General features: G+C 42.7%; 1 protein-coding gene across 1 annotated transcript; it reads left to right on the forward strand.

Moving 5' to 3' along the window:
* Positions 1-911: 911 nt before the first annotated feature.
* Positions 912-88,683, forward strand: LOC140480359 (antizyme inhibitor 2-like). The gene is made up of 11 exons (XM_072575119.1): positions 912-1,068; positions 21,224-21,351; positions 26,662-26,835; positions 46,024-46,196; positions 64,613-64,747; positions 66,570-66,651; positions 67,137-67,220; positions 74,659-74,821; positions 78,219-78,331; positions 84,533-84,747; positions 84,913-88,683. The coding sequence occupies exons 2-11, from the start codon at positions 21,253-21,255 to the stop codon at positions 85,001-85,003; spliced, it is 1,329 nt and encodes a 442-aa protein (XP_072431220.1). The 5' UTR covers positions 912-1,068; positions 21,224-21,252; the 3' UTR covers positions 85,004-88,683.
* Positions 88,684-144,179: the final 55,496 nt, after the last annotated feature.

A 144,179-nucleotide genomic window follows, 5' to 3' on the forward strand; every position in this document is an offset into this window, starting at 1 on the left:
GGAGCATCGGTGGCTGAGACGTGACCTTATTGAGGTTTAGAAAATCATGAGGGACATGAACAAGATGAATAGCCAAGATCTTTTTCCCAGGGTAGGGGAGTCGATATCGGTTGAAGGTGAAAGGGGAAAGATTTAAAAGGAAGCTAAGGGGCAGCTTTATCATGCAGAGGATGGTCTGTATATGGAATAAGCTGCCAGAGAAAGTAGTGAAGGCTGGTACAATTACAGCATTTAAAATGGAAGGGTACAAGAATAGTAAGGTTTTAGAAGGATATGGGCTAAATGCTGGCGATGGGACTAGATGAATTTTGGATATCTAGTCAGCAAATTTGAGTTGGACCAAAGGATCTGTTTCCATACTGTATAGCTGTACGACTCTATGACTCAAAAAGGAAAGTGGAGTTGAGGATTATCACATCAGCTACAATCTCGCAGAGTAGATTCAATGGGTTGGATGTCTACTTCTGCTCCTCTGTCTTATGGTCTTCATTATGAGTGGGGTGGGTGCTGTCTAAAACACTCAGGATGCCAACTGTTGTGGAATACACAACTTCAGGGGCTCCATTATCAGGACAAAGAGGGAGTCAGGGCTGAGGAAAGTCCATCAGGATAGGAGAATACAACACATTAAGCAGACATATGTTAAGGACTTTGCAAACTGTGTGCTCATTGCACATTATGCTACCACATTATGATACCAGAGAAACCTATATAACCAGGTTACACAATGTAAGGTGCAGTAATATGTGACTCAAATGAAGCTCAGGGAGACAGTCTGTTGGAGTCCTAATCCCAGTGTTGTAGGTGGAGGATAGACTTGTTGCGCTGAAAGGAAGGAGTGCCTTTATTTCCATCACAAAGGAAGGCTGAAGTCTGTCAGGCAGCGAGATTTGAGGACAGTCGGCAGTGAAATTGAAGGCGGAGGCATATCAGGGGACAAACACATAGTTGGGAGGATCCGCCAAGTCAGTGAACCCACGCCCACAATTCGGATCCAGAATCAGCAGTGGCTAGATCAAGAAACCTTTGTGGGACAGGATCGAGAATCATCGCGGGACAGAGCCGGAGGTAAAGGTCATTTTTGGGGTGGTGGTTAAGGAGCGAAATGAGAGCCATGTCTAAGATGACACCTTTAGTTGGGGAGCCAGGGTCTCAGTAACTACATTTCAGGTGGATTAAAGAACAACTTTAATAGCTAAAACGAAGAAAACGATTTGGAATCTCAGGGTCCTGTGAGAAAAGCAACAGATCTGGGGAGGGGATCAGGTGAAGAGAAGCCAAAACAAAGTCACACAGGAGTCCAGGTGAAAACAAGGACTGCAGATGCTTGAAACCAGAGTCTAGATTAGAATGGTGCTATTCATCCTCCTAAGCTGATTGCTATCCACTCTTCTGTCTGAGAGACAGATCTTCTCTCTCTTTGGCTCTATTTTCACCGATCCTTTACACCTTACCCCCTCCCCCCACTCTATCTTCTGCATTAAAAAAAACATTTTTTCCTCACTATCATCAGTTCTGAGGAAGGGTCTCTGGAGCCAAAATGTAAACTTCCCGATTTCTCTCAACAGATGCTGCCAGACCACTGAGTTTTTCCCAGCAGTTTCTATTTTTGTTCTCTCCTGATTGTCTATGTTAGTGCCACCAGGTCTTCAGGGATGGTGTTGGTGTTGGTTTGGAATGTTTTGTGCCAGGTATGAATCTGTAAGTATACCTACGCCAGGCTGTGCTTGATTTGTCTGTAAGGCAGCTTTCCCAATTTTGGCACCAACATCCAAGGGCTAGTAAGGAGGACTTTGCAGGTTCAATAGAGCTGTGTTTGCATTTGTTGTTTCTGGGAACAGTTGATCAGTCTTTTTTTTTTGTTTTTTCCTTCTTAGCAATTTGATATAACTGAGTGGTTTCCTCAGCCATTTCAGAGACACATAGGTGGGTCTGAAGTCACACTTGGCAGTTTGTTGGTATCAGGTAATGAGTTTGTTTAAAGTCCACATAGTTTGGCCACATCAGCAACTTGTAGGTCTTTGTATTTCCCGAACTATTTCAGCGTTGGGAATCATTTACATTTGAATTGCTGTTTCTTTAATTTTGGGAATAAACCGATTAGATATTTAAAAATGACTAGAGCTCCCTCCACAGTTGTGGCAATGTACTAGCTTTTAAAGTCACAATGTCCATGTTACACAGCAATTTGAATTATTAAATCTAGGTAACTTCCCTCAAGCCTGGATCTACATTTCTGGAAGTTAGATTGATCATGTCTCTCCAAACATCTCGCTACTTGTTTATCTTTGGAATCCAATTCTCCTGAAATGTTTGTTTCTAAATCGCAATGAGCAGCATCTGAAATTAAAATAAATCCTTGTAAATCCTTGTAAATTCTCTGAACAACTGCCCAAATCTTTAAATCCTTAAACTTTGCGACATATTTTTAACGCCAAAGTCTGTCCAACCAATGCAGAATTTGTTACAATTACTCCAACATTTAAACACATTCATTTGTTTCACACAGAGGTGGAAAAGCCGAGCATGTGCTCTGAAAATAAATGAAAACAGACAAGTCAACCGTGACAGCCTAAGCAGCAAACTGCTTTAAAACCATATCCACAATGTCCCAGAAAGGGAACACACTTGGAAGTGACACACGATGACACGCAAACCACAAAACTACAGAAGCTGCTTCTCGCTCTAAATGATTTTAACCGAGTGATACAGATTCAGCAGCAGCCTGTAACAGTCCGTCTCTGGCGCGTATTCACCGAAAATAATTGATTTCTCTCTGCTCCTGTGTTAGTGCTAGTGCTGTCTCTACTGGAATACAGACTGCATTAGTGAAAGGCACTGTGACTCAGTAGACCACGGGCTCTGGTAAAATGAATCACTTTGTCATGAGTGTGGATACATACATTTTGTGTCTGTGTCTCAGCCTCAAAGCCAATTGGTTGATCTGGAACTTCATGTTCACAAATTGGATCATATTAAAATATTTCTGAAACATTAAAGCAACTGGTCTGATGACATCTCTACAGCGGAATGGTTGATACCTTTCATTGAACTGATGCCATTAAGGTCATCAGTGTTTTAAACCTTTTATGTAACCCTATGCTATACCTGTCCTGGGAGTGTTTGATGGGGACAGTGCAGAGGGAGCTTTACTGGGTAGCTAAAATTGTGTTGTACCTGTTCTGGGAATGTTTGGTTGGGACAAGTTTGAGGGAGTGTTAATTTCTATTTAAAGGAGTAGAGAGAGTTTTACCCTGTCTCTGACCTGGTGCTGTGTTTGTCCTGGATGTGTGCCTGCACTGGCACTCTGAACATTTGGACTTTGTGCCAATTTCCTGCCATTTCCCATTTTTTCACACACAGGAATAAAGAGTACCGGGCTAATAGCAAGTTTCTTTGCAGTGTAGGTGAGCAGTGAGATCTTGGTGTCCAGGTACAAAGTTCCCTGAGAGTTGCCACCCAGGTTGATAGGGTTGTTAAGAAGGCATACAGTGTGTTAGCTTTTATTGGTAGAGGGATTGAGTTTTGAGCCACGGGGTCATGTTGCAGCTGCATAAAACTCTGGTTTGGCCGCATGTGGAGTATTGCGTACAGTTCTGGTCACTGCATTATAGGAAGGATGTGGAAACTTTGGAAAGGGTTCAGAGGTGATTTACTCGGATGTTGCCTGGTACAGAGGGAAGGTCTTATGATGAAAGGCTGAGGGACTTGAAGCTATTTTTGTTAGAGAGAAGAAGGTTGAGAGGTGACTTAATTGAGACATATATGATAATCAGAAAGTTAGATAGGGTGGACAGTGAGAACCTTTTTCCTTGGATGGTGATGGCTAGCACGAGGGGATGTAGCTTTAAATTGAGGGCTGATAGATATAGCACAGATGTCAGAGGTGGTTTCTTTACTCAGAGAGTAGTAGGGGCGTGGAACGCCCTGCCTGTAATAGTAGCAATCTTGCCAACTTTAAGGGCATTTAAATGGTGATTGGATAAACAGGAGAAGGGCTTATGCCCGAAACGTCGATTTTCCTGTTCCTTGGATGCTGCCTGACCTACTGCGCTTTTCCAGCAACACATTTTCAGCAATGTTCTGGGGACCCAGTTTTGCCATTGCAGATGGTGGAATTTGAATTCAGTAAAAATCTGGAATTGAAAAGGTCTAATGATAGCTACAAATCCATTGTCGATTGTTCTAAAAACCCATCTGATTCACTAAAGTCCTTCAGAAAGGGAAATAACCGTCCTCACCTGATCTGGCCAACATGTGATTTCAAACCCACAGCAATGTGGTTGGCTCTTAACTACCCTCTGGGCAATTAGGGATGGGTAATAAATGCTGATCTAGCCATTAATGAATAAGGAACACTTTAAATACCGATAGCTAACCAATATTCCCTTCTCAATCTTAAACCGTTCTAGTGACTGAGCTTTACCCAGGCAGCATATTAAAGAAAAATGCAACATATTAGTTTAACACCACAGCCAATCTAGATGTAAATCTCTTTTCTTGATCCCCTGATCAGCCATTCTGCTCCTTTTATCAACCTTTTACTATTTATGTGCTTCTAGAAGATTTTTCAATTTCCCTTTATCTTAACTGCCACTCTTTGTTCATGATCCCTCTTTGCCTCTCTTTTTTTGCTTTGACATCTCCCTTCCAAACCTTCTGCATTTGGCTTGATTCTCCATCACGTTTACTATCCTAAGCAGGCAGTTACTTCTTTAATTTAGTTTCTCTGTCCGTGCTGTACCTGCCCTGGAATGTTGATGGATGTTGATTGACTGAATACCAATGAGAGTACTACAGTAGGTGATTGCAAATGGCTGCTTGAATACTTAGATCCTCCAAATCATGAATCCTTAGAGTTTCTACATGGAGCCTGCAGAAGGGTTTATACTGACAGCTCAAACCAGGCAATGAATCTGATCAGTAGTGACCTGTAAGTGGTGATCATGTGCAGTGAATGCAAATCTTTCTTCTGTATCTCTCACCATCAGGGAGTCTGACGTTAGAACTGAAAACAGTAACAGGGATAAAATATCTCATTTATTTTTATAAAAGTGCTTTATATCATGTAAATGAAGTGTAAGAAATGAAAATAACTAGATAGCTCTGACATTTAGACTTGAGACACAGAGAAGTGCTGCATCTGATGCAAAATACTTGAAGAGAACTGGGCTCATAGTTCAAGCTAAATACTGTCCTATGCATTGACCTGAGCTTCTTTGCATTGACAGGTGCTCAGTCAAGCCAGGCACAGATCCTTGCACAATAGCGTGTGTTCTCGCCCGTTGTATAGATTAGATTCCCTACAGCAAAAAAAAGGCCTTTCGACCCAACATGTCCACACCAACCCTCCAAAGAGTAGCCCATCCAGACCCATTCCCCTCCCCTATATTTACCCCTGACTAATGTACCTAACACTATGAGCAATTTAGCATAGCCAATTCACCTAACCTGTACATCTTTGGACCGTGGGAGGAAACCAGAGCACCCAGAGGAAACCCACGCAGACCTGGGGAGAATGTGCAAACTCCACACAGACAATCGCCCAAGGCTGGGATCGTACCCAGGTCCCTGGCACTGTAAGGCAGCAGTGCTAACCACTGAACCACTGTGCTGCCCTTGGTAAGGGGTGCATATGGTAGGTTGTCCCAGCCATAATTCCACACTTGCTAACATAAACTGGGGATAAAGATTTCCATTTACCATATATAGCTGTTTAAAAATAAAACTTTCACTGCCATTGTTTAGATCAAACGTCACAGAGTTGACCCTCCTGCAGGTAATGCTTTTGAGAGGTTGATTTACAGAATCGTACAATGGTTACAGCACAGGAGAAGGCCATTCAGCCCAGCATGTCTACACTGACTCTACTAAATGATCAGTTCACTTTAGGCTAGTTCCTCACCTTCATTGTATAACCCCTCACCTTTGGATAATCCAATTTGCTCTCAAAAGTCTGAATTGAAGCTGCCTCCTCACCCTTGGACAGTGCATTCCAGATCCAAACCACTCATGTCCCCTGAAAATGATTTCCCCATTTCCTCATTGTTTCTTTTACCAATTAACTTAAAAATGTGCCCTCTTGAACTTGATCCTTCCAACTATGGGACCACTTTCTCCCTCTCTATTCTGCCAGTATCCCTTATGACTTTGATCATCTTGATCAAATCTCCTTTCATCCTCTCAGTCTTCTGTCTCCAAAGAAAACAGTCTCACCTACTCCTATTTACCATATAACTGAAATTCCTCATTTCTGATACCCCTCCTTGATGTGTTCATGTCTTGCAAATGCAAATGACTTCAATTTAACCCCAACTGAAATCCAGAAATTTGTAACGTAACAACCAGCAGGGTCTTTTCCCCAGGGTAGTGGAGTCTAAAATTAGTGGGCATAGGTTTAAGATGAGAGAGCAAAGGACCTAAGGAACAACTTTTTTACACAGAGAGTGGTGCATGTATAGAATGAGCTGCCAGAGGAAGTGGTGAAGGCTGGCACAATTACAACATTTAAAAGACATCTGGATTGGTATATGAATAGGATGGGTTCAGAGGGATATGGGCCAAATTCTGGCAAATGGGACGAGATTAATTTAGGATATCTGGTCAGCATGGATGGGTTGGACCTGTGGGATCATGTTCAATAACAACTGAGATCAGGGAGTGGCAAAACTTACCTCTTTATTGAGCATCCGCAGTAGCACAGCTCGAGGCAGCAATGGAATCCAACGTACAGTTTTACAGTAGTCTTGTGTATGCACAGCTTTTACGAACATTAAAATTTTAACATTATGGTGTCACATAGTTACATCTATTGTACACAAGCTTGCATGACATCTATCCTGGGGAAGCAGGAGATGGTTTAAGCATTTGCTAAATGCTGGCTGTTACTCCTGATCGGATTAGAATGAATTTGCATAATTAAGTCGGATTAGAATGAATTTGCATAATTAAGAAGTGTTTGTCCTTATGACTTTAAAGTTAGTAATGTTAGTAAAAATACTAGACCTATGTGATCTAAAATAAGTGAGAAATTGTACGTGCATTAAATAAAAGGGTAGACGGTGACTGCTCGCAGCTGGGTCATGAGATTTCATTTACTATTGTTGGTTTTTTTTATAGTATATTTTTATGAAGAAAAAATAGATTTTTAAATATTACAACAAATACAAAACAATGCAATTCAAAACAGTACAAAAATAGTACAAAACTAACCCCAAATAATACAAAAAATTCCCCAACCCACCCTCCTATATGAATGTATAAACATATATAGAGAAGTATAAAATTAAAAAAAACCTTAACTAGCTATTTAACTAACTAAGTAAATACCTAACAATAAACAAATAAATAGTAATAACTCAGCCCAGCCAAACAAAACACTCATACATTCACAGTTCCTCCTCCCTGGATATTGGACTCATGAAACACAATTGTTATGACTATATAAAAGCCGTTGTTAGTGTGGCAGATAAATCTGTATCCAGGTATTTCAAAAAGGGTTGCCATGTCTTGTAAAAATTCTCAGTTTTGTGGTGTACCGTATTTGTGAGAAAATCCAGGGGAATATGCTCCATAACAATATTCTGCCAACCCAACAGGCCTGGGGGGGTTTTCTGATATCCAACCTAGCAAGATATTCTTCCTTGCACAGAATGTAAGAATATTGAAAAGTTTTGCCATATGCGCGTCTGCAGGAAATACAATGGGTAGGCCCAAAAGGAGCAAAGTAGGATCCTTCTCCAACCCAACACCTAAAATCCTCTCCATTGCACCCACCACAGCTCTCCAAGTGCAGCAGGTCAGGCAGCATCCAAGGAGCAGGATAATCAACGTTTCGGGCATGAGCCCTTCTTCAGGAATGAGGAAAGAGGGTCCCCATAAACCTAATCACTTATGTAGGTCAAAAGCGAGCTTAATTGGTAATCTTTAATGTCCGGAAGGTCTACTCCCCCCAATCTGTGAAGCAACTGCATTTTGGCTAATTTAATGAGGGGCTGTTTATGGTGCCAGATAAAGGAGCTGAACCAACTGTTCAATCTCCTGAGTGTTTGTTCATTGAAAATCAGGGGGAGCATCCGTATAGGGTATAGCAAACAAGGGAGAATATTCATCTTAATAAGCGCTATTCGACCCAACCATGAGACTGGAAGTGCCTCCCATCTTTGGAGATCTTGTTTAATTTTTTTCAAATAATTGAGTAAAATTGGCTTTGAACAGCCAATCCAGAACTGGAGTAATGAATATGCCCAAATACACAAAACCCCCCGTGACCACCTAAATGGGAATCTATAGTCACACTCAAGAGCCAACTCTTCCGTAAAATCACCCATAGGCATAGCCTCTGATTTAGCAAAATTAATCTTACACCCTGAAAAAGCACCAAATGCATGAATGCATTGTATTAGGCAAGGCACTGAGACTGCTGGATTTGTCAAGAAAATTAGAACATCATCTGCATACAGCGAGATCTTATGTAATTTTGACCCCACTTCTGGAGCTGATATATTGAGATCCCCACGAATGGCCTCTGCCAACGGTTCAATCACTCACGTAAAAAGTAATGGTGAAAGGGGACAGCCCTGCCGGCTGCCCCTAGAAATATTAAAATTGCTTGATCGTACCCCGTTGGTAATGACCGCAGCGAGAGCTACACTGTAGGGAACCTTTACCCATCTTATGAAAACTTCACCCAGACCAAACCGGTCTGGAGTATAGAAAAGGTACGGCCACTCAACTCGGTCAAATGCCTTCTCTGCATATAAAGAAATCACCAATCCCTGTATTGACTGCTGTTGGCATGCTTGAATTATGTTAAGCAGCCTCCTAACGTTAAGGTGGATCTGCGAACCTTTATGAAGCCCGTCTGATCCTCTTTAGTAATAAGGGTAACACAGTCTCCAGCCTTAACGCAAGAGCCTTAGAGAGGATCTTAAAGTCCACATTTAAGAGCAAGATGGGCCTGTATGAAGCACAGTCTTCCGGATCCTTCCCTTTTTTAAGGATAAGTGAAATATTGGCCTCTCTCAGAAATGGTGGGAGACAAACATGACTGTATGAATCATTAAACATATTCAGCATCGGGCCGGACAGTATACTTATAAATTCCTTATAGAATTCACTAGGAAGTCCATCAGGACAGGGCGCCTTTCCACTCTGAAGCTGCCTCACAGCTTCCTGCACTTCTTGCTCTGGTAATGGGGCATTGAGAAAGGACTGTTGTTTGGGAGTCACACCCGGGAGCTTCAGATCGCTAAAAAAGGATTCCATTTTGGCCTGCCCCTCCTCACAATTCTCAGACTGATATAACTTAGAGTAGAATCTCTGGAATGCCACATTAATCTTTTTAGAATCACATGTTAGATTCCCAGACCCTTCCCTAATCGCTGTAATGGTTTGTGGGGCACTTCTCTTTCTGGCAAGGTATGCTAAGTATTTGCCTGGCTTGTCACCATGCTCGTATAACCTTTGCTTTGCAAAAGCCAGCTCCTTCTTTGCCATCTGCGTGAGCACAGAATTTAGTGCAGACCGCAGTGCCGTAATCCTCTGTAGTTTGACCAACGAGGGTCTGTCAAAATAGGCCTTCTCGACTACCTTCAACCGTGCTTCAAGGAGACATTGCTGCTCACCCTTCTGCTGCTTCCTACTTGTGGAATATGAAATAACTAACCCTCTGGCACAAGCTTTGGCAGTTTCCCAGAGAACAGATGAGCTATCAACCGAGCCTATGTTGATGTCTAGGAATGCCCGAAATTCCCTAGAGAAATACTCCACAAACTTGCTGTCTATGAGAATAAAGGGGTGCATTTGCCAGTACCTTGAATCCACTGTAACATCCTTAATTTTAACCATGAGGTACACTGGAGCATGATCAGAGGGGGCAATATTATCAATCGTACAGGATGCCACCAGATCCAGGGTTACCGCAGGGGTCAGAAAAAAATCATTTCTCGTGTGACATCTGTGCAGATTGGAGAAAAATGTGAAATCCCTACCTGTAGGGTGGAGACACCTACAGACGTCCACCAATGCTAATTCCCCACACAAACCCAATAACTGTTTAGTTTGTGCAGAGGGTATCGAGGGACCTTTAGGCAACCTGGCTACTGTGGGGTCTATGAGGCAGTTAAAATCTCCACCTATAATGATGTGCCAAGACTTGAAACTTATCAGTTTAGAAAAAGCATCTACCAAGAATTTAGGAGGATGAGATGGGGGACAATAAATATTTAAAATGCCATATTCTTCCCCGTTTATCAAGGCTTTAAGAATTACAAACCTCCCGTATGTGCCTTTAACACATTCCAACAATTTAAATGAGAGATTTTTCCTAACCTATGTAGCCACTCCCCTACTTCTGGTATTAAATGATGAAAAATAAACTCGGTCAAAGCCATTCTGCCGTAATTTCAGATGCTCCTTCTCATCCAAATGTGTCTCCTGTAACAAAGCAATATCCACCTTCTCCTTTCTAAGACTCAAGAGTACCTTCTTCCTCTTAATTGGTGAGTGACTTCCCTTGATATTCCAGGTACACCATTTAATCAAATCATTAGCCATAATCTTCTGCAATTACACTTAAATTCCAGAGAGGAGGAATCCGAACCACAAATTGCTGAGCCTTAGTGTTGCATGGTCCACCAAATATAAAAACTACATAAACTAAAACTACTACATTTAACAAAAATACAAAATTATTAAAAATAAAAAACAACAAAAACCAGAAAACAAACCAACATATAAAGCGCCAATAGCGCTAAGTAGGGGAACTCACCCCCTGCCCGGAGGGGGCAACTACCCATCCCGAACTACCCATAAAAACGTATCTACCCATCTCAACTACCTTCACTTCTCTCAGCTAGAGCTGCATTGCAAGCACAAGCTAAAAAGAATAAACACCCCATAGAATATCAATATGAATTTAAAAAATTATTTTATTTAAAAAAGGGGCAATAAATACCCCACCCATCCTTTGGTATGTCCTAACTTAGAAATTTAAAATGTACATCTTAACCACCGCCAGACATGGTTTGAACCAAATTATTATCAATAGAGGAAAAAAAAGGGGAAAAACAAAGCTCCAACTGGATTTCCTCCATTTCTTTTACAGAATGATAAACGCATACCCAAGCAACAATATTTATACATATTACAATTGTTTAAATTAGGTTAGTTTGTCCACAAAGTCTCTTGCCTTCTCTGATGCATCAAAGAGATGCATGGATCCATCTAAGGTCATCCGAAGCACTGCCGGATATCTCAGGGAGTACTGAATCCTAAGCTCCTTCAATCTTCTCTTGACACCATCATATGATTTCGTTTCTGGATCACCACCGCTGAAAAGTCCTGAAAAAACATGATCTTCGACCCCTTGTAAATTAGGGCCTTTGGATCCTACCCCTGGAGTCTGGAAGTCTCCATGACTCTCTCCTTATCCCGGTAATGATGGAACCGCATCAGGAAAGGACGAGGGCGTTGACCCAGACCCGACCTCCGTGCTGCGACCCGGTGAGCCCTCTCTATCTTCAATCCCATCATGCCAGTCTCCAAGTCAAGGAATTTCGGAAGCCAATCTTCAACAAATTCCGCAGGCCGCTCACCTTCCTTAGGGTGGGAGTAGGAAGCTCTTCCTTGAATGAACTGGCATCAGCTTCCACCACTGTGACCGTGTGCTCCACCTCATCCGTCCTCTTCTCCAGGTCTCCCAGCTGCTACTCATGTTTCTGCAGCATGAGAGAGACTGGAGCCAGCTTCTCTTCAATCTGTTTCCCCAACATCTCGCGAGATTTTGAGAGCTGGTTCACCAGGTCCTGGAGAATAATCGGCTCTGAGGCTGCTGCAGGCTGAGCTGCAGGCCCGGCCTCACATGCTCCTCCTCCCTTTTTAGGCATTTCTGGACAGCTGAAAATACAGATAAGTCAATTTTTAAATGTTTCTTGGAGCTCCACAATCTTTACAAGGCCTAAGAAATCCTGAAGACCTGGGTTGGGTGGGTTAAAGGACCCTCCTACTCCTGCTGCGATGTGAAGCTCTGCAGTGTGATCTTCTCAGATTGCTGCCATCTTAGATTCCCCCCGTCGGTTTTTTTAGATTTGATTAGATTCTCTACAGTGTGGAAACAGGCCCTTTGGCCCAACAAGTCCACACCGCCTTGCTGAAGAGTAACCCACCCAAACCCATTCCCCTATCCTATATTTACCCCTGACTAATGCTATTGGCAATTTAGCATGGCCAATTTACCTGACCTGCACATCTTTGAATTGTGGGCGGAAACCGGAGCACCCAGAGGAAACCCCCCGCAGACACGAGGAGAATGTGCAAACTCCACACAGAAAGGTGGGAATCAAACCCAGGTCCCTGGTGCTATGAGGCAGCAGTGCTAACCATTGAGCCACCATGCCACCCCAAGTTTTGACAGTTGTTACACATTCATTCATGCAGTTTCATGGATGCACTGTTTTGATAGTAAGTTTCTTAAAGGGGGTACTGCGGCCCTATTTATTAAGTATTTAAATACTAGTGGAGGAATAGGTTTGAAGTTCTGTAGCCTATTCAGAGACAGTTACTAAGGGCTAACTAATATTATCATTTTTCCATAGCTTCGAGTGAGTTATGGAGACAGGATGGTAGATGGCATTGTTCTAAGTAGGTCATTCAGCACTTATTCAGCAGTAGCCTTTGATCTAGAAATAGGTCAAAACACTGCTTGCATCATGGGGCTGATGAGAATCGAAAGGTATAAAGAAACAGTCATGGGTTGGAAGGAATTTTAGTTTAGTTTATCTTGTAAGAATAAAATATACTATGAAAAAGCAGTTTTATGAATGAATAGAAATGTGGTACAGTAAACATAGAGCGCTTGTGAGTTAGTAAAGAGAATCATAATACAATGTCTCACACAACAAAGGATCTGTTTCCATGCTGTACATCTTTATGACTCTATGATGCTAACACTGGAATTAATGGGAATTAGAAGGCAAACTGTCTGGTGGTTGGAGTCCTAGGCCCAAACGTCTTCAAATGATACATCAATAATTTTCCCTCTATAATATGTGCGGATGTTCATCGATGATTGTGCAATCTTTGGAATACAATGTTTAACACCGTTTGTGATTTCTCATGTTATGGACTAGGCCAGACCACTCAAAACATTCTTAAGCAGGCAGCTCAGGCCATAACTTTACAATTTGTTTTTGTTAGCGTACAGTGAACATTACCCGGAGTAAGTTGGAAGGTTGACTACCAGTTTTTAAAACAGACAAAAATTTATTCACAAAATTACACAATGAAAAACAAAGAACAGAATAAAGAACCCCTACAGAACTCAGTCTATCCAAACCAAACTTAATTATGTTGTTCCGAATACACACAACAGTCCCAATAAGCAAACCCCCTTTAAAACACGTACAAAGGGAACAAATGCTTACAGGTTGAAGCTAGAAGGGCAGAAGGAGAGAGAACCTGTTTCCACACAGCCTACTGTTGAAATTCCAACTAGTTCTGGATGGAACTGCTCAGCTAGAGAGCTGACCACTCCCCTTCCATTATACAGGTCACTTCCAAAACATGACCACTTTGGTCTTAAGACTCAACTGTTTACATGTAAACAAAAAGGCCTCTCAATACCTTTCAATCTCTGTACAAACTGGTCTAAACGGAGCCCAGCCCATTTATGACCCCTCTGAAAAAAATTCAAGGACACAGTATCCTTGAGAAAAAGAACAGCTTTGTGACATTCAGACACTGAAGCAGTCAATGCCCAAACATTGCAAGACCTGGACAAAATCCAGGTTTTGACTGAGAATCAGCAAGGAACAGCAATTTTCAAGGGCAGGATGTGATGAGCATTTTTGGGAAGGTGAGGAAGGGTGTGAATATCTTTCAGGGTGCACAGGGGATCAGAAATGCAGCAAGATGATGGAAGGAGAGAGAGAGAGTGAGACAGGTTTGACATTATCAGGGTCCAGGAAGGAAGGCAAAATTATTGGGAGTGAGTCTGCACATGTGCATTTGTCAGGAGATTCTGGGGATCCTGAGGTACATGACTTAAATTGAAGCATTCACTGTTTGAGGCCACATTGATTTTCTGGGCACAAACAAAGGCTGAGGTTGTTGTTGCCAATGCTGTCCTATTGATTGAAATACCACACCTGGCAGGCAGCTTATTAGTGGTATTTCAGGCAGATTAGTAAATAGCAGAGGTAGAGGAAAAAATCTCTGAAACTCACAGAATCTTGCAATGGGGGACCAGGCAATGCAGGATTGAACCTGAAACAATGTTTCTGTTCTCAACAGGAATGAGCAAATCTAATCCCATGCCAGCAAGAAGGAAAGTGTGCTGGAGTGAATTTAATCATAGAATCACTATAGTGTAGAATCAGGCAGTTTGGCCTATTGGGTCCACATCCTCTGAACAACATCCCACCCAAACCCATCCTATCCCTGTATTCTGCATTTCCCTTGGCTAGTCCACCTAGCCTGCACATCCTTGGACCCAACAGGCAATGTAGCATGGCAAATCCACCTAACCTGCACATCACTAGACACTATGGACAATTCAGCATGACCAATCTACCTAACCTGCACATCTTTGCACTGTGGGAAGGAACCTGGAGTACCCAGAGGAAACACACACAGACACAGAGAATATGCAAACTCCACACAGTCAGTCACCTGAGTTTCGAATTGAACCTGGGTCCCTGGCACTGTGAGACAGCAGTGCAAACCACTGAGCCATTCTGCTGCACTGTTGGTCAGAAGACACTTAGCTAACCTTTGTAGGATTAAACTTTGCATGTTGTCAATCACATTAATGATCACGACACTGAGGAGCTCTCGCAATATTTCATGAGGCCATTCAATGGTACATTCACAAGTATTAATATTTAATGAGTTTACAGTATAATCTAAATAAAGAGTCCATGATAGCTAATTCATATGAAAATAAAAGTTTTATTTATTTTATATTTTATTAATACCAAATGCTTTATTTGTTTTCTTAGAAGTTAATATCATGTTCCTAGTAATGTAGCAAAACTGTTAATTCTGTATCTCAGAATCATTAAACAAAATGATAAGTTTGACACAAATTGACAGGTCAATTGTGAACTGATTGCAATCCAGAAAAAGGCACTTCCCAAGCTTACAATCAAAAGAGGACCTTAATATTCAACATATTGAAAAAGCAAAGATATTTTATCTGTTAATTTCGATCCAATAATAATATTGGTCACATAATTATGGGCAATTCACAAAAAAGATATTCCAGTAATTCATTCTCTTTAGAATGGCCTGTAGAATGGGGAAAAGAAGGTTTCCTCTGATGCATAGAAGCTGAAGATTAATAAGTATCTTAACTACAACGTAAATACATATTTTGTTTTCCAATTATTTGCAAACCTAACTTAAAAAATTGGAATTAACCGGTTTCTAAGAGGTACCTCCCTCCTTGACTCAAACTTTCAGAATATGGTGAAGCCTAAGACGGAGGAGAAGGTTTCCTGCAAAGGGGTGGTGTTTGTCCTTATACTTCAAATGAACTTTCCACTTCATCAGATATATCTGTCTGACTCTGACTTAAATCTGAATTGCTCTAGGTATAACTTGCTGTCTTAATGGGAAGGTGAGAGTGGATGCAGGGGGATCAGGGCCAATGACAATTCCAGGAGCAGTTCAGGGACAGGTCACAGCCTCACGGGCTTTTTGGCTCAGACTCCATATGTCCAAGAACACTATGATGGAACTGTGCCAGATGCTGGAGTGGGACTTGAAGGCAGCAGGAATGGGGAGCCATCCTTTAACGTTTCAGTGAAGATGACTGCTGTCTGAACTTCTGTCTGTTCGTGCTTTCCAGAGAAAGATGGGTGACCTGTGTGGGATCTCTCTGTCATGCTCCCACAAATAAATCAGTACAGTTACTGATATCATCTGGGTAAAATCAAACTGGTTCAATTTGTTTCCCAATGACAGGTCTGAACTGCAACCCAGAGCAGTAGGAATTTGAAATATGAGGGCAGAGTAGGTACTTAACAACTTTGTTAAGGTACAGCAATTTATCTTACTAGGCCTCATTGTGAGATACATCCACATCACCAAAACAATGAAGGTTGCAGCCCAAAAAGTCCCTCTGAAATAATCAACATTGGAGAGCATAGTGAAGTTGAGAACTGAAAAAATTAATATTAGTAAGACGTTAGCACTGGAGAAATGAATGGAAACTAAAGTTAAAAATCCCTGAGACCAAATAACCTTCACCCTAGACGCGGAAAGTGATGGCTAGAGTTAATGAGTGTATCTGTAATCATCCCTCAAAATTCTATTTATTCTGCAATGGTGCCTATGGATTAGAAGGTTGGCAATACACCAAAGGAAGTAGGGAGTAAAGGGGGAACTACAGACCTATTAGCCTGACATCGGTAGCATGAAAAGTACTAAGAACTTATCATTTTTCTATATCCAGAAGTGCTTGTACACACAACTGAACATTCTTTTCCCCATCACCAAATCATCCATGGTGTTCTTTTGCCTTCCTTTAACTACCACCAATAAATTGCCCATGTTTCCTAATTGATTAATTTATGTGCAAAGACCATTAAGGACAATGCAGATCATCAAAGGTGAGGGAGAGGAATGGAAAGAGAGCGAGGTATACTTTCATCTATTGCAAAGAACGTAATTACTGGAAGTTAGAAAATAATTTTCTGAATACACTTAGTCAAAGTGGATTAATGAAGGGGAAATTATGTTTGACAAAACTGATGAGTTTTCTGAGAATGTTACTAGCAGAGACAGGCAGAGGGACCAATGGATGTGGTGCATTTGGATCTTCAGAAGTTTTTGATGATGAGAATAGTAAACAGAGTTTGTGGTTATGTACTAGAATGGATTGAGGATTGTTTAAGCAGCAAAAATAGATGATAGGAGCAAATAGGTTATTCTCAGTTTGGCAGGCTGTGACCACAGGTGGACTACAAGGGTAAATGCATGGGTCCAGTTTTTAAAGTCTGTTAGGATCTGGCTGTGGGGATCAATTGCAATACTTTCAACTTTATACAAAACTTTGTGGAAATATGAGTTGTGAGGAGGATGCAAAGAAGCTTTGGGGAGATTTAACAGACTAAGTGTACAAAAGTAGGAATGCAATATAGTAAGTGTGAGATTATCCATTTTGTAAGAAGGAATGGATTTGCAGGGTATTTCCTAAATGGTGAGAGATTGGGAAATGTTGATGTCGAAAGAGACCTTAGTTTATAAGTCACTTAAAGCTACAAATGGTATGTTAGCCTTTATTGCAAGCCAGTTTGGGTACAGGAGCAAAATAATCTTGCTTCAATTGCCTGAAACATTGGTTAGATTGCCCCTGGAGAATGTGTGCAGTGCTGGTTCCCTTGAATAGGGAAAGATGTTCTTATGATAGACAGGGATGGGCAGAGATCCATCAAACTGATTCACGGGATTATGAGTCTGTCTTGCAGGAGATTGGGGAGTCTGGGCCTATATTCTCTGGATTTCAAATAAAAAGGTAAGACAACATCAGACAAAATTACAAAATTCTTAAAGTACTGGACAGAGTAGATACAGAAAGGATGTTTCCCCGGACCATTGGAGTTTAGAAACAGAGGACATGGTCTCAGAATATAAGGTAGGCCATTTAGGACTGAGATGTGGAGGAACTTCAGAGGATGGAGAATCTTTAACATTTTGTATCCCAGAGGATTCTGGAAGCTCGGTCATTCAGTAAATTCAAGATAGAGATTGATAGATTCCTACTTACTAACAACATCAAAGAATATGGAGCTAGTGTAGGAATATGGTACTGCGCTGGATAACCAGCCATGGAGGGGGATGAATCGTTTACTTCTATGTTCCTATGTTATCTGACACCCCAGGCTCCCACTATTCCATAGCTCTGTAACTCAGAAAAAAAGTTTTGCCTGGCTGTTAAAACATTTTTCTGGATTCTTTCCCTAAATAAATTGATTTGGTGAGAAGAAAAGCCACTTCTGCTGAGGTACAGTTCATTTATGGGTGCTGTGTCAGGGATGCAGCAAGAAATATTGCTAACATGTTTATTGGGAGTTGAACTGGGGATTGTTGAAGATTGATGCACTGTAATGCAGATGCTTTGATTTATGATTACTCAGGACTGCATAGGATATATGGCACAGAAACAGGCTATTCAGTCCGTCTGTCCACACCAATGTTTAAGTTTCAGTTGAGTCTTCTCCCATCATTTTCCCATCTAAATCTGTTATTGTTAACCAACTGTTCCCTTCCTCCTCGAATATATGTTTGATTGCCCCTTAAATGCATCAACATTATTCGTTTCAGCTACTCTCTTGGCAGTGAGTTCCACATTCTTACCACTCTTTGGATGAAGACGTCACTCAATGAATTCCTTGTTGGATTTCATTGTGACTGTTGGATAGCAATAATCTCTAGATACGCATTATCCCAGAAGAGGAGACATTCTCTTTAAACTGACACTATCAAAACCTTTCAGAATTGTAAAGACCTCTATGAGATCACCAAAATATTTGTTTCAAAACAGGACACCCAGCTTTTACAATTTATAGCTATAATTCCAATTATAATCAGTAATGATTTTTAGATGGCTGCCAAATTGGAATCAAACCTATTCACCAACAATTCCTTAAAATGTTCAGATCTGAATGAGACTTTAAACTCATAAGTTCAAATAATAAATCCAAAGAGATTTTATTTAAAGAGAAATATAGCTTTATACAGATTTGTAATTTAAGACTGTGACATTGCAATACAGAACTCTTTGACGAAGTTATTAGAATTCATTTGAGGAAGTAAACAAGCAAGGTGGATGAAGGGGAATGTGTAGATGTGGACTTCCAGAAGACAACTGATAAGGTCACTACATAAAGTAAAAGCTCATGGTATACTGGATAAAATGCTCACACTGATGGAGGATTGGTTAGCTGACAAGAAACAGAGAATAAGCATATATACTTCATGTTGAGGCTGCTAAAATGTAACAAGTGGAGTGCCACAGGAATCAGTGCAGGGACTGCTACAATTTATAATCCATATAAATTACCTGGAAGGAAGGATAAATGCATAGATGCTAAATTTGCTGATGACACAAAAGTATGGAGGACGATACTTGGAGTCTACAATCGGATATAGATAGTTACGTGAGTAGGAAAGTGTTGATAGATGGAGTATAACCTGGGAATATGTGAACATGTTCACTTCGGTCTGTTCATAATGTAAGTCCAGATAAGCAACAATGTAATTAGTTCAGTTCCTATTTATCTAACCTAGCAATCCAGTTAGTTTAGGGATAGGCAATAAATGTTGACCTCTCCAGTGATACTTACTTTTAGGACAAAATGACGAAATGAACTACTCAACTCCAAGGTCCAATTCCATTGACAGACAGTTTTATCATTTTACACAAGTGGGAAGAAACCTCTGACAGTGCAGAACCAATTCTCCCCTGGACAAAGGGAAATATACTTTTTATCCTTTTGTTTTTAGCCTGCCTTTGGTTGTTAGAAACCACTCATATTTTTAATTGATTACATATAGGTCCATTCAGGTTAATCATGTGACAATGTAATCAGTTGATGGGCAGTTCTCACACTTCCCATGGTTTTATGTTTACTAGACAGGCTTATCTTTTACTTTTGGGCCTCCACAATACATCATATTCAACCATATTCCAGGCTTTAGCTTCTGCACCAGTTATTCAGTACCCACCTGCTCAATGAAAGGGGGCTTCTCTACTCTAGTCTGAGAATCCATGAGAATGCAGTCAAATTCCTTAATGCCGACATTCTTAAAACTCCATTTTAAAAAATATATCACCTGTGGCTATGATTCGGGGGTTATTAAACAGTCTTTATACAGGCAGCTGTGTTTTCTTTTGTTGCAACAAAATTCATCGTATGCATTTCATAAGACCCTTTGAGTGTTATTCTAATCTTATTACCAAGTATATACTCCCTACAGTTTGGTTTGAAACAGCAGACTGTGCAAGCTGCTGTTTCAGCCAAAAATCTTCCCCAGGCACTTATGTCAACTGAGAAACACTTTCAACCATTTTATGTTAACTTCATACATGGGCATTCCTCATACCTACATTCCATAAACGTTTACGAAAAAGATCAAAGCAGAAGTGTCGGTAACTGGTGTTCCTTCCGATGACAATTTACCTTGAACCTTATGTTGGACTGAAGCTCTCTTTGGTTAATTGTGAAAAAGTTTTAATTGAACAGCACAAATTGCTTGCTATAGACTCCATGGAATGAAGAGGATATATTAGGCCCTCTTGTAATAATTATGTTATATCTAAAATGCTGTCATGCATATAATTGTATATTCTGGTCGAGAAGAGATCATTTAGAGTCATAGATGTACAACACAGAATCAGACCCTTCAGTCCAACTTGTCCATGCTGATCAGATATCCTAAATTAATCTAGTCCCATTTGTCAGCATTTGGCCCACATCCCTCTAAACCCTTACTATTCAGGAACCCATCTAGATGCCTTTCAAATGTTGTACTTCTACCAGCGTCCACCACTTCCTTTGGCAGCTCATTCCATACACGCACTACCCTCTGCATGAAAAAGTTACCCCTTACGTGTCTCTCACTTTAAAACTCTGCCCTCTAGTTTTGGACTCCCCTACAATGGAAACGACCTTAGCTATTCATGCCTCTCATGATTTTGTAAACCTCAGTAAGGTCACCCCTGAGCCTCTGACACTCCAGGGAAATTAGCCTCAGCCTATTCAGCCTCTCCTTATAGCTCAAACCTCCAACCCTGGGAATATCCTTGTAAATATTTTCTGAACCCTTTCAAGTTTCACATCTTTCCTGGAGCAGAGAGAACAGAACTAAATGCAATATTCCAAAAGTGGCCTAACCAATTTCCTGTGCAGCCACAACATGACATCCCAACTCCTAAACTCAACGCACTGACCAATAAAGGCAAGTACCGAACACCTTCTTCATCACCATGTCTACCAGTGACTCCAAGGTCAATTTGTTTGGCAATACTCACAGGACCCTACCATTCAAATGTTCTGAAATTAAGATGCATTGTATTCCATATCAATCTTTAAACAGTGGGAGGGAGAAGCTTTATCTGGAATGTAAAGCTAGATGCTTAGTATAAATTTATTTCTGTTTCCTATTGTCAAACTACAAATGGTTTTGGATTTTTCAAAAGTTCTAATTTCTTTTACAGTCTGAAGTCAAACCTTTGCAAGTTGAGAAATGGAAAACATCATTAATGGATCTGAACTTGTCATTTTGGAGAAAGGTGTCACTATAATGGATATCATTGATCAGAAGATCAAAGAGCAAATGTTCAGGGTGAGTGTTGATACAATGGTAATTGCGGCAGTAATCTATTAGTTTTCATTGTTAGACGTGATCAGTAGATTGATTAATATTTGTTCAACTGTATCAAAATATTTGGAATTCCAGTAATATAGCCTAGTCGTTCCAAGATGGCAGCAGAGTCAGCTGCTTCAGTCAGGGCTCCTCTACTTGCCAGACCCTTTCCCTTCTTTTTTCTCCTCTTTGTAGCTTTTCTTTCCTCCCAATATCTTTAATTGAATCATATTCTGCAATGTTTGAAATTACAGAGATTTGCAGCATGTTGATGAAAAGATAAACACTGAGAAAGTAAACGATCTTCTACTCACAGTATTAACACTTTATGCAAAGTAATTTGTTTCATTAGTTCAATGTAAGCAAACAGTTGCTTAAAACTCCTTTACTTTTCTGAACAGAGGTCCAATAATCCTGTCAATGTAATGTGTGTTATGTCTTATGGTAGAAGGTTAAAATAATCACACTTTTAGACAGAAATATTGAAGTTGTTATCAAGTGTATTTCTTCGGAATTCTTCATGTGTTTGGAACAATGCAAATTTGATATGCTGTCTGCTGCTTGCTTGTCTTAATGTGGCATTCTGGAGATATATGTTTACCTCGACATAACAATACAGTTCCTGACTCCTTTTATAACTATATAACATCCTGCTTTGTATTTAAAAAGTAATACCTACATATACAACAATAAATATTCCTCAGTTACCTATTCATTAACTCACTTAGCCTTATTTCTAAACTGAAGAAGCAGGAACTAAAGTGATAACTTTCTTGCCTCTCAGCCAGAAGTCTTCAGATTCAAGTCTGACTCCAGGACTTGTTGGTTGGGACAGAGTCCAAATTGAGTGCAGGCAAACCAATGTGTATCAGTTCGAGTCCACATGTAAACGGGGAAGGTGGCAGCAAGAAGGGCATACAGCTTAAAAACAAACCTCGAAATCCAAAAATTATGGTTGACATGGAAGTGACAATCCATGAATTGCAGTGGCCCAAGAGGCATTTAAAGAAGATGAGTTAAGTGGCTAAATTATTAAAACATCACAAACTAACGAATATAATCAAACTATGCACCTAACAAGATGACATTTATTGAGAATAATCAGTATCATTAATTCTGAGCTAAAAAAAAAAGCCCTGGCAAGAATATCCTGGAAGAAAACAGAGTTAACTTTTTCAGTATGGTGACTCTTCATCAGAAGCATTCTTCACATAAATGCTGACAGACCTGTTGAGTTTCTCCAGCACTTTCTGTTTTTGTTTTAAATAGATTCATTAAGTCAGCTCTTATGAAGAGAGAATCAGTGAGCTCTGAAAAAGGTGGTATCTACCAAATGCTACAGAGGCTCCCAGCAGCTTCTGAAACAAAGGCTGTGTTACCTTGAGGGTAACCAGGTAGGGACTGCACGTCGACCAGCATTTGGCAGAGACATGGATCATCCTGAGGCATCATCCGCTCTGGCAGTCACTCATCTGGAGGTAGCTACATTGAAGTCTGAGGATCCTATTTCACATGAAGCTCTTCTTTGACTTGGTAACTCTTGTTCTCCTGAGCTCTCTACAGACTGTACAGTGGTGCAAACTGGTCTATTGTTTCCTGGTTTGTTTTTTCCTTCTTCTCTGAATGGAGATGTTATACTACTTGTGGCTTTACAGTCCACAGGGGATCTTTCCAGACTCTAGGGATTTCTGGGAAATTATAACTAAAGCATCCACTATCTCTCTAGTCACATTAAGACCCTAAGAAGCAAGCCATCAAAACCAGGGAAATGTCAGCCTTTGGTCTCTGAACTTTTCTCACATTTTTTCTCAGGTGAAAATTATTATTTTCAGTCTCACCCTCCCTTTTGCTGTCTCATTATCTACTATTCTTGGAACACTTTACTGTAAAATCTGACAAAATATTTTTCTTAGTTTGCTGCCCTGCCTTTGTTTCACATTATTAATTCCCCATTCTTAAGTGACTAGCATTTATTTCAGTTATACTATATCTATCAATATTCTAATTAAGTTCTCATTGAACCTCTCCTTTGCTGTAACACGTATGACACTGATGACAGACCTACAGCAGTCAACATTACATTTGGTCCAAGGCAGCTATTCAATCTCTGCAGGTCCCCCCAAGGTCACAGAGGCACAGAAGACAGATTACTGTCTCTTAGCTTTTCACAACAGTGAAGGCATCCAGACTACGTCAAAGAGATTCACAAAGGCTCTCAAAAACATCAGATTCCATATCAATTTCCCCAAGACTGAAGTAACATTTCAAACTGCACCAAACAGAGATTATGAAGGACCAGAAATAACCATTAACAGCACTGATCTCAGGTGACAGAAATAGTCTAGGGATGCCACTATTAAGAGGGATGTCAGAACATGCATCTAGAAACCAAATGGTGCCCTTAACCAACTGAATGACCATGTCCAGAAGCAGTCTTCAATCAGAAGTGCCAGGCAGATGATTTGTCTCAGTGGTCTTCAGCATCACAAATACTAGGATTCAGCCAAATTGATTCACTTCATGTTATCAAGAAATGGTTGAAATAATGGATACTACAAAAGCAATGGGCCTGGATCAAGTTCCAGCAATAGAACTGAAAACATGAGCTCCAGAACTTGCCGTTCCCCTGATCAAGTTGTCTAGTATTGCTACAATACTGGCATCAACCCAACAATGTTCAAAAGTGGCAAGGTATGCCCTGTACAGAAAAAGCAGGACAAATCCAACCTAGCCAGTTATGCTCTGTCAGTCTGTTCTCAATCATCAGTAAAGTGATGGAAGGTGTCATCAATAATGCTATCAAGCAGCATGTGCTCACCAATAACCTGCTCAGTGAATGCCCAGTTTGGGTTCTGCCATGGCCATTCAGGTCATGATTTCAAGCCGTGGTTCAAACATGGGCAAAAGGGCTGAATTCTACAGGTGAGGTGACAGTGACAGTCGTTGAAATCAAGGCTGCATTTCACTCAGTGTTATATCAAGGAGTTCCAGAAAAACTGGCCTCAATCTATATCAGGGGGTAAACTCTCTACTGGCATATTGAGAGATGGTTGTGATTGTTGAAAGTCAGTCATTTTAGCTCCAGGACATCTCTACAGGCGACCCTCAGTATAGTGTCCTAGGCCCAACCATCTTCAGCTGCATCATTAGGGACCTTTCCTCCATCATAAGGAGGTTCACCAATGATTGCTTGCTGTTCAGCATCAGTTGCGACTCTTCAGATACTGAAGCAGTCCAATTTCAAATGCAACAAGATATGAATAACATCCAGGCTTGCACTGAAACATAATAAGTAACATTCGCGCCAGGCAATGACTACCTCCAATAAGAGACAATTTAACCACTTTCAATGATGTTATCACCACTGAGTACCCCATAATCAACATACCATTGACCAGAAACTAATTAGACTCATCACATACACACAGTAGCTACAAGAGCAGGTCAGAAGCAGAAGAAGACTATGGCAGATAATTCACATCCTGACTCCTGAAAGCCTGTCCATCAGCTGCAAGACACAAATGTGATGGAATAGTCCCCACTTTCTGACAATACTGAAGAAGCTTGATACCATCCAGGACAAAGCAGCATGCTTGATTGGTATCACATCCACAAGTACACTCTTTCTCCAGCATCAACAATCAGTAGCATTACTATGTACTATCTACAAGATGCACTACAGAATTCACCAAAGATCCTTAGATAGCAAATCCATGACCAATTCCATCCAGTAGGACAAGGGAGCAGATGCATAGAAAAATCACTACTTGCAAGCTTGCATCTAAGCCATTTACCATCCTGACTTGGAAAAATATTGCTGTTCCTTCACTGTCATTGTGTCAAAATTGTGAAATTCTCTCCTTAAAGGCATTATGGGTCACCCTACAGCTCATGGACTGCAGTGGTTCAAGAAGACAGCTCACATCCACCTTCTCAAGGGCAACTAGAGATGGAAAATAAATGCTGGCCAGCCAGTGACAACCATGTCCCACAAGTGAATTAAAAAAAAAGGCATTCAATCTTAGAGTAATTTATGGCAAAGAAGGAGAGGCCATTCATCCTATTCAATCTATGGCAGTTGTACATGGAGCAATCCAGTCAGTCCCACTGTGCTTCTCAATCCCCATTGCCCTGCACGTTGATTTCTTTCAAGTGCCCATTAGATTTCCTCTTCAAATCTTTGATTTTTTTTTCAGCAGCCACCAACTTTGTGGGCAGTAGGTTCAAGAATGTTTCTGCCCCTATATAAAATTTTCTTCTTCACATTTCACCTGCATCTCTTGCCCAAAACACAGCGAAGAACTTTCCCTTGGGTTCCTATTTACGTCAGTTTTGAGAATGTGTCATCAAGGCATCTTAGCAAAAGTGAAATCAATGGAAATTAGGTGGAAGATGTTTGTGGTTGTTGGAGGTCAGTCATCTCAGCTCCAGAACAAATATGCAGGAGTTCCTCAGGGTAATGCCCTCAGGCCAACCATCTGCAGCCATTTCATCAATGTCCTTCTCATCATCATAAGGTCAGGAATGGGCATGTTCACCTGATGATGACACAATGTTCAACACCATCCATGATTCCTTGGATATTCGCAGTCCATATCTGTATGCAACAAAACCTGGATATTCTGTTAGTGAGGGATTCCGCAAAGAAAATGTCATTATCAACAGTTTGGAGGTTACATTCACCAGAAACTGAACTTAACAGTTACATATATTCAAGTTGACAACAACAGTTAAGAGGATGAGAATTCTGTAGAATACTCTTCAGTTACCTGTGTTAGTGTCGTTCCAACAATACTGAAGAAGCTACACAAAAGGACAAACAGGATGAGTAAAACAGAGGAGTTTATTCTGACTGTAAGATTGTACTTTCAGTATTTCTACTGTGCAGACTTCATCACAGGCTATATCTCATATAGTATTCTAGATGTCAAGTTTATAAACCTGCCGTAATTCACAGGTTAATTCAAGGCAGCCTACTTTAGAATATTAACAAGTTAGTAATGGTAAAGTATAGTCCAGAACAGCTCACAGATTTATCTTAGCACCATTCCGACTTTTGGTTGAGTTCCTTGATGAGCAACAAATTTACAAGCTAAGTCCTGGAACGAACATCTGTAATGATTTTAATAAAACCATTGAAATGCTGAATTGAATAATTATGTTCTCATTACTTAATCAATACTTTGCATTGAAATTATGATGTCCAGTGAAGAACAATTATTGTACAACACAGGACACTGAAGAAGTATGTGTATCATATTGAGTTGAGTGCAGTTTCTGTTATTACAGGAGAACACAGATGCTTTCTCTGTTGCTGATCTGGGTGATCTTGTACATCAGCATCTCCAATGGCAGAGGGCTCTGCCCCGAGTGAAACCTTTCTATGCTGTGAAATGTAACAACAGCAAACCAGTGGCTCAGATTCTTGCTCAAATGGGACTCGGCTTTGACTGTGCCAGTAAGGTAGGACTGGCTGAAAAGCTTAGAAAATTCCAGAAATGCATGTCTGATTTTGACGTAGTATAATACTTCCCATACTATATAAGTGACATTGACAAAATTATGTCTGTATTTACTTAAGATGATTTTGTCGCTTTCACACCTCCACTTGTCAAACCCAGTTTCATCTCAAGAACTGATTTCCTTTATGCTCTTCTTGTGAGAGGTTAATTTTCACAAATTCAATCATATATTCAGAGTTTGAACAGTTCATGTCTTTTACACTGGCTAGCTGTGTCCTGTAAACAGAACTTAAAGTAATTGTCCTCACTTTCAAACCCTCTTATGGCCTTGCTGTACCTCATCTGTATAATCTCTAACTGTACAACCCACAAGCACAGACTACGGTTGATTATAACTCACAGCCTGGTTCCTTCCTGTCTCTGTTCTAATACTGGGGGCTATCCCTTACTTCTGGATTTCTTCCCTAATCTATGAGCCTCACAAGCACCCTCCTACTTTTAAGCATCTTCCCTTTTGAAATAATGTTCAACGGCCTCAATTGTTCTTTCACTTCTCTCTGACGGGGACACCATTTTCTTCAGGTTTGGTGTGATATTTTCTTGTTACATATTGTTGTCAATATTGTATTACATGAAGAGACCTATAGATGAATATCTCCCATTGAGTGAACAATTTGCTCTGCTTATAAAATGGACCAACAGGATAATTGGAAGCACCAAAAAAGCAATGGGGTCAAGTTATTCCATTATAATTCCATTTCAAATCAAGGGAATGGGCCACAGCCTAAATTTTATCTGTCCAAAAAAAGGGAAGGAAGAATGAGTGGTCGAGTGTGGGAGGGGGAAAAGGCAGTTTTGTCATGGTACTGAATTTCAGCAGGTTTCTCTTTGGCACTTAGGACTTTTAGGCTTTGGGAAAGGGCACAATACTGTAATGATTTGAATGAGATCAGCCAGGTGGACCTCACAGAATATGAGTTCTTTATTGCAGCTGTGAATCTGGTCCAATTAGGGAGCCCTGGCTGACAGATATAAACAAGAATATCAGGCATTCTGTTTACTCGAGGATCCGGCTCTGTGCTAGCTAGACCGGTGTCAAGTACTTTGCATGTTTCAATAAAGCGTGACTTGGTGATGGGATACCAGCCTCTGGGGAGTTATTTCACTGGTGATGAGAGGAAAAACATGCTCCTGAAGAAATTTGCATGCAACAGTTATCTTTGAGTTGGGGTAAGAATTTCTGGCATCACGCTGCAAATAAGGAAGCTTCATCCATTCAATCCTGCTCTTGAAGACTGGGCCCAGTAGATGGAAAATATATGTTTTTTTTCCAGGCAAATCACATTGGGCAGATGAAAAGCAACAAGTAATTCTCCTGACAGCTTGTAGACCTGCTATTTTTCAATTATTGGGGGGTCTAATGTTTCCTGAGGCACCAGATAAGAAAATCCTTCATGAGTTGGTGGATATGGTTAAGAAATATTGTGGCCCAAAGCCACCACTAATTCTGACACACGATTGGTTTTACTCAGCAGTTCAAGAACTGGGGAAATCGGTTTGCAACTTTTGACGAGGTTAAGATGCCTAGCAGAAGCACATACCTTTGATTTAATCATGTTGAGATTCTGAGAGACTGTTTAGTTTTTCTGATTAATGATGTAACCACTTACAAGCTGAAGCCCAACTGGACTTCAAGTGGGCATTATAACTGGCAATGTCTAAAGAAAATGCAGCTAGTGGAGCAGGATATTCTGATGCAAGTGGGCACCTTCCTCAGGTCCACTTGAGGGACACCATGTGGCTGAAGGCAATTGCGCAGCCTCAATCAGGACATATCCTGAATAGAGGCACTCTAGGTCAGCCCACGGCAAAACCCCAAAACAAAGCCAAGCCTTGGCCAAACAGTCAACATTTTCTTCAGGACCAGGCTGGCAGGCCATTGTAATTGCTGCTGATATGCAGATGTGAGACAGCAAAAGAGTCCCATTCAGCCTAAATTGAGTAAGAGATCTCATAGGGTGATATCTGGGAGAGTGTAAGTCCTGAAAGTCCACCTCCAGCTGCTCTAAACAGTTAAATTGCTTCGCAACATTCAAATCAGAACCAATGAAAATAAACATCTGGTCAAATGGTTACCCATTGCAAATGAAAGTCAATATCAGTGCTGCCATTTCAGTGATCACAGAAGAAGTCTTTAACAAAATTTGGTCTGGACTCCAACCCTTAACTTTGTGTAAGACCTCGGGCAGGCTGAGAACCTACACTGGGGAACCCTGACACATTAATGGTACAACTCTGGTTTTGATCTCTTGTGAAAAGCAGCTGGTTCAGTTACCACAGATTGTAGTCAAAGGCTCAGCACAAGCTTGATGGGGCAGAATTGATTGAGAAAAATTCAACTTGGTTGGCTCAACATTATTCGATTAGAAAATGGCTTCCTGTATAAAGTCCCAATTAAATAGCAGGAGGCTTTTCAGGAAGGTCGAGGGATTATGAAAGGGGCCAAGGCCACTGAACATGCTGACTATGATTCTGCAAGGCCCACACAGTGCCATTTGGCTTATGTGCAAAAGTAGAGGCAGAACTCAGAAGGCTGGAAAGTGAAGGAATCATCAAACCAGTATAGTTTGCAGAATGGACAGCATTGTCCTACCGATTGTGAGGCCTGATGAGTTGGTTTGTTCTTGTGTAGGGATTTCAAACAAATGGTAAACCATTTTTCACAATACCTCAAGTAGAAAGTTTGTATACAAAACTGGCTGGGAGCCTGTTGTTCACAAACACAGACGGGAGCCTTGTGCAGCTGGAATTGCAGTTCGATGAGGAGTCCTAGGAGTATGTTACAATTAATACTCATAAGGGATTTTACCAATATGCAAGAAACTGCCTTTTGGGGTATCATCAACCTGTGCCATTTTCCAGGGGATGATGGTGAATATTTTACAATGTCAATCCCAGGTAGCTATTCTTCTGGATGATGTGCTAAGAACTGGGAAGACCAATAAAGAGCACTTGGAGAAGTTGGTGCTGAAATGTTTCTCCCAATTGGGTATATGCCTTAGAAGGGAAAAATGTGTGTTCCAGACACCGAAGCAACCTATTTGGGCGACACAGTCTAACACATTGGGTTACACCCATTGGAAGATAAAGAGAGTATGATCAAAGGTGTCCCGGCTCCCCCGTCCGTATTGGAGCTTAGGTATTTCCTTGGGTTGGTGAATTATTACAGAAAATTGACACGTAACCTGGCTTCCACCCTGGCATCCTGAAATCTGTGACTGTAAAAAAGTCATTCTTAGAAATGTCTCATAGCCAAGGTGGAGTCTTTACAGAAGTGAAGAAACAGCTTGTGTCATCAAAGTGTTGGCACACATGATCCTAAGCAAGATGTGGTGCTGTCACGTGATGCCTGTCTGTGTGGTAGTGGTGGCTCAGTGGTGGACCAGTGGACAGGAACGCCTGATAGCATATGCTCCCCAGATGTTGGCTAATGCTGAATGAAAATCTTCTCAAAACCCGCTGAATGAATATATGCCCAGATAGACAAAGAAAGTTTGGTGGTCATCTTTGGTGTGAGAAAGTTCCTTCAATACCTTTTAAGGATATAAATTTGTAATAGTGACAGATCACAAACCCCTCCTTGGGTTATTTAAAAGGACAGGGCCATGCTGCTCATAGCTTCAGTTAAGTTCAGTGGTAAGCTCTAACATCGTCCAGGTGGCCAAGTGGCAAGTGCCTGTTTTCCACTGGCAGACACATCATCGCTGGTGACACCACTGGAAGAGTCCAGTCTGATGTTAAACTTTCTGGACTCCTTTCCGGTCACTGCTGACAATATCAGATTGTGGACACAAAAGATCTTGTCCTGCCCAAACTAAAATAGCTGGTATTGATGGGGGAAACAGAAAGTTGCCATCGCAACTAGAACTGAAATCTTTCTGGATGTGGCGAGACGAGATCACCATAGAGGACTGCATATAATTAGAAGCAAGAATAATTGTCCCAAGCAAAGAACACCACCGGGTACTGGCTGAACTCCATCAGGGTCATTGAGGTGTTTCCAAAATGAAGATGTTCTTGAGACGTTATGCCTGGTGGTCACGATTGGATGCGGACACAGCTGCAAGGGTGGGGTAGGGCAGTGCTAAGAGTGCAACATGGTCAAAAGTCACTGCCAGCAGGTCCCTCATATTTGTTGTAATGGCCAGGTAAACCTTGGATTCCATTACATGTCAACTTTGACAGTCCTTCCATGAACTTAATGTTCTTAGTCACCATGAACATCTTTTGTAATAGACAAATTTCCAGATATATTGGTCACAGACATTATTTATCAGCAAGGAATTCAATGATTTCCTAAAGGTATTCAAGGACAGCTCTATACCGTAACATTCATTATCTAATAGTCTGGCAGAAAGAGAAGTCCAAACTTTGAGAGGATTAAAGAAGCCAAACTGTCCTGGTTTCTATTTGGAACACATGTCATGCAACTACAAGGATAGCTCCAGAAGAGTTACTAATAGGGATCAAACCTGATCGTCCTTGGTCTGTGTGGGTGGTGGCGTACAGTGACACACCATCAGGAATGCCAGTTCTGGAAACAAAACCAATCTATCTGAGGGAGGCAGTTTTCTTCAGGGGATAAAATTTGATATAGAAACCATGCATGGTTATACCCTGCATGGATAAGTGGCAAAATCAATGCAAGCTTAAGTTCTGGAAAGGGAGGCAGGCCTGAACAAGCAAGAGGACAACATGAAAGCAGTAACCTCACAAACAGGGCACAAGCAAAACACACCTGGTCCTCTGAACATCTGACAAGACTGAGATAACCCATGGGTTCTTCCTGTCTGCCAAGCAATGAAGAAACCTCCGAGGACCGGAGCGACATGGTAGGTGTTGCAATATTGACACTGTTATTGCCTGAAGATGATATTTGGCTGAGACTCTCTGGGTGCAAGAGATGGACTAAGGTCTGGAACATGCCCTAGTATCTAAGGCAAAGTGAGGGGCATCAGATTGATGCAAAAATGCCCCATGGGATGTCACCAGAAAAAGAGTGAGCCTATGTCACAGAATGTAGAGCAAGGGTGGGTATTGTGATTGGAACAAGGTCAGTCAGGTGGCCATCTTAGAATATGAGTTCCCTGATTGGGGCAGTCAACCTGGTTCAATAACGGAGTCCTGGCTGACAGACATAAACAAGATTGACAGGATTTCTGCTCAACCTAGGAGCTAGCTCTGTGCTAGCTAGGTCAGTGTCAGGTACTATGCATGTGTAATCAAGAAGGTGACCTGGTGACAGGATACCAGCCTCTGTGGAGTTATTTCAAGTACAATTGTGAACGGTGGCTGCACAGTGGGTTGGGGGAGGGGAATACATTAAAATACGGATGGATAGAGTGTAACGTGGGAGTTGGATGTCATCCATAGTCAGGAACACCCTGGTTTCAATAGGAGAAGCAGTGTATGACTGCACCTAGTATGGTTACCTCATATGTCAGTGCCTGGGTGTGTAAGATAGGCAGGTGTAGGGGCATATGAAAGTTGGAGTGGAGGTTTACGGCAATGTAAACTCTGCGGGTCTTCAGGATGAGCTAGAAAGGGGATGTGCATGTTTTGCAGCTCACCAACACATTTAGGCTGAGGCAAAGGAACACTCCATGTCACCTCACATTGTGCTGGCAACTGACAGTGCTTAATGGGGAAGAAAATAGCTGTGAACCCACCTGGATTTGACTCACCTGTGAGGGAAGGTCTGTTGCAACCACCAATCATAGGGCTTTGAAAGGGAGAGAACATTGCTTATGGACCCTCACAATGTACAGCACACAAGCACGCAGGCTGCCTACTTCCTGGACATCCCTCAGCATTGATTCATTGATGGGTACACCTTTATGCACAGAGGTACCATTTGGGATGTTGTGTGAGGAAGGTCAAAGGTCTCATTGTGGCACGAAGCCTTGCCTACACATTGTACCCTCCCCACATCCAGTTGATGTAGTAGACTCTCAGCACACACCTACATCTAGAGTTCCACTTTCTGTAGAGCTGTCACTGTGACGTGTTCACCAGATTATGCTCCCATACTCTCTCTGACTATGATTTCCCCTGTGCATTCCCTCAGAGGAGAGCTTCTTCTGATCCTTAGATGCTTCCATTCTCAAAGCTCCAGGATGGCAATTCCAGAGGATCTGGCTGTTTCTCTGCAGAGCTCATAGGAAGACTAGCAGAGACTACACTTGTAGAACAAGAGAAAGATGGTACCGTGGCCTGTGGTTTGAAGTGATGTGCAGTGAATGAGACTGACAGCATTGTTACTGTGAGAATGGCAAAGGAATGAAGAGTGATACTTACTCATTTGGTAGGACTTGGCCATCTCAATGACAAATGAATGGTCCCAATCATCTCCTGCAAGGACCCGTATAGGGTGAGGATCTGGATGTGGACAACAACATGAGTTTATGCTGTTCAGCTGTGGGCTGTATTCTGTATCAATAGAAAGAGGAGGAATGAGTGAGATGGTTGACTGTCCTGGTGCATGTGGGCCAATGGTGATGAGGTATGGCCGAGTGGTATTGTTGTTGGACCGATAATCCAGAGATGCAGCTCTTGTTCTGGGCACCCAGGTTCAAATCTCACCCCAGCAGATGGTGGAATTAGAATTCAATGAAAATCTGGAATTAGGAGTCTAATGATGACCATGAATCCATTGCCAATTGTTGGGAAAAACCCATCTGGCACACTAATGTATTCCAGGGAAGGAAGCTGCCAACCTTACCTGGTCTGGCCTACGTCTGACTCCAGACCTACAGCAATGGAGTTGACTCTTAACTGCCTCTGGGCAATTAGGCCTAGGCGATAAATGCTCTCGAGACAGCAATGCCCTCATCCTGTGAATGAATACAGGAGAAAAAGGTCTCCCAGGGCATGAGGAGGCAGCACTCAGGGCATGCAAGGTTGATGGTGTGGGAGTTTCAGGGGTGAGAACAAATGAGAGAAGACGTTTATGCAATCCTGAGGTGGCAACCACAGAATAGGCTGGCAGGGTCAGCCTCCTCTGCCAGCTCTCCGGAAAGACGACACCTCTCCTCTAGACCACCAAGACCTCCACATTACTTTTATAAGGACACAGTCATACACCATGGGAAAAGATCCTTCTGTCCAACTAGTCTATGCTGACCATTTTCCTATACTAAATTCGTTCACCTAGCTGCGTTCAGCCCATATCCCTTCAAACCTTTCCTATGCATATACCTATACTTATCCAAATATCTTTTAAACATTGTCACTATACCTGCATCTGACAATTCATTCCACACACAAATCAGTCTGTGTAAAAAAAGTTGCCCTTTATGTCCTCTTCAAATCATTCTCCGCTCACCTTAAAAATATAACCCCGATTTTGAACTCCATCAACTAGGGAAATGATGTTTGCGATTCATATTATCTATGCCCCTCATGATTTTATAAACCTCTGAACAGTCACCCCTCAATTTTTTACACTCCAGTGAAAGATGTCGAACCTATCCAGCCTAATTTCATAACTCAAACTCTCCATTCCTGGCATTATCCTAGTAAATCTTCTCTGAACCCTCTCCAGTTTAATAATATCCTTCCCTTCTCTGACATGTTCCAACTCTGTCTTTGACTGAACTGGGTGGCTTTGGACTGCCTGTGCTCATCCAGGTGCATAGTGACTTTTTAAGTATGGCACAGATGTAAGAGGTGCCAGTTTTTTGACAGAAAAACACAGACAGGTAAGTTGAACAGAAATTGGGTATAAGAAACATTATAAGGCAATTAATATGGTGAGTTTAATAAAAAACACTGGCAGAGCCTCATGGTGAAAAACCCCCAAAAATTCAGCACAACTCAGACTTAGTTAAAAAGTCATGAGAGTCATGAACTTTAAATAGAGGACTTTAAAATCATGAATTTTCTTTTATTCATTCATGAGATTGGCCATCAATGGCTGGACCAGTGTTTATTGTCCTTTTCTAATTACCCAGGAGAAAGTGGTGGTGAGCTGCCATTTTGATCTGCTGCAGTTCTAGCGGTATGGATGCACACAGTGCTATGAAGAAAATTCCAGGGTGCTAACCCAGAAGTATTGAGGAATGACAAGACAGTTTCACATTAGGTGGTACATACCTTGAAAGCCAACTTGCAGGTGCTGGTACGTCCTTCCAAGGATAGGGGTTAGGAGGTTTAGAAGATGCTGCCAGAAGTTGTATTACTGCAGTACATCTTATAGATGATACAGCTGTCACTCTGTGTTAGTGGTGAAGAGACTGAATGTAATGGAATGGGGGCCAGACAAGTGGGCTGCTTTATCTGGGATGGAGATGAGTTTCTTGAGATGATGGAGGAACATTGCAGGTAAATGGAAAGTATTCCATCACACACCTGACTCCAGAGTTTTAGATGGTGGATAGTCAGTGTGGAAACAGGAGGTGAGTTGTTCACCACAAAATTCCTAGCCTTTGACCGATTCTTTGCAGCCACAGTATGAACATAACTGGTACATATAAAATTAGAAATCACAAGACGCCAGGTTATAGCCCAACAGGTTTATTTGAAATCACAAGGTTTTGGAGTGCTGCTCTTTTATCAAATGAACTTCACCCTATGAAGGAGCAATGCTCGAAAACCTTGTGATTTCAACTAAACCTATTGGGTGATAACCTGTGTTGTGTAACATTCTGACTTTGTCCATCTCAGTCCAACACCGCCACCTCCACATCAGGCCCATATAAATATAGTAAGCTTCTGGTCAATGGCAACACGTCCAGGATGATGATTATTGGTGATTCAGTGATTGTAATGTCATTGAATGTTAAGGGGTGATAATTTAAACTCCTTATTTGAGATGTTTATTACCTGGCATGAATATTACTCACTGTTGTATCATCGTAAGCCTGGATGTTGTCTAGGTCTTGTTGGCTATAGATAAGGGGTCCTTCAGTATGTGTGGAGTCTGAACTTCAGCCCTCATCCCATGCCGTCATCCTCTATGTGCTGTGTCCAGGTTAAGTGTACTTTGTGAATTGGCAATATGCTGGGGGTAAGAGTGTGCTGCTAATCACACCCCACTATTGCATGATCTACCACAAATATATACGTGACCAATTGAATAACTAAGATGTTGTTTGCTAACGAGGATAAAGTGACTGACATCAGGCTTTATCAATAAAGAAGAAAATAAGCCTTATCCTTAACAAGTAGAAAAATGAATTGTTAATTATTAATATGCAGACTTATATCCCCTTTAAATCCATTATTCATTAATTCACTTGCAAATATCACAGACAGCATTGACAGTTCTGCAGAAGTATGGGTATAAAGTATAACCAAACAGAAACAAATTCTGTGGATGAAGAGGTTAAACCAGAAGGATGTGATGAGGTGACTGTCCCACAGTTCATTTGTTTTTTGCTATGATATCATGTTGTTGGTGATTGCAAATGCTCCAAACTTTGGTAGTCAGTCAGTCATATCTTGGTCTTTGCTGGAGCCGGAAGTTCTTTTGACAGCGTTGTTGAGTGTTATGAGTCAGTGCAGATCAAAAATGTATAAATAATGAAAAATGACATTTCAATCAGAGGTAATTTTTTGAAGTTCTTGCCTGAGCTGAGTGTGTATTGTATACTGAGTACCTGTACATATTGGATAAGGACAATAGCCAGTGTGCTTAGCAGAGAGAAGAAACTGCAAATTCTATGCAACCTACAGAAGCAGTTTGTGGAAAGGGGATGTCCTCTGCTTGAAGAGATGCATACTGTGGACTAAAGACCTAAAGACTCCATCAGAAAAGTGATTGTGACAATATGAGGTGTCACAACTCAATTTATTCCGGGTAATCCAAGATGGAGGACGGGAAAAGTTTCTGGCTGTAAGAGCTGCTCCTTTTTTAGAGGTATTTTAGGTGCTGGAGGTGATTTATTTAGAGGTATTTTAGGTGCTGGAGGTGATTTCCTCGAATTCCAGGAGCAGCAATTACTGTTTTATATGCTGTTGCATTGTTTAGGAACTTTGGAAAAAAAAGTCAAAACAGCAGCAGTTTTAAAAGGGAGAAGAGCAGACAAAGGAAGCACATGGTGAGGACAGAACAGGAGAGAGAGAACCTGCACAGTTACCGCCTTTGCTGTTTTTGAATTCATGTGGACATCGGAGTGCATCTGGGAAAATTAACAAACAGTGAATTTCACAACTAATCTTGGAGGAATCAGTTTGGGGGAAATTCACAACACAGAATCAGATAAGTTAATTGTTGTTTTAAGTCTGTCCAAGAAAAAGGCTGTATTAGTGAGTGGGTTATTTCTTGATTATATTTTTGTGGAGATAAGTCTCTTGATTAAACTTAAAATATCAGCCATAGCTCTTAATTTAACCTAGTGCAGTGTTTTGTAGAGGAATAAGACGGTGTTATTTTCTGGGTCTGTAGATTGTGAAGGAGCAAAAATGGCCTTTGCAGTGATATGTACTTCTTGTCAGATGTGGGAGTTTAAAGAGAGTTTAAGGGTTACTGTGGATTATATCTGCCATAAATGCTGTTGGATGCGAATCTTATCAGATCGAGTGGATCGTTGGAGAGGCAGATAGAAACAATGAGGAATTTGCAACAGCAACAGTCTGTGATGCATGGCAGTTATAGGAAGGGGGGCGAGTCTCAGATACAGTCACATAGATGGGTTAACTCCAGGAAGGGTAAGAGAGGTCAGCACCTAGGGCAGGAGTCTTTTGTGGATATACCCATTTCAAACAGGTATGGTGTTTTGGAAAATGTAGGGGGTGATGGATTCTCAGGGGAACGTAGCATGAACAGCCAAGTTTCTGGTATTGAGACTGGCTTTAATGCAACGAGGGGTACGTCGGCTTCCAAGAGATCAATTGTATTAGGGGATTCTGTAGTCTGAGGTACAGACAGACATTTCTGTGGCCAGCAGAGAAAAAGCAGAATGGAGTGTTGTTTCCCTGGTGCCAGGATCAAGGATGACTCAGAGAGGGTGCAGAATGTTCTCATGGGGGAGAAGGGCCAGCAAGAGGTCATTGTCCACATTGGAACCAACGATATAGGAAGGGAAAAGGTTGAGATTTTGAAGGGAGATTACAGAGAGTTAGGCAGAAATTTAAAAAGGAGGTCCTCAAGGGTAGTAACATTGGGATTACTCCCAGTGCTACGAGCTAGTGAGGGCAGGAATAGGAGGATAGAGCAGATGAATGCACGGCTGAGGAGCTGGTGCATGGGAGAAGGATTCACATTTTTGGATTATTGGAATCTCTTTTGGGGTCGAAGTGACCTGTATAAGAAGGATGGATTGCACCTAAATTGGAAGGGAAATTTGCTAGAACTGCTTGGGAGGATTTAAGCTAGTAAGGTGGGTGGGACCCAGGGAGATAGTGAGGAAAGAGATCAATCTGAGACTGGTACATTTGAGAACAGAAGTGAATCAAACAGTCAGGGCAGGCAGGGACAAGGTAGGACTAATAAATTAAACTGCATTTCTTGCAATGCAAGGGGCCTAACAGGGAAGACAGATGAACTCAGGAAAACGGAACTGGGATATCATAGCAATTATAGAAACAAGGCTCAGGGATGGGCAGGACTGGCAGCTTATGTTCCAGGATACAAATGCTACAGGAAGGATAGAAAGGGAGGCAAGAGAGGAGGGGGAGTGGCATTTTTGATAAGGGATAGCATTACAGCTGAGCTGAGGGAGGATATTCCTGGAAATACATCCAGGGAAGTTATTTGGGTGGAACTGAAAAATAAGAAAGGGATGATCACCTTATTGGGATTGTATTATAGACCCCCGAATAGTCAGAGGGAAATTGAGAAACAAACTTGTAAGGAGATCTCAGCTATCTGTAAGAATAATAGGGTAGTTATGGTCAGAGATTTTAACTTTCCAAACATCGACTGGAACTGTCATAGTGTTAAAGGTTTAGACGGAGAGGAGTTTCTTAAGTGCGTACAAGACAATTTTCTGATTCAGTATGTGGATGTACCTATTAGAGAAGGTGTAAAACTTGACCTACTCTTGGGAAATAAGGCAGGGCAGGTGACTGAGGTGTCAGTGGGGGAGCACTTTGGGGCCAGTGACCATAATTCTATTCGTTTTAAAATAGTGATGGAAAAGGATAGACCAGATCTAAAAGTTGAAGTTTTAAATTGGGAGAAAGGCCAATGTTGATGGTATTAGGCAAGAACTTTCGAAAGCTGATTGGGGGCAGATTTTCACAGGTAAAGGGACGGCTGGAAAATGGGAAGCCTTCAGAAATGAGATAACAAGAATCCAGAGAAAGTATATTCCTGTCAGGGTGAAAGAGAAGGCTGGTAGGTATAGGAAATGCTGGATGAGTAAAGAAATTGAGGGTTTGGTTCAGAAAAAGAAGGAAGCATATGACAGGTATGGACAGGATAGATCGAATGAATCCTTAGAAGAGTATAAAGGAAGTAGGAGTATACTTAAGAGGGAAATCAGGAGGGCAAAAAGGGGACATGAGATAGCTTTGGCAAATTCAATTAAGGAGAATCCAAAGAGTTTTTACAAATATATTAAGACAAAAGGGTAACTAGGGTTCAGAAAGGCAGCCTTTGTGTGGAGCCACAGAAAATGGGAGAGTTACAAAATGAATATTTTGCATCAGTATTTACTGTGGAAAAGGATATGGAAGGTATAGACTGTAGGGAAATAGATGGTCACATCTTGCAAAATGTCCAGATTAAAGAGGAGGAAGCGCTGTATGTCTTGAAACGGTTAAAGGTGGATAAATCCCCAGGACCTGATCAGGTGTACCTGAGAACTCTGTGGGAAGCTAGAGATGTGATTACTGGGCCTCTTGCTGAGATATTTGTATCATAGATAGTCACAGGTGAGGATCCGGAAGACTGAAGGTTGGCAAACGTGGTGTCACTGTTTAAGAAGGGTGGTAAAGACAAGTCAGGGAACTATAGACTAGTGAGCCTGACCTCAGTGGTGGGAAAGTTGTTGGAGGGAATCATGAGGGACAGGATGTACATGTATTTGGAAAGGCAAGGACTGATTTGGGATAGTCAACATGGCTTTGTGCGTGGGAAATCTTGTCTCACAAACTTGATTGAACTTTTTGAAGAAGTAACAAAGAAGATTGATGAGGGCAGATGTGATCTATATGGACTTCAGTAAGGCATTCAACAAGGTTCCACATGGGAGACTGATTAGCAAGGTTAGATCTCATGGAATAAAGGGAGAACAAGCCATTTGGATACAGAACTGGCTCAAAGGTAGAAGACAAAGGGTGGTGGTGGAGGGTTGTTTTTCAGACTGGACGCCTGTGACCAGTGGGGTGCCACAAGGATCATTGCTGGGTCCTCTACTTTTTGTCATTTACAGAAATGATTTGGATGCGAGCATGAGAGGTACAGTTAGTAAGTTTGCAGATGACACCAAAATTGGAGGCATAGTGGACAGTGAAGAGGGTTTCCTCAGATTACAACAGGATCTGCACCATATGGGCCAATGGGCTGAGAAGTGGCAGATGGAGTTTAATTCAGATAAATGCGAGGTGCTGCATTTTGGGAAAGCAAATCTTAGCAGGACTTAATGGTAAGGTCCTGGGAGTGTTGCTGAACAAAGAGACCTTGGAGTGCAGGTTCACAGCTCCTTGACAATGGAGTTGCAGGTAGATAGGATAGTGAAGAAGGCGTTTGGTATGCTTTCCTTTACTGGTCAGAGTATTGAGTACAGGAGTTAGGAGGTCATGTTGCGGCTGTACAGGACATTAGTTAGGCCACTATTAGAATATTGCGTGCACCTCTGGTCTCCTTCCTATTGGAAAGATGTTGTGAAACTTGAAAGGATTCAGAAAAAGATTTCCAAGGATGTTGCTAGGGTTGGAGGATTTGAGCTATAGGGAGAGGCTGAACAGGCTGGGCTGTTTTCCCTAGAGTGCCGGAGGCTGAGGGGTGACCTTATAGAGGTTTACAAAATTGAGGGGCATGGATAGGGTAAATAGACAAAGTCTTTTCCTGGGGTTGAGGAGTCCAGTACTAGAGGGCACAGATTTGAGGTGAGAGGGGAAAGATAGAAATGAGACCCAAGGGGCAACTTTTTTACACAGAGGTCTGTGGAATGAACTGCCAGGGGATGTGGTGGAGGCCGGTACATTGCAACATTTAAGAGGCCTTTTGGGTGTGTATATGAATAAGAAGGATTTGGAGGGATATGGACCGGGTGCTGGCAGGTGGGACTAGATTGGGTTGGGCTAACTGGTCCGTATGGGTAGGTTGGACCGAAGGGTCTGTTTCCATGCAGTATAACTCTATGACTCTGTTATCTGGGTCTCTGAGTTAATGGTCTAGTGATAATATCACAAGGCCATCACCTTTGCATGTGACTACACCTATTCGAAGTCCCATTTAATATGGCGATAGTGCCTCCGAGTATGATTGAGGATATTCTGAATGTGAATCTAAGACTTCATCTCCACAATGACTGTACAGCGATCTCTCTTTTCAGTATAATTATGGACAAATGCATCTGTCACAATCAGTTTGGTGAGGATAAGGTATGTTGTTCACTCACCACCTGCCTCAGACCCAACCTAGCAACTATGTCCAGTACGAGTTGACCGGCTTGGTCAGTTGTGGTGAAAATATTCTTGTGTTGTGAAAATATTCTAACACAAAAGTGCCTTGCCTCCCATATAAATCTTGGACGTAGGGAGGTGAAGAAGTTTATATGAAATGCGAAGTTAAATGTTTACTAGAGAGGGACTCCTGTTCCTATCAGGATATTTCTGACATTTTTAATGTTATTAAAATTACATCTCTCATCTGAATTCAAGCCTTCACAAGTTGAGAAATGGAAAGCAGCACTAATGGATCTGACTTCCTCATTTTGGAGGAGGTGTCACTAAAAGGATATCATTGACCAGAACATCAAAGAGCATATCTCTCAAGGGCAATCAGGAATGGGCTGAAAATGCTTGCTAGCCAGTGATACCCACGTCATAGAGTCATAGAGATGTACAGCACAGAAATAGACCCTTCGGTTCAATTCATCCACGCCGATCAGATATCTAAACCTAATCTAGTTCCATTTGCCAGCACTTCATCCATATCCCTCAAAACCCTTTTCGTACATCCATGCAGATCCCTTTTAGATGCAGTAATTGTACCAGCCTCCACCACCTCCTCTGGCAGTTCACTCCATACATGCACCACCTTCTGTGTAAAAAATAAGTTGCCCCTTAGGTCCCTTTTATATCTTCCCCTCTCACCCTAAACCTATGCATTCTAGTCGTGTACTCCCCCACCCCAGGGAAAAGGCTGTGTCTATTTATCCTATCCATGCCCCTCATGATTTTATAAACCTCAATAAGGTCACCCCTCAGCCTCTGGTGTGCTAGGGAAAATGGTCACAGCCTATTCAGTCTCCTCCTATAGCTCAAATCCTCCAACCCTGGCAACATCCTTGGAAATCTTTTCTAAACCCTTCCAAGTTTCGCAACATCCTTCCAATTGGAAGGAGACCAAAATTGCTCACAATGTTCCAAAAGTGGCCTAACCTATATCCTGTACAGCTGCAGCATGCCCTCCCAATTCCTATACTCAATGCTCTGACCAATAAAAGAAAGCATACCAAACGCCTTCTTCACTATCCTATCCACCTGCGACTCCACTTTCAAGGACCTATGAACCTGCAAAGTCTCTTTGTTCAGCAACACTCTCCTTTAAGTGTGGAAATCACTCTGATTTGCCTTTCCAAAATGCAGTGCATCACTTTTATCGAAACTAAACTCCATCTGCTACCTCTCAGCTCATTGACCCATCTGATCAGGATTCCATTGTACACTGAGGTAACCTTCTTCAGTGTCCACTGCACCTCCAATTTTTGTGTTACCTGCAAACTTACTAACTATACCTCCTATGTTCACATCCAAATTCTTCATATAATAAAGATAAGCAGTGGACCCAGCACCAATCCTCGTGGCACACCACTGGTCACAGGCCTCCACTACCTTCGAGCCAGTTCTGTATCCAAGTGGCTAGTTCTCCCTGTATTCCATGAGATCTCATCTTGCTAACCATTCTACCATGCGGAACCTTGTCGAATGCCTTACTGAAGTCCTTACACATCACCGTCCACTGTTCATGTTTCTCAAGCTTGATTGAGTTTTTTGAAGAAGGAACAAAGAGGATTGATGAGGGCAGAGTGGTAGATGTGATCTATATGGACTTCAGTAATGCTTTCGACAAGGTTCCCCATGGGAGACTGATTAGCAAGGTTAGATCTCATGGAATAAAGGGAGAACAAGCCATTTGGATACAGAACTGGCTCAAAGGTAGAAGACAAAGGGTGGTGGTGGAGGGTTGTTTTTCAGACTGGACGCCTGTGACCAGTGGGGTGCCACAAGGATCATTGCTGGGTCCTCTACTTTTTGTCATTTACAGAAATGATTTGGATGCGAGCATGAGAGGTACAGTTAGTAAGTTTGCAGATGACACCAAAATTGGAGGCATAGTGGACAGTGAAGAGGGTTTCCTCAGATTACAACAGGATCTGGACCAAATGGGCTAAGAAGTGGCAGATGGAGTTCAATTCAGATAAATGCGAGGTGTTGCATTTTGGGAAACAAAATCTTAGCAGGACTTATACACTTCATGGTAAGATCAATGGAAGTGTTGCTAACAAAGAGATCTTGGAGTGCAGGTCCATAGCTCCTTGAAAATGGAATCACAGGTAGATAGGATAGTGAAGAAGGTGTTTGGTATTGGTCAGCGTATTGAGTACAGGAGTTGGGAGGTCATGTTGCGGCTGTACATGACATTGGTTAGACCACTATTGAAATATTGCGTGCACCTCTCGTCTCCTTCCTATTGGAAAGATGTTGTGAAACTTGAAAGGGTTCAGAAAATATTTACAAGGTTGTTGCCAGGGTTGGAGGATTTGAGCTATAGGGAGAGGCTGAACAGGCTGGGGCTGTTTTCCCTGGTGCGTTGGAGGCTGAGGTGTGACCTTATAGAGGTTTACAAAATTATGAGGGGCATGGATAGGATAAATAGACAAAGTCTTTTCCCTGGGATCGGGGAGTCCAGAAGTAGAGGGCATAGGTTTAGGGTGAGAGGGGAAAGATATAAAAGAGACATAAGGGACAACTTTTTCACACAGAGGGTGGTACGTGTATGGAATGAGCTGCCAGAGGATGTGGTGGAGGCTTGTACAATTGTAACATTTAAGAGGCATTTGGATGGGTATATGAATAGGAAGGGTTTGGAGGTATATGGTCCGGGTGCTGGCAGGTGGGACTGGATTGGGTTGGGATATCTGGTCGGCGTGAACAGGTTGGACTGAAGGCTCTGGTTCCATGCTGGACATCTCTATGACCCTATGGCTCTGTGACTTATTTGGGAAAGAGTGAATCAATCAAGCTTGAGAACTTGGAGTGTTTTATGTTGGTTCTTGTGAAAATTACCGTAATGCCAAGACCAGATGTAAATAATGGTGTGGCACAGGATTTTCTGTCCTGTCAAAAATTAATTAATGAGTCTCTTTTCTGTAGTATAATGTATTTGTTGCACCACCTCAGGGTGAGTGGCAACAGTCTGTACTGGTTGGTTGGCAAACAACAAAGGCACTGTGGAGTGGCTGGTATGAGAGCACAAATGCTGCCATCCTGTAAGAAGTGGAAAAAGGATTTATGAGCACATCCCTACCAGTCAGACCAGCTGTCCTGAGGTATCCTTCTATCCATGCTGGAGTTCTCAATGCAGGGGTTTCAAAGAGTACTCCCAAACTTGCCCAGGAATGAACATGGTCACCCTGGAAATGACCCTGTGATCTTTGGTGTAACACAGTCTGCCAGGTTATGGGAAATCCCCTGCCTTAAGGAGGTAGTGTTTGAAGGAGTGACCTCAACTGCAGCAAATCCAACAAATCATCAGTTCATCTCAGCTCATCAAGAGATAGACTATAATTTATATTGATGGTTGAAACTGCGTGGATATGTAATACAATGTTTCTTGGTTGGGTTTTACGATTCAAACAGTGAAGAGTCAGAATTTTACTTTCTTCTCTATCGAGATGGTGTAAGTTTGAGATTCTTTAATCAAATAAAATTTTTACTGTTACTTTTAATTAGCCTGACTTGCAGGCCAAAGTCTAAATCAAACAATCTTACAGTCTACAAGAAAAGCTAGGTGAGTTAGCAGTATCCAACCTCACAACCTATATCATCGATACAGGCAAGGACAACAAGTTTATGAACACCACTGTCTCCAAGTTGCCCCCCAATGCCACACACCATCCTGACTTAGAAGTACATTGCTGTTCTTTCTCTGTGAGTGGGTCAAAATCCTGCAGTGTTCTTCCTAATAGTATGAATAATGTGTGCCAACACTGCGTGGAATGCAGCAGTTTAAGAAGGCAGCTCATCACCACCTGCAGATGCTGGTATCCTGTCACCAGGTCACCCTTTGTTAACATGTGGAGAGTCCTTGACACTAATCCAACTTCCTGAGAGACAGCTTTCAGAGTGAACAGAACCTTTAACACTCCTGATTTTATCGATCAGACAGGGCTCCTGGATTAACCAGATTAACAGCCCAAATCGAGGGAACTCATTCTATGAAACCCACCTGACTCACCTCTTTACAATCATTACAGTTATCATAGTGGCAAAGGTTGTTGTTTAACCGTGGATAAACTTACCAATCAAATAAAGATTACAGTGCCTGATTGGCTTTCTAAGTTTGAATTTTTTTTTTAAAGATGCTGCCTGGTTATTTTTAATTTGCTGCCTTTTTCCTTACAAAGAGTCCTGCGCAAAGCCTGACCTTTTTTCCAGGAAACTTTCAACCATTCCCTAAAGTCATGGGTCTAAGTGTGTGGTGGATATATAATGCAGAAGAATAATCGATTACATACCATCTCCAATACTTACTTCACATCATGGCCCTTTCATTACATTTCATCAAAAGGAATTACCACAGTAAAGCAGACCCTCAGGTGTTGTATGGTGCATGACTCTGAGGCCCCATGTGGTCCCTCATTTAGATCACCGTATTGTGAGTGCTGAGTCTACAGTTTCCACATCCCTTTCAAATTATTTTCTATGGCTCTAGTATGTGGCAAATGCACATTCAAAACTTGGAACAACACTGCTTACTATGTAAACTAACTTGCTTTTCTTTCCCAACCAGAATGAAATTGCGACAATACTAGATATGGGTGTACCGGCAGAGAGAATCATTTATGCAAATCCCTGCAAGGAGGTCTCTCATATTAAATATGCTGTCAGCCGTGGAGTGCAGACGATGACATTCGATAACAAAGACGAACTGCTCAAAGTTGCAATGATCCATCCAACTGCCAAGTAAGTAGGCAGCAGCTCTCTGTCTGCCCGAATTGCATGTTAAACTCAGCAATTTCAGTTTAGTTCTCTGATATATGCCTGTTCTTGCACAGCTTTTCTGGTCTTTGTGCAGAACATGTTAAATGCATTGTAATCAGTCTTATTTAGATATCGCTGCAATACCTTGAGTCAGTAAACAGTAACTATTAGTGGAGCTTTCCTCTCTGTGTTGGCCTGATCAGTGGTATGAAAGGTGGGAAAATATTTCCATACATCTGTACCTCATTAAAATCCCACCTTTATTTAGGCCTCACTTCCAATCCTCCTCTCTTCCACTAAGGAATCATTAAAATCCCACCTTATTCAGGCCTCACTTCCAATCCTCCTCTCTTCCACTAAGGAATCACCGGTGCAAATGCTCAATAGATAATTCGGTACGGATACCTAGTGACTCCAGCTTGTAGAATGCTTGCCTTGGCTATCATGAACTACTACTGAACTACATTGCTGCATGCTCTATGGCCATCATCTTCCTTGAATCTATTTCCATGCAAGTTGCATTCGCAAACCATCAGTCTCACCACCTCATTATGCCTGCTGTGTTTTCTTAGCACTCACAACTTCAGTGCTTATTTGAAAGTTGCCAGACTATCCACTTCACATTATTTTCTTACAGCACACTGACATCAGCACGAGCCTATGGGCTGACAATCTCTATGTAGGTCATTACGTTTTGGTGCACGAGATCTTTAGAGCTCCCTTACAGGCTCCCAGCCTCTCTCTGTGGATTGGAGCTTTTTGGAACAGATGGTAACGAAAGCAGCTTGTGACTGTGGGGAGTACTAAACAGTCAGACAGGAGATGGACACATTTTTGTGTGACACTGGCAGACCTGCAGAACGTGCTTGCAGTTTGTGGCTAATACAATGGATGTACTTCAAACAAATGGCAATGTTGTAGATTCTCCCACAAGAGAAACCATTCCTTCTACATCCACCCAGTCAACTTCTTTCAGGGTCATATAAGTTTCATTTAAATCAAGTTTGACTCTTCTAAACCACAGAGGATAGAGGACTAGCATGTGGACCCTTTCTTTATGAGCCAATCCATTCATTTTCATTTCTGCAGATTGGTCACCTGATTCAAAATATTAACTTGCTTTCTCTACACAGATGGTGCCAGACCTGCTAAGTTTCTCCAGTACTTTCTGTTCCCATTTCATTCATTCCAGGTATGAGTCTCAGAAACCTTCTCTGATCTGCTTCCAGTGAATTAAGATCACTCTTTTATGTACAGTGATCAGTACTTTATACAATACTCTAGATGCAGTCTCATCAATACTCTGTACAACTGAAGCATAACCTACTGTTACATTCACTAGTCTTTGCAATAAAACATAACACAGTTAGCTTTCCTGATTCTTTGCTTGAACTGCATATTAGCCTCCTGTGATTCATACACCAAGATACCCAGATCCCTCTGCATTTCAAGTTCTGCAACCTCTCATGATTTATGTAATATGCTTCTTCTTTTATTCTTTCTGAAAAAATTGGCAATTTCACATTTTCCTACATTGTAGTCCATTTGGCAGATCTTCGCCCAATCACTTAACTTAGCTATATCCCTTTCTAGGCTCCTTATGTCTTCTTCACAACACAATTTTACACCTATCTTTATGTCATCACCAAATTTAGCTACCATACTTTGGTCCCTTCATCCAAATTATTGATATGAATTATAAAGAGTTGAGATCCCAGCACAGATCTCTATGGCACACCAGTCACAACATTTTTCCAGACTGAAAAAGACCCACATATTAGAGCCAGCAATCCAGCAAGAATAGCAACCAGGAGCAGCTGCAGAGGAAGAAACAGCAAATGAAGATCCACCAAGGAGTCAGAGGAGAATGAGGTCAACCCAAATCTATAAGCCCCATTGTCATTTTCTTCAATTGTCTAGTGCAGGTCAAGGTAAAGAATACCCCGTCCCATCATTGCTGAACTTTGCAATATATTACAGGGAGATCAAAACGAGTGAAGCATGTCAAGGTCACAATTGATTTGATTTGACTTATTACTGTCACGTGTACTGAGGTACAGTGAAAAGTTTTGCCTTAAATGCTTTACAGGCAGATCACAATGTACAAGTCCAACAGGCTAACCGAACAGGGTACAGGATACAATGTTAGAGCCAATGAGAAAGTGATATCAAAATTTGTTAAGTGTGTATAAGAAAATTTTCTGATTCAACATGTGGCTGTATCTATTAGGGAATGTGCAAAACCTGACCTACTCTTGGGAAATAAGGCAGGGCAGGTGACTGAGGTGTCAGTGGGGGAGCACTTTGGGGCCAGCAACCGTAATTCAATTAGTTTTAAAATAGTGATGGTAAAGGATAGACCAGATCTAAGCGCTGAAATTCTAAATTGGAGTTGGCTAATTTTGATGGTATTAGGCAAGAACTTTCAAAAGCTGATTGGGACAGATGTTTGCAGGTAAAGTGATGGCTGGAAAATGGGAAGCCTTCAAAAATAAGTTAACGAGAGTTCAGAGACAGTATATTCCTGTTAGGGTGAAAGGAAAGGCTGGTAGGTGTAGGGAATGCTAGATGACTAGAGAAATTGAGGTTTTGGCTAAGAATAAGGAAGCATATGTCAGGTATAGACAGGAGAGATCGAGTGAATCCTTACAGTATAAAGGCAGTAGAAGTATACTTAAGAGGGCAAAAAGGGGACGAGATAGCTTTGGCAACTGGAGTTAAGAAGAATCCATACGGATTTTATAAATACATTAAAGACAAGGGGGTAACTAGGGAGAGATTAGGGCCCCTCAAAGATCAGCAAGGGCAGCCTGTGTGTGGAGCCACAGGACATGGGAAGATACAAAATGAGTACAGCAGTCCCTCCCGTACCCAGGACCTAATGCAGAAGCCCAAAATCGCGGATAGGTGCGAACCCATTCATTTAAATGGGAAACGTACCTTCCCGGCAGCCTCCTGGTCGCTGGTTCTGGAATGTTCTATTTCATATGTTCAGGCCATGATAAACCGCGTGTAACTGAAACCGCAGTAACCGAACCCGTGGATACGGGGGTGGTCACGCTGTATTTTGCATCAATGTTTATTGCAGAAGAGGACATGGAAGATATGGAATGTGGGGATATAGATGGTGACACTTGAAAAATGTCCATAATACAGATGAGGAAGTGCTGGATATCTTAAAATGCGTAAAGGTGGATAAATCCACAGGACCTGATCAGGTGTATCCTAGAAATCTGTGGGAAGCTAGAGAAGTGATTGATGGGCCCCTTGCTGAGATATTTGTATCAACGATGGTCACAGGTGAGGTGCTGGAAGACAGGAGGTTGGCTAATGTGGTGCCACTATTTAAGGAATGTGGTAAGGAAAAGCCAGGGAATTATAGACCAGTGAGCCTGACATTGGCAGTGGGCAAGTTGTTGGAGGGAAACTGAGGAACAGGATTTACATGTGTTTGGAAAGGTAAGGAATGATTAGGGATAATCAGAATGGCTTGTGCGTGGAAATCATATCAAATGAACTTGATTGAGTTTTTTGAAGCAATAACACAGTGGACGTGATTTAGATAGATGTTAGTAAGGCATTCAACAAGTTTCCTCATGGGAGACTGGTTAGCAAGGTTAGATCACATGGAATATAGGGAGAACTAGCTATTTGGATACAGAACTGGCTCAAAGGTAGAACATAGAGAATAGTGGTGGAGGGTTGTTTTTCAGACTGGAGGTCTGTGACCAGTGGAGTGCCACAAGGACCGGTGCTATGTCCACTACTTTTCATCATTTACATAAGTGATTTGGATGCGAGTAAGAGGTATAGTTAGTAAGTTTGCAAATGACGCCAAAATTGGAGGTGTAGTGGACAGCGAAGAAGGTTACCTCTGATTACAACAGGATCTTGACCAGATGGACCAATGGCTGAGAAGTGGCAGATGGAGTTTAATTCAGATGAATGCGAGGTGCTGCATTTTGGAAAAACAACTCTTAGCAGGACGTATACACTTAATGGTAAGGTCCTCGAGAGTGTTGCTGAACAAAGAGACCTTGGAGTGCAGATTCGTAGCTCCTTGAAAGTAGAGTCGCAGGTAGATAGGATAGTGAAGAAGGTGTTTGGTGTGCTTTCCTTTATTGGTCAGAGCATTGAGTACAGGAATTGGGACATCATGTTGTGACTGGACAGGACATTGGTTAGACCACTTTTGGAATTGTGTGCAATACTGGTCTCCTTCCTATAGGAAGGATGTTACGAAACTCGAAAGGGTTCAGAAAAGATTTACAAGGTTGTTGCCACGGTTGGAGGATTTGAGCTAAAGGGAGAGGTTGAATAGGCTAGGGCTGTTTCCCCTGGAGTGTCGGAGGCTGAGGGGAAACCTTATAGAGGTTTATAAAATCATGAGGGATAAATAAACAAAGTCTTTTCCCTGGATGAGGGCATAGGTTTAGGGTGAGAGGGGAAAGATATAAATGGGACCTAAGGGGCAACTTTTTCATGCAGAGGGTGGTGCACGTATGGAAAGGGCTGCCAGAGGAAGTGATGGAGGCTAGTACAATTACAGCATTTAAAAGGCATCTGCATGGGTAAATGAATAGGAAGAGTTTAGAAGGATATGGGCCAAGTGCTGGCAAATGGGAGCAGAGTGAGTTAGGATATCTGGTCAGCGTGGATGAGTTATCCATGCTGTGCATCTCTTTGACTCTATGCCTGCAACTTAACATTAAAGATGTCCATTCAAAAGTTAGAATAACAACGGAGAAGAATCTGTTCTTATATCTTTTCAAATGGGTACACAAGCATTTATATTTTCTGCCTGATGGAAGAGGGTTGAAGAACATATAAGTGGATGCGGAGGGATCTTTGATTATGCTGTTTGGTTTAGCAATGCAGTGGGAAGTATAGGTGAAGTCAGTGGTTGGGAGATTGGTTTGTGCAATGGATTGAAACAACTCTCTATAGTTTCTTTCAGTCTCGGGAAGAGCAGTTGCCATACCACGCTATGACATGTCCAGGCAGGATACTTTTTATAGTGTACCTATAAAAATGTATGAGTCTTTATGTACTTGCGAATTTCCTTAAACTCCTGAGGAAGTAGAGACATTGCTGTGCTTTCTGGATTATAGTGTCAACGTGGGTGGACAAAGACAGATAGTTGGTGATGGTTTCTCCCAGGAACTTGATGTTCTTAACCATCTTCACCTCAGCATCATTGATGCACACAGAGGCATGCCCTCCACTCTGCTTCCTGAAGTCAGTGACCAGTTCCCTTATTTTACAAACATTGATGGAGAAATTGGTGTTTTTTTCACAATGCTGTTAAGAACTCTAACTACCTCCTGTACTTGGTCTCCTCGATGTTTGAAATCCAACCTACAACAGTGATGTTGTCAGCAAACTTGTAAATGGAGTTGGTGCAGAATTTGCCTATACAGTCACGTGTACATAAGGAGAATAGTAAAGAGCTGAGAACAGAGTCTTGCAGGATACTGGTGTTGAAGATTATTTGGGAGGAGGTGTTGTCACCTATCCTTATTGACTGAGGTCTGTTAGTCAAGAAGTTGAGAATCTAGTTACTGGGGAAAGTTTGGAAGTGAGTTTGTTTAGAATTATGGTATAGATCATGGAGTTGTAGTCAATAAGTAGGAGCTTCACGTAGGTATCCTTGTTCCCCAGATGCTCCAGGGATGAATGTAAGGGCAGGGAGATAATGTCTGCCGTGGACCTGTTGCGCCAATAGGTAAATTGTGAAGGATCAAGGTGATCTGGGAGGCTGGAGTTGATGTGAGCCATGATCAACATCTCAAAACACTCCATAATTAAGGATGTCAGAGCAATATTCAGGGAGTAATTGAGACATGCTGTACAATTTTTCTTTGGCACTGGAATTACAGTTGTCTACTTGAAGCAGGTGAGGACTTACTAAGGATCGTATTAAGGAAAGGATGAAGATGTCTGCGAATACTCCAGCCAGTGGTCCATACAAGACCTGAGTGCACAGCTGGGGACCTCATCTGGGCTGGTCACTTTCTGAGGGTTCACCCTGAAGAAGGCCAATCTAATGTCAATCTAATAGGAACAGGTGCATCCAAGGTTGGTGGCAGTCCCATAGGAGCCCTTCTGTTTCCTCAGACTTGTACTGCAATACTCTGTACTGTGTCCTCAGGCTTCAATTTCTGCTTGTAAGCCAGGAGGAAGAGCACAGCATTGTATTCTGATTTTCCAAAATACGGACAGAAAATAGAGGGTAGGCATCTTTTATGGTTGTGAAGCAATGGTCAAGGATATTTGGATGACTGGTAGGACAGGAGAGGTGTTGGTGCAATTATAGTAGCACATTCCTCAGGTTGGTCTGGTTGAAGACACTGACTACGATGAACAGGGCTTCAAGCAATTCCATCTCAAGACTGTTTGCAGCATTGTATAGTTTATCAAGTGAACTCTTCACTACGGCATTGGGTGGGATGTCAACCAAAGTCAGGATAATGGAGGTGAACTTCATTGATCAGAGGATCTCCAGGCTGTTCAAGTTCTTCTTGCTTGTTGGAGTCAAGCAGCCCAAGCACTGAGATCCTGGTCTACTGCTGCTATTATTTAGCCATCTTTGACTTTTCATGTTGCTGAATAAATGCCTTGGCATCCATCTGATTGAGTACATGAACCACTCGTCTGGTCCTACTTTCAGATGTCTGCACATGGATGCATTGCATGAACATTATGGAAAAGTAGTAAGACAGCTCAATAACATTGTATGGATCTAAGTATATGTAGCTCTCACATCTGTTTGGCTATGATATCTGAGTATTATTTCAAGAATCATTGCCACCAGGTTTTCAGCAATCCTGAGAAATCTTGTTTTGTCTCTTCCATCATCAGTAACCCTTCAGATTTTACATCTTGTGTAAACTGCTAAATTTGAAATGCTTGAGCATTCTCCAGGGCAGTGTTAAACCTGTGAGATGCAGCAGCTTGTGCAGTTGCTCTTGGCTGACAATTGTACTGAGGTGAATGGATCTGTGAACTGCCCATTATACATCTCCCAACTTTGAATGCCAGTGGTCTGCCTTAAGAAACTGCTACAGAGAATGTACCCTACCCTGCAGATATGTGTAGAATCATTACTGATTCTATATTTTCACTCATGAGGTGGGTGTATATGTTGATATGTCAGGCTAAGCCCCAGTAAAGTCTCTGCTGATTGTGTTTAGCTTCCATGATTTCTACATGAAAATTGAACACCTTGGCTGCTGTCCTCAATGTCAGTATTTAAGGATACCTGACATTTGAAGCTTCCTGCAGTCTATATGAGAGATAAGCAATGCTCAGCAACTGTCATGACCATGGATCACAGCCCTGAAGTGCTGGGGATATTTTTCACTTGTAATTCCAAATATGTTTTTAAAAGAGGGCTGGTATAGCCAAAGATGCCTGTAAAATGTAAAATACGTAGCTGTCTGCAGAGAGAGATACCCACAAAATGTCACACCTACGCATGTGAAAAGAATTTCCAACAATGTTCCTTCAAAGGTGAAAGAGGAAATCCAAAGCAGACTAGTCCGTTGTCTTGAGACTGCAAAGAGGATAAGCCATTTCTTGCAGAATATACTTCCAAAATATTGGCACATTGTGTTTTTCACTTTGAAGAATATGTAAGGACAGGGTTCAAAGGCCAGCTTCAATTCTACTGGTGTGGACTAATTGGCTTGAATGCTCTCATGTGTACCAGCACGGAGGGAGTTTCCTTTGTGGTTGACCTTATTGGACTGGAAGATATTAGAGGTCATCCACCAATACCTTTCAGCCGAGATGGCCCAGGCATGCTAACAGTCTCCTGTCCAGTTATAGTCTCATTCTTGTTGATATGTAGTCTATAGGTTCATCCTTGTTGATATGTAGACTATAGAAACAGCAGCAAGAGGGAGGTGCAGCGGCAAAGAATAAGCCCCTCAGAGATCTGTCTGTCATTCCTCCATCTGCGAGTGTCTGCTAGCATTACTCTGTCTCCAAGAGGAAGGAGCTCCTGGAGTGAGATCAAGGTACATCCTCTGCCTCTTGCCTTGCTGTCAATGCTGAGCACCCACAGCTAGCATGATGGAATGAAAGTCTGTGTTCATATTGGCAGATGCAGTCTGTGCTTCTGGACCTGGGTCTTCACGCTGGTCACCAACCAATCCCTGGAGACACCAAGATGTATGCACAACAGAGCCAGCACAGCACTGATAACATTGATAGACTCTTCCAGTCTTCATTCTGGTTTACTGAGTACCTTTGCTAAAACCACTTGATCTACCTGTGCCTGGCACTGTACTTTGACCAAGCCATTTCTGGGAAGAACAAGGGCATGTCTTCTGCCTGTTGCTGAGTAGGTACCAATCCTCTGGCAGTCTTTGACTGTCAGAGACCTTCCTTGACCAGCTGCTGAGAGATATTAATGGTGTGATCACCAGACTGTGTTGTCTAGACACCTCAGAGGACCCTCTGAGGTGAAATTCTCTCAGCTTTTAGAGGATGCAGGTGAAAGCCTTCCCAGTGGAGGGTTCATCAGCTTCCTGCTCAAGGTGGACTTGGAGCTGATGTTGTCCAGTGCGGGCCTCATCTAAGCAATTCGCGGAATGCCAGTGCTGCCTGTGTAAGAAGGGGGTTTAGTTGTAGAAGATGCATGAAAGATTGTGCATTTTTAGAATGGCTTAATACTGGTGGTAATGGTAGAGTTGCACAGCACACCACAATGAGACTGAGTGGTTTGATTGCCTGCTGGACTGTCCCAATGTCTAAATGAGTGACTGGGCTCTTCTCTTGCCAAACCAGTTAAGATGTGCATTGGCAGAGTTAAAGAGAAGGTATCCTCAGAGAGGGCAGGACATCAGTGATGTTCTCACTGACATTTGCAGCTGTTTGGGTCCAGCCTGGCTGGGTGTGTTGACATGGTTTCCTTATCAGTCTGCAGGAACAAGGATAGCCCTCTTCTCCAGCACCTCCAGATCTCTGACCTGGAAGCAGCAGCTGCTTTGCCTTTCATCTACAGCATTGTTAAATTCAGGGTCAAGCACAGCAGTTGAAGAGGTAGCGCCTGGCTTCCAGCATCAGGCATGCAATGCAGCTAGGCATTAGGCATGCACCCAGAGGCATATAATATGGGAGGTCTCACCATTGCTGAGGACTTCTGTCTTCCCATCACAGGGTTCCTGTAAATTGTACACAACAGCTCAGTTGCATAATTAAAATAGATGAAAACTAAAGAAATGTGTGAGAAACTTTGTTCAGGACTATGGTAGACTGGAACTCACTCACCGCACTGACAAGGTGCTGCACAGGAGGCTGCTAAATAAGATAATAGCCCATGGTGTGAGGGGTATGATACTGGCATAGACAGAAGATTGTCTGAATGGCAAAAGGCAGAGAGTGGGGATAAAGAGGTCTTATTCAAGATGGCAGCCGGTGACAAGTGAAGTTCTACAGCAGTATGTGTTGGCACCACAACTATTCATATTATACATTCATGATCTGGACAAAGGAATTGAGGGCATTGTCACTATATTTGCAGATAACATAAAGGCAGGTAGAGGGCAGGCTGTGTTGAAGAGGCTGGGGCAATGCAACAGGACTTGGACAGGCTAGGCGTGTGGGTGAAGAAGTGGCAGATGGAAGACAATGTCGGAAAGTTTGAAGTTATACACTGAACTTTCTCAATGAGGACAAACTAGAGCACAATGCGCTTTGCAAGTCCTAGTTCAGGATTCTCTTAAGCTTAACACTTATATTCATTTGGCAGTTAGGAGTCAAATATAACGTCAGCATTCACTTCAAGAGGGCTAGAATACAAGAGTAGAAATGTGTTGCTGAGGATGTGGTCAGACCACATTTGGAATATTGTGAGCCATTTCAGGCCCTGTATCGAAGGAAGGATGTGCTGGCATTTGAGAGGGTCCAGCGAAGGTTACAAGAATGATCCTGCGGTTGAAGAGCTTGTGGGATGAGCTGTAGTTGAAGACTCTTGGTCTGTACTTCCTGGAGTTTAGAAGGAATGGGGGGGGGAGATCTCATTTAAACTTATAGAGAGGCCTGGATAGACTAGATGCGGAGATGTTTCCATTGGTAGGACAGTAGGACAGACTGGGACTCACTGGCATGACCTCAGAGTGAAGGGATGACCCTTAGAACTGACATGAAGAGGAACTGCTTCAGCCACATGGTGGTGAATCTGTGCAACTTACTGCTGCAGAAGGATGTAGACACCAAGTCATTTAGTGTACTTGAGACAGTGATAGATTGGTTATTGATTAGTAAGGGGATCAAAGGCTACGGAAAGAAGGCATGGTGATGTGATTCAGAATCATACCAGTCATGAATAAAAGATGGAGGAGACAAGAAGGGCTGAACATCCTAATTCTACTCCTATATCTATAGTTTTGAACTGCAAATGAAAAAATCCAGATCACACTCAACTCCACATCTTCATTCCAATCTCATGGACACAGTTCTCTGTATTCTCTCTGTCACCAATGGCAGAAAAGATCAGTTGACTTGTTTCATTTTCTAGAACTCTATCTTGTAAACTCTGTGCCTCGTGACATTCCCCCTGTTCATAAACCCTTCTCAAAATGCTTTCTGACATTTCACCAAAGTCTTCCACTACAAATCCTCCACACTGGGATTGTGTGGTGGCTCAGTCATTAGCACTGCTGCTCACAGTTCGATTCCAGCCTCGGGCGAATGTCCCTGTGCCTCAGGTGAACGTCTGTGTGGAGTTGCACATTATCCCTGTGTCTGCATGCTCGGGTTTCCTCCCACTATCCAAACATGTGCAGGTTAGTTGATAAAAGCAAATTACTGCAGATGCTGGAATCTGAAACCAAAAGAGAAGATGCTTTGACAAAGGGTCAGTTGGACTCGATATGTCAGCACTTTTCTTTCCTTACAGATGCTGCCAGATCTGCTGAGATTTTCCAGCATTTTCTCTGCAGGTTAGTTGAATTGGCCATGCTAATTTGCCCATGGTGTTCAGGGATGTGTTGGTTGGTCCATTAGTCAGGGGTAAATATAGGAAAAATAGGGTATGTTAATGGATTTGGGTGGGTAATTCTTCAGAGGGTCGGTGTGGACTTGATGGGCCAAAGGGCCTGTTTCCACACTGTAGGGATTCTAGGAATTGAGATATTTGCTGCTTTGAAAGGCACTATGTAATTGCAAGTTATGACACTCATCAAATTATCATTCTTGACATTTGCTCCTGAACAGTGAGTGCGAATGATCAGATGATGTCCATCAAAGCCCGTATGAAAACTTTCACCTTAGGAGTGAAAGTTCAGTTGACTGTTCAACTCTGTCCCTAAACTGGGAATATAAACTTAATGTGATACTCCACTATCACTGAATGTAGAAATATAAGGAAACAGTATAATATTGTAAGAACAGCAAAGAAAAGATTTGAGAAGACACTGGCAGCCAACATGCAAGGAAATTTACAGGCATCAAAACAGTGAAAGGATAGAATGAGAGTGGCAAAGGGAAGTTATTACATGAGGAGCAGAGTTTCTATGAGCCCTCTTGAACAGTCCATCAGGAGTGAATGCCTGTTTCTTACGTTTTCCCCCAGCTCCTCTTTCTCCTGTTCCAAGGTGGCCTCCAGATTCCGAGTGAAATTCACTGACATGACATGCTCAAGGTGACAAATAATTTAAAGGTCTCCTTGGCATTGAAATTGGTATGTCAGCATGTGCATGGATTGATAGTGGGGCTGAGTGGCAGACATATGAGAGAAGCAAGGCTGGAGAGTTTGGCAAACTCGAGCATGGTGAGATGCTGGGGTGTGAGAGGAGCTGGTCACTGGGAACCACAATGGGATCCAGCCTTCCCTTTACTTCCCCCTCATCCAGCTCTGCCAGCAGGGGCAATGCTGGCAGAGCTGGATGAGGGGGAAGTAAAGGGAAAAAATGAGAGAAGCGTGATGAGGGTGGGCAGTGCTTGATGAACTTGTAAGAACAGCAAATTGGAGAGACAGTAAGTTGGCAAACTTAAAATAGCAGTGAGAGTGGCATGGGCTTGGAGCATGCAGTATTGGGGTAGGGAGATACATACCAGCTCCCTGGATACAGGGGAGTAAACCACCAGGGGAAATTGCCACAGATAAATATGAACATATCAAAATTCGGCAACGTAGATTTCAGGACAAACAGCTTCCTGGATGGTGGCAACCCAGCAAATCATGAATTTATGGGATAGTTGCTCACCAGCTGCACTTTGATGGAATCGTAACCCTTCATTCCTCTACCTCTCCCCATTTAGCTGGAACATGCAGAGACAATTGGAAGCAGCCAATTCCTCTCTGCACCACAAGAATCCAGAGAGTCTGATATATCCAGCCACTCTGTTTCTCCATTCTCCAAGAGATCAAGTATTGATGTTCTACACAGAGTGTCATAGACTCATACAGCATAGAAACAGATCCTTCACTCCAACCAGTCCATGCTAAGTTACCAAACTAAACTAATTCCACCTGCCTGCATTTGGCCCATTTCCTTCCAAACCTTTCCAATTCATATACTTAACCAAAAGTCTTTTAAGGTTTGTGACTGTACCTGCATTTACCACTCCTCTGGCAGTTCATCTCACATACTGACCACTCTCTGGCAAAAAAGTTGCCCCTCATGTCCTTTTTAAATTTTTTTCTCTCACCTTAAAAATACGCTCCTTAGCTTTGAACTCCCCAGTCTGGGGAAAATATCTTTGGTAGTCATCTTATCTACATCCCTCATGATTTTATAAACCTCTACAAAGTCACCCTTGTAGAGATATAAAAACAGTTAAGTTCTTTTTAAAGATTCCCAACTATAAAAAATGGAGGGTCAGGTGATGTGTTGTTTCTGTGTAATGTGGGAGCTGGTGGGACCCCATTTGAAGTTCCCAGTAACCAAGCTCTCTAGTGAATCTTGGTTGCCAGAAGAACTCCTGCTCAGAGTCGATCAGCTGGAGTCTGAGCTTCAAACATTGTGACACATCCGGGAGTTACCTGGATGTTGTGCTTCAGGAGACAGTCACACCCCTTAGACTAACTAACTCCAAACTGGCCTATGGTCAAGGACAGGGGGGTGTGGCTGTGAGTGAGGCAGGTAGAGGGATCCAGGAGATAGAGGTGCAGGAGCGTCCTCCCCTGTCCTTGTTAAACAGGTTCAAGAGCTTTGCTCCCTGTGTGGACAGGAATGGGGATTGTAGGGAGGAACTGAAGAGTGGACTTAGAAGAGCTAGAAGGGGGCATGAAAATAGTTTAGCGGGTAGGATGAAGGAAAACCCGAAGGCATTCTACACTTATGTGAAGAACAAGAGATGGCCAGAGTGAGGGCAGGGCAGATCAGGGATAGTGGAGGGAACTTGCACTTGGAGTTGAAGGACGTAGAGAGGTCCTTAATGAATACTTTGTTTCAATATTCACTATTGAGAGGGGACTTGAATTTTCTGAGGGCAGATTGAAAGACCTATATGCGAGAACAGGTCAATGTTTGGAAAGGGGATGTGCTGAAAATTTTGAAAAACAGATTAAATAAATCCCCTGGACCAGACAGATTGTATTCTCGGTTACTACAGGAAGTGGGGTAAGAGATTGTTGCGCCTTTGATGGTGATCTTTGCGTCTTCACTGTCCATTAGAGTCGTACCAGATGACGGGAGAGTAGCAAATGTTATTCCTTTGTTCAAGAAAGGGATTACGGATAATTCTGGGTATTACAGACCAGCCAGTTTTACATCAGTGGTGGGCAAAGTTTTGGAGAGGATTCTGAGAGACAAGATTTATGATTACTTGGAAAACCATAGTTTTATAAGAGACAAGGAAATCTGGTTGTCTGGACACAGAATGGCTGGTCTATAGATGACAGAGGGTGGTGGTGGATGGCAAGTATTCAGCCTGGAACTCAGTGACCAGGGTGTTCTGCAGGGATGGGTTCTGGGACCTCTGCTCTTTGTGATTTTTATAAATGACTTGGACGAGGAAGTTGAAGGGTGGGTTAGTAAGTTTGCTGATGGCATAAAGGTTGGTGGAATTGTGGATAGTGTGGAGGCCTGTTGCTTATTGCAATGGGACATTGACAGGATGCAGAACTGGGATGATAAGTGGCAGCTGGAGTTCAACCTGCAAAGGTGTGAAGTAATTCTCTCTGGAAGGTCAAATGTGAATGCAGATTACAGGGTTAAAGGAAGGATTCTTGGCAGTCTGGAGAAACAGATGGATCTCGTGCTCCATGTCAATAGATCCTTCAAAGTTGCCACCCAAGTTGATAAGGTTGTTAAGAAGGTGTATGGTGCATTGGATTTCATTACAGGGGGATTGAGTTTATAAGCTGTGAGGTTGTGCTACAGCTGTTTTGAGCCCTGGTTAGACCATACATAGAATAAATATTGTGTTCAGTTCTGGTCACCTCACTATAGGCAAGATGTGGAACCATTACAGAGGGTGTAGAGGAGATTTACCAGGATGCTGGCTGGACTGGAGGGCATGTCTCATGAAGAAAGGTTGAGGAGCTAGGCTTTTGTCATTGGAGAAAAGAAAGATGAAAGATGTACAAGATGTTGAGAGGCATAGATAGAGTGGATAGCCAGAGGCTTTTTCCCATGGCGGAAGTGTTTGTCATAACTTTAAGGTAATTAGAGGAAGGTTTAGGGGAGATGTCAGAGGTAGGTTCTTTACACAGAGAGTGGTCGGTGTGTGGAATGCACTGCCAGCAGTGGTAGTTGTCAGATACATTAGGGACATTTATGCAACTCTTGGATAGGCACATGGAAGACAGCACAATGAAGGTATCCTTAGAGTAGGATAAAAGGCAGGCACAACATCAAGAGCTGAAGGGCATGTACAGTGCTGTACTGTTCCATGTTCTATGTGTTTTCTCTGAATGAACGCAAAATAAGGATTAAAGTAAATGAGCTTGTGGCATGGTTCGAAATTGGCAAGTATGATGCGGTGGCTGCAAGAGATCAGGATTGGGAGCAGAATATTCAAGGATATACATCCTATCGGAAAGATAGGCTGGTGGACAGCCGGGTGGGGTTGCCTTTATTAGTAAGAAATGAAATTAGATCAATAGTAAGAAATGAAGTAGGGTCAGATGGTGTAGAATTAAGGAACTGCAACAGTAAAAGAAAACATAGTTGGAGTTACGTACAGGCCTCCAAACAGTAGTCAGGAGTTGGGGCGCAAGATACACCAAGAGATAGAAAAGATGCATAGGAAAGACAAAGTTACAGTAATAATGGGGGATTTCAATATACAGATGGACTGGGAAAATCAGGTTGGTAGAGGATTGCAAGAAAAGGAATTTGTGGAATATTTACGAGATTGCTTTTGAGCAATGTTTGGTGGAGACAACCAGGACATAGGCAATACTAGATTTAGTGTTGTGCAATGAGGCAGACCTGATAAGGGAGTGGAAGGTGAAGGAACACTTAGGAGGCAGTGATAAAAATTGATTTTGTGATGCAATTTGAGAGGGAGAAGATAGAATCAGAGATAATGATATTACAGCTGAATAAGGGCAGTTATAGAGGTTTGAGGGAGGGGCTGGGTAAAATTGACTGGGAGAGGAGCCAAGCAGGAAAGACAGTGGAATAGCAATGAGAGGTGTTTCTGGGAGTAATTCAGGAGACACAGCAGAAATTCATCCCCAGGAAAAAGAAGCACGGTACAGGGAGGATGAAGCAACCATGGCTGACATGGGATGTCAGGGTTAGCATGAAAGCAAACGAGAAAGCATACATTGTTGCAAAGGGCAACGGGAAACCGGAAGATTGGGAAGCTCACAAAGACCAACAGAGCAACAAAAATAAAAATAAGGAGGGGGGTGATTAAATATGAGGGTAAGCTAGCTAGTAATATAAAGGAAGACTGTAAGAGTTTCTTTAGATATATAAAGGCCAAAAGAGATGCAAAAGTGGACATTGGATCACTGGAAATTATGCTGGAGAGATATTAGTGGGGAACAAGGAAATGGCTGAGGAACTAAATAATTACTTTGCATCAGTCTTCACAGTGGAAGACGCAAGTAATATTCCAAACATTCAAGAGAGTGAGGGGATAGAGCTGAGTATGGTGGCCATCACCAAGGAGAAGGTGCTAGAAAACCTGAATGGCCTGAGGGTGGATAAATCACCTGGACCAAATGGACTACATCCCAGAGTTCTAAGGGAGATAGCTGAAGAGTTGTGGAAGTATTTGTGGTGATCTTGCAGGAATTGCTAGAATCAGGGAGGGTCCCAGAAAACTGGAAAATTGCAAACATTACAACCCTGTTTAAAAAGGGGGTAAGGCAAAAGATGGAAAATTACAGACTGATTAGTCTAAATTTGGTTGTAGGTAAGATACTGGAATTCATTGTGAAACATTAAATTTCTGAATACTTGGAAGTATATGGTAAAATTGGGCAAAGTCAGCATGGTTTCATCAAGGGGAGATCATGCCTGACAAATCTGATAGAATTCTTTGATTTGGAGGTGCCAGTGTTGGACTGGGGTGGACAAAGATAAAATTTACACAACACCAGGTTATATTCCAACAGGCTTATTTGGAAGCACTAGCTTTTGAGGTGCTGTCTCTTCATCAGGTGGTTGCATACCAGGACCATAACATTGAGGAAGTAATGAGCATGTCAGACCAAGGAGAACTGATGCATATTATCTATCTGGACTTCAAGTAGGCCTTTGACAAGATGCCACAAAGGAGGATCCTCTGTAAGATAAGGGCTCATGGCGATAGAGACAAGGTGCTAGCATTGTTAGAAGCCTGGATGTCTGGCAGTAAGCAGAGAGTAGGGATAAAGGGGTCTTTCTCAGGATAGCAGCCAGTGACAAGTGGTGTTCCACAAGGCTTAGTGTTGGGACCACAACTTTTCACTTTATGCATGAATGATCTAAATGAAGGAACTGAAGGCATTCTGGCTAAGTTTGCAAAAGATTCAAACATATGTAGAGGGACAGGTAGCATTGAGGAGGCAGACAGGCTACAGAAGTATTTAGACAGGCTAGGAGAGTGGGCAAAGAACTGGCAGATGGCGTAAAACATGGAAAAGTGTGAGGTTGTGCACTTTGGTAGGAACAATAGAGGTATGGACTATTTTCTAAATGGGGCGAAAATCAGAAGTGTGAAGTGCAAAGAGAATCTTGTCAAGGATTCTCTCAACGTAAACTTACAGGTTGAATTAGTAGTTGGGAAGGCAAATACAATGATGGCATTAATTTTGAATATAAAAGCAGGGATGCTTTGCTGAGGGTCTATAACACTGGTCAGACCACGTTTAGAATACTGTGTGGAGCTTTGGGTGCCATATCTCAGAAAGAATGTACTGGCCCTGGAGCATGTTCAAAGGATGTTCACAAGAATGGTCCTAGGAATGAAAAGCTTAACATCTGAGGAACGTTTGAGGACTGTGGGACTATTCGCGATGGAGTATAGAAGGATGAGGGGGGATCTATTTGAAACTTACACAATACTGAATGCTGGATAGAGTGCATGCTGGGAAATGTTTGGTAGGAGAGACTACGACCAAAGGGTACAGCCTTAGAGTAAAAGTAAGACATTTAGAACGGAGATGAGGAGAAACTTCTTCAGTCAGAGAATGGTGAATCACCTGGTGGAAACCAGGTCATTAAGTGTATTTAAGGCTGAGATAGATAGGTTCTTGATTGTCAAGGGGATCAAGTGTTATGGGTAGAAAGTGGGAGAATGGGGTTGAGAAACTTATCAGCCATGATTGAATGGCAGAGCAGAATCGATGGGCTGAATGGCCTAACTTCTGTTCTTGTGCCTTATGGTTTTACACCTCAACCTCCTAAGCTCCAGTGAAAAAATGTGTATTTAAGACTGAGGTAGATAGGTTCTTGATTGTGAAGAGGATCAAGTGTTATGGGTAGAAAGAGGGAGAGTGGGGGTTGAATGGCAGAGCACAATCGATGGGCTGAATGGTCTAACTTCTGCTCTTGTGTCTTATGATCTTAAATCTCAATCTCCTAAGCTCCAGTGAAAAGACTCCCATCCCATCCAGTCTATTGCTATAACTCAAACCCTCTATTCCCAGCAACATCCTGGTGAACTTTTCTGTGCCCTCTCCAGTTTAATATTTCTTCTCTGCCATGTTACCACTGCATCTCTGTTCGAGCTGCGCAAATTTGGATTGCCAGTGCTCATCCAGGTGGACAGTGACTTTCTAAACAAGCCATAAATGTAAGAGGTGCCAAACTATTGTCAGACAGGCAAGTTGTTCAGGAATGCGCATTGTAAGGTGAGCAGAAATCACGTATGAGAGACATTACAAAGGCATGGTAGGTAATAAACAAGGTCATTTAGTTTGGTTTAATCCCCATGTTTGAGATAATTCTTGCAATTCTGTTTAATTCAGCAATGCTGAATTCATTTTCTTATTGCTGTTTCAGAATGGTTCTGCGCATTGCTGTAAATGATTTTACATCCCTATTGCCCTTGAGTGAAAAGTTTGGAGCATCACTAAGTGAGTGCAGACAGCTAATGGAATATGCAAAGACTTTGGATTTGGATACCATTGGTGTTAGGTAGGACACATATTTTTGCTTTTTTAAAATTCTTTTTCATGGGAAGTGAGGATTGCTGGCAAAGCCAGCATTGATTGTCTATATGTACGTACCCTTGAATTGACTGGCTCGCTTTTATAATTTTACATCCACCAGGTAAGAGTTTATCAGTGTTATTATTCCCTCTTTGTAGGAAAATGCTGCTTCAATTGCAAGATTTGCACCATTTAAAATGATGATGTACAAGTGATATAAAATTATTTATTTTATTGCCTTGTTGCACGAGACCCTACTGCAAAAAGCCAATGACAGGTAAACACTCTTACTCTCTTAGCATTAAAATTGTGAGGTTAGCTGCTCATTCCTACTACTCTGGCAGGTACTGCATACTCTTTATCCCTGCTGTTAAGAGTCTTTAAGATTGCAATAATCTCTAGCTGAACATCACAAGACACATTTGCATTTATTAATTCAAGCAAGTAGTCAACGTTGGCAAAAAGCTGCAGCAGAGTGAGACCTTCCCTCAGGTGAGGTTTACATGGTCACACATGTCCTCAGCTTTCCTGAGCAATGGCTGTTTTGAGATCCAATTCTGCTCAGTGAAGTCCAAGTCAGAAGTCACATGACACCAGGTTACAGTCCAACAGGATTATGTAAATCACAAACTTTCCGAGAACTGCTCCTATGTTAGGTGGTGAGGTTCAGATCATGCAGCTACTTCATGACTGTCAGTTGGGCCCAGCATCTTACTCAGTTTGTGATACATCAGAGAGGAATTGCGGGACTTCCTGTACTCAATGCAGGTACTGATCACACACTGTAACCTCTCACCCCTTTAACATCCTTTAGTCATGTGTGCCCTACGATTCGGGCTGGATGGCTTCCTCCTACTGTTCTCCAGAAAGAACATTTCTCTTGATTTTTACTCCTCCTAACATAAATTTGAGGTAGTTTATGCTGCTTCTTTGATCAGCACTTTTGTGACCATATACCATGCACTAGGATCTTGTACACTCAGTTATTAATCAATCTGCCTACAGCCACATTGACAGCTGATGGAGGTCCATTTAATAGGGGCTGCCAATAAAGCTTTTCCCTCTTGAATGTGGCTGCTATCCTGAGCTGGGTGATGACTGATGAAATGAAACAGTAATTGGGTGCCTCCTGCACAATGACCATGAGCAAACTTGGATCCCAGAAAACTACTTGAGGTCGGGTTCTGGACTCTTGTCTGGAAAATGCAGCCCATGTACTGAGAGGAATGTGGAATTCTGAAATAGATGGAGAAGATTAAGGTCAAATACAGTGTGCTATATTTTGAAATGTGGAAATTTGGGCATCTTTGTGTGCACTGCTGGCAGGTTCAAGCTACATTTGAGTTTAGAAATGATATGTGTGGCTAAGAGTTCCAGTCAAACCGTGTGCTGATGCTGATCACATTTCTAGAAAATGAATGTCTGTACATTCCTTAGGTGGTGGCATAGTCACTGAACAAGTAACCCAGAATTTCTTATTAATGTTCTGGATACACGGCTTTGAATCGCACTCTGACAGAGAGTGACGTTTGCTGTCAATAAAAATCTGCGATATACAAGCTCGTCTAATGCTGACAATTTAACACTGTTGATTGTTGCAAAACCTATCTAATTCACAAAATCTGGGTAAGGAACTCTGCCATGTTTACCTAGCTTGGCCAACATTTATCTCTCAGCCCATGTCAACACTTGAGTAATTAGGGGTGGGCAATAAATACTGGCCAAGCCAGCAACCATACATCTCATGAAACAAATTTTAAAAGTCCTGGATTTCAGTTGGAGCTTGATGATATCTCTTCTTTTCACAGTTTTCATGTTGGAAGTGGCTGTACTGATCCAAAGATTTATGCTCAGGCTATAGCTGATGCACGCGTTGTCTTTGATATTGGGGTATGTTTTAGTTGGAATGTCATTTGAAAGATGAATGAAAAGAAATTTTCAATGATAACATTTATGATGAGACCGAAAACAGTTTGTGTCATTTTAGCAATCGGTGCATTTATTTTGTAATGATACTTTTGCTCCAATTATTAAAAAAAATCAAACTTTATAACCTCTTGAACTTTGAGACTACTACACTTGGTGGTTGAGATAAAAACAGTAAATTTTACATTAAAGATAAATCCAGGTGATTATATTGCAGTTGCTGAACCCAGCCGAGGTGAATGAAAGAGTATGAGCAATAGGAAGAGCAACCAACTGCAATAACCATCCACTAAATTCATGAACAATGAGGGTTGATATGGAGGTGATGAATCAGTATTGTAATAACCCCATTAACCGTGGTGTATAATTGCATGAGAAACCACAGAAAATCTGATGCTTGATCATTATTTATTATGCCCAAATTCGATACCTATTTCCCTATTTTACAGATTCATCTTGGATTTCAGATGTATTTACTTGATATTGGAGGTGGTTTTCCAGGAACTGCAGAAGACAAAGTTACATTTGAAGAGGTAGAACAGTTATGATCCCTGCTAATGTTACTCGTGGACAAGCCAAATCCCAAAATGATACCTGGCTTGATTGCTCATATTTGTTCATGCTTTCATTGAAACATAAGCACGCAAGGCACACAAAGAATAAAGATAAAATTTAACAAACCAAGCAATTCAAACACAATAAAATTCGAAAGATTCAAACCACAGGGCAAAAAAAAGTCCATTTTTTTTACCATCACTTCACACTTGATCAAGAACCTTTTTCTTCCTATTCAATCTACAGATTTGACTTAACTGCTTCTTCTCACTTCCTGCCCTGTGGATTGTGAAGTCACTTTCCATAAATACTCCCACAACTGAGAGACTAAACTTTCTTCAACTTTTAGTTATTGCAAAATTCTAAACAAACATTGCTGGAAGGGATGATTCACAAACTGCACTATTTCACAGGGGGCATTTACTCTCTTTAACTGCTTTGAACAGTATCCTTGTAGAGGATAAACTGCACAAACTTCCAATCTCAATCAGGTCTCCATCAAACTGAAACAAAACATTTGAACGATATCAAAACAAAACTTGCAAAATCTGGACTCTGATGCTTGGTGTTTTCCCTCTCGTTGTAAACCTCCTCAGTGTTAGCAAACTCCTATTAACACTGATGAGAAAGTGAGGACTGCAGATGCTGGAGATCAGAGTCGAGAGTGTGGTGCTGGAAAAGCACAGCAGGTCAGGCAGCACCTAAGGAGCAGGAGAATAGACATTTTGGGCATAAGAATGAGGATCATTCCTGATGAAGGGCTTATGCCCGATACATCGATTCTCCTGCTCCTCGGATGATGTCTGAACTGCTGTGCTTTTCCAACATCACACTCTCGACTCCTATTAACATTTGGCATCCTTGCAGTCACCTGCTCCCTGACACATTTGCTTTAAAATTCATGGTTCTGGAAAGATTAAACGAATTAATTTGTAAATCTTACACAAAAGTATCACTAGTTTAAAATCTGAACACTACACAAAAGACATACATTTCAACATAGAATACAAAGCTTTAAAATAATATTGAAGTTGCATTAATATTCTTTTATTAACATTTGAAACTGAATGTGTGTACACAAGCATATATACACACACATTTGCTCTTTTAAACTTCACATTACCCTCTGTTTTAAGCTCCATTTACCCCTTTACTCTTGAATTAATCTTCAAAGTTTTTTCTGAGTAGTCCAGAGAAGGAAGACCAACATGTATACCAGTCTATGGCGAGTTCATGTTTGATTGTCAAGAAGGAATAAGGAACTTTAGAAAGCCTAAGAAGAAGGGGAGGCACAGCAAGATTTAGGAGGCTAAAGTGAAAGGGGAAGGAATGTCCTGGGGGTGGGGAACCTCAACTGGAATATAGCAGCCACTAGTGGAGATTACGCCCTTCCTTCCCATTTTTATAGCTGGGATGACAAAATGGTGGGCTTGCCTTCTTCATTGCACCTTTCTCAGCCTTACTTTGTATTACAGCAGGTCTGTATACAGACATTTTGCTAGTGATTGGTTTGAGAGGGAACAGGCTGCACGATGCTCCACCTTCCTAAAGTATTCCATTTGACGGGCAGGGGGGGTGTGACTGAGTAGAAAGTCGGATCGTTTACCATCGTCCTATTTTACATGTGCCTCCCAGGTGCAAATATGCCAGTAGCATGGCTGTACAATTGACTGGGAAGTGTTGGGGTCTCAGCAGATTTGAAAGAGCAGGAGGCCAAGACCTGAAACTGTGAAGTAAATATGGCAAATTACTTGCAAGTTATCATTTTCTGAGACTCTGTTAGTCCTGTGGGTTAGACAATGGAAAACTAAATGTCATGTGATTGATTCAGAAACAATACCTTCTGATTCAGCAATCACAAGTTTACTGAAATGTGCTAACTGTTTGGAATACTTTAATAAATGGTTAATAAATGGTCCGTGCAGGTTATTCCTATCAGTGGCCAAGACTCTGCTCATGATCATCATAAAAACTAGGCTTGGGGGTGCCTAGTCTACTTAAACAGGTTTCAGTAAGAAAAAGTAGATGTGTTATTGGTTAAAATAAATTGGAGACTGGTTATATTATTTGATGAATTCTTTACTGGAATAAACCTGGAGGCCTGGCTTCACGACTCAGCTGGTCCAGAGGCATGTCATAACACATGTCCTGCTGGAACATTCATGCATTAGGCATTTCATTGTAAAATTAATATTTTGACTGCATGAAATTAATTGTGTTTTCAACTGAAATGCCAATTCAATCATTAGGTGTAAGAGAAATATTTGTTTCCACATGACTTAATGCAACTAAAATTAGAATGAATTACCATTGTAACTGAATGCTCACGGACAGTACCTTTTTTTTAAACCCAAAAAGAGAATTTGAATTGATTGCAATTGGAACTTTGCAATTATACACCAGTTAACAGGAGTCTTTTTCCATCACCCCTCTCCCATCCCTGGCCCGACAGCCTAATTCTTTTTATTTTATGCAAATTGGCCCAACTTAATTTTGGCATTCCATTCAAACAGCTATTTGAATGTGGCAGTTTGCATATTCTGTTTCACAGGATGATTACCATAACATGTTTATCCAAAGTAAAGAATAATATGCTGTTTTAAATTGAAGGCGGTGTCAAATTTATGGCACTTCATTTGAAACTAAGCTTCAAAAATTTATTGAAAGTAAAACTGGCCTTTTATTGATGTGTTCAAATTTTGACCTTAAAGGCTGCTGTAAAAATACACTTTCAATCATGAAATTTTACGCCTAACATATCCATAAGTTCCACTATCTTCTAAATTATTTTTCTTGCCCTTATTTACTCAAAAGGGAATGAATGCAGATGACGTTAGGGAACAGGTGTGTGCAAATGCATTTAACAAATTATTCCATATTCAATTTGTTCAGTGATTTTTTTTTGAGCTGTTCATGGTCAAATACATAAAAGTCTATGCTAAATATAATAAAATGTGGCATTAGGTACTGGTTGAAGCGGATAAATACTCATTCTGCAGAAATAAAGGCCGCTGTGTGTTTATACAGCATACAATGTCCTTGTATTAACTTGTTTGTGTACCACAGTGATTTTTTTTGGCGAACAGCTCCATTTAAGACAACAATTAAAGAGCTATAGAACCCAATGGATTGACATTTCACTGACAAATATTTTTTGATCAACCTAATCAAAGGTATTATGCACATTTATCCAAAATCAGAGGTCATAATCTTTTTCCATTAGAGCACCACCATTTATGATTTACACTAAGATCACTGTTGTGACCTCACTATTTAATAAATGAGGTAGAGAGAAATCAGGGAGTGATAGGTCATTTAGCCTGACAACAATAGTGGGGTCAATGCTGGAGTCCATTTTAAATAGATTTAATAATGGAGCACTTGGTAAACAGCGACTGGATTGGAAAAGGAGAACATGCTTTTATTGGATGTAACTTGCAGAGTTAATAAGGGGGAGCCAGTGTATGTGGTTTAATTGGACTTACATGATACCTTATTGAAAGCCTACTGTAAGAGATTAGCAAGTAAAATTAAACTGCATGGGGTTGGAGTATAATCTAACTGACATGGATAGTGAACTGGTTGACAAACAGGAGGAATAAGTTGGTCTTTTTCTGAATACTATTAAAGTGACCAGTGGGCTACAACATGAATCAGTGCTAGGACCACCAGCTATTCACAATATATTAACGATTTAGATGAGGGAACTAAATGTAATATCTCCAAGCTTGCATATGACACAAAGTTGAGTGGGAAGTTGCAGAAATGCTTCAGTGTGATTTGGACAAGTTCAGTGACTTGGTAAATGCATGGCAGATGAAGGAGAATGTGGGCAAATGTAAGGTTATTCACACTGGTAGTAAAAACAGGAAGGCAGATCGTTATTTGAATGTTGATAGATCGGAAAAGAGGGAAGTGCCACAAGACTTGGGTGCTCTTGTACACCAGTTGCTGAAAGTAAGCCTGCAGGCACAGCCGGATAAAGAAGGCAAATGATATGTTGGCCTTAGTAATGGGGTTAGAGTCCACAAGCAGGGATGTCTTGCTGTAATTGTACATGGTCTTGGTAAGACTACCCCTGGAGTATTGTTTGCACTTTTGGTCTCATTATCTGAAAAAGGACGTTGTGACTATGGCTGTGAGTGCAACAAAGTTTACCAGGTGGATTCCTGTGATGGCAGTAATGGGTGGCACAGAGACTCAGTGGGTTAGTGCTGTTCCAACAGTGCCAGGGACGAGGGTTCAATTCCAGACTTGGGTGACTGGCTGTTTGGAGTTTGCACATTCTCCCAGTGTCTCAGTGGGTTTCCTTCATTGCACCAGTTTCAGCTCATAATTCAAAAGGTGTAAGGTTAGTTGGATTGGCTATGCTAAATTGCCCACAGTGTTCGGGGCAGGTGAATTAACCATGGGAAATGCTGGGTTACAAGAAAGGGAGGGGCCTTGTCTGGGTGGGACAATCTTTAGAGGGCCAGCATGGATTCAATGGGCTAAATGGCCTGCTTTCACAGTGTAGGGATAATATGATCTCTGAGCAGATTAATAAAAACACTTTGGAGGCTGAGCTGATGTCTTGGCCTGTTTGCACCTCCTTTTGCCTCCTGTGACTGAGTATGGCCTCAGCAGATTAAACAATATAAATAGAGTTAAATTGAGGGCACAAATATTTCTGCCATGCCTCCTGAAAGGAACTGGTCACCTGCCCTTTCAACCAGTCTCTGATAGAACCATTCTTTTGTATGCAATTCCTCAGAATTGTAGATAATTTGATTCCATTCCTGTTCAGAACCTTCTAGAATGACCAATTACTGAGATGTGTAATCTGTAGATTCAGCCATATACAGGGCAGGAGGGGTAAGAAGGGTTGGGGAGACAGATTGTTTGAAGATTTCTCTCCTCCCAGATACTTCATCCTCACGGTGCATATTCTCAGCAAGGTTTCTCAATCTCTCAATGTGGTCGTTGTCATCTTGAATGAGCCTTCTCATTTTAGTCAGTTAAAAGCCAGAGTCTTCGATGAGTCAATGGGTATTTTCCGTCTCATTGCAGAGCCTTTGAGGGCACCCATATCTCTGCTTCAACAGGGTCAAACATTCCTTATCATGGCTACATCAAACTGACCCTGCCTGTCTTTTATTACCTTTTTCATAGCACGAGGTTTCTAATAGATAATACTCCAATGGAAGTAAGGAAGCGGACAGTACGAGAGTACCCATTAAGAGATATCTGAGAGTCACTGGAAAACATGCACCGGCAAGGTCAAAGACTCGGCCTATCCAGGTCGCTAGAAGTATTCAAATCTGCAAATCTGCATGTTCTTTTCTCGCCCGTGCAACAATTACGCCTAAAGGCTCATGCCAGCTGTCTCCAACTGGTTGACATCAGGCTTTGTCACATGTGGAAGATCTCCCAGTCGGTATAACTCAGGAAGCTGCCCTCATCACTGTGGGAGAAAAAGTTGGGTACCCGTCCAGATTACCAATTTCAGCAACAAAGATGTTTATCTCTAACCAACAATGCCTACAGGTGTCTGTATCCCTGTCACTATTGTGAACAGTATACTGACGGGAGAGACATTTCTTATCTCATTTCAAAGATAGAAACTGCAAATTAGATGAAACCCAGAGGAAGCAGTTTGGTTCCACTTTCACAATGTCCAGGTCAACCTATAGTTAAGGTAATGGTGACATTGTGTATTTTGACCAGGATTCTAACTGAAAAAAGACTGACCCATGAAAGTTTAGCCTTCAGCTCTAAACGCAATCCACATCACCACTGACTTTCCTTACAAAGCATAACCCCAGCACCACACTTTTTCCTTATTCTTTCCTGGGATATGGGCATCACTGGCTGGTTCAGAATTTATTACCCATTCCAAGCTGCCATCGTGAACCACTATTGTCCTATGCTGTAAGTTGACCCACAATGATGGTAGGGAGGGAAGTCCAGGATTTTGACTCAGTGACACTGAAAGAACAGTGATATACTTCCACATTAGGACCATGAGTGGCTTGGAGGTGAACTTACAGCTGGTGGTGTTCTCATGTATCTGCTGGTGAATTTCTGCACTGCATCTTGAAGATGGTACATACTCTACAGCAGAGAGTCCATTTTTCAGGGAGTAGATGCCTGTGGAGGTGATGCCTATCGAGCAGGATGCCTTGTCCTAGATGCTGTCACGCTTCTTGAGAGTTGTTGGAGCTGTACTCATCCAGGCAAGTGGGGAATATTCCATCACATTCATGACTTGTATCTTGTCCATGAAGGACAGGCTTTGGGGAGTCAGAAGTACGTCACAAAGGCAGTACTCTTAGGCTCTGATCTGCTCTTGTAGCCACTGCATTTATCGAGGTAGTCCAGGCTGTTAAAGGAAACACAGTGCCTCTCCAATCTATGCGGTATATCCTTTGACAGTGAGTTTCATCCGTTCAAAAGCAGCTTCTTATAAAACAGAATGACAACAGGACAGAAGGAGGTCGTTCAGCTTGTGTTACATGTGTTTGCTTACTATAAGAACAATTCGGTGAACCCCTTACTTTTTTTTTCATTTAGCCCTGAAAATTTTTATTCTCTACAGCAAAATGTGGCATAGTCTCAGCATTTGGAGACAACTTTGTTTGTGTTGGTAGTTGATTATTGTCAGTTTTATTTAAGGAATTCCCAGCAATATTAATGCAGTATGTTTCTTGTCATGAAGGTTGCACATTTGTCCTGCTCCCATTTTGGCTGTGACACAAAATAACAGCTTAAAGATCATTTCTGTGCTCGTAAGAGATCATTCTGAAAAGCAATGTCACACTTTGTCAAATAATAATTAATTATGAATGATGGAATACATTAATCCATTATTCTTCATTAAATTCCATGAGAACTTCATTTATGTTATCCCTATTAATTTGCTTAAAGCCAACAGATTTAAGAACATGTTCTTCTTCACTGTTATCATACTTATGAACAGACCTCTCACATATTAGAGTTAATTTTTCTGTGTACCTTCTCCCTCGCTGTAATGCTATGTGCTGCATTCTGCTCTACTATCCTGATGTACTTACGTAAGGTATGGTTTGTATGGTTAGCATGCAGAACAGTAATTTTCACTGTACTTCGGCATGTGACAATAATAAATTAAATCAAACTAAATTAAATCCTGCTTTGGAGATGCCGGTGTTGCACTGGGGTGTACAAAGTTAAAACAAATCACACCACACCAGGTTTTGGTCCAACAGGTTTAATTGAAAGCACTAGCTTTTGCGGCGTTGCTCCTTTATCCACAACCACCTGATGAAGCAGCAGTGCTCCAAAAGCTAGTGTTTCCAATTAAACCTGTTGGACTATAACCTGGTATCATGTGATTTTTAAATTAAATCCAAACACTAGTTATCTGACCATAATCTCTTATTCTTTTCCTTGTTTTAGGTAGCAGCAGAGATCAATCCTGCATTGGATATGTATTTTCCTGACAAAACTGAAGTGCAGATAATCGCTGAACCAGGCCGGTATTATGTGACCTCACCTTTCACTCTGGTTGTGAATATCATCGCTAGAAAATTAGTTGAAAAGTCTCAACCCAACTCCAATGGTAATTTTCATCTTCATCAAAAGATGAAAATTTTAGGATCATAGAATCATTGAATCCCTAGTATGGAAACAGGCCCTTTGGCCCAATAAGTTCACACCGACCCTCCAAAAAATAACCCACTGAGACCCTCCCCTATTATCCTTATATTTATCTCTAACTAATGCACCTAACCTACACATCCCTGAACACCATGGACAATTTAGCATGGCCGATTCACCTAACCTGCACATTTTTGGATTGGGGAAGGAAGCCAGAGCACCGAGAGGAATCCCATGCAGACACAGGGAGAACATGTGGAGTATGCACAGACTCCGGAGGCTGGAATTAAAACCAGGTCCCTGGTGCTCTGAGGCAGCAGTGCTAATTACTGAGCCATGGATCTGTGCAAATGTCTCCATCTCTGAGTTAGAGAGTTTTGGGAGAGATCTAACTTACTTACCTGATATTTAGAAACAAACACAGAAATTGCTGGAAACACTCAGGGGGTCTGGTAACATCAGTGGCAGAAATCACAGTTAACAATTTGGGTCCACTGACCTTTCTCCAGGAAGTAAACTAAATAAAATAAGGAAAAGAGCAGGTCAAGGGTGAGGATTCCTATGTATAAATAACTCATCTCCTGACTCCCCAAGGCTTGTCCACCATCCACAAGAGTGCAATGGAACACACCCCACTTTCTTACATGAGTGCAGCTCAAACAACACTGAAGAAGTTTGACACTATTCAGGACAAAACATTCCATTTGATCGGCATAACATCCACTTTCTCCAACATTGATGCTCAGTGGCACAGAGTGCACAGTCTACAAGATGCACTGCAGAGATTCACTAAAGCTCCTTAGTCAGCACTTTCTAAACCCAAAACCACTTCTGTCTCGAAGGAAGAGGTACCAAATACATACACCACCTGCAAATTCTTCTCTAAGGCACTCACCATTAACCTTGGCAATATATCACAATTCCTTCAATGTTGCTGGATCAGAATCCTGGAACACCTTCTCTAATAGCATTCTTGGTATATCTTGACACATGGACTGCAGTGGTTCAAGAAGGTAATCTACTACCACCTTCTCAGGAGCAACTAGAGCAATAAATCTCGCCCCCTCCCAGATTCCCATTGATTACAGTTTTGCTAGGGTCCCCTCGTGCCACACTCAGTCAAATGCAGTCTTGATATCAAGGGTTGTCAGCCTTGCCTCATTTCTGGAATTCAGCACATCAATTGATAATGGAAAGTAGGGAAATGGTGGAGCTGTAATTATGTAGTTGTCTTCACTGAAGAAGACTTCTCAAAGATACTTGAAAATGAAGCTTGAACAGGAGGGAGTAACCTAGAAGAGAGAACAGATGATCAGAAAGCAACAAGAAAGCTGAAAAGACCGCCGGACTGGGTGCCTGCTTTCTAGGACTACTGTAAAATCTCAGCTGAGGTAGTGAATGTATGGATTTTAATCTTAGGTTTAATCAAAATTCCTTAGGTTCTGGAAGGATGCCACCAGATTGGGACATATTTCATGTAATATCTCTGTTCAAGAAAGTAGGTAGCCATTGCCTAACTTCCCTTGGGGAATTGCTGAATTCCATTATTAAGGAGATTATTGCAACTGATAGAAACTCACAACATGAAGCATCAACATAGCTTTGTAAAAGGAAGATTCTTTTTTTTTAAATGGAAACACCTAACGAGGTGAATACAAAGGAATCCAAAGATTAGCTGTTCTTGCTCATAATAAAAGGGACAAACAGATGGATTTTATTGTCTCATTATTTTACTATACTGTAAAATTCAAGTGAAAAGTTTCCATTGTCACCATAATCCAGTGCCATTTAAAATAGTTTAAGAATAGCAAAGAAAATGATATACTTAAAAGGAGTCCATAATCCTTCTGCCACTACTTTTCCAGTGACGCCAGTGCACTGCTCCACGGGCACCATCTTTTGCCACTGGGCTGACATTGCATCTCAATTAATGCAGCTGATGTTTGGCTGTGTGCTTGCTCCTCTGCCAGATGCCCCCTAGACACTGCTGCTACAGACCCGCTCAGAGCTCACCAGCCACCCCGCTGCCACTGCCACAGTCACTTTTGCATGAATAAAAGAATTGGGTGGACATCAGTATAAGAAGAAAAGAATCATATTTACGATAAGCTGCATTCCTGAAATCAACACCCGTTCTCTGAACCTTGACTTCTGACCATCCACCTGCTCCCTCTGATCCAGCAAATTCCTCAAATCTCTGCCGTCTTGACCTTCCAACCCTATGGGCCCTCCTCCAAAACCTCATATTGACCATATGTCTCATCTCATCTCATCTTCCTCAACTCAATCTAACTCACTGCCACTCTACCCAATACCGCCAAACACTTCACCAAACCATCCAGCTGCCAACCTGCCATTCCACCATCATGCCATCTCACCAATTCACATTCATTCACTAACACACTGGAAAAGTGTTTAAATATCCCAAAGTATTTGAATATGCTGGTGATTGAACCTATATGCCATCTAGTGCCATAAGGGAGCAGGCTTGGTTTCCTTGACGAAGGAGGATGCTGATATTTGGTCTGCTCCACATTTCTGAAGAGGCTGGATTCAGAAGTCTTGGTCAGAAATGCAGTGTCAGAGTGGAAATCAGTAACAGGAGATAGCAATCTGATTATAAAATTGGTCAGGCTCTTACTCCTTGATTGTTGTTCAGTAACTTATTTTATGTGTTTTCTGAAACAGACAGGATCAGACTAGCATTTGATGCACCCAGCATAAAATTATATAGCAAAGAAGGAGGCCATTCAGTCCATTGCGTCTGTCCTGGCATTTTAATTAGTTTCATTCCCCACTGTTCTTTTTCGTCATAACCCTACAATTCTTTTCTTTACAAGTATTTATCCAATTTTTTTGTCAAACTAACAATGAAAATTGTTTCCCCCACCCTTTCAAATTGTACACACCAGATGAATGTAGCCTCTTGTAATTCACATGAAAAGACATGTCAGCTGAGGGTAAGAGTATGCACTGTTTCTTAAGCGCAACATCAAAATGAACCAATGGAGTACTCTTCCACTTATGTGTTACTGTTATTAAATCTTTCTAGTTCACAATCCAGTAATTTGGACACATGCAACCCATGTAAACAATGGCAACTGAGAAGTGATGCTGCATCCTGGTAGCCCTCAAGCAGACAATTCCTTCCAGAAATGGAAAACATTAGAAACTAAAATGAAATCAGGCACCTGTTCTACCAATTATCTTTCCTGATTGTGGGAGACAAGGTGGTACTAATGTCAACAAAGAAGAACAACTTTCTTCTTTACCTTCATAATTCTTTTTGACCATCACAATGGCAATTTAGAAATCTATTTGTGAGTCTTTCAATAAGTCTTCAATTCTTTTTTCCTTAGATGAGGAGGCCGGGAATGAGAAGACCATGGTGTATTATTTAAATGATGGTCTGTATGGCTCTTTCTGTAACTTTGCAAACTATCGTGACCTATTGAAGCCAATCCTCTATAAAGTAAGGGTTTTAGAAATGACTTTTATAATATAAGCATTGTATAATATAAGAATAATGTTTTATTGTTGTAAATTGTTGCAGCCTACTGAAAATCAATTATTTCTACTAATTTAGCACCAACAAGAAGTGAACAAAAATATGTTCAAAGACTTATATTATTAGAAGCTTCTTAAAAGAGATTAAAATAGAGAAATTGGGAAATTTGTGCTGTTTTTTGAGGGACTTTGAAAGCTTAAGTCCAAGGCAGCTGAAGTTCCAGCTGAGAATATTGGAAGAATTAAAATCAGACTTATGTAAGAAAGAAAGAACATAAAAAAGGAAGTTAGAATCAGAGGAGCTCAGAGATCAGTGAGGGATGCAAAGCTGGATGGTTACAGAAATAAGGAAGAATGGGGCCATTGAAGAATTTGAAAACAATGATGAGGATTTTAAAATCAAAACATTACTGGACTAGGTACCAATGTAGGCCCAGTGTGAAGGATGAACAGGAAGCTGTGTGTTGAAATAGCTCACATTTACAGAGTGTGGAAGTAACCAGCTAAGGCAGTGTTGAAATAGTCAAGAGAACAAGGATATGGATGATGGTTGCAGTAGATGATGAGCTGGTCCAGTACAGAAGTAGACCTTTGAGGTTGTGCTGGATCACATATAGGACCATAGAAATAACATACAAAAATATTGCATTGTAGAAGTTTCCCTGATATTTAGGAATATTTTTCAGAGGGCAATTTAAAAGCTGTGATAATGGGAGTAAGGGTAGAGGTTAGCCCTAACCCTAAAACTATTCAAGATTAATTGAAATTGCTTCATTAATTGGTTGTCAGAAAATGCACTCTTTGACATAAAGGGAATATTCGAAGTAGGGAATATTCCTTCTTAAGAAGGAAGGAAAGCTTTATTAGCTGACACATATGTCAGAGACGGAGTAAATAATGTGACCATGGGGATCCAAGATGGTAGAATCCTGTTAGGATCACGTTTGCTGGGCTCCGCGCTGCAACATTGACATGATAGAGCCAGAACCCATCTCAAACACTTGAATAAAATCACAGTAAAGGAGCTAGAAACCTGAAAAAAAAATCTATTTACCTATGCTGTTGCAGCTGGAAATTGCCAAAGAAAGGAAGAAGCTTGCCTTGGGCCGGGGCCATGGTCCAGCCCTCTGAAGTAGCGGGCTTGCTTACTCACTAGACCCTGGTTGAGAAGCTAGCTAAATCTCGATGTTCTGGGGAAGTAGATCCAGGAAAAAAATTGAGGAGAAGCTGGCTCCTGTATCTGCTATGCTGCAAGACTTGGGGAAAAAGGAGTGATGAGCTTGAGCGCCAGGCTGCAGGGGTAGAGCCAAAGACTGACTCATCCAAGAGCTGCATTGAAGCCCTGGAAATACAGGTCCATGGTCTATTGGATCTGGTAGACGATCTCGAAAATAGAGGCAGAAGAAAGAACCTGCGCGTTTTTGGCATACCGGAGGATACGGAATGTGAGCAGCCGGCGGAGCTCTTCAAGAAGTTGTTCCTGGAATTCCTTGGGTTGGAGGTTGAAAAGGGAAGGATAACAATTGAGAGAGCCCACCAGATTGCAGCACGAAAACCAGGTGTGGATCAGTGCCCACGCTCTGTCCTGGTAAGGTTCCATCATGATAAAGACAACAGGGGAGGGATCAGAGGGCATTGGTATGAGGCGGCTCCAGAGTCATGTTTTTTCAGGACTTCTCAGCATCAGTGGTCTGGAAAAGGAAGTCCTAGGGTGGCATCAAGAGGAGATTGAGAGAGTTTGGCATCCAGCATTTATTAAGATATTCAGCAGTGCCTCGGATCAATCATAATGGATTCATACATTTGTTCAACTCATCACAGAAAGCGAACAACTTTGTGGACACATTGACTTAAGTCAAACAGCTGAATAGGCGTAGAGGACAGGGCTGTTCGAGTTTGCTTTTTTTTAAAACAAGGAGTTGGTGGAGTCTCCTTTCTGGTAATAAGTTGCGTGAAATGATGCCTGGGACAGATACAGCATTTATCTTTAATTTCTAGGTGATGTTAAGGGATTGATGACATGTTTATTTTTAGTTTACTTATTTATAGTACTAACCTTGCTCTTGGGTGGTTTTTTTTGTCTCTACTGGGTGGTTGGTATATGTGGCGTGACCCTAACTGGTAGAAGTTGAGAGGGCAGTTGGGATGGTTAGTAGGATATGCAAGTACCCCCTTTGAATGGGGGGGTAAATTTGTCCAATCAGTGTCTTTGGCAATATTTTGTTTTTCTGTTTTTGCTGTACATAGTTTTTGTAAGTTTTGTCAATTATTTTAGTCTGTGTAGTTTTGGGGTTCTGTGGATTCTTTTGCATTAAAGCTTAGCAAACTGCAGTTCGGGTTTTTCCTCTGTGGAGTCTAGGTGGTGCATTGGAAGGTTATGGCCAAGGATGTGTTTAAGTGGTACACCTGGAATATTAAGTAGAGTCATTTGCCTGTGAAGTAGAAGAATGTACTTTTCAGCCTTAAAAGGGAGAGGGTGGAAGTTGTCTTATTACAAGAAGCACACTTGGACGATACAGAACATTTGAAGCTGCAACAGAATGGGTATGACCGGATTTATTTCTCATCTTTCAATACGAGTAGACGGGTGGCCATTTTAGTTAGTATGAAACTCCCATTTAAATTATTAGAGTGCATTAAAAGGCTCACACAGGAAATTTGTAATCCTTAAAACTTTGATACTTGGGGAAGAATACAGTAGCTTAAATGTTTATTGTCCCTTGGCCCATCTCCTTAAATTCTTGACAGACACTTTCTAGACTAGTTAACCTTGCATCTCAACATATCATCACAGGAGGGGGTTTCAATTGTCTCATAGAACTTATGGTAGATAGTTTGCCCAAAGGCCCACTGGTATCTTCTTTGCGATCCAAAATGTTAAGGGATTCATGTGCTGAATTGAGGTTGGTAGATATTTGTATACCCCTTCACCGTACTGGCAGGGACTTTACGTTCCTTTCGAACCCACGTAAATGCCATACCAGGATTGATCTTTTTCTGACCCTCGCAGTACATCTGGACATGGTGGCGTCATGTACAATTGGCAATATCACTACTTCCAATCACGCCCCAGTGCATTCAATGGATAGGAGTAAAGATATGGTGGTAGGCTTGAGGCACTGGCAACTGGACCCCTTCATCCTCAAGGTTAGCAAGTTTATTGAATTATTTTCGACTGAGTTCAGGACTTTTTTTAGATATTGTTTCAGGCTCACCTAGTAGCCCAACCATTCTTTGGGAAACAGCTAATGTCATTGCTAGGTGGTTGGTTATTTCCTATTCAGCTAGTAAGAAACGACAGATGGGCAAGCAGCAACGCTTGTTCGAGACGTGTCTGAAAGTAGCTGAAAAGGCATACTTTGACAGGCGCTCCGGTGGTTAAACTGCAGAGAATCATGGCACTTCGGTCTATGCTGAACTCCATATTCTCACGGACAGCCAACAGGGAGCTTACATTTACAAGTCAGAGGCTGTTTGAGCATGGGGGTCAGCCAGGCAAGTACCTCGCATACCTTGCTAGGAAAAGGAGTGGCTCCCTCAAGCCATTACCTCAATCAGAGAGGACACTGAAAATTTGACTTGCGATTCTAAAAGGATTAATCCAGCATTCCAGAATGTTTACTCTTAATTATACCAATCTGAAAGCTGTGAGAGTGGGCGGGTTAGGATGGAGTCATTTTTTAAAGAATTTAGACATTCCAGGAGTGAGCCCTGAACAAGAGTCTCTCCTCAATGCCCCATTGTCAGACTAAGAGGTGAAGGAGGCTGTGAGGCTGCTCCAGAATGGGAAGGCACCGGGTCCTGACAGTCTCCCCAATGAATTCTCTAAGGATTCTAGAAGTATGTTGTCAGGGTTGATGTTTAGTATGTTTAACGACTCACATAGTCGTGGCCACCTCCCATCACCTCTAAGAGCGGCGAACATCTCTCACATTCTTAAAAAAGGGAAGGCCCTGGAGGATTGTGTTTCCTACAGACCCACTTCGCTCCTGAACGTTGACTTCAAAATTCTATCCAACACTCTGTCATTAAGGTTAAAAACTGGACCGCCCCCCATCATTAAGGAGGACCCAGTCATAAAGGATCGCACATCAACGGATAATGTCAGGAGATTACGTAACATGATTTGTGTATGACAACAGCAATCAGTACAGGGATTGGTGATCTCCTTTGATGCTGAAAAGGCATTTGACAGGGCTGAGTGGCCATATCTTTTTCATACATTGAAACAGTTTAGTCTGGGACAGACCTTCATTAGGTGGGTAGAGGTTTTGTATAGTGATCCTCTTGTCGCAGTCCTCACCAATGGTGTACGGTCAAGCAATTTTAATATTTGTAGGGGCAGTTGACAGGGCTGTCCTTTGTCACCATTGCTTTTCACATTGGTGATCAAATTGCTGGCGGAGGCAATATGCAGGGATCCCAATATAAGTGCTCTAGAAGTGGGGATGAAGCCACATAAGATTGCACTGATTGAATGAGGGTTCCCCCAGGCCCACTTTGTTTGGACATTGAAGCATCTCAGGCAAGATGCCCCCTTATTAGCCTGCTGTTCTTAGACAAAAATGAGGACAGTTAAGGAAGATTGCCAGAGCCCAACAGTCATCAATACTGTCAAGGCGTGGAGGGCAATGCGTCATGGTGAGGGCTATTTTGCCAATGCATTATTTTTGACACTAATACTTGACAATTTTGATGAATAAGGGGAGACCTTATCGGAGCATATCAGATTGGCAGGGTAAACATGAAGAGGTTCTTCCTCCTTGTGAGAGTGTCTAGGACCAGAAGGTGGAATATCAGAGTAAGGAGTCTTAATTTAAGTCAAAAATGAGGAAGAATATTTTTTCTGTCAGAGGATGGTGAATCTATGGAAAGCTTTACCACACAGGTCAAGATTAGATTGTTAAGTGTATATTCAAGTCTGATCCAGACAGATTTTTGATCAGAAAGGAAATCAAGAGTTATGGGCATAAGGGAGGAAAGCAGAGCTGAGGATCATCAGATCAGCCACGGACATGCTGAATGATGCAGTGGACTAAATGGGCAGAATGGCCCACCTCTGCTTCTCAAGCTTATTGCATTCAACAACAATGGAAAAAGGAACCTGGGCACAAAATACTTATGGGCAAGAACCTAGTAAGCAAGGATGGAGTCACAGAATCATACAGCATGGAAACTGTCCTTTCAGTCCAACTAGTCCATGCTCACTATATTCCCAAACTAAACTACACCCACCGGTCTGCGCTTGGCCCATATCATGTTCTTATCTGAAAGACTTCTAAACGCTGTATTATAACTGCACACACCACCTCCTCTGGAAGTTCATTCCACACATGCTCCATTTTCTGTGGAAAAGAATTGCCTCTCATGTATTTTTCCAATATTTCTTCTCTCACCTTAAAAATAATCCCCCTCATCTTGAAATCCCCCTTCATATAGAAGAGAAACCTGCCATTCACCTTATCTGTACCCCTCATTATTTTGTCAACCTTTCTCACTTCATTCAACTCCCTATGCTCCAATGAAAGAAATCCCAGCCTAACCATATAATTCAAGCCCTCCATTCTCAGCAGCATCCTGACAAATGTCTTCTGAACCCTCTACAGCTTAATAATATACTTCCTATAACAGGATGACCAGACTGGACACAGTACTCCAGAAAAGATCTCACCAACCACCAACATCCTGTGCAACTGCAACGTAATGTCCCACCTTCTATACTTAAAAGGTCTTAGCAATGAAAGCAAGCGTGCTAAATGCCTTCTTAATCACCCTATCTTTATGTGAAAATGATTCATGATAATCTGAACAATGAACAGATACTGGGACATAAAAAAACTCTGGAGTATTCAGGAAATAGGCGAATGCTCTCAAGTGACACAGGGCCTAATGCAAAGTTGAACTCAGCTGGGAAACAGCCTTTGCATTCTGTATTTAGCTTTGTAACTTAAACATGCTCATACAGTAATTAACAAAGGAATGAGAACCCATAAATTTATAGCAATGAGAAAGGAAATAGCAATGACCAACATTTACAGGATCTTGTCTTTGCGTGCTGATGGTAGTCAATCAGCCTCACGTTTTACATCTCTCCACATTATTTTTCCATTCACTTCTCCACAGATTACATTTTTAAGAAAGTTAACCTGGTATGTATTTCTCACAGAAACACTCCCTGGACCAAAAGCTGTATAACACCAGGATTTGGGGACCCACCTGTGATGCAAGGGATCATATTTCCGATGCCTGGATGCTGCCTGAACTGGAGATTGGAGACTGGTTGCTCTTTAAAAACAATGGAGCATACACCAGCAGCATCTCAACCACGTTCAATGGTTTTCATGCAGCCCCAACGCACTATGCAATATCAGAGGAGGCCTGGTAAGGAAAAGAGAATGTCACTCCACAAATTTAGAAACTGTGATGCTGGATATTACGTTACATCTTATTGTTGTGATATATTGCAAATAGATTCCTTTGCACAGTTTATTTACACAGACATGTTTAGTGATATTTGGGACTTAATCTGTGAAATTTTCTACACAGGGAAACCCTTCAGAATATAAAGAAAGAAATACAATCTCCAGTGGAAGAACAGGATGATGTAGACACTCAACATCTGGTCATCAGACAATAAGATTTAGGATTGAAGCAGCCACTTTATCACCTATTGCGATCAAGACTAATCAGATAATCCTTAACTCCTTTTGCCCGCTTTTTCCCTAAAATCCTTGTCTCCCTTACTGACTAAAATTTGTCTTCAGCCTTCAACACTCTTTATGATCCAGCCTGTGATAATGAATTCCACAAATTTACTCCCCTCTGACAAAACAAATTCCTCCTCATCCCTGTCTTAAATGTATGTCCCATAGTCTGAAGTGTAATGTGGGAAAGTGAAAGATGGCCTATTTTGCTTGGAAGAACAGTAAAGAAGAACATTATTTATACAGAGAGACGACAGAGTCCTGCGTCATAGACAGATCTGGGTTGTCCTCTATGCTAATAGCAAAACGTCAGCATGCAAATACAGCAAGTGAGTAGTGTATTAGGACAAATTTCTCTTCGAGAGTTGTTAAAGTTTGGAATTCTCTCCCTCCGTGAGCAATGGAGACTTGAAAATATTTTCAAGGCTGAGACAGACTTTTTTTTGAACGACAAGGGGGTCAATCAGCCTGACATGGTCATACTCACAGAATCGTATGATGCACAAAACATCCCAGACAACACCATCACCATCCGTCCTGACCTGGTAGACAGTAAAGCGGGAACTGCTGCAAGAGTCTGAGTCATAGAGATGTACAGCACGGAAACGGACCCTTCGGTTCAACTCATCCATGCCAATTAGATATCCTAACCTAATCTAGTCCCATTTGCCAGCACTTGGCCTATATCCATCTCAACCCTTCCTATTTATGTACCCATCCAAATGCCTTTTAAATGTTGTAATTGTACCAGCCTCCACCACTTCCTCTGGCAGCTCATTCCATACACGCATCACCCACTGCGTGAACAAGTTTCCCCTTAAGTCCCTTTTAATATTTCCCCTCTCACCCTGAACTTATGTCCTTTAATTCTGAACTCCCCATCCCAAGGGGAAAGGCCTTGTCTATTTATTCTACCCATGCCCTCATGATTTTATAAACCTCTAAGGTCACCCCTCAGCTTCCAATGTTACTGAGAAAACAGGCCCAGCCTATTCAGCTCTCCCTGCAGCTCAAATCCTCCAATCCTGGCAACGTTCTCGTAAATCTTTTCTGAACCCTTTCAAGTTTCACAACATCCTTCTGATAGGAAGGAGACCAGAATTGCACGCAATATTCCAAAAGTGGCCTAACTAATGTCCTGTACAGCTGCAACATGCCCTCCCAACTCCTATACTCAATACTCTGTTCAAAAAAGGAAAGCATACCAAATGCCTTCTTCATTACCTTATCTTCCTGCAACTCTACTTTCAAGGAACTATGAACCTGCACTTCAACGTCTCTTTGTTCAGCAACACTACCCAGGACCTTACCATTAAATGTATAAGTCCTGCTCTGATTTGCCTTTCGAAAAAGCAGCATCTCACATTTATCTAAATTAAACTCCATCTGCTGGACCCCATGAAGCCTCATGGGATTATGACAAACATGGGCGAGGAAACTTGTTGCTAGTCACCAATTCAACTACTCACTGAAGGGGTGGGTGCAACAAACAGCCCAATTTTCAATAATGGGGGAGCCCAGTACGTCAGTGCAAAAGATGATGTTGAAGCATTTGCAACAATCTTCAGCCAGAAGTGCCAGGTGGATGATCCATCTTGGCCTCCTCCAAAGATCCCCACATCACAAATCCCAGTCTTCATTTCTGTGATATCAAGAAATGCTTGGAGGCAGTAGATACTGTGAAGGTTGTGGGCTCTGACAACATTCCAGCAATAGTGCTGAAATCTTGTACTCTAGAACGTACCGCACCCTGAGGCAACTTGTTCCACTTCAGCTACAAAAATGGCATTCATATGACAATGTAGAACGTTGCCCAGATATGTCCTGCACACAAAAAACAAGACAAATTAATCCAACCTATTATCACCCCACCAATCTACTCTCAATCATCAGTAAAGTGGTGGTAGATGTCACCAACAGTGCTATCAAGCAGCACTCACTCAGCAATAACCTACTCAGAGATGCTCGGTTTGGGCTCTGCCAGGGCCACTCAGCTTCTGACCTCGTTACACTCTTGGTTCATTGTTGTGGTTCTGTTTGCTGAGCTGGGAATTTGTGTTGCAGACATTTCGTCCCCTGTCTAGGTGACATCCTCAGTGCTTGGGAGCCTCCTGTGAAGCGCTTCTGCGATGTTTCTTGTTGTGGTTGTTGAAGGGCATCTCTCCAGTGGCTCCTCAGGGTACAGTCAAAGGCACAACCATCTTCAAATGATTCATCAATGAATGCAGATATTCAAATCCATTTCCTTTCCCATCTGGTTGTCATTATAATTACAGTTGCTCCAGTGTATTTGATATTTATATACATTAAGATCAACAACGAGAAAAAAAAAGGTATCCCATAAGCTTGACACAATCACCATGGGCAATGTGTACGCCAAATGTCAGGAGATCCTAGGATACAAGGAACTCCCTCGTTTTTTTTAATCCTTCCTATTATGTTAGTTGTTTTTAAATTCTAAATTATGTACACTATAGTGTGATTTTTAATGAATACTGTATTACAATAATGTGCAGTATCGCAATGATTTACTGCTACATGTAACCATGTAAAATTACTGTGTGTAGCTGTGATGTGCCACACTTATTTTACATGCTCATTAAAGTACCTGATTCACATCTACATTGGCTTATGTTACAGATCACCTTTACCTCATAAACACTTCTCTCTCATGACAAGCCCAATTCAGCTTTGTACCTTTAGATAACAAATGACATCCACTAATGCTCGTTCCATTGAAGGAGGAGTGGTGTAGCAGCCTGTGACTGCTCAAGTAAAATAAAATTAAAATGTAAACACAAACAACAGCCATAAAGCAAGAAATACAGGCAAAGCAACTGAAGTAAACAGGGCACAGAAATCTGCCAAAAAGCAAGGTTTGCTGGGAATACCTCAGTCCAAGACATACAAACACAGAGATAATTCAGTCTGGAGACAAGCCCTCCTGTACTCGTGGGGGATACTTTCCAAAAGCACAGAACCACGAATCATAGCAAACCCATTCATTTAAATGGGAAACTTACCTTCTCGGCAGCCCCTGGTTCTGGAATGTTCCCTGTAATATGTTTGAGCTGTGGCAAACTGCGGGTAACTGAAATCGCGATAACAGGACCCACGGATACAAGGGTCACCCTGTACAACTGCTATTTCAGCCACCTACAGTCAGACCCCACCACCAAGGATATATTTCCCTCCCACTCCTACCTGCAGAGATCATTCCCTCCATGACTCCCTTGTTAAGTCCATTCCTTCCACTAACCCACCCTCCACACCCAGCACATTGCCTTGCCACTGCAGTGGTAGTAAAACCTGCACCTATATCTCCACCCTCACCTCCATCTGAGTCCCCAAAAGTTCTTCCCATATCCAGAGATTTTCCTGTACATCCAAACACAGAGGATCATTCACACGTAGAATGAATATTCTGAGAAAGTGGTGGATGCGGACACAATTACGGTTACAAGACATTTGGAAAGATACTCATATAGAAAAGGTTTGGAGGGATACAGGACAGGGGTAGGAAGGTGGGACTAGTTTAATTTGGGTGGCACAGTGGCTCAGTGGATACCACTGCTGCCTCACAGCGCCAGGCACCTGGATTCAATTCCCTCCTGAGGAGACTGTTTGTGAGAAACAAAGCCCATTCACTTCAATAATTTCAGTCCGAGACAAGATCTGAATCAGTAGTGTCATTTATTTTACACTTGCAAGTGGGTGTGATGTCCACTGTCTACAAGGCCGAGGACATACATACACTAAATTCAATTCATCCACAACATTTATATGATTTGATGTCGATTGTTTTACACTGCTCCCTCCCCTGTTTACATCGTCCACTTCCCTAAGACCGGCCCCCATTACCCCTGTTTATCTCTTGCCTTATCCGGCCTTGTCTGTGACAAAATGCTTATTTCTGGTCTCACAAGGCTGTTTGACCTCATCCTGCTGTAGGTCATTGTTAGGCATATTCTTTCTTCATCATTATCTACCCCCTTCATCTGTGCCTTTCCCGAGGCCGTTCTGATCCCTATGACCCTTTTAATTGGGGTTTGTTCCTGTGTTTTTGTAAAAGTGGGAAGCACATGTTTATATCTACTGTTTGTACAGGCATATCTAGCTTAACTTCATCCCCTCACAACATCTTATCTACTTGCCCATAATATCTACCTTCTGACATACAGTTTTAGCTAATACAAAAACAATTATATATTTCCTCCACATCGTTTCCATTCTTGTTGACTCAGCTCTTGACTAAAACAATTACCCACTGGTGTGAGTTCATTTTACTTTTTAGGTTGGAATTGCAGAATTGCAGAAGTAACATTAATTTACCTATATCCCACATGTCTGTGTGGAGTTTACATATTCTCCCTGTGACTGTGTGGTTTTCCTCTGAGTGTTTCAGTTTCTTCCCACAATCCAAACGGGCAGGTCAGGTAAATAAGTCATAGAGTCATAAGAGATGTACAGCACGGAAACAGACCCTTTGGTCCAACTGGCCCATGCCGACTAGATATCACAATCCAATCTAGTCCCAACTACCAGCATGTGGCCCATATCCCTCCAAATCCTACCTATTCAAATACCTATCTCGATGCCTTTTAAATGTTGCAATTGCACTAGCCTCCACCACTTCCTCTGGCACCTTCCATACACATACCACCCTGTGTGTGAAACATTTGCCCCTTAGGACCTTTTTTATACTTTCCCCCTCTCACTCTAAGACTATAATCTCTAGTTCTAGAGTCCCCCACCCCAGGGAAAATATCTTGTCTTTTTATCTTATCTATGCCCCCCATGATTTTATAAACCTCTATAAGGTCACCCCTCAGCCTCTGACGCTCCAGGGAAAACAGTCCCAGCCTGTTCAGCCTCTCCCTGTAGCTCAAATACTCCAACCCTGGCAACAACTTTGGAAATCTTTTTCTGAACCCTTCCAAGTTTCACAACATCTTTCTGATAGGAAGGAGACCAGAATTGCACACAATATTCCAACGGTGGCCTAACCAATGTCCTGTACAGCCACAACATGACCTCCCAACTCCTGTACTCAATACTCTGACCAATAAAAGAAAGCAGACCAAACACCTTCTTCACTATCCTATCTACCTGCGACTCCACTTTCAAAGAGCTATGAACCTGCACTCCAATGTCTATTTGTTCATGCTAGAATTACTACATTCCCGTCAGGGGTAAATGTGGTGTAATAGGGATGGGGAATGGGTCAGTGTGGACCTGTTGGGCCGAATGGCCTGTTTCCACATTATCGGGATTCTCGGATTATGTTCGGCACGGACTCTGATTGGTCAAACCCTTGGAAACTTCGAGAAGGTGCCCGCTCTCCAGCGGACATCGTGGCACTTTGGGACAGGGTAGAGACTAAAGAGAGAGAATCAACCCGTGGGGGGCGACGAACGGCGAAAGTCACCAGTCCTAAAGAAGAGGACAGTTGTAAATGAAGGTGTAAAAATGGTAAAGTTTGTTTCTTGCCTGTGCTGTCTTCAAATAAAGCCGCGACCGTTAGGCTAACTGCCGGCTCGTGGCCCGCAAAGGTACCTGGGTAAACTCGTCTCGCGCTTCCGGGTGTAAGTGCGTCCGCGAGGTGCTCGAGACACGTGCAGCGCGGAGCAGGACCGTTCCCTGAGGTAAAGAGAGTGCAAGGCCCACACAGGGTGTTATCGTCGTCAGTCTTATGGACACGCTCTTGGATTTGTAGAGGATGCTGAATCGGGGAAAGGAAGCATCCGGTTGACATGTTCAGTGAGGAGCTGGGATTGTCCTCGAGCAACAACAAGTGATGAGCTCTCTCCGCGGTAATGAGCGGGAATTCAGTCAGCAATCCCCTAAACCTAACCCTAACCATCCCCGCCACCACCCAGCCTGAAAACGGGACAACGTGGCCGATGAAACAACAAAAAACTGTTTCTGAGAATTCCCTGACCTCCTTTATTCGGCTACAATGTTGACTGAATAAATATTAAACAGTATGATGCAAGATTGTAATTAGCACTGGCCGAGGATTTGCGCTGGATTATAGAATCATAGAGATGTACAGCACAGAAACAGACCCTTCGGTCCAACCTGTCCATGTCGACCAGATATCACAACCCAATCTAGTCCCACCTGCCAGCACCCGGCCCATATCCCTCCAAACCCTTCCTATTCATATACCCGTCCAAATGCCGCCTTTTTCTTTTGCTAGATATTTTTATTGATAAAGAAAAAGAACATTTTTTATAACATTATTACAAGCTTACAAAATAATACACACAAATACAAAAGAAAAGAGAAAGAAAACACTCAACTAACTATTAATCTAACCTATAACTAACCAGAACATATAATAAAAATCTTACATTACTTAAAAGGAAAAAAAAATAATTATTATGAGGTACATGCTCAGAACAAATTAAAACCAAGTCATAATAAAACCCGTATTTGTACAGGATTCCTCCCCCTGGGGGTCCCTGGACCAGCCAGAACTGTACCACAACAAGATAAAAGCCCTTGACAAAATGGCTGAAATATCTATCGATTATAGTTCAGAAAGAGCTGCCATATCTTATAAAATAATTCAGGTTTTTGGTGCACCGTATTTGTAAGGAAGTCAACAGGAATACATTCCATGACCAACCTATACCAATTTGAAGGTCCTGGAGGACCCTCAGCTACCCAGTTTACTAAGATATTTGTCCTTGCACAAAAGGAGAGAATAGAGAATAATTTCCTCCCGTGCATATCCAGCGAGGGCAGGCTCGGAAAGCTCAGGAGAAGAGATAGTGGATCTACCCCAATTTCTGCTCCCAAGATTTCTGTCAGAGCGTTTCCTATTCTGACCCAGTATTTGGAGATCTTGTGACATGACCATAAGCAGTGTGTCAGAGTGCCAACCTCTATTTTACATTTAGGACACGTTGGAGATGCTCCTGTCCTAAATTTTGCCAATCATTCCGGTGCTATATGAGTCCTATGGAGTGTCTTTAATTGAGTAGCTTGGATTCTATTACAGAAAGAGATTTTTCTGGCATTTTCCCAAATGTTGTCCCATATTTCTGAAGAGATTTCCAACCCAATTCCTGATTCCGTGTTTTAAACAATCTTTCCATGTCTTCCGATACTTCGTTATGTAGTGAATGATAGAGAGTGCTGACCGAGGGTAAACCCATTGGCCACAACACTCTTCGTTCCCTATCTGATTTATAAAAGCAATCTAATAACGTAGTCTTCTTCTGTATGTAATCTCAAATTCGGAAGTACCGAAAGAGGTCTCCATTAAGTAGTCCAAATTTCTGGTGTAGCTGTTCAAAAGACATCATAACCTCCCCATCGAACAGATCTCTTAAGCAAGAAATACCCCTGGACCTCCAGGATTTAAATGTGGTGTCTGTTGAAAACCACATGCTCCCGTTATAGGAGTATAAGGGGAGGTTTTTTGTGAATTGCCCTCGTTTGCCGCATTATCCTCCAGGCTTTAATTGTGTTTAATACAATAAAGTTTTTACAATAGTCTATAATGACTTTCATTTTATCTAAAAATAGGAGATTAGTAAGGGGACACTTTGCTTGAGAGGCCTCAATGTCCATCCAGATTGATTGCGGGTCACGCGAGACCCAACCAGCTATGTAGCTTAATAGAGAACTCATCTGATACTTCCTAAAGTCTGGAAAATCCAGCCCTCCCCTTGCTTGCTTCCTGCAGCTTCCTTAGCTTAATAAGGGTCCGTCTATGATTCCAGATGAAAGAGCGAAGCCAACCACATGGTTTGCGGAATGCCGGCCTCGGTAGCATCACTGGGGGCATTCTCATCGGGTATAGGAGACGGGGCAAAATACTCATTTTAATTAGAGCTATTCTGCCTAACCAAGATATTGGAAGATACCCCCCAGCGTTGAAGGTCCTGCCCTATCCTCTCCAATAGATGTACAAAATTGTCTTCGTACAACTGGCCAAATATTGGGGTGATAAAAATACCTAAATATAAAAAACCTTCTCGGGACCACCGAAAGGGAAAGCGAGATCTGTCCGATAAGTGGGACATACTAGTGAGACTGCCCGTAGGCATGGCCTCCGATTTTGTGAAATTCACTTTGTAACCTGAAAACACACTAAATAAATTAATTACTTGGATCAGGCGGGGCACGGACATCAAAGGATTACTAAGAAAAAGGAGAGAGAACATCATCTGCATAAAGGGTAATTTTATGTTTACCCTTACCAACCCTCGGAGCCATTATATTAAAATCAGCCCGTATAGCTTCCGCTAGTGGCTCAATAATTAGCGTGAATAACAGGGGACAACCCTGACAGCATCCCCTACCCACGCTGAAGCTATCCAAGCCTAAACCATTGGTAATCATGGCTGCTTTGGGGTCATTATACAATATTGAGACCCATTTAGCGAATATCTTTCTGACACCAAACTTCTCCAGTGTGTAAAACAGGTATGACCATTCCACCTGGTCAGATGCCTTCTCCGCATCCAACGAGACTACTATTCCCGGTATTCTTTCCTGCTGACAGACTTGAATCACATTCAAAACCCTTCTAATATTATTAGATGATCAACGGCCCTTGATAAACCCCGTCTGGTCCTCTTTTATGATGTGTGGTAACACCCTCTCCAACCTCAATGCCAATGTTTTAGAAAGAATTTTAAAATCTACATTTAACAAAGATATTGGTCTGGATGATGCACAATCTTCTGGGGCCTTTCCTTTTTTGAGAATGGAGAGGTATTCGCCTCTCTCAATGTAATTGTACATGTCTATAAGTGGACCAGCTAGTACTCCTGTAAACTCTTTGTAGAATTCAACCTGGAATCCATCTGAGCCAGGTGCTTTACTGCTCTGAAGCTGCCTGATTGCGTCAAGAACTTCCTGGGTTGTCAGGGGAGCATTCAAAATCGACACCTGTTCCGGGGTTAAGTCCGGAAAGGCCAGGCTTTTAAAAAAGGAGTCCATCTTCTTAGCTCTGTCTTCACAGTCCTACGATTTATACAAATCCGAGTAAAACTCCCTGAAGATTATATTGATCGTTTTATGATCATGAGTCAGAGTGTCAGCACTTTCCCAAATGGATGTGATAGCTTGAGGACCCTTTTTTTTTGCCTTGCAAGATACGCTAGGTATCTATCAGGCTTTTTGCCATATTCATATAATCTTTCCTTTGCAAATAATATTTCCCTCTTTGCCATTTGGGTAAGTGCAGTATTCAGGGCTGTCCTAAGGGCTGTAATCCTTTGTAATTTAGCAACAGAGGGCCTATCAACATAAGCCATCTCAGCTGCCTTCAAACGAGCCTCGAGTAGACGCTGTTGTTCTCCCTTTTGGTTTTTTTTGGTCGCCGAGTACGAAATAATCAGACCCGTGCATAGTCTCCCACATCACCGACAGGTTACTGGCTGTACCTGAGTTAATTTCCAAAACGATTTTGAATTCTCGAGAAAAATATTTTACGAATTTATTATCCTTCATTAAGAAAGAATCCATACGCAATGTCGGGGAGTTCGTTTCATTGTCCCTAGTCTTGGTTTCCATATACACTTCAGCATGATCAGAGATATATTACCTATTTTGCTGGATAGTTTGGAATTCAGAAAGGTGGAGGGAGTAAAAAAGCATATCAATTCTAGTGCGACACTTATGTGGATTAGAATAAAAAGAAAAATCTCTGCCTTGCGGGTGAAGGCACCTCCACACATCTACTAATCCTAGCTCCTTATTCTTGGGTATCCTGTCTACCTCCAGATTCATAATACAATTGAAATCTTCTCCTATAATTATGTAACAAGCCCTGAAAAGCCATCAGTTTGAAGAATGCTTCTGGTATAAATTTGAAAGAGTGTGCCAGAGGACAATAAAGATTCAAAATCCCATAATCCTCTCCATTTATAAGGGCTTTGATCAGTACATACTGTCCAGATTCATCCTTTATCTGGCTTAAGATTTTGAAAGGAAGGTTTTTCCAAATGAGAATGACTACTCCCTACTTTTTGAACTAAAAGATGAAAAAAAGGCCTGATCGAATCCTCCCTGTTGTAACTTCAAGTGCTCCTTATCCAGTAAATGTGTCTCCTGTAAGAGAGCCATATCAACCCTTTCTTTTGAGGTTTGATTGTACTTTCTTCCTTTTGATTGGTGAATTACACCCCTTGACATTCCAGGTGCACCACTTAATCGAATGACTAACCATGATCGTCCAGACAAGTCCATGGCCCCCCCGGGAGGAAGAACCCCACCCAAAATACCCCGAACGTAGACCATAGAAAATTCACAAAAAATACAAATTCTTTAATGCACTCACGCCAATATCGTGAAAAAGTATTTCGATATAAGAAAAATATAAAACACATTTAAAAGGAGACTTTCCCCCTTGCTCTCAGGGGGGCATCACTTCTTATCAGTAAACCCATCGTATCCTCTCCCAACCAACGCCCCACCCTCAATCCAGGCACCACATAGTAAAATAAAGAAATTCCAGTGTACTATAAAGTTGAAAGTGAGCTCCCCACCCACACGAACACCTGGATACATTTAGTAAAGATAATGCCAAGTATAAGCATATAAAACTATAAAGTTACAATCTCAGCAGGTAATAACTAAGAATGATAACAGAAAAAGAAAACCTCGCTCTAAGAACGAAATGAGATAGGACAAAGCAAACACCCTCCCCCACACGAATCAACTAAACCGCCCAGCCTACAAAAATAAAAAATCGCATATTGGGGAACAAATAACCCCCCCCCCCCCCCAACCCCGAGACGATATTAAACAATAAAAGGAAATAAGAAGAAAGAAAAGGGTAGACGGGGCGGGCGGGGGGGGGAGCAAAACAGCATCATTAACCACACGGATTAATTCTTACTATCTATTTAAGAGAGTCCAAAAAGTCTTTGGCCTTCTCCGGTGATCCAAGGTCATAGACGGATCCTTCATGGCTAAAACGCAGCGTCGCTGGGTAACGCAAGGAATACTGGATGTTTAAGTCCCTTAGACACTTCTTCGTTTCATCAAATGCTCTCCTCTTGCGGACCAATGCTGGGGAGAAATCCTGGAACAGCATAATCCTAGGTCCTTTATGTGTCATAGTTGGGGATCTTTCCCGAAGGTTCTGGAGGCTTCCAGGAGCATTTGCGTCTCTCTCTAACACTGAAGCCGGAACAGGACTGGGCGGAGGCGCTGGTCCGACCCGGGCCTGCGTATAGCAACCCGGTGGGCCCACTCTACCCGCACCTGGCCTGAGCCAGACTCCAGCTTCAATATTTGATGGTGCCACTGCTCCAAAAAGACTGCAAGCTGGCCTTCCTCTTCCCATTTGGGAAGGCACAGCAAACGAATATTTGTTCGGCGACCTCTTCTAAGGCCCGGACTCGTTGTTCAAGAGTCCAGCCCACAGCCGACAGCAGCAGCTTCTGAGGTCGCGGCCTTTAGCTCTGCCCCTCCAACATGATGTTCGAGCTTTTCAATATCTCGGTCATGCTTTTGCTGTGCGACTGAAAACGATTCCCACCTGGACCTGGATTCCTCTATGAAAGTGTCGATCTTCTCCTGCAGTTATTTAATTACAGAGAATAGGCTCGCCACCGTAGTTAAATCCCCCGTGGCGGCCACGGACGTCTCTGCTGCTGCTGGAGGGGGTGGGGGAGGGGTTTCTGCCTGCTGCGAGCTGCGGGCATTCTTTCCTTTAGTCATTTTAGCACTGCACCAAACTTCTCAAATTTGATGCAGAATGACCAAATGAATTAGGTAACAGTTATTTTGAATTATTTGGAAGGTGTAGTGGAGGCGGGTAGCCCACTTTGCCTGAGTTTTGGGTGGAGTACTATAGACTCAGACTTGCTGGGTTGCTGCCATCTTGGATCTCCCAAATGTCTTTTAAATGTTGCAATTGTACAAGCCTCCACCACATCCTCTGGCAGCTCATTCCATGCACGTACCACCCTCTGTGTGAAAAAGTTGCCCCATAGGTCTCTTTTATATCTTTCCCCTCTCACCCTAAACCTGTGTCCTCTAGTTCTAGACTCCCCGACACCAGGGAAAAACTTTGTCTATTTAGATAAGAGAGGTGCTGGAAAAGTACAACAGTTCAGGCAGCACCTGAGGAGCAGTAAAATCGATGTTTAGGGCAAAAGCCCTTCATCAGGAATATAGGCAGAGAGCCTGAAGGGTGGAGAGATATGTGAGAGGTGGGTGGGAGTGTGGAGAAAATAGCATAGAGTACAATAGGTGAGTGGGGGAGGGGGATGAAGGTGAAAGGTCAGGGGAAGAGGGTGGAGTGGATAGGTGGAAAAGAAGATAGCCAGGTAGGACAAGTCATGGGGACAGTGCTGAGCTGGAAGTTTGGAACTGGGGTGAGGTGGGGGAAGGGGAAATGAGGAAACGGTTGAAGTCCACATTGATGCCCTGGGGTTGAAGTGTTCTGAGGTGGAAGATGAGGCGTTCTTCCTCCAGGCATCTGGTGGTGAGGGAGCGGCGGTGAAGGAGGCTGAGGACCTCCATGTCCTCGGCAGAGTGGGCGGGGGAGTTGAAATGTTGGGCCACAGGGTAGTGGGGTTGTTTGGTGCAGGTGTCCCAAGAGATGTTCCCTAAAGCGCTCTGCCAAGGAGGCGTCCAGTCTCCCCAATGTAGAAGAGACTGCATCGGGAGCAGCAGATACAATAAATGATATTGGTGGATGTGCAGGTAAAACTTTGATGGATGTGGAAGGCTCCTTTAGGGCCTTGGATGGAGGTGAGGGAGGAGGTGTGGGCACAGGTTTTGCAATTCCTGCGGTGGCAGGGGAAGGTGCCAGGATGGGAGGGTGGGTTGTAGGGGGGCGTGGACCTGACCAGGTAGTCACAGAGGGAACGGTCTTTGCGGAAGGCGGAAATGGGTGGGGAGGGAAATATATCCCTGGTGGTGGGGTCTGTTTGGAGGTGGTGGAAATATCGGCAGATGATTTGGTTTATGCGAAAGTTGGTAGGGTGGAAGGTGAGCACCAGGGGCGTTCTATCCTTGTTACAGTTGGAGGGGTGGGGTCTGAGGACGGAGGTGTGGGCATCTTTAAGCACGTGGGAAGGGAAATTGTGGTCTTTAAAGAAGGAGGCCATCTGTTTTGTTCTGTGGTGGAACTGGTCTTCCTAGGAGCAGATACGGTGGAGGCGGAGGAATTGGGAATACAGGATGGCATTTTTGCAGCAGGTCGGGTGGGAAGAGGTGTAATCCAGGTAGCTGTGGGAGTCGGTGGGTTTGTAAAAGATGTCGGTGTCAAGTCGGTTGGCATTAATGGAGATGGAGAGGTCCAGGAAGGGGAGGGAGGTGTCAGAGATGGTGCAGGTAAATTTAAGTTCAGGGTGGAATGTGTTGGTGAAGTTGATGAATTGCTCAAGCTCCTCGCGGGAGCACGAGGTGGCGCCAATGCAGTCATCGATGTAGTAAAGGAAGAGGTGGGGAGTGGTGCCAGTGTAATTACGGAAGATCGACTGTTCTACGTAGCCAACAAAGAGACAGGCATAGCTGGGGCCCATATGGGTGCCCATGGCTACCCCTTTGGTCTGGAGGAAGTGGGAGGATTCGAAGGAGAAATTGTTAGGGGTGAGGACCAGTTCGGCCAAACGAATGAGTGTGTCGGTGGAAGGGTACTGTTGAGGATGTCGGGAGAGGAAGAAACAGAGGGCTTGGAGGCATTGGGTCATGCGGATGGAGATGTAGAGGGATTGCATATCCATGGTGAAGATGAGACGTTGGGGGCCAGGGAAATGGAAGTCTTGGAGGAGGTGGAGGGCGTGGGTGGTGTCTCGCACGTATGTGGGGAGTTCCTGGACTGGGGGGATAGGACAGTGTCGAGGTAGGTAAAAATGAGTTCAGTGCATGGGAACTCAGTCCTTGCCTTTCCAAATGCATGCAGATCTTGTCTCTCAGAATCCCCTCCAATAACTTATCCACCATTGATGTCAGGCTCACCTGTCAAACTTTCCTTGGCTTTCCCTATAGATTTCTTTAAATTAGCCAGCCTCCAGTTTTTTGGCACCTCACCCAAGGCTGTTGATGATACAAGTTTCTCTGGTAGTTGCCCTTCAATTTCTTCCCCAGCTTTCCATAATGTCCAGGATTACATTTTATCAGTTCCCAGGGATTTATCTATCTTCATGCATTTTAAGACCTCCAGCACCTCCTCTTTGGTAATATAAAATCTTTTGAAGACATCAGTATTTATTTCCCTGAGTTCCCTAGCTTCCATGTCTTTCTCCATAATAAATACTGATGTGAAATATTCGTTTAGAATCTTGCCCATCTCTTGTAGTTCCATACACAGATGGCCTCATTGATTTTAAGGGGGCCTGTTCTCTCCCTAGTTACTCTTTTGCCGTTAATATACTTGTAAAATCTCTTTGGATTTTCCTTAACCTATCTGCCAAAACTATCTCATGTCCACCTTTTTGCCCTCCTGCTTTCCCTCTTAAGGATACTCCTAAACCCTACAATCCACTTAAGGCATTCATTTGATCCCACCTGTCCAGACCTGATATTTACCTCCTTTTTCTTGAACAAAGCTTCAATATCTCTATTCATCCAGTGTTTCCTACTCCAGCCAACATTGCATTTAACACTGGCAGGAACATGCTCTTTGAGCTCTTATTGACGCATTCTTGAAAGCCTCATGCTTGCCAAACATCCCTTCATCTGCAAACAGCCTCCTCCAGTCAACATTTGAAAGTTCCTATCCAATCCCATCAAAATTGGGTTTGCCCCAATTTAGAACTTTAACTTGTGGATCAAGCTATCCTTTATGATAACAATTTAAAAACTAATAGAATTATAGTCACTGTCCCAAACTGCTCCCCCAAGAACACCTCAGTCATTTGCCGTACCATACCTCAGAAGAGGAGATTTAATTTTGCTCCCTCTCTAGGAGCACCATCTACATATTGATTGAGAAAGTTTTTCTTGAACACTCAATACAAATTCCTCCCCATCCAAGCCCTTAACAGTGGCTGCCCCAATGTGTACTTGGAAAAGTTAAATCCCCTACTATTATAATGCTATTATGTTTATGCTATCTCCATACACATTTGATCCTTAATTTCCCACTGACTACTGGGGACAGTGTAAATTGACCCACAGGTAGCGAAATCGGGCCTGACAGAAAATTGGCTGAACAAATTAAATAGCAACCAGCAGCTGTTGGTGAGAGAGAAGAGTGGAAAGCAAGGTCACCATTATCACAAATGTTCAGGATAACACTTACAACCAACCTAAGGGCTGTGTTTTGGAGAAGTCAGACTTTCTGGCATCTTGACTGTCTGAGGACATGTACTTTACACCGCATGACATGGCAACAGGGAAGGTGTCAGCACAACCCCATTGGATAATTCAAACACAACTCATGACCCGATTGGCCAAAGACCACAGAACATTCTGGAAGGTTTGGAGTGAGGGGGATAAAAACAAACACCTGGCAACCAGCCCCTCTGTGGAGACTCTCAGTGAAGGCACAACCCGGCCCATCAGCAGAGCTCTCATACCTGGAAAGAGAAAAGATCCACCCTAACCTGCAAGACCTACCTTTGTGGAAGAGAGCCAGTCTCATGTTAGAGAGGAAGGATATTCCAAAAGCCCAGCTCCAACACTTGGATCATTGCAGGTAATATCTTTTTTGAGGTGGATAGAGCGTAAATGTGACAGTTTGGGAAATGCACACAAGGTGTTTTTAATAAGGAATATTTTGTTAATAAGTCATGTTGAGCCACAGATCGTGTTTTGTGCCCTTTTGTCTGTCTCACCAACAAGAGTGCTTGGATGAAGTTTTTTAATACATTAACTTGTTGAAGTGTCCAAAACATGGACAAGATTGGAAATTAATGTTGGCCATGGTAGCATCCTCATGTTGTATATGAATAAAAATAAGTTTCTTGTCTTTTTGGATTAGTACTGAGTGAAGCCCTGGGTGCAAGTCTTGCACAGAGAATTATCAGTTCAAGATGCTATGTGTTACAGCAGTAAAGCTGCAGAGGCTGAGATATATTACATACTATGATAGGAATGTTAAAATATTCAAGAAACACACACTAGTTTTTCAGTACTGATGAACCTTCTTGGAGTGCCAAAGCACGCAATCCTATGGTGTTTCCTGGAAGTTATAGTACTGTTAAATCTGCTTTGCTATATTTCTATACCAAATTATTCTTAGCTTTGTGTCAAGTTATCCTTTTTAATGTGGTCGCAGCTTGAAATCTTGTCAAGCATGCATAGATTTAACCCTTGTAGTTTGGCTTTAACGATGGTTAAGTGGAAAGTGTTAATGGATAAGTATAGCTATGAAATTTACTGTTAATTTGTCTCAGAAGTAGCCACTGGAGCATAACCTGAGATTTGTAATATTGTTGAACATCAGGTGATGATTAAATATCCAGTGCAAAAGGCTCTGGATTTTAGAGAAAGGTTAATAAGGTTTCGCCAGAACATTAAAGATCTGCTGGCAAAGCTCCTAGACAAATTGAAGATAAACACCTCCAAAAGTCAAACCTTATCACAATATGTCTTCAAGAAAGCACAATCTCATTGTGTCAACAGAATAATTAGTGTATTTTTGTTCCTCTGTATTAAACTCACATTGAAACGAATGATCAGTATATTAACTAATCAAAGAAGAATCCCTAACAGGACTGTAATTTGGGAGACTACTTTTCCCAGAGGAATTAGTAACAGTTACTGTCTGTTGTCCTGGCAAAACTGAAATGGAGAACTGTTCTGAAATGCAGGGTAGTTCATTGAACTGTTCACAATCACTAAAAGATAAATAACAACTGCAATACCTGAAACTCAAGGTAGTCAATCATCAAATACTGATCAGAGATTTTGAAGTCAGAGGTCTGTTATGGACAGTGGAGAGATGGTACTGCAATCTTTTCTCCGCTATAGAGTCATAGAGATGTACAGCACGGAAACAGACCCTTCGGTCCAACCCGTCCATGCCAACCTGATATCCCAACCCAATCTCGTCCCACCTGCCAGCACCTGGCCCATATCCCTCCAAACCCTTCCTATTCATGAACCCATCCAGATGCCTTTTAAATCTTGCAATTGTACTAGCCTCCACCACTTCCTCTGGCAGCTCATTCCATACACTTACCATCCTCTAAGTGAAAAAGTTGTCTCTTGGGTCTCTTTTATATCTTTCCCCTCTCACCCAAAATCTATGCTGTCGAGTTCTGGACTCACCAACCCCAGGGAAAAGCCTTTGCCTATTTACCCTATCCATGCCCCTCATGATTTTATAAACCTCTGTAAGGTCACCCCTCAGCCTCCGAAGCTCCATCTTTTTCTGAACCCTTTCAAGTTTCACAACATCTTTCCAGTAGGAAGGAGACCAGAATTGCATGCTGTATTCCAACAGTGGCCTAACCAATGTCCTGTACAGATGCTATATGACCTCCCAACTCCTGTAGTCAATACTCTGGCCGATAAAGGAAAGCATACCAAACGCCGCCTTCTACATGTGACTCCTCTTTCACGGAGCTATCAACCTGCACTCCAAGGTCTCTTTGTTCAGCAACGCTCCCTGGGACCTTACCATGAAGTGTATGAGTCCTGCTAAGATTTGCTTTCACAAAATGCAGCACTTCACATGTATCTAAATTAAAATCCATCTGCCACCTCTCAGCCCATTGGCCCATCTGATCAAGATCCCATTGTAATATGAAGCAACCTTCTTCACTGGCCACTACACCTCCAATTTTGGTGTCGTCTGCATACTTACTAACTATACCTCTAAGCTCACATCCAAATCATTCATATAAATGACAAAAAGTAGAAGGCCCAGCACCGATCCATGTGGCACTCCACTGGTCACAGGCCTCCAGTCTGAAAAACAACCCTCCACCACCACCCTCTGTCTTCTACCTTTGAGCCAGTTCTACATCAAAATGGTGAGTTCTCCCTGTATTCCATGAGATCTAACCTTGCTAATCAGTCCCCCATGGGGAAACTTGTCGAAAGCTTTACTGAAGTCCATATAGATCACACAGAACAGGATGTGTCATTAAAAAATTTTAAAACCCTTGTGCTGTGACTCTTGAGATTAGGGACAGGACTGGTCTTTTTGTATTCATTTTTAAAAGAGAAAGAACAAATGTTAATTTCTCATCTCCCAAATTTAATCACAATTACACTTCCCACACATTCACACATAACACCTATATGCATTTCGATATGCAATAAAGCGCAAACTATCCGATCACCACCATCTTGGATCTCAATGTTTCCTTTTTTACTCATTAAAGAAATTGTAAATTGGAAGTTTCCAGTAATGAGTCGAAAGTGTCTTACTCCTCGTAACAGTGGGTTCCTTGTTTTGCTTCAGTCACTGTTGTAGCTGACCTTGAGTATTGAAGATATTGCTTAGTCCTGTAGATAAAAGTACCACACCACTTCTCTATCTGTTGGAGAGATTCAGGGCAGAGTTCTTTCTTTGTTAGGTGGCATGTCTTCCCTCTGTGGACATTGTGCCTTGCAGATTTCAGTTGCTCTCAGGCTGAGTGCTGATAAATGTTTCTGACTTCTGTCTAGAATCAGTGTACCATTCTCCATACAGAAGGTCCTTGACAATGATAACATTGACACACACTGGGATTTGAACCTCAACCATTTTTCTTTTACATTCTGAAAAAATCTGTGTGGTCATTGTGCATCAGGTTCTGTAGACTTTGAGATAATAGCTGTTAACTCCATAGCAGAGATCTGTTTTTAAAGTCTTGAAAAGACAAGCTGGCTACTTCAGGCCTTGGGCAATTTCATATATATTTGCAAACAAGGAGGAAGGCCATTTAACCCTTTGACTCTATCTTGCTACATTGCCAATTGTTCATTCTGTAAACCATTCTATTATTTGAGATCCGAGATCCATTTTGGATATTAATGGTCCAAATTCAAGGTTTTGTCCAAGCATCTACATTTTATTATTTCGTTTCCATTGACATAATAATCAAACAGTTCAATAATGCTCATGCCAATGAATGTCCACAATGTCAATCCATGACTGGTCGATTCCTCTGATAGTAACAGTCCATGATTGGCTTATTTTCACCCCAAGCACCCCTCCCTAGAGCAGAAAGGCTTCAGTAGCAACTCACCAGTTTACACTCATGGAAACTGGGTTCCATTCCACTCAACATGCATGTTCATATTCTGTCTTCTCCACCTGGTTCATGTAATAGAAGGGAGGCCCACTCTCCTCATCTGTCCCCAGTTTCACCAAGCAACTATTGGTCAGGGAAAAATGTTAACCTTCTGCAAGTTTTATTAAATTTTGAGCAGAACAATATTAAACTACAAGATGGAAATAATTTGGTCATTGTTTGGACAGTTGTGTAACATTTGCACAAGACCCGGACTTTACACGTTTGTTACTGATGCAAAAGTTAGCATTTGGTGTTGCAAACATTTAGCAGTCTAAGTCAATGTTTTATCCAAAGCTGAAAGTTCTAAATGCAGCACCTAGCATTTTTAGGTCAAGCTTCCCAGAGCTCTATGCATTTAGTTGTGTTAGCCTAACAAATGTTTCCTAACAATTCAACACCCATAATGACATTGTATTAGCTGAGCTAGACTCTGTCAGGTCTGCATGCAATGCCAACAGATAGTAAATGTGAGCCCAGCTTTTCCCTTAATTCATAAAAAGACTTCCTGCTAGTAATGGCCCTTTCATTATTTTTTGAAATATTTTTGAAAACTTATCACAACCAAGCTAACTGTCTTAAGAGAGATTGGTGAGCAAGTCTTCCCCAAGTCAGGTTTATCCATTGGAGTTCAGGCAGGAAAATGGGAAGCCTTCAGAAATGAGAGAACGAGAATCCAGAGAAAATATATTTGTGCTAGGGTGAAAGGAAAGGCTGGTAGGTATAGGGTATGCTGGATGACCAAAGAAATTAAGAGTTTGGTGAAGAAAAAGAATGAATCATATGTAAGGTATAGACAGGATAGGTCGAGTAAATCCTTAAGAAGAGTAGGAGTATACTTAAAAGGGAAATCAGGAGGGCAAAAAGGGGACATGAGATAGCTTTGGCAAATAGAATTAAGGAGAACCCAAAGGGTTTTTACAAATACATTAAGGACAAGAGGGTGACTAGGGAGAGAATAGGGCCCCTCAAAGATCAGAAAGGCGACCTTTGTTTGGAGCCGCAGAAAATGGGGGAGATACTAAACTAGTAGTTTGCATCAGTATTTACTCTGGAAAAGGATATGGAAGATATAGAATGTAGGGAAATAGATGGTGATACCTTGCAAAATGTTTAAGAAGGGTGGTAAGGACAAGCCAGGGAACTATAGACCAGTGAGCCTGAAGTCGGTGGTGGGCAAGTTGTTGGAGGGAATCCTGAGGGACAGGATGTACATGTATTTGGAACGGCAAGGATTGATTGGGGATCGTCAAAATGGCTTTGTGCATGGGAAATCATGTTTCTCAAGTTTGATTGAGTTTTTTGAAGAAGGAACAAAGAGGATTGATGAGGGCAGAGTGGTAGATGTGATCTATATGGACTTCAGTAATGCATTCGACAAGGTTCCCCATGGGAGACTGATTAGCAAGATTAGATCTCATGGAATACAGGGAGAACTAGCAATTTGGATACAGAACTGGCTGAAATGTAGAAGACAGAGGGTGGTGGTGGAGGTTTGTTTTCAGACTGGAGGCCTGTGACCAGTGGAGTGCCACAAGGATCGGTGCTGAGTCCTTACTTTTTGTCATTTACATAAATGATTTGATTGCGTGCAGTTATTAAGTTTGCAGATGACACCAGGATTGGAGGTGTAGTGGACAGCGAAGAGGGTTAGAGCTGAAAATGTGTTGCTGGAAAAGCGCAGCAGGTCAGGCAGCATCCAAGGAAAAGGAGAATCGACGTTTCGGGCATAAGCCCTTCTTCAGGAATTCCTGAAAAAGGGCTTATGTCCGAAACGTCAATTCTCCTGTTCCTTGGATGCTGCCTGACCTGCTGCGCTTTTCCAGCAACACATTTTCAGCTCTGATCTCCAGCATCTGCAGTCCTCACTTTCTCAGCGAAGAGGGTTACCTCAGATTACAACAGGATCTTGACCAAATGGGCTGAGAAGTGGCAGATGGCGTTCAATTCAGATAAAGGTGAGGTGTTGCATTTTGGGAAAGCAAATCTTAGCAGGACTTATACGCTTCATGGTAAGGTCAATGGAAGTGTTGCTGACAAAGAGATCTTGGAGTGCAGGTCCATAGCTCCTTGACAGTGGAGTTGCAGGTAGATATTTTAGGTAAATAGAACATATAATCTGAAACAAAGCAGCAGGTTAGCAATTACACAAGAGGATCCAATATATTCATTCAACTCCAATGGATGATGAGAAACTGCAAAAAACCCTCATGGTTCACTAATAACCTTTAAGGAAGGAAATCTGTTATCAGCGCCTGGTCTGACCTACATGTGACTCCCGATCTACAGTAATGTCATTGACTGTTAATTGCTCTCTGAAATGGGCTTGGAAGTCACTTATACTGTTTAGCAATTGATATAAAAAAAGGAACCGGACAGATAACCTGGCATTGACTAAAGCACCAAAAATGACAATTTCAAACACAGCCCTGTTGACCCTAAAAAGTCTTCCTTTCTAATATTTCGGGGCTAGTCACAAAATTGGGTGATCTGACTACCAGTGTAGTTAATTAATAGCTTGACATAATCACACTCACTGAATCACAGAGATTATACCATCATCATTCAGTGGTATGTCCTGTTGCAGGCTGCACAGTGGTATGCAGTGAGGAGGGAGTTGCCCTCAGAGTCCTCAACATTGACTCTGGACTTCATGAAGTCTCATGACACCAGAACAAACATAGGTGAGGAAAGTTCTGAGTGTTACCACATTCCGCTACACATTTCAGCCCTCCCCGGTCGATAAGTCCTGCTGTATGCTGAACTCACTTGGAGGAAGCACTGAGGGTTGGAAGAGCACAGAATGTACCTTGGGTGTGTGCCTTCAAAGTCCATCATCAAGAGCGGCACCACAACTGACCAAGCTGGTCAAGTCCTACTGGACATAGTTGCTAGGTTGGGTCTGAGGCAGGGGGTGAGTGAACAACATACCTTATCCTCACCAAACTGATTGCGACAGATGCATTTGTCCATAGTTATACTGAAAAGAGAGACTGCTGTACAGTCCTTGTGGAGATGAAGTCTTAGCTTCACATTCAGAATATCCTCAATCATATTGGGCGGCACTATCGCCATATTAAACGGGACTTCGAATAGGTGTCGTCACATGCGAAGGTGATGGCCTAGTGGTATTATCACTAGACCATTAACTCAGAGACCCAGATAATAGAGTCATAGAGTTATACTGCATGGAAACAGACCCTTCGGTCCAACCTATCCATGCAGACCAGATAGCCCAACCCAATCTAGTCCCACCTGCCAGCACCCGGTCCACATCCCTCCAAATCCTTCTTATTCATATACACACCCAAAAGGCCTCTTAAATGTTGCAATGTACCGGCCTCCACCACATCCCCTGGCAGCTCATTCCACAGACCTCTGTGTAAAAAAGTTGCCCCTTGGGTCTCATTTATATCTTTCCCCTCTCACCTCAAATCTGTGCCCTCTAGTACTGGACTCCCCAACCCCAGGAAAAGACTATTTACCCTATCCATGCCCCTCAATTTTGTAAACCTCTATACGGTCACCCCTCAGCCTCCGGCACTCTAGGGAAAACAGCCCCAGCCTGTTCAGCCTCTTTCTATAGCTCAAATCCTCCAACCCTAGCAACATCCTTGGAAATCTTTTTCTGAACCCTTTCAAGTTTCACAACATCTTTCCAACAGGAAGGAGACCAGAGTTGCACGCAATATTCCAATAATGGCCGAACCAATGTCCTGTACAGCCGCAACATGACCTCCCAACTCCTGTACTCAATACTCTGACCAATAAAAGAAAGCATACCAAATGCCTTCTTCACTATCCTATCCACCTGCGACTCCACTTTCAAGGACCTATGAACCTGCAAAGTCTCTTTGTTCAGCAACACTCTCCTTTAAGTGTGGAAATCACTCTGATTTGCCTTTCCAAAATGCAGTGCATCACTTTTATCGAAACTAAACTCCATCTGCTACCTCTCAGCTCATTGACCCATCTGATCAAATCCCATTGTACACTGAGGTAACCTTCTTCAGTGTCCACTGCACCTCCAACTTTTGTGTCACCTGCAAACTTACTAACTATACCTCCTATGTTCACATCCAAATCCTTCATATAATTGACGATAAGCAGTGGACCAACACTAATCCTCGTGGCACACCACTGGTCACAGGCCTCCACTACCTTCGAGCCAGTTCTGTATCCAAATGGCTAGTTCTCCCTGTATTCCATGAGATCGCACCTTGCTAACCATTTTACCATGCGGAACCATGTCGAACGCCTTATTGAAGTCCTTACAGATCACCGTCCACTGTTCTACCCTCATTAATCCATTTCGTTACATCTTCAAAACAGTCAATCAAGTTTGTGAGACATGATTTCCCACGCACAAAGCCATGTTGACTATCCCTGATTAGTTCTTGACTTTCCAAATGCACCCAAATCCAGTCCCTCAGGATTCCCTCCAATAACTTACCCACCACCGATGTCAGGCTCACCTGGCTATAGTTCCCTGGCTTTTCTTTACCTTTGTTAAATAGTGGCACGATGATAGTCAACCTCCAGTCTTTACCAGCTCAATCACTCCCCTAACTTCCCACAGAGTTTCAGGGTAAACCTGATCAGGTCCCAGGGCTTTATCCACCTTTATGTATTTTAAGATGCCCAGCACCACCTCCTCTGTAATATGGACATGTTTCAAGATGTCACTGTCTATTTCCTCACATTCTGTATCTTCCATGTCCTTCTCCACAGTAAACACTGATGCAAACTACTCATTTAATATCTCCCCATCTCCTGCGGCTCCACACACAGGCTGCCTTGCTATTCTTTGAGGTCCCCTATTCTCTCCCTTGCTAACTTTGTGCCTTTAATGTATTTATAGAATTCCTTTGGATTCTTCTTAACTCTGCTTGCCAAAGCAATTTCATGTCCCTTCTGATTTCCCTGTTAAGTATACTCCTACTGCCTTTATACTCTTCTAAGGATTCACTCAATCTCTGCTGTCTATACCTGTCATATGCTTTCTTCCTTTTCTTAACTAAAAACCTGAATTTCCCTAGTCATCCACCATTCCCTAGATCAACCAGCTTTGCCTTTCACCCTAACAAGAATGTACTGTCTCTGGATTCTCGTTATCTCATTTTGAAGGCTTCCCATTTTCCAGCCATCCCTTTACCTGCAATCATCTGCCCCTAATCAACTTTTTGAAAGTTTTTGTGTAATACCGTCAAAATTGGCCTTCATCCAATTTAGAACTTCAACTTTTAGATCCGGCCTATTCTTTCCATCACTATCTTAAAACTAATAGAATTACAGTCGCTGGCCCCAAAGTGCTCCCCCACTGACACCTGTCCTGCTTTATCCTATGAATGAGTTTTTAAAAAACGCTCAGTATGAGTGTCCATGTGATGATAATTGCTGGCAGAAAATTAAGTAATTTCATTGCTCAGCAGTTTTAAAGAGTTAATATGATTGATTCAACTTGTCAAAGATGTCTCAAATTCAGACTTTGGAGAAGTTATGTTTGGCCTGGCAGTATATTTGGAAAGGGAGTCAGGAAAATGTGAAATGAAAATAATTAAATAGTTTTTTTTTCACAAGGGAATGAGGGACAAATGAGTTTTGGGGTGGGGGGGTAGTTGTCAATCATATTGCTGGGGGTCTGAAGTCACCTGTAGGCTAGACAAGGTAAGGACAGTAGTCCCTGAAGGGTATTACTGAACCAGATTTTTTAAATGACAGTAAACGGTGCAATGTTGCTATTAGACTAGATTATTATTCTAGGTTTTTTACACTGTCACTATATCATGATCCCTGGTGAAATGTATGGATTGAGCTGCCAGAGGAATTGGTGGAGGCTAGTACAATTGCAACATTTGAAAGGCATTCGGATGGGTATATGAATAGAAAGGGTTTGGAGGGAACACCATGGATGGGTTGGACCAAAGGGCCTGTTTCCATGCTGTACATCTCTATGACTCTATCAAATGTTATTTGAAATATATTCAGTGAAACAAGAAGAACCAGTTTAAATTTGCTTTTACCTTTGAAGGCCAGAGATACACCAAGTTAAGCTTGCCACCAGATTGTTAACACCCATCCAATCTTACATAAATTTATCGGCTCTCCTGATTACTTTGATGGGCCACACCCTCCTCAAAACCAGTGAAGACTGCCTCCAACACTTAATCCTCGCGAAGGAATGACTGCAGTCACTCTGGAAGGCTGGGTTTAAAGCCCATCCACAAATGCATGGCTAATGTGGGATCACCAACTTTCCTGGGTGTCCACGTTGGTTCATCTGGTGTTAGCGCTGGTGGGCACAGAAAAGAGACTATTCAACACCTGTCTTTGCCTATCTCAAAGACTGCACAATCTTCCTTCCTTGGGCTTGTGGAGGATCATTGGATTTTTATTCTTCAATGTCTGGAAACAACCCCATGCACCACATAAAGGCTGTGGTGACCAAGTCTAGTTGGAATGGACTCAAAAGTCCACTGAGGAGATTATACAGCAGAAAAGAGCTGTTGCCCAGACAGCATGTCTTATTTCTCCGAACACTGAACAAGGTGGTGCTACACCAAAACGTTACACACCTGTACTATGCAAAGTGATTCAGAGAAACGTGCTTCCTGTCTGAACCTACTTATTTGACTGATGAGAAATACCTGTTAGCCAGACATTCTGGGCTATCAGCTTTTCACCTACATCCTGGTTTCAGCAAGATGATAGTTCATAGTGCACATACTCCGCTAAAGTTCCTGTATTAACTGGTAACATGGCCGTACCATAGGATATTGGCAATAACTCCACATGATCTGGAAGTAACCACCAAACCAAACCATTGCCTCAATATTTCATCCATATGAGTGTCTTCCAGCCGCAGTGGATTTCCACACCACCTTAGTGTGGACAGATTTGACTGATGGGGTGTCAACACCTTCAATGATGGATAGATATTCTACGAGGCAGGCAAACCACACACCAGTTTAGTCAAATGAGACTACTCAGTATGGATACATTCTACATTACATGGTAGATAAAAGGTTCTAATGAATCCATGATGTGGTTTTGTGAGGCTGTACATCAGTCACCAAGTCAGCATACACTCCTGCTTAACAAACCCCTCAAATAAAGACATAGAAATGATGAATTGTATAATGTTTCCATGTTATGCTCTATACTTTGCTTCAAAATTAATATGATGTGGAGGTGCTGATGTTGGATTGGGGTAGACAAATTCAGAAGTCACACAATACTAGGCTATAGTCCAACAGGTTTATTTAAAATCACAAGTTTTCGGAGCACTGCCCCTTCGTCAGGTGAAGTGTCCCAGCTGACCTGGGTGATGTTGTACGACAGCATCTCCAGTGGCAGAGGCCCTTGTCCTGAGTGAAACCATTCTATGCTAAACTGTTACAGCAACAAACCAGTGGCCCACATTGGACTCTGCTTTGACTGTGCCACTAAGGTAGGATTGGGTGAAAAAACTATCAGAAACCTACATGCATTTATGTCCGCTAATATTGTTAATACTGTGTACATGAAACTATAATATTTTATCAAAGTCTTAAAATTTTTCAAGTATTGCAATGTGAGAATGATTAAAAAGCACTTGCAGATTTATTTTAAAAGTTGAGAATGTGGACCTACAGAGATTTATTTCCTTCCAAAGTTAAATCGACTTTGAGTCCTCCAATATTTCCAGTAGCCGTGTTAGGCTAAACTTAGAGCATCTGCAACTACTCCAGCTTGAGCTGAACCTTCCACCCAGCATTTAGCCTAAGCTCATTTTCTGCTTACTCCATCACACATCTGCTCTTTCCAGCTCAGTATCAAATAGACTTGTTATATGCTCTTGACCTTTTTAAAAAAAATTCAAGGAGAGTTAGTTTTCCCAGAGGTTTTATGCCATTTTTGTTGTGAACTAACATAGGGGAATCAAGAGAGCAAATGGATCAGGTTGAAACAGCCCATGCAACCTTCTTGGTCTTGGGTTGTTAAGCAATATTCCTGTCACATAATTGTCATAATGACCACCTCATACAAGAGAAAACCTACTCCAATACTGAATTTCAACAGCACCAACATCAGTAAATTCCCTCTTAAATCTGTAGTCCCAAATAATCATTAAAAGGTGAAAAGGGAATGGCAGAAGTTTATACTTTTAATGTCACTTGGCTTGGGGTTTGCAAAGCTCTTAACCATCCATGAACCTCCAATCAGAAAGCTGATGGGATTTCATGGAACTGGCTGATTACAGGTACAGCAGCCCTCAGGAAGTTTAATTTTGTATGGGAAAAAGAAGCTGCTCAATTTCCGCTGATACCAGGTTCAAAATCCAAATGGAAAAACGTAGAAAACAGAGTAAAGTAATGGTACTTGGAAGAAGATATATTAATATCACAGGAAAGTTCGAGGAGCCTTTGAAAGATGAGGACTGGACACCACACTGATAAACATTTATTTACACTATGTGTCGAGGCCAGGTACAACTAGACTTCTGTGGCAATGTCCTCACTTAGTTTCCAGTTCTATCTGATCTGATGTCAGTGCTGATGTGCTCTAGCTTCAGCATAAAGCTACCAAACCATAAACTGCAAAGGTAGAAAGTGGTCTTCCACAAAGGTCAGAGCTGGGACTACTGTTATCCGAATCTGGATTTAGGATCCTAATTCAATATTCATATGTGCAACTGATACCAAGTTAGGTGGCAGGGACCATAGCAGCTAGGGGGGGTATGATGGACTGATCTTCTATTTCATTGCTATCATCCCTTATCCATTGGTTCCCTTAGTATCCAAAAATCAATTATCTGTAGTCTTTGATGTACTGAAATGAGCATCCAAAGGTTTGCAACAGTTTGAATGAAGAAATGTTTTATCTCAGTGTGAATCACCCAATTCCTTATTCTGATACGTGGGCCCCAACTAGTTCTAGACTTCTGGCTAAAGGAAATGTTCCTGAGCATTTACCTACAGAGGCCCTTAAAACATTTTAGTCATTTCAATGAGGTCATCTTTGAGGAACATAGGGTATGAGTACTCAATTGCTCCTCATAGGGCTATCTTCTAATCTCTGGATTTTTAAAAAATCTGATTAGTTATATCATGCCAACACAAAAATGATTCATGTATTCCTATTGCTTTAACCAACTTCAATCTGCGATATGGTGTTACCCCCAAAACAGTGGTCATCTTGTGTTTCTGTAGGTTGTGCCCCTGCCATTGACCTTGGCTTTCTGGGTTTAAGTCTCACTCCAGCACTTGTTAGCCGTGGAAGACTCATAATGTGAAACACTGTGTTGTCAACCAGCTAATACTACCACAACATCCCCATTAATTTCTCAAGTCAGTATGAAAAAGATCACTCAAACCCCTAATCTCTCAAAGCCAAATTTTGGGGAGAGACACAAACTGAGCCTTTCGGAAGGTCAGACCAGAATATGGCGCAATCATCCACTCCATGGCGAACCCTCACCCATACCAATAACCTCAAACATTCTAACAGCTTTGATCAATCCATAGTGACTTCACTCAACATGTTATGTTTTTCCTCATGTCCTATTACCACCTATACTTCAGAAAATAGGAAACTGAATGTGGTAGAAGATCAAAGGATTAGCAGGTCATTAAAAGCAGCATTGCAGGTTAGGAAAGCAATTAAAATGCATAAAATTCACTGGGATTTAATTTTATACATATAAATATTAAAAGTACTGAGTTTAGGTTCTTACTTGTCAGGATGGCCGCAGCAGGGTAGGCAGCGTTTCGACACCTAAGCCCATCCACTCCCCAAAAGCAGGCTGGCCGCATCCTTATTTCTCCTTTTCTTCTTTTCTCTTTAATCTTCTTCATCATCTCCTTTTTGGACGTATAGGAAAGAAAACCCCTACTGGGACAAAGAGGCAAGTGGCAGGCAGAATTCAGGCACATGGCAGTCTTTATTCAAGCAGTCACAGGGTCATGCAGGGAGAGAGCCAAAGACCACTTTCACATCTGGCCTCTATGTGACGCTACAATTATTCCCGTAGTCTTTGGCTCAGATCGGAAGAGAAGTCAATGATGCTCTGATTTTCCCAATAAGACATAGTTTTTTAAATACATTTTCTATTACACTAATCACATACAACATGGTTACCGTGCCCTTCCCCTTATTCTAAACATCCAATCCTGTGAAGTACTTAGTCAATAGTACTTAGTCATATTCTGATGGACAGCCCTAAATTCCCTGTAATCCCATGATGTTCAACACACGTTGTAATCACCCGGTCTTGAAATCTTTCAATGCATCTCCTAATTTGCATTCTAAAGTTATTAGCGACACTCCTTCGGACATGTCCCAGACTTGCTTCTCTCTAAGGACTGCTTGAATTCTGTTATTCATTATATTCATTTGCTATCTCCATCAAATTTATTACTCCTCTTATATTTCCCACTGTCCTAATTATAAAAGATACAAAAGGTAATTGGTTCTTACCAACTGCTATACGATTCATGCTACTAGTTCTATCAGAAAGTTAGTTGTATGTAAAATTTTTGTATCTACCCCTCCTGTTAGCATTCTTTAGCTAATGAGTTGTGAGCAATTTCTTTCTCACAGTGTGCACGAAGCATTCCTTTAATGATAAAGGGAAAGTCATCTGAGACCAGTTAACACTCACATCTGTATTTGCATCTTTTCCCCAATGGCTTTAGTGATCTTTGTATTGTTATGTGTATTTATAATCATGTTAATATGTATCTCTGATTATCCAAAGAATCTTTGACTAGAACCAGTTTCTTAATATTGTGAATAATTTCGTAGAAACAACTAATTACTGCAAAATGCTGTTGCTCGTTGTTTTCGCAGCCATACTGTGACCTAGGCTGACTGAATGCTATCTTCTGGGATGAGATTTACACCCCTTGTCCTAACTAATTCTTTTCGCCTAACAGGACAGTATCCTTTCATTAGGGAGACTAGAGTCAATCACTGTTATATAATTTAATGCAGTTGTTTGATCCTCTAGATTTTTACGAACCATAAACTCATTCGTTCACTTGTGTTTCCCTTCAATGTTACAAATCTTCAAACTGTCTCTTAACAAACCTTTTACAGCTGTTGTTTTGTACAAGACTGTCTTTACCTTGGAATAACCCCAGTTCAAAAATACAAATGTGTCAACTCATGATCTCACTTAAATGCTGGATCAGAATTTTCATTCTGTTTAACCACTTGTCAGCTACTTTCTGCATGGCTAGAGGGACAGCTTAACTGTTAGCCATTTTGTGTCTCTCAGATATGGGCAGCCCGAACAGGCGGCAACGATGATTGAAGGCAGCATTAGCAGAATCAGGTGGCCTGCGGTGGTCAGAGGTGTGAGCAGGAGCAGGCAGCCTGGGGTGCAGGTGGGGGCGAAGTTGAGCCCTTGTGAGGAGTGTGAGCCCAGCATAGCCAGGCATTTATGGAATGTGGTGTTGAACTGTTAACTGTGTGTGAGAAACAAAGCCCACTCACTTCAATAATTTCAGTCCAAGACAAGATCTGAATCAGTAGTGTCATTTATTTTACACTTGCAAGTGGGTGTGATGTCCAGTATCTATAAGGCAGAGGACATACACACCAAATTCAATTCATACACAACATTTATATGATTTGATTTCTTTTGTTTTACACTGCTCCTCCCCTGTTTACATCTTCCACTTCCCTAAGACCAGCCCCCATTACCCCTGTTTATCTCTTGCCTTATCCGGCCTTGTCTGTGACAAAATGCTTATTTCTGGCCTCACAAGGCTGTTTGACCTCATCCTGCTGTAGGTCATTGTTAGGCATATTCTTTCTTCATCATTATCTACCCCCTTCATCTGTGCCTTTCCCGAGGCCGTTCTGATCCCTGTGACCCTTTTAATTGGGGTTTGTTCCTCTGTCTCTGTAAAAGTGGGAAACAGATGTTTATACCTACTGTTTGTACAGGCGTATCTAGCTTAACTTCATCCCCTCACAACATCTTATCTACTTGCCGGTAATGTCTACCATTGTTTTGAAGTCACATTTCATTCTGACATACAGTTTTAGCTAATACAAAAACAATTATATATTTCCTCCACATCGTTTCCATTCTTGTTGACTCAGCTCGTGGCTAAAACAATTACACACTGGTGTGAGTTTATTTTAGATTAGATTACTTACAATGTGGAAACAGGCCCTCCGGCCCAACAAGTCCACACCGCCCCGCCGAAGCGTAACCCACCCATACCCCTACATCTACATCTACCCCTTATCTAACACTACAGACAATTTAGCATGGCCAATTCACCTGACCTGCACATCTTTGGACTGTGGGAGGAAACCGGAGCACCCGGAGGAAACCCACGCAGACACGGGGAGAACGTGCAAACTCCACACAGTCAGTCGCCTGAGGCGGGAATTGAACCCGGGTCTCCGGCGCTGCGAGGCAGCAGTGCTAACCACTGTGCCACCGTGCCGCCCATACTTTGTAAAATTGAATTGCAGAAGTAACATTAATTTACCTATATCCCACACTGTGTTTCTTTTTTTTCTACTTTTTAGTGAAAAGGACTGTAATGTTTAACTTTTTAATTTTGTCTTCCTTATTTTCCTTGAAACTAAGACTCTGTACCTAGGTACCTTTGTGTCTAAGATGACGCCGTAAGTGGCAACTTGTAAACTTTTCACTGACAATAAACCTAATTCAGATTCAAATGTTCAGCTTGTATGGAATCCATAGAAACACAGAAAATACGAGCTGGAGTAGGCCATTTAGCCCTTTGTTACTGCTCCACCACTCATTATGATCATGGCTGAGCATCCTGCTCTTATAGTCTGTTTTTGCCTTTTCTCTACATCTTTTGATGCCTTTAGGCCCAAGTGCTATATCCAACTCCTTCGTGAAATCATACAATGTTTTGGTCTCAACTTCCTGTGGTGACAAATTCCACAGGCTCACCACTTTCTGAGTGAAGAAATTTCTCCTCATCTCAATCCTAAATGGTGTACTCTATATTTATACACAGTGACCCTTGGTCCTGCATTCTCTCACCATTGGGAAAATCTTTCCTGCATTCACCTTGTCTAATCCTGTTAGAATTTTGTAGGTTTCTATGCAATCTCCCCTCATTCGTCTGAACCCAGTGAATATAATCTTAACCAACTCAATGTCTCCTCATTCATCATTCTTGCTATTGGAGGAATCAGTCTGGTAAAGCTTCGCTGCACTCCCTGTATAATCAGAACATCCTTCCTCAGATAAGGAGAGCAAAACTGCACACAATATTCTGGGTGTGGTCTCATCAGTGGTCTGTATAATTGCAACAAAACACTCCAGTCGTGTACTTCAATCCTCTTGCCTGCTGCACCTTAATTGACTGATGTATTACACAGCTCTTGTTGCACATTCACCACTCTCAGCTTATGACCATTCAGATAATAATTGCCTTCCTGTTTTTTGTTACCAAAATGGATACCCTCACATTTATCACATCATACTGCATTTGCCCGTTCTCTCAGCTTGCCCAAAACACCGCTGAAGTATCTCTGCATCCTCCACGCACCTCCCTCTCCCACTCAGCTTTGTGTCATCTGCAACTTGGAGATATTTCATTTAGTTCCTTCATTTAACTCATTGATGTATATTGTGAGTAGTTGGGATTCTAGCACTGATCCTTCTGATACCCCACTAGAGACTGCCTCCCATTCGAAAAAAGACTTGTCTATTCCTAGACAAAAACAATAATTGTTCGAAAAATGTAGGTGGTCTCCAGCATCTGTGGAGAGACAGCAGCGATTCCAAATCCATTCTTTACTTTCTGCTCAATAAGTACATAACTCATGTCCACATCGTAACTTCAGTTATCCACTGACCATAAAATTTGGATTCAGGAAATATCACCCTGAGATCTCATTTTTACAGCTACACCGAGTAAGTAACACTTGTGGCTTTTAAACCTCTATTTTCAGCTGTACAGAACTATTCATGGCACACAGATTCTTCTGAGACCCCACAGCTTCCAGTACTTGACATATTGCTGCCTTATAACTCCTAAAATTCTGCCTGAATTCAAACAGCACAGAGACATCCAACAGCTCTTGGGAATCCTTATTGAATTCCCTGCACAGAAACTGTGTGTAGTTCAGCTATCTTCCTAGAGGTACAGAATGAAAGCACCGGACATGGCGTCTTCTCTCTCGCTCCCTGATGTATTCACACACTGCCAGACTTCATCCGTCTCCTTTGAACTTCTCTTCAATGACCTTTTACTGGCCTAAGTGACCTGTCGAAAACTTTGCAATTAATCCTACATCTATTTCTAAGCAGAATGGAGTGTAATTAATATTTTGAAGCAGCCAAGAGTAATAATCTGGAATGAAATGTGCCTTGAACATTATATTCTCACAGACTGCTGTCTTCTGTAACACAAAGGAATGCTTACAAAAAGAGAGAAACCATTAGAGTCCAATAAAAATGTTCTTAACTTTCCAAACTGCACAATTAAGCAACTATCCTCTGCTACCTTATTAATTCATTCTGAAGTCAGATAATGAAGTAAGACACCAGGCACTAATGTTTTTTACTTAATGTCAGATTTATTTACGCAATGCAACATTACAAATATTCAATGTCTCTCTATGACCCAGTTTCCTATTGGTCTCTCTTTATAATGTGTTCAAGGTAGTTAATCAAACTATGCATTAATAATAACATTAATAATAATTAACATTTTATATAATATGCAGATTTTTGATGCTGAATCTTTAGTTTTTGAGGAAGAGGAGACTCTCATTTTAGTTTCAACATGGCATTTTGCATGGTGCAGAGCTTGGAGATCACCATTCAATTATATCATTATAATGTGCCTACTCAGTGTGTTGTTTCCCCAGCAGTTGTCCAGCTTTGTGCCATGTCTATAATGTGTGGTGAGTAAAGATAAAAGACAGCTCCATCCGACGTGTAACCTAACTCACTTTTATTTCCTAACCAGAATTAAATTGCAGTGATACAACACATTTGCATCCCTGTATGAGAATCATTTCTGCAAATCCTTGCCAGGAGGTCTATCATATTAAATATGATAGGGGTTCAAATAATGAGATTTGATCATGAAGGTGAATAACTCAAAAGTTGCAATGAACCATTCAGCTGCCAAGTAATTAGGGAGCCGCAATGCATTATCTTTCTGCCAACTACAGTCAGAACCCACTACCAGAGATATATTTCCCTCCCCACCCCATGTGCATTCCATAGAGACCATTTCCTCCGTGACTTCCTTGTTAGGTTCTCGCCTCCACCAACCCACCCTCCACTTCCAGCACCTTCCCTTTCCGCTGCAAGAGGTTAAAACTTGCACCCACACCTCCCCCCTCACCTCTTTCCAAGACCCCACAGGATCTTTCCACATCCAGCAGAGATTTTCCTGCACATCCAAACACCACTTCAACGCCCCCCTCTCACTTGCCAAGGGCATGCAGGTCCTGGCCTCCTCCACCGCCAAATCCCGGCCACCTAACGACTAGGGGAAGAGCGCTTTACCTTCCGCCTTGGGATCCTCCAACCACATAGCATCAATGTGGACTTCACCTATTTCCTTATCTCCCCTCCCCCCACCTCATCCCAAATCCAAACCTCGAACTCAACACCGCTCTCTTGAACTGTCCTGCTTGTCCATCTTCCTTCCTACCTATCCCTTCCAACCTATCACCCCCTCCACGTGCATCTACCTATTGCCTTCCCAGCTACCGCCCCCCCCCCCCCCCCCCCCCATCCTCCTATTTATATCTCAGCCCTCTTCCACATCCCTACATTCCTGATGAAGGGCTAATGCCCAAAACGTCTATTTTCCTGGTCCTCGGATGCTGCCTAACCAACTGTGCTTTTCCAGTGCCACACTCTTTGACTCCATTGTGCCAGAGCTTTACTGACTGAGAAAATGTATATTTGAGGATCAAGATCCTAAACCCAAGATTAAGCAGCATAGTGGCTCAGTGGTTAGCGCTGCTGCCTCACAGCACGAAGGACCCAGATTCAATTCCTGCCTCTGGTGATTGTGCAGAGTTTGCACATTCGCCTGTGTCTGCATTGGTTTCCTCCCACAATCCAAAGTTGTGCAGGTCAGATGAATTGGACACACTAACTTGCACATGGTGTTGGGTGCATTAGTCAGAGGGAAATGGGCCTGGGTGGGTTACTCTTTAGAGGGTTGGTGTGGACTGGTTGGGCCGAAGGTCTTGTTTCCATACTGTAGGGAATCAAATCATTAAGTACTGATCTCTGCACTGCTATATATGTTTGGAGACTTGGACAACTTTATCAGGCACATCAAATCACTGGAGTATTATTGTGAGTGGTTACTTCACAAGATCCTCCAAATCCCAGACAAGAAAATTGATCCAGTCAACAGCATTGTCTCCCAAATTGAATTGTTTAACATTGAGGCACAAATCACGTAAAACCAGTCCAAGTGTAAGGGTCGTGTAGTTCAGTCCCTGATAACAAGACTCTCTAAATGACTGTTCTATTTGGAAAATAGTCACTCCAGGAGACACTGAAGAGGACAGTAGAAACTATTTAGAAATATCCTAAAAACATTCTTGAAGATGTGAAACATCCCTGCCATGGCCTTTGATAGGTTAATACAGAGCAGGCTGATGTGGAAAGGTCCAAACGCATTGAGAGATATTGGGAACATGCAGAGAGGCAGATGCGGTACTGGGGGATTAGATTACTTACAGTGTGGAAACAGGCCCTTCGGCCCAACAAGTCCACACTGCCCCGTCGAAGCGTAACCCACCCATACCCCTACATCTATATCTATATCTACCCCTTACCTAACACTACGGACAATTTAGCATGGCCAATTCACCTGACCTGCACATCTTTGGAGTGTGGGAGGAAACCGGAGCACCCGGAGGAAACCCACGCAGACACGGGGAGAATGTGCAAACCACACAGTCATTCGCCTGAGGCGGGAATTGAACCCGGGTCTCTGGCGCTGTGAAGCAGCAGTGCTAACCACTGTGCTACCGTGCCGCCCAAAAGTACACAAACTGTAGAGATTGTAACAAGGTCAGCCAGGTGGATATCATAGAATATGAATTCTCTGATTGGGGCAGTTATCCTGGTCCGATCAGGGAGCCCTGGCTGGTAGATATAAACAGGAGTGGGAAAGGGGCATGGGGTGGACCGAGAACCGGGATGTGTGTAGGGGCGGGCTGCCTTAGAGTTGCTGGAAGGTGGGAGGTACAGGGACTTGCTGGATCTGTATTGTCTGCACTTTTTTTATGTAATTGGATTGTCCTTTTATGTAATTGGATTGTCCTTTTATGTACAAATGTCATTGTTGCTGTCTTTTTATATTTGAAACTGGGATTTGTGGTTTGTCCTCATTTCCCTGTAAACTGGTTGAATGGTAGGGTTTGGGGCCTAGCTTTGCCGTTCCTCTCCCTTGTAAAATTGCTGTTGTATACAGTTGTAAATGTCAACTGTTTTTGGTAAATTGTTTTGTAATTTGTTTAATAAAATATTAGAAACAGGAGTGTGAACTGGAAGGGGCATGGGGTGGACCGAGAACCGGAATGTGTGTAGGGGCGGGCTGTCTTAGAGTGGTCGGAAGGCAAGAGGGACAAGGGTGCTTGCTGGATTTTCTGGGGGTCAGTATTGTATGCACTGGTTTTTATGTAATTAAAGTGTCTTGTATGTACAAATGTCATTGTTACTGTTTTGTAATGTTTGAAACTGGGAATTGAGGTTTGTCCTCATTTGCCTGAAAACTGGTTGAACGGTAGGGTTCTCTCAATGCGTTTGGACCTTTCCACATCAGCCTTCTCTGAATTGACCTATCAAAGGCCAGGTTTGGGGCCTGGCTTTGCTGTCGCTCTCCCTTGTAAAATTGCTGTTTCTCTGTAAGCAGCTCTGAACTCTAATTGTTTTGTAAACTGTAAATTGTTTAACAAAATATTTAAAAAACAGGAGTATCAGGCATTCTGTTCAATCTAGGCTCTGGCTCTGTGCTAGCTGGACCGGTGTCAAGTACTTGGCATGTTTAAATAAAGCGTGACTTGGTGACGGGATACCAGCCTCTGGGGAGTTATTTCACTGGTGATGAGAGGAAAAAACATGTCCCTGAAGAACTTTGCATGCAACAGTCATCTTTGAGTTGGGGTAAGAATTTCTGGCATCACGCTGCAAATAAGGAAGCTTCATCCATTCAATCCTGCTCTTGAAGACTGGGCCCAGTAGATGGAAAAAATGTTATTTTTTCCAGGCAAATTGCATTGGGCAGATGAAAGGCAACAAGTAATTCTCCTGACAGCTTGTAGACCTGCTATTTTTCAATTATTGGGGGGTCTAATGTTTCCTGAGGCACCAGATAAGAAAATCCTTCATGAGTTGGTGGATATGGTTAAGAAATATTGTGGCCCAAATCTACCACTAATTCTGACACACTATTGGTTTTTACTCAGCATTCAAGAACTGGGGAAATCGGTTTGCAACTTTTGACAAGGTTAAGATGCCTAGCAGAAGCACATACCTTTGATTTAATCATGTTGAGATTCTGAGAGACTGTTTAGTTTGTGTGATTATTGATGTAACCACTTACAAGCTGAAGCCCAACTGGACTTCAAGTGGGCATTACAACTGCCATTGTCTAAAGAAAATGCAGCAAGTGGAACAGGGTATTCTGATGCAAGTGGGCACCTTCCTCAGGTCGACTTGAGGGACACCACATGGCTAAAGGCAATTGCGCAGCCTCACTCAGGACATACCCTGTATAGAGGCACTCTAGGTCAGCCCACGGCAAAACCCCAAAACAAAGCCAAGCTTCGGCCAAACAGTCCACATTTTCTTCAGGACCAGGCTGGCAGGCCATTGTAATTGCTGCTGGTATGCAGATGTGAGACAGCAAAAGAGTCCCATTCAGCCTGAATTGAGTAAGAGATCTCAAAGGGTGATATCCGGGAGAATGTACGTCCTGAAAGTCCACCTCCAGCTAGTCTAAACCGTTAAATTGCTTCGCAACATTCAAATCAGAACCAATGAAAATAAACATCTGGTCAAATGGTTACCCATTGCAAATGAAAGTCAATATCAGTGCTGCCATTTCAGTGATCACAGAAGAAGTCTTTAACAAAATTTGGTCTGGACTCTAACCATTAACTTGAGAACCTACATTGGGGAACCCTGATACATTAACGGTACAACTCTGGTTTTGGTCTCTTATGAGAAGCAGCTGGTTCAGTTACCACAGATTGTAGTCAAAGGCTCAGCCCAACCTTGATTGGGCAGAATTGATTGAGAAAGATTCAACTTGGTTGGCTCAACATTATTCAATTAGAAAATGGCTGCCTGTGTAAAGTCCCAATTAAATAGCAGGAGGCTTTTCAGGAAGGTTGAGGGATTATGAAAGGGGCCAAGGCCACTGAACATGTTGACCAAAAAGAATACTATGATTCTGCAAGGCCCACACAGTGCCATTTGGCTTATGTGCAAAAGTAGAGGCAGAAATCAGAAGGCTGGAAAGCGAAGGAATCATCAAACCAGTATACTTTGCAGAATGGACAGGACTGTCTTACCGATTGTGAGGTCTGATGGGTTGGTTCGCTTTTGTGGGGATTTCAAACAAACGGTAAACTACTTTTCGCAGTTGGATAAATACCCAATCCACACGTGGATAATTTATATACAAACCTAGCTGGGGGCCTGTTGTTTACAAAGCCAGACAGGAGCCTTGTGTACCTGTAATTGCAGTTTGAGGAGGATTCCAAAAGTATGCTACGATTAATACTCATAAGGGATTTTACCAATGTGCAAGAGATTGCCTTTTGGGGTATCATCAACCTGTGCCATTTTCCAGGGGATGATGGTGAATATTTTACAATGTCAACCCCAGGTAGCTATTTTGCTGGATGATATGCTAATGACTGGGAAGACCACTGAACACCACTTGGAGAAGTTGGTGGTCAAATGTTTCTCCCAAGTGGGCATATGCCTTAGAAGGGAAAAATGTGTTCCAGATGCTGAAATGACCAATTTGGGCTACACAGTCGACCACATTGGGTTACACCCATTGAAAGATAAAATGAGGGTGATCAAAGGTGTCCCGGCTCCCATGTCTGTATTGGAGCTTAGATATTTCCTTGGGTTCGTGAATTATTACAGAAAATTCATACGTAATCTTGCTTCCATCCTGGCACCCTGAAATCTGCTATTGTTAAAAAATCATTCTTGCACATGGTCTCATAGCCAAAGTGGAGTCTTTACAGAAGTGAAAAAACAACTACTGTCATCAAAGGTTTTGGCACACATGATCCCAAGGAAGATGTGGTGCTGTCATGTGATGCCTGCCCATATGATATTGGGGTAGTGTTTGCTCACTGGTGGACCAGTGGACAGGAATGCCTGATAGCATACGCTCCCCAGAGGTTGGATAATGCTGAATGAAAATATGCCCAGATAGAGAAGGAAAGGTTGGCAGTCATCTTTGATGTGAGAAAGTTCATCTGATACCTTTTAAGGATGTAAATTTGTAATAGTTACAGACCACAAACCCCTGCTTGGGCTATTTAAAAGGACAGGGTCATGCTGCCCATAGCTTCAGGTCAAATTCAGTGGGAAGCTCCTATTCTGAGTGTTTACAATTACAAATTGGAACACCATCCAGGTGGCCAGATGGCCAAATGGCAAATGCCTTGAGCTGCTTTCCACTGGCAGATACACTTCCGCTGGTGACACCACTGGAAGTGTCCAGTCTGGTCTTAAACTTTCTGGACTCCTTTCTGGTCACTGCTGACAATATTAGATTGTCGACACAAAAGATCCTGTTCTAGCCAAACTAAACTTGCTAGTGTTGATGGGGGAAACAGAATTTGCCATCGCAACTAGAACTGAAACCTTTCTGGACATGGCGAGACGAGATCACCATAGAGGACTGCATAAAGTTAGGAGCAAGAATAATTGTCCCAAGCAAATAACACCACCAGGTAGTGGCTTACCTCCATCTGGGTCATTGAGGTGTTTCCAAAATGAAGATGTTGTTGAGAGGTTATGCCTAGTGGTCACGATTAGATGTGGACACAGCTGCAAGGGTTGGGTGGGGCAGTGCCAAGAGTTCAACATGGTCAAAAATCACTGCCAGCAGCTCCCTCATATTTGTTGTAATGGCCAGGTAAACCTTGGATTCCGTTACATGTCAACTTTGAAGTCCTTTCGAGAGCTTAATGTTTTCAGTCACCATTAATATCTTTTGTCATAGATAAACAGCTGTATTGGTCACAGACAACAGGCCATTATTTATCAGCAAAGAATTCAATTATTTCCTAAAGGTATTCAAGGACACCTCCATACCATCCATTCTCCAAAGGTCTGGCAGACAGAGAAGTCCAAACTTTGAGAGGATTAAAGAAGCCAAATTCTCCTGATTTCTGTTTAGGATACACGTCATTCAACTACAGGGATAGCTCCAGAAGAGTTACTAATAGGGAGAAGAGTCCACATCAGGTTAAACCTGATCTTCCTGGACCTGTGTGGGTGGTGGCGGACAGTGCCACACCATCAGGAATGTCAGTGCTGGACACAAGACCCATCTATGTGAGGGAGGCAGTTTTCTTCAGGGGATGAAAGTTGGTGTAAAACCATGGGAATACCCTGCTTGGGTAAGAGGGATGGTCAATGCAAGCTTATGTTCTGGCAGGGGGTACAGACCTGAACAGGCACGTAGACCACATGAAAGTGGTAACCACACAAACAGGGCAGAAGCAAAACACACCTGGCCCCTTGAACATCCGGCAAGACTGAGAGAACCTATGGGTTTTTCCTGTCTGCCAAGCATCAAAGAAACCTCCGAGGACCGGAGCGACATGGCAGGTGTTGCAATATTGACACTGTTATTGCCTGAAGAAGATGATATTTGGCTGAGACTCTCTGGGTGCAAGAGGTGGGTTAAGGTCTGATACACGCCACCAGTATATAAGGCAGAGTGAGGGGCATCAGATTAGTGTGAAAATGCCCATGCGGATGTCATTGGAAAAAGAAAGGGCCTATGTCCCAGAATGTAGAGAAAGGGCGGCTATTGTGATTGGAACAAAGTCAGTCAGGTGGCCCTCATAGAATATGTATTCCCTGATTGGGGCAATCAACCTGGTTCAATAACGGAGTCCTGGCTGACAGATATAAACAGGTTTGAAGCAGGGCAGCGGTAGACGTCCGGTACGTGGCCACCGCCATCCGACGCCTTAAAACGGCAGTGCTCGGACCCGACGTAGTGCACCAGTTGGAGGACGCTCAGGTGTGCGGTGGGATCCCGTCCGCGCTCACCCCGGCCCGGACGGAATTTCACATTGGCCCCAAGGTCCCGTACTTCCCGCGGGAGCCTGTGCCCCACAACCTGAGCCGCCTCCGGAATTTTAATTTTGTCCCCTTAAAGGATATTAAAAGGAAGGCCCTGTATCGACTGCTGCTGCACACCGTCCACCTCTTCTCCCTCATGCACCGTCCGGACACGCCTTGGCGTGCCCATTTGCCACCGGGCGGTGGAGATCCCCAGTGGAGGGCTCTCTACGCGGGAGTCCTCCCCCTTTCTCTCGGGGATCTGGGGTGGAGGGTGCTGCACGCAGCAGTCCCCTGCAACCGCAGGTTGCGGTGGTTCACGGACTCCCAGCCCAACTGCTTGTTCTGTGGCGCTGTGGAGTCTGTGGACCATGTATATATTGGGTGTGGGCGTTTGCACTCCCTTTTTGATTTTCTTAAAAACCTTCTCCTCTGTTTCTGGTTGCACTTCAGTCCCACGCTCCTGATCTTCGGGCACCCGGTACGGAGGAGGGAGGGCAGGTCCGAGGACCTCCTCGTGGGTCTGCTCCTGGGCCTGGCCAAACTGGCCATCAACAGGTCCAGGCAGCGGGCCGTGGAGGGGGTCATTAGGGCCGACTGCCTGCCCCTCTTCCGGGGTTACGTTAGAGCCCGGGTGTCCTTGGAGAAGGAGCACGCGGTGTCCACCGACACCCTGGAGTCGTTCAGGGAGAGGTGGGCGCCGCAGGGGGTGGAGTGCATCATTTCTCCCTCCAACTCTATTTTGATTTAGTCCCTACCCTCCCCTTCACTGTTTTGATCACACAGCATTGCCCTGTGGTTTGAAGGGCAGTGCTCGTCACTGGCCACCCGGGTGTTTTTCCTATCTTCCTGGTGGTGGAAATTGAATAAAGATTCGTGCACTTTGTGTCTTTTCACTGTGTCTCACATCTGCACACACACACCATGGGTTCTGGGGAAAAAAATAAGCACTACCGCACTTAGGAGGTAGTGTGGGGATTAAAAAAAGAGAAAAGAAAAAAAGAAAAAAATAAAAAAATAAAAAAAAAAATAAACAGGTTTGAAGCAGGGCAGCGGTAGACGTCCGGTACGTGGCCACCGCCATCCGACGCCTTAAAACGGCAGTGCTCGGACCCGACGTAGTGCACCAGTTGGAGGACGCTCAGGTGTGCGGTGGGATCCCGTCCGCGCTCACCCCGGCCCGGACGGAATTTCACATTGGCCCCAAGGTCCCGTACTTCCCGCGGGAGCCTGTGCCCCACAACCTGAGCCGCCTCCGGAATTTTAATTTTGTCCCCTTAAAGGATATTAAAAGGAAGGCCCTGTATCGACTGCTGCTGCACACCGTCCACCTCTTCTCCCTCATGCACCGTCCGGACACGCCTTGGCGTGCCCATTTGCCACCGGGCGGTGGAGATCCCCAGTGGAGGGCTCTCTACGCGGGAGTCCTCCCCCTTTCTCTCGGGGATCTGGGGTGGAGGGTGCTGCACGCAGCGGTCCCCTGCAACCGCAGATTGCGGTGGTTCACGGACTCCCAGCCCAACTGCTTGTTCTGTGGCGCTGTGGAGTCCGTGGACCATGTATATATTGGGTGTGGGCGTTTGCACTCCCTTTTTGGATTTTCTTAAAAACCTTCTCCTCTGTTTCTGGCTGCACTTCACTCCCACGCTCCTGATCTTCGGGCACCCGGTACGGAGGAGGGAGGGCAGGTCCGAGGACCTCCTCGTGGGTCTGCTCCTGGGCCTGGCCAAACTGGCCATCAACAGGTCCAGGCAGCGGGCCGTGGAGGGGGTCGTTAGGGCCGACTGCCTGCCCCTCTTCCGGGGTTACGTTAGAGCCCGGGTGTCCTTGGAGAAGGAGCACGCGGTGTCCACCGACACCCTGGAGTCGTTCAGGGAGAGGTGGGCGCCGCAGGGAGTGGAGTGCATCATTTCTCCCTCCAACTCTATTTTGATTTAGTCCCTACCCTCCCCTTCACTGTTTTGATCACACAGCATTGCCCTGTGGTTTGAAGGGCAGTGCTTGTCACTGGCCACTCGGGTATTTTTCATATCTTCCTGGTGGTGGCAATTGAATAAAGATTCGTGCACTTTGTGTCTTTTCACTGTGTCTCACACCTGCACACACACACCATGGGTGCTGGGGAAAAAATAAGCACTACCGCACTTAGGCGGTAGTGTGGGGAAGGGGAAAAGAAGAAAAAAAAATATAAACAAGGAATTCAGAGTCTCCTGTCTGACAGGGGCTGACTGTAAGCTGATTGACCACAGCCAGTGTTTTCTACATATGTAAATAAAGGGTGAGTTGGTGATGGGATACTGGCCTCTGTGCAATTATTTCCATTTAAAAATAAAACACCTATTTACATTGATTCAAAAGAGTTCCAAAATATTGCATAAAAAAAAATAAAGAAAAAAAAAATAAACAGGTTTGATCAGCCCGGACGGAATTTCACATTGGCCCCAAGGTCCCGTACTTCCCGCGGGAGCCTGTGCCCCACAACCTGAGCCGCCTCCGGAATTTTAATTTTGTGTCTTTTAAGGATATAAAAAGGAAGGCCCTGTATCGACTGCTGCTGCACACCGTCCACCTCTTCTCCCTCATCCACCGTCCGGACACGCCTTGGCGCGCCCATTTGCCACCGGGCGGTGGGGATCCCCAGTGGAGGGCTCTCTACGCGGGAGTCCTCCCTCTTTCTCTCGGGGATCTGGGGTGGAGGGTGCTGCACGCAGCAGTCCCCTGCAACCGCAGGTTGCGGTGGTTCACGGACTCCCAGCCCAACTGCTTGTTCTGTGGCGCTGTGGAGTCCGTGGACCATGTATATATTGGGTGTGGGCGTTTGCACTCCCTTTTTGATTTTCTCAAAAACCTCCTCCTCTGTTTCTGGCTGCATTTCAGTCCCACACTCCTGATCTTCGGGCACCCGGTACGGAGGAGGGAGGGCAGGTCCGAGGACCTCCTCGTGGGTCTGCTCCTGGGCCTGGCCATCAACAGGTCCAGGCAGCGGGCCGTGGAGGGGGTCGTTAGGGCCGACTGCCTGCCCCTCTTCCGGGGTTACGTTAGAGCCCGGGTGTCCTTGGAGAAGGAGCACGCAGTGTCCACCAACACCCTGGAGTCGTTCAGGGAGAGGTGGGCACCACAGGGAGTGGAGTGCATCATTTCCTCCAACTCTATTTTGATTTAGTCCCTACCCTCCCCTTCACTGTTTTGATCACACAGCATTGCCCTGTGGTTTGAAGGGCGGTGCTTGTCACTGGCCACTCAGGTGTTTTTCCTATCTTCCTGGTGGTGGAAATTGAATAAAGATTCGTACACTTTGTGTCTTTCACTGTGTCTCACACCTGCACACACACACAAAAAAAAATTAACAGGAGATTTACGTTAGGGCCCGAAAAAAAAAAAAAAATAAACAGGGGATTCAAGACCGGGTGTCCTTGGAGAAGGAGCACGCGGTGTCCACAAAAAAAAAGAAAAAAAAATAAACAGGTTTGATCAGCCCAGACGGAATTTCACATTGGCCCCAAGGTCCCGTACTTCCCGCGGGAGCCTGTGCCCCACAACCTGAGCCGCCTCCAGAATTTTAATTTTGTTTCTTTTAAGGATATTAAAAGGAAGGCCCTGTATAGACTGCTGCTGCACACCGTCCACCTCTTCTCCCTCATCCACCGTCCGGACACGCCTTGGCATGCCCACTTGCCACCGGGCAGTGGAGATCCCCAGTGGAGGGCTCTCTACGCGGGAGTGCTCCCCCCTTTCTCTCGGGGATCTGTGGTGGAGGGTGCTGCACGCAGCAGTCCCTTGCAACCGCGGATTGCGGTGATTCACGGACTCCCAGCCCAACTGCTTGTTCTGTGGAGTCCGTGGACCATGTATATATTGGGTGTGGGCGTTTGCACTCCCTTTTTGATTTTCTTAGAAACCTTCTCCTCTGCTTTTGTCTGCACTTCAGTCCCACGCTCCTGATCTTCGGGCACCCGGTACGGAGGAGGGAGGGCAGGTCCGAGGACCTCCTCGTGTGTCTGCTCCTGGGCCTGGCCATCAACAGGTCCAGGCAGCGGACCGTGGAGGGGGTCGTTAGGGCCGACTGCCTGCCCCTCTTCCGGGGTTACTTTAGGGCCCGGGTGTCCTTGGAGAAGGAGCACGCGGTGTCCACCAACACCCTGGAGTCGTTCAGGGAGAGGTGGGCGCCGCAGGGAGTGGAGTGCATTATTTCCCCGTCCAACTCTATTTTGATTTAGTCCCTACCCTTCCCTCCACTGTTTTGCTCACACAGCATTGCCCTTTGATGTGAAGGGCAGTGCTTGTCACTAGCCACTCGGGTGCTTTTCCTATCTTCCTGGTGGTGGAAATTGAATAAAGATTCGTGCACTTTGTGTCCTTCACTGTGTTTTACACCTGCACACACACACACCATGGGTGCTGGGGAAAAAATAAGCACCACCGCACTTAGGCGGTAGTGTGGGGGTTGGTTAAGATTTGATTGCAAAACAAAATAAAAAAAAAGAAAGAGAAAAAATCTAACCAGGAGATGCATTGCCGTTTGATATATATATAAAAAAACAAGTTTGACAGGATTTCTGCTCAACCTTGGAGCTAGCTAGGTCAGTGTCAGGTACTGTGCACGTGTAATCAAAGGGTGACCTGGTGACAAGATACCAGCCTCTGTGGAGTTATTTCAAGTACACTTGTGAATGGTAGCAGAACAAAGGGTTGGGGGAGGGGAATACATTAAAATATGGCTCGATAGAGTGTAATGTGGGAGGTAGATGTCATCCATAGTCAGAAACACCCTGGTTTCAGTGGGAGAAGCAATGTATGACTGCACCTAGTATGGTTACCTCATATGCCAGTATCTGGGTGTGAAAGATAGGCAGGTGTAGGGGCATGTGAAAGTTGGAGTGGAAGTTTACAGCAATGTAAAGTCTGCGGGTGTTCAGGATAAGCTACTAGAAAGGGGGTGTGCATGTTTTGCAGCTCACCAACACATTCAGGCTGAGGTAAACGGACACTCAATGTCACCTCACATCATGCTGGCAACTGCTCAATGGGAAGAAAATGGCTGTGAACCCACCTGGATTTGACTCACCTGTGGGAGAAGGTCTGTTGCAACCACCAATCATAGAGCTCTGAAAGGGAGAGAACATTGTTCATAGACCCTCACAATGTACAGCACACAAGCACGCAGGCTCCCTACTTCTTGGATATCCCTCAGCATTGATTCATTGATGGGTACACCTTTATGCACAGAGGGACTGTTTGGGATGTTGTGTGAGGAAGGTCAAAGGTCTCATCATGGCATGAGGCCATGCCTACACATTGTGCCCTCTCTATGTCCAATTGATGCAGTAGTACACTTGTAGCACAGACCTCCATCTAGAGCTCCACTTTATGTAGAGCTGTCGCTGTGACATGTTCACAAGATTGTGCTCTCACACTGTGTCTGATTATTATTCCCCCTGAGCATTCCTTCAGAAGAGAGCTTCCTCTGACCCTTAAATAATTCCATTCTCAGAGCTCCAGGATGGCACTTCCAGAGGATCTGGCTGTTTCTCTGCAGAGTTCATGGGAAGATCGGCAGAAACTGTACTTGTAGAACAAGAGAAAGATGGTATCATGGCCAGTGGTTTGAAAGTGATGTGCAGTGAATGAGACTGACAGCATTGTTACCGTGAGAATGGCAAAGGAATGAAGAATGATACTTACTCATTTGGCAGGATATGGCTGTCTCAATGACAGGGGAATGGTCCCAATCATCTCCTGCAAGGACAAGGATTCTCTTGTCATAAAGGGTGAGGATCTGGATGTGGTCACCCATATGGGTTCATGCAGTTCAGCTGTGAGCTGTATTCTCTATCAATAGAAAGAGGAGGAATGAGTGAGATGGTTGACTGTCCTGATGCATGTGGGCCAATGGTGATGAGGTGATGACCTAGTGGTATTGTTGCTGGGCCGATAATCTAGAGATCCAGCCATTGTTCCAGGGACCCAGGTTCGATTCTCACCCCAGCAGATGGTGGAATTAGAATTCAATAAAAATCTGGAATTGAGAGTCTAATGATGACCATGAATCCTTGCCAATTGTTGGGAAAAACCCATCTGGCACACTAATGTATTTCAGGGAAGGAAGCTGCCAACCGTACCTGGTCTGACCTACGTGTGACTCCAGACCCACAGCAATGTGATTGACTCTTAACTGGCCTCTGGGCAATTAGGCCTAGGCGATGAATGCTGTCTAGCCAGTGATGCCCTCATCCCATGAATGAATAAAGGAAAAACAAGGTTTCCCATAGCAATGAGGAGGCAGCACTGAAGGCATACAAGGTTGATGATGTGGGAGGTTCAGGGGTGAGAACAAATGAGAGAAGATGTTTAATGCAATTCTGAGGTGGCAACCATGGAATAAGCTGGCAGGTTCAGGTGGTACAGCCTCCTCTGCCAGCTCTCTGGAAAGACGATACTTCTCTTCTCGACCGCTAAGACCTCCAGGTAACTTTTACAGACACAGTCATACAGCATGGGAAAAGAACCTTCTGTCCAACTAGTCTATGCTGACCATTTTCCTCTACTAAATTCATTCCACCTAGCTGCTTTTGGCCCATATCTCTCCAAACCTTTCCTATTCATGTACTTGTCCAGATGACTTTTAAACATTGTAACTATACCTGCATCTGACAATTAATTCCACACACAAATCACTCTGTGTAAAAGAAGTTGTTCTTCATGTCCTTTTCAAATCGTTCTCTTTTCACCTTAAAAATATACCCCCTAATTTGAACTCCCTCATCTCGGGAAATGATCTTTGCTATTCACTTTATCTATGCCCCTCATGATTTTATATACCTCTGAACAGTCACCCCTCAACTTTCTACACTCCGGTGAAAGATGTCCCAACCGATACAGCCTATTTTCCTAAGTCAAACCCTCCATTCCTGGCATTACCTTGGTAAATCTTTTCTGAACCCTCTCCAGTTGAATAATATCCTTTCATTTTCTGCCATGTTCCAACTCTATCTTTGAATGAGTTTGGCAGCTTTGGACTGCCCATGCTCATCCAGGTGCACAGTGGCATTTTAGAGATGGCACAGATGTAAGAGGTGCCAGTTTTTTGACAAAAGCACAGACAGGTAAGTTGTAAGAATGTGAGCTGTAAGATGAACAGAAATCAGGTATTAGAAGCATTATAAGGCAATTAACATGGTTAGTTCAATAAAAAAAACACTAGCAGAGCCTCATGGCGAAAAATCCCCCAGACATTCAGCACAACTCAGACTTAGCTAAAAAGTCATAAGATTCAACACAAAACATTAAAATCATAAATTTTCTTTTATTCATTCATAGATGCACACAGTGCCATGAAGAAAATTCCAGGGTGCTAACCCAGCAGTATTGAGGAATAACAAAATAGTTTCACATTAGGGTGATGCATGCGTTGAAAGCCAACTTGCAGGTGCTGGTACGTCCTTCCAAGGATAGGGGTTAAGAGGTTTAGAAGATGCTGCCAGAAGTTGTATTACTGCAGTATATCTTATAGATGATACAGCTGTCACTCTGTGTTAGAGGTGAAGAGACTGAATGTAATGGAATGGGGGCCAGACAAGTGGGCTGCTTTATCTGGGATGGAGATGAGTTTCTTGAGATGATGGAGGAACTTTCCAGATAAGTGGAAAGTATTCCATCACACTCCTGATTCCAGAGTTGTAGATGGTGGACAGTCACTGTGGAAACAGGAGGTGAGTTGTTCACCACAGAATTCCTAGCCTTTGACCGGTTCTTTGTAGCCACAGTCTGAACATAACTGGTACATATAAAGTTAGAAATCACATGATACCAAGTTATACCTCTCCAGATTTATTTGAAATCACAAGCTTTTGGAGTACTGCTCCTTTATCAGGTGAATTTCACCTGATGAAGGAGCAATGCTCCAAATGGCTGTAATTTCAAATAAACCTATTGGATTATAATCTGTGATGTGAAATTTCTGACTTTGTCCATCTCAGTCCAACATCGGCACTGTCACAAAAGGGCCATATAAATATGAGTAAGCTTCTGGTCAATAGGAACCCCTCTAGGATGTTGATAATGGATGATTCAGTATTTGTAAAATCATTGAATGTCAAGGGGTGATAATTTAAACTCCTTATTTGAGATGTTTATTACCTGGCATGAATATTACTCAATGTTGTATCATCGTAAGCCTGGATGTTGTCTAGGTCTTGTTGGCTATAGATAAGGGGTCCTTCAGTATGTGAGGAATCTGAACTTTGGCCCTCACCCCATGCCATCATGCTCTGTGCACCATGTCCAGGTTATGTATATGTAGTGGATTGGCAATATGCTGGGGGTAAGAGTGTGCTGATAATCATGCTCCACTATTCCATGATCTACCACAAATATATACGTGACCAATTGAAAACTAAGATGTTATTTGCTGACTAGGATAAAGTCCGGCTTCATCAATAAAGAAGAAAATCAATCTTATTATTTAACAAGTAGAAAAATGAATTGTTAATTATTAATATGCAGACTTATATCCCCTTTAAATCCATCATGCATTAATTCACTTGCAAATAGCATAGGCAGTTCTGTAGAAATTTGGGTACAAATTATAACCAAATAGAAACAAGTTCTGTGGATGAAGAGGTGATGTGATGAGGTGACTGTCCCACAGTATATTTGGTTTTGCTGTGATATCATGTTGATGATTGCAAATGCTCCAGGCTTTGGTAGTCGGTCAGTCACATCTAGGTCTTTGCTGGAGCTAGAAGTTCGTTTGTCAGCATTGTCGAGTGTTATGAGTCAGTGCAGATCAAAATGTATAAATAATGAAAAATGACAGTTCAATCGGAGGCAATTTTTTGAATTTCTTGCCTGAGCTGAGTGTGTATTGTGTACTGAGTACTTGTACATATTGGATAAGGACAACAGCCAGTGTGCTTAGCAGAGAGAAGAAACTGCAAATTCTATGCAAACCACAGAAGCACTTTGTGGAAGGGGAATGTCCTCTGCTTGAAGAGATGCATCCTGTGGACTAAAAACCTAAAGACTCCATCAGAAAAGTGATTGTCACAGTATGAGATGTTACAACTCAATTTATTTGGGGAGGAGTAAATCGATCGGAACTTGGGATGTTTTTGTCCTGGTTCTTGTGAAAATTGTTATAATGCCAAGAGCAGGATGGAAATAATGGTGTGACATGGGATTTTCTGTCCTGTCAAAAGTTAATTAATGAGTCTCTTTTCTGTAGTATAATGTATTTGTTGCACCACCTCAGGTAGGTGGCAGCAGTCTGTACTGGTTGGTTGGCAAACAACAAAGGCACCATGGAGTGGCTGGTATGAGAGCACAAATGCTGCCATCCTGTAAGGAGTGGAAAAAGGATTTATGAGCACATCTCTACCATTCAGACCAGCTGTCCTGAGGTATCCTTCAATTCATGCTGGAGTTCTCAATGCAGGGGTTTCAAAGAGTACTCCCAAACTTGCCCAGGAATGAACATGGTCACCCCGGAAATGACCCTGTGATCTTTGGTGTAACACAGTCTGCCAGGTTATGGGAAATCCCCTGCCTTAAGGAGGTAATGTTTGAAGGAGTGACCTCAACTGCAGCAAATCCAACAAATCATCAGTTCACCTCAGCTCATCAAGAGATAGACTATAATTTATATTGACGCTTGAAACTGCGTTGATATGTAATACAATGTTTCTTGGTTGGGTTTTATGATTAAAACAGTTAGTGAAGAGTCAGAATTTTACTTTGTTTTCTATCGAGAAGGTGTAAGTTTGAGATTCTTTAATCAAATACAATTTTTACTGTTACTTTTAATTAGCCTGACTTGCAGGCCAAAGTCTAAATCACACAATCTGACAGTCTACAAGAAAAGCTAGGTGAGTTAGCAGTATCCAAACTCACAACCTGTATCATCGATACAGGCAAGGACAACAAGTTTATGAACACCACTGTGTCCAAGTTCCCTCCAAGCCACACACCATCCTGACTTAAAAGTACATTGCTGTTCTTTCTCTGTGAGTGGGTCAAAATCCTGCAGTGTTCTTCCTACTAGTATGAATAGTGTGTGCCAACACTGCGTGGAATGCAGCAGTTTAAGAAGGCAGCTCATCACCACCTTCTTCACTGCAATTAGAGATGTCAATAAGTGCTAGCCTTGCCACCACCATTCACATCTCATGAATGAATTAAAAACAAAAGTTCACATCTATTGTTGAATTTATTAAAGAAATTTATTGAAATAACTCTGCAGAGGCTGGTATCCTGTCACCAGGTCACCCTTTGTTAACATGTGGAGAGTCCTTGACACTGATCCAACTTCCTGAGAGACAGCTTTCAGAGTGAACAGAACCTTTAACACTCCTGATTTTATCGATCAGACAGGGCTCCTGGATTAACCAGATTAACAGCCCAAATCGGGGGAACTCATTCTATGAAACCCACCTGACTCACCTCTTTACAATCACTTGATGAGCTGAGGTGAACTGATGATTTGTTGGATTTGCTGCAGTTGAGGTCACTCCTTCAAACATTACCTCCTTAAGGCAGGGGATTTCCCATAACCTGGCAGACTGTGTTACACCAAAGATCACAGGGTCATTTCCGGGGTGGCCATGTTCATTCCTGAGCAAGTTTGGGAGAACTCTTTGAAACCCCTGCATTGAGAACTCCAGCATGGATAGAAGGATACCTCAGGACAGCTGGTCTGAATGGTAGGGATGTGCTCATAAATCCTTTTTCCACTCCTTACAGTTATCATAGTGGCAAAGGTTGTTGTTTAACCGTGGATAAACTTACCAATCAAATAAAGATTACAGTGCCTGATTGGCTTTCTAAGTTTGAATTTTTTTTTTAAAGATGCTGCCTGGTTATTTTTAATTTGCTGCCTTTTTCCTTACAAAGAGTCCTGCGCAAAGCCTGACCTTTTTTCCAGGAAACTTTCAACCATTCCCTAAAGTCATGGGTCTAAGTGTGTGGTGGATATATAATGCAGAAGAATAATCGATTACATACCATCTCCAATACTTGCTTCACATCATATCCCTTTCATTACATTTCATCAAAAGGAATTACCACAGTAAAGCAGACCCTCAGGTGTTGTATGGTGCATGACTCCGAGGCCCCATGTGGTCCCTCATTTAGATCACCGTATTGTGAGTGCTGAGTCTACGGTTTCCACATCCCTTTCAAATTATTTTCTATGGCTCTAGTATGTGGCAAATGCACATTCAAAACTTGGAACAACACTGCTTACTATGTAAACTAACTTGCTTTTCTTTCCCAACCAGAATGAAATTGCGACAATACTAGATATTGGTGTACCGGCAGAGAGAATCATTTATGCAAATCCCTGCAAGGAGGTCTCTCATATTAAATATGCTGTCAGCCGTGGAGTGCAGACGATGACATTCGATAACAAAGACGAACTGCTCAAAGTTGCAATGATCCATCCAACTGCCAAGTAAGTCGGCAGCATCTCTCTGTCTGCCTGAATTGCATGTTAAACTCAGCAATTTCAGTTTAGTTCTGTGATATATGCCTGTTCTTGCACAGCTTCTCTGGTCCTTGTGCAGAATATGTTAAGTACATTGTAATCAGTCTTATTTATATATCGCTGCAACACCTTGAGCCAGTAAACAATAACTATTAGTGGAGTTTTCCTCTCTGTTATGGCCTGATCAGCGGTACGAAAGATGGGAAAATATTTTCATGCATCTGCACCTCATTAAAATCCCACCTTGTTCAGACCTCACTTCCAATCCTCCTCTCCTCCACTAAGGAATCATTAGTGCAAATTCTCAATAGATAATTCGGGACGGGTACCTAGTGACTCCAGCTTGTAGAATGCTTGCCTTGGCTATCATGAACTACTACTGAACTACATTGCTGCATACTTTATGGCCACCAGCTTCCTTGAATCTACATCCATGCAAGTTGCATTCGCAAACCATCAATCTCACCACCTCATTATGCCTGCTGTGGAACCAACTCACAGCCCACTTAAGCCCTTAAACACTTTGGAATTCAATGACACCAATGACTTGAATGTCTGACAGGTCACTTTGTACACAGGGACAGTCATTCATCTTTCATGCTGAAATGGTCATTTGTGATTTTTGAGAAGATTTGTAGTTCAGGTTGAGGTTCAAGTTGTAAGTTTGCTTGCTGAGGTGGCAGGTTTGTTTTCAGATGTTTTGTCACCATGCTAGGTAACATCATCAGTGAGACTCCAGTGAAGCTCTGGTGGTATGTCCCACTTTCTATTTATGTGTCTTGGTTTGTTTAGGTGGGTGAAATCATTTCCGGTTCTTTTTCTCAGTGGTTGGTAAATAGGGTCTAAATCGATGTGTTTATTTATGGAGTTCCGGTTTGAATGCCAGGCCTCTAGGAATTTGTGTTGTGTCTGTCCTAGTATGGATGTGTTGTCCCAGTCGAAGTGGTGTCCTTCTTAGGATACTAGTGATAGTGGGTCATGTCTTTCGGTGGCTAGTTGGTGTTCATGTGCCCTGGTAGCTAGTTTTCTGCCTGTCTGTCTGATGTCGTGTTTGTTTGCAGGGTATCTTGAAAATGACATTCATTTTGCTGGTTGTGGGTATAGGGATCTTTAGGTTCATCAGTAGCTGTTTCAGTGTGATGGTAGGTTTGTGGACTACCATGATGCCAAGGGTTCAGAGTAGTCTGGTATTCATTTCTGAGATGTGCGCCTAGAGTTACTGCCTATGTTGTGTTTACTTGTTTGGCTTGTTGTTTCAGAATCGGCTGACTGTGTTTATCAGGTAATGCTGCGAAGAAGTCCTTTTTTTGTCTGCATCCCTGTAGTTGTAGTTCATCCCTCTTACTAGGACAGCTTTTTCCGTGTTTGTTAGTGGTCAGTCTGATACATTTTTTTAGATTAGATTAGATTACAGTGTGGAAACAGGCCCTTCGGCCCAACAAGTCCACACCGACCCGCCAAAGCGCAACCCATCCATACCCCTACATTTACCCCTTACCTAACACTACGGGCAATTTAGCGTGGCCAATACACCTGACCTGCACATCTTTGGACTGTGGGAGGAAACCTGAGCACCCGGAGGAAACCCACGCAGACACTGGGAGAACGTGCAAACTCCACACAGTCAGTCGCCTGAGGCAGGAATTGAACCCGGGTCTCTGACGCGGTGAGGCAGCACTGCTAACCACTGTGCCACTGTGCTGCCCACAAAGCTTCTTCCAAGCTTCTGAATTCTCTGGTGTTCTTTTGAATGAGCTTGTCCAATTTTTCTAGTAAGGATAGGCTTTTCTTTTTCTTGGTCTGCTGTTTTTTGATGTTGATGGCTCGTTCTAGTGTGCTTGTCCCCTCATGGTCTGTCGCATTAGTGTAAAAAGATTTTTGGCGATTCATTCTCTGGTTGAAATGGTCATGCATTTACTGTCTCCTACGTTGTCTTCTTAGCACTCACAACTTCAGTGCTTATTTGAAAGTTGCCAGACTATCCATTTCACATTGTTTTCTTAGAGCAATCTGACAGCAGCACGAGCCTATAGGCTGACAATCTCTATGTAGGTCACATTACGTTTTGGTGCATGAGGTCTTTGGAGATCAGTTACAGGCGCCCAGCCTCTCTCTGTGGATTGGAGCTTTTTGGAACAGATGGAAATGAAAGCAGCTTGTGACTGGGACACATTTCTATGTAACACCAGGATCACTCACTGGCAGAAAGCGAAGAAGGTTACCTCAGAGTACAATGGGATCTTGATCAGATGGGCCAATGGGCTGAGGAGTGGCAAATGGAGTTCATTTTAGATAAATGCAAGGTGCTGCATTTTGGAAAAGCAAATCAGAGCAGGACTTGTACACTTAATGACAAGGTCCTGGGGAGTGTTGCTGAACAAAGAGACTTTGGAGTGCAGGTTCATATCTCCTTGAAAGTGGAGTCCCAATAGATAGGATAGCGAAGAAGGCATTTGGTATGCTCTCCTTTATTGGTTAGAGTATTGAGTACAGGGGTTGGGAGGTAATATTGCAGCTGTAGAGGACATTGGTTAGGCACTTTTGGAATCCTATCGGAAGGATGTTGTGAAATTTGAAAGGGTTCAGAAATGGTCTCCAAGGTTGTTGCCAGGTTTGGATGATTTGAGCTAAAGGGAGAGGCTGAATAGGCTGGTGCTTTTTTCCCTGGAGTATCAGAGGCTGAGGGGAGACCTTATAAAGGTTTATAAAATCATGAGAGACATGGATAGGATAAATAAACAAAGTCTTTTCCCTGGGATGGGGGAGTCCAGAACTAGAGGGCAAAGGTTTAGGGTGAGAAGGGAAAGATATAAATGGGACCTAAGGGGGAACTTTTTCATGCAGAGGGTGGTGCATGTATGGAGTGAGCTGCCAGAGGAAGTGATGGAGGCTAGTACAATTACAGTATTTAAAAGGTGACTGCATTGGTAAATGAATATGAAGGGTTTAGAAGGATATGGGCCAAGTGCTGGCAAATGGGAGTAGATTGGGTTAGGATATCTGGTCAGCATGATAAGTTTCCATGCTGTACATCTCTTTGACTCTATGCCTGTAACTCATCATATAAAGATGTCCATTTAAAAGTTAGATAACAGTGGAGAAGAAGCCATTCTTGAATCTTTTCAAATGTGTACCCAAGCTTTTATATTTTCTGCCTGATGGAAGAGGGTTGAAGATTGTATAAGCGGATGCCGAGGGACCTATGATTATGCTGTTTGGTTTAGCAATGCAGTGGGAAGTATAGGTGAAGTCAGTGGATAGGAGATTGGTTTGTGTGATGGATTGAAACAACTCTCTGTAGTTTCTTTCAGTCTCGGGAAGAACAGTTGCCATGCCATGCTGTGACGTGTACCTACAAAAAATTTATGTGTCGTTGTGTACCTGCAAATTTCCTTAAACCCCTGAGGAAGTAGAGACATTGCTGTGCCTTCTGGCTTATAGTGTCAACGTGGGTGGACAAAGACAGATTGTTGGTGATGGTTTCTCCCAGGAACTTGATGTTCTTAACCATCTTCAACTCAGCACCATTGATGCACACAGAGGCATGCCCTCCACTCCACTTCCTGAAGTCAGTGACCAGCTCCCTTATTTTGCTGACATTGATGGAGAAACTTGTGTTTTTTTCACAATGCTGTTAAGCACTGTATTTACGTGCTGTACTTGGTCTCTTCGATGTTTGAGATCCAGCCTTCAACGATGATGTTGTCAGCAAACTTGTAAATGGAGTTGGTGCAGAATTTGCCCACACAGTCATGTGTCCATAAGGAGAATAGTAAAGAGTTGAGTACACAGTCTTGTTGGCAGACACAGATGTTGAAGATTATTTGGGAGGAGGTGTTGTTGCCTATCCTTATTGACTGAGGTCTGTTGGTCAGGAAGTTGAGAATACAATTACAGGAAGAAGTTCGGAAGTGAGTTTGTTTGGAATTATGATATTGATTATGGAGTTGTAGTCAATTAGTAGGAGCCTGACTTAGGTATCCTTGTTCCCCAGATGTTTCAGGGATGAGTGTAAGGGCAGGGAGATAATGTCTGCCGTGGACCTGTTGCGCCAATAGGTAAATTGCAAAGGATCAAGGTGACCTGAGAGGCTGGGGTTGATGTAAGCCATGACCAACATCTCAAAGCACTCCATAATTAGGGATGTCAGCGTAATATTCAGGGAGTAATTGAGGCATGCTGTATGTTTTTTTTGGCACTGGGATTATGGTTGTCTTCTTGAAGCAAGTGGGGATTTACTAAGGATCGTATTACAGAAAGGTTGAAGATGTCTGCGAATACTCCAGCCAGCTGGTCCACACAAGACCTGAGTGCATAGCTGGGCACCTCACCTGGGCTGGTCACTTTCCGTGGGCTCACCCTGAAGAAGGCCAATCTAATAGGAACAGGTGCATCCAAGGTTGGAGGGACAGGTGACATCGTTTCACTGTCTTTCAGTTCAAAGAGAGCATAGAATGCATTCAGGTAGGGATGAACTGATGCCCATGATTCTGTTTAATTTTGCTTTGTAGCTGCAAGCCTTGGCACAAAATGGTCGGTGTCCACGTGATTAGTCTAGATCTCAAGCTTAGTTTGTTATTGCCTCTTGGCATTCCTTCTGGACTTATGAACATTGTACCTAATCAATTCTGTAACAGTAATAGCATACTCGTTTAGGTTGGCCACTGAATTCTTGACTTAGGTCCAGTCCCTGACTCTAAGCAGTCCCATAGAAGCCTTCCTGTTTCCTCAGACCTGCACTGTAATACTCTCTGTACTGTGTCCTCAGGCTTCAATTTCTGCTTGTAAGTCAAGAGGAAGAGCACAGCACTGTGCTCTGATTTTCCAAAATGCGGACAGGAAATAGAGGGTAGGCATCTTTTATGGTTGTGAAGCAATGGTCAAGGATATTTGGATGACTGGTAGGACAGGAGAGGTGTTGGTGGAATTTTAGTAGCACATTCCTCAGGTTGGTCTGGCTGAAGACACTGACTACAATGAACAAGGCTTCAATCAATTCCATCTCTAGACTGTTTGCAGCATTGTACAGTTTATCAAGTGAACTCTTCACTACAGTATTGGGTGGGATGTAGACCAAAGTCAGGATAATGGAGGTGAATTTCATTGATCAGAGGATCCCCAGGCTATTCAAGTTCTTCTCGTTTGTTGAAGAGAGTCAAGCAGCCTAAGCATTGAGATCCTGCTCCACTGCTGCTATTATTTAGTGATCTTTGACCTTTCATGTTGCTGAATAAATGCCTTGATATCCATCTGATTGAGTGCATGAGGCACTCATCTGATCCTGCTTTCAAATATCCGCACATGGATGCAGTAGCTAAGGATACCTGACACTTGAAGCTTTCTGCCCTCTATATGCTGGTTACTTTTGTGAGATAAGCAATGCTCAGCAACTGTCATGACCATGGATCACAGCCCTGAAGTGCTGGGGATATTTTTCACTTGTAATTCCAAACATGTTTTTAAAGAGGGCTGGTACAGTCAAAAATGCCTGTAGATGTAAAATACGTAGCTGTCTGCAGAGAGAGATACCCACAAAATGTCACACCTATTGATGTGAAAGGAATTTCCAACAATGTTCCTTCAAAGGTGAAAGAGGAAATCCAAAGCAGACTAGTCCGTTGTTTTGAGACTACAAAGATAATAAGCTAAACAACAAGCCACTTCCTGCAGAATATATTTCCAAAATATTGGCACATTATGTTTTTCACTTTGAAGAATACATAAGGACAGGGTTCAAAGGCCAGCCTCAATTCTACAGGTGTGGAGTAATTGCACTGAATGCTCTCATGTGTACCAGCACGGAGGGAGTTTCCTCTGTGGTTGACCCTATTGAACTGGAAGATATTAGAGGTCATCCACCAATACCTTTCAGCCGAGATGGCCCAGGCATGCTAACAGTCTCCTGGCCAGTTATAGGCTCATCCTTTTCGATATGTAGGCTATAGGCTCATCCTTGTCGCTATATAGACTATAGAAACAGCAGCAATAGGGAGGTGCAGTGGCCAAGAAGAAGCCCCTCGGAGATCTGTCTGTCACTCCTCCTCACTGAGAATGTCTGCTAGCATCACTCTGTCTCCAAGAGGAAGGAGCTCCTGGAGTGAGATCAAGGTACATCCTCTGCCTCTTGCCTTGCTATCAATGCTGAGCACCCACAGCTAGCATGATGGAATGAAAGT

The sequence above is a fragment of the Chiloscyllium punctatum genome, chromosome 8 (genome assembly GCF_047496795.1).
Source record: "Chiloscyllium punctatum isolate Juve2018m chromosome 8, sChiPun1.3, whole genome shotgun sequence".
Taxonomy (NCBI): domain Eukaryota; kingdom Metazoa; phylum Chordata; class Chondrichthyes; order Orectolobiformes; family Hemiscylliidae; genus Chiloscyllium; species Chiloscyllium punctatum.

Bases quoted from the DNA above. Each gene is read 5' to 3' on its own strand.
- LOC140480359 (XM_072575119.1), top strand. From the start codon at position 21,253: ATGGAAAACATCATTAATGGATCTGAACTTGTCATTTTGGAGAAAGGT. The intron at 21,352-26,661 runs GTGAGTGTTGAT...CTGTTATTACAG, and splicing joins TCAAAGAGCAAATGTTCAGG to GAGAACACAGATGCTTTCTC. The intron at 66,652-67,136 runs GTATGTTTTAGT...CCTATTTTACAG, and splicing joins GCGTTGTCTTTGATATTGGG to ATTCATCTTGGATTTCAGAT.